A 138097-nucleotide genomic window follows, 5' to 3' on the forward strand; every position below is an offset into this window, starting at 1 on the left:
ACCTAGCCGTACCCTCGTAGTTACGGACCTTGCCGGTCGGCAGTATTTATCTAAAATTTCCCGAACCTAGCCGTACCCTCGTAGTTACGGACCTTGCCGGTGTAATTCCTCGAACCTAGCCGTACCCTCGTAGTTACAAACCTTGCCGATACCAATTACTAATTCAATTATTCCCTATATTATAAAAAAATTCCCGAACCTTGCCGTACCCTCGTAGTTACGGACCTTGCCGGTGTAATTCCTCGAACCTAGCCGTACCCTCGTAGTTACGAACCTTGCCGATACCAATTACTAATTCAATTATTCCCTATATCCTCGAACCTAGCCGTACCCTCGTAGTTACGGACCTTGCCGAGAGATTTCAGTATTTTCCCCGAACCTAGCCGTACCCTCGTAGTTACGGACCTTGCCGGTAGAACAATACTCTATGGTACCATGGTTTAACATCACATTCACCAAAGGTTTGCATGTCACAATATGGTGCTTATCTACTCATAATAATTGGTATAATAATTCATAATTTAGTTCACTTACATCAAACAGGTGTTTCACAAAATTAATTTGGATAAAGCCAATGTGCAGAACTTTAGTTATATAACAATAGATGTCTGCTTACCTGTTTTTAGTTGTCCGGACTCTTTGTGAAACACACCGTCCAACGACAGCGATGTCCAATCGGCCGGACAATACCCAGCGAAGTCCCTCTACCAGATCACGTCGGGGTCACCAATTGTCAAGTTGCGTCAATTCGAATCTGGTATAGGAACAAAAAGAGGTCAATACACGTCTTCTAAGATAGACTAGTATTTTAATTAATGCAAACACTTGAATGGTAAATATGATGTTCGTATATACGGGCCCACTGAAAAACCACACAGGGCAGACAGAGAACTGAGCTATTGTTATAAGTTCTTCTTTAAATACTCTGACAGAGATAGTTCCCGCTCCCTGCTGGGCCTGTCAGAATAGAGGCTGGGTGTGGTTTAAACTTACCCAACCTATCGTTGGCGCTCAGGCTGGTCCCAGACCCTTGGCGCTTCACTGTTGCCGGGCATTAGTTGTTATTTTTACAACTTGTCTCGAGTCAGCAACCTCAGACATAGTTTGTTCTTCTTCATTGTAGCAGTACACATGTCCTTGAGCAGTTTAACAAAGAGGCAGTGTGTGTGTGTGTGTGTGTGTGAGTCACAAGCCTATCTCAGCCTACCCCCTAACGGTTCCTCACATTAATCACAGCTTGTTATGTTAAACAATCTATATCAGTACAGCACAAACCTATTATGTTTAATCATTAATGTATTCTTTCTAACCTAGGCATCACATCTAGATGTAAGAAAATAGATCCCCACACTATCATAAGTTGAATGCACCAATTTGTAAGTCGCTCTGGATAAGAGCGTCTGCTAAATGATGTATATGTAAATGTATTTGACTGATATGTGGTGGTTGTCTCGCCTAGCCATTTTTATAGGGGCGCTTTCACATATCCCCTTATGATACGGATCCTGGAGCGTTTGGTACCCTTATTCACGCTATAAATAATATGTGAAACGCAAATTAACCCTGTCTGTAACGAATCCTGGACCTGCACGAGTAGCGGGTCCCAGATCCAGGACCAGAGTGCCAGGTATTGTGACGCAGCAGCGCGAGTCGCGTGGAACTTTTTTGCTAGTTGTAAACAAGCTAGCTAGCTCACTAACATCATGTAGAATGTGCGTCTTGTGTACTAACTAAAAGCTCGGGAAAAGCGCATGTGCTAAATGACTCAAATGCCTGATTACTGCATTGATTCATTTTGTAAATATTGATGTCACAAATGTCTCATTTGTACAGTTAAAAATGTAGTTAGGCTTTGTTAAATTCGACTACATTAACCTATCAGTAACCTAGGCCTACTAATTATTTATCTGAGTGTCACGTTTGTTTACAGACGGGTCAGACCAAGGTGCAGCGTGATATGCATACATGTTTATTTTAACCGAATAAACAATGACAAAACAACAAACGAAACGTGAAGTCCAAGGTACACAAACAACATACCTAACACGGAACAAGATCCCACAACCCACTAGTGCCAATAGGCTGCCTAAGTATGGTCCCCAATCAGAGACAACGAGCGACAGCTGCCTCTGATTGGGAACCACACCGGCTCGGAGGCGGATCCGGCTCAGGGCGTGACGACCTCTCACTCTTCGCCTCCCTGTTCTCTCACTCTTCGCCTCCCTGTTGCGCCCCTGGTCTGGTCTAGACCTCGGCGCGTTGCTTCCCCTCTCCTTCCTCCAACTATACTCCAAGCCCTGTCTGGACCCTGGTGTGGGAGACCCCGAACCTGGAGAGGGGCTGACGTCTGGGTCTGGACTGGAGCAACTGACCGGAGCTGAACTAGGCACCGGTGGAGCAGACTGCTCTGGCTCTGGAGTAGAGCAGCTGACCAGTGCCGAACCAGGTGGAACAGGCACGGGCCGTGCCGGACTGGACACACGCACCACTGGCTTGGTGCGAGGAGCAGGAACAGGCCGGACCGGGCTGGCGACGCGCACCACTGGCTTGGTGCGAGGGGCAGGAACAGGCCGGGCCGGGCCGGGCTGGCGACGCGCACCACTGCCTTGGTGCGAGGGGCAGGAACAGGCCGGACCGGGCTGGCGACGCGCACCACTGGCTTGGTGCGAGGGATAGGAACAGGCCCGGCTGGGCTGGCGACGCGCACCACTGGCTTGGTGCGAGGGACAGGAACAGGCCGGACCGGGCTGGCGACGCGCACCACTGGCTTGGTGCGAGGGGCAGGAACAGGCCGGGCCGGGCTGGCGACGCGCACCACTGGCTTGGTGCGAGGGGCAGGAACAGGCCGGGCCGGGCTGGCGACGCGCACCACTGGCTTGGTGCGAGGAGCAGGAACAGGCCGGGCCGGGCTGGCGACGCGCACCACTGGCTTGGTGCGAGGGGCAGGAACAGGCCGGACCGGGCTGGCGACGCGCGCCTCTCGGGTCTCCGTCGTCGGCAAGGTTGGCGCCGTTTCTCCTCTCCTGCCTGGGCATCTACCTTCGCCCATGGCCCTTTCCCCGCAAATATATCCTCCCATGACCACCATTTGCCCACCTGTGACATGGCTATTCGCTCTTCCTGGGCACGCTGCTTGGTCCTCGTTTGGTAGGATCTTCTGTCACGTTCGTTTACAGACGGGTCAGACCAAGGCGCAGCGTGATATGCATACATGTTTATTTGAACCGAATAAACAATGACAAAACAACAAACGAAACGTGAAGTCCAAGGTAAACAAACAACATACCAAACACGGAACAAGATCCCACAACCCACTAGTGCCAATAGGCTGCCTAAGTATGGACCCCAATCAGAGACAACGAGCAACAGCTGCCTCTGATTGGGAACCACACCGGCCAACATAGATCTAGACATACTAGATCTAAACATAGAAAATACAACATAAAACATCACAACAAGGAATATACACACCCTGACTCAACATATAAGCGTCCTCTGAGTCAGGGCGTGACACTGAGTAAGGCGATATAGCGTTTTGCAACAAAAAAACATTATTTGTCTCTGAAATGAAACCAAGTGATAGATTTCAAACAAATACATTTCTGTCATTCAACAACCCCATGCCATGATTAGATAGCCTAGTGAAAAAACACCAATGTCTTTCACAAGTTCTTTAAACAATCAAAGCTAATTTACCAACATTAATGTTCTGTCGACTATAGCGATTTGAAAATAAAAATGTGAATGTCAAATGTGGACAAAATCAGGACAGGACTTACAGTATGTTAGCCCAAGGTACAAATGGCGCTTAGGGATGGATCGAAAATGTGGGAGCTTCGTGTTTTTTCAATTTCAGTCAAGGGGATATGGGTTTAGTATTTTAAAAAATATATAGTCATGGGGAAGGTCATGTAATTGATGAAATGTATATATTTCTCAGTGTTTTAGAATTAGTTGCTTATTAGGCTATATATCGATGTGGGCGATGCCGCCCCTCATCTCTGATTCTCCACTGTGCGCGCAATTTCAAGTGCGCTTATAAACTATTTAGTGTGGTCTCAATCAAATTATCCCTAGCCTGTAGGCTACGAAGTCCATGTTCAGAGAAGCACAGAGCAAAGTTATATTTCTAACAGTGGTGACGCGTCATTCAGGGCAGGTGAGCCCCACCTGGTTTTTTTGTGTGCCAGTTTTGCATGTTATTTTGGCATTAATACGTGTCACATATCAGTTTGCAAACAATGTAAAAAAAAAATCCTTGAGTTAATAAAGCCGCATACAAACATGGTCTCTTTTTTGCTTTCTTGAGTAAGGCAGCTCCAAATTGCAGGTGTTTCAGCCTAGCTTAGTGCTTTCTGTGGTGGTGGGCCAGCCAGCGGAAAATACGGAGCATCGGGGTTGGTAATATTCTCTAGTTGCGCTGTGATTGGCTCAGTGTTCTGTCACTCATGGGGACACTACCTCGCTGCAAAATCTAGTGGTAGAGCTCGAAAATTCAAGCCCCTTGGGTGCTGCCATAGACTTACATTAGAAGTGCCTATCCAAGAAGGCTCACGGTCATTGGCCACAGATAAAATGACGTCAAATCACGTTATATCTACCGTAGCATTGATTGGACTGATCATGTCAACATCATACTTTCAAAATCTTAGTTAGCAAGCTAGACAAGCAGTCATCATCATGCATCAAGTCGGAAATCTACTGGCAAATCCTTTTCAATCCATGTCATATGAAGAGAAATTATAGATAAAATGTATCAGTGCTCATCAGCCAGTGGACAGAAACATTACACAACAAGTTGGAAATTGCAAATTCCACAATGAGTGCTAAGGCGCCACTGCAGCCCCGGGTTTGATCCCAGGCTGTGTCACACCCGGCTGTGACCGGGAGACCCATGAGGCGGCGCACAATTGGCCCAGCGTCATCCGGGTTAGGAGAGGGTTTGGCCGGCCGGGATGTCCTTGTCTCATCGTGCTCTAACGACTCCTTGTGGCGGGCCGGGCGCCTGTAGGCTGACTTCGGTCGTCAGTTCGACAGTGTTTCCTCCGACACATTGGTGCGGCTGGCTTCCGGGTTAAGCGAGCAGTGTGTCAAGAAGCAGTGCAGCTTGGCTCTCAATCTTTGTAGAGTCCGTAGGGGAGTTGCAACGATGAGACAAGATCGTAACTACCAATTGGATATCAAGAAAAAGGGTGTAACGCCATTGGCCAGAAAAGTTTGAATACATTGGCCATGCTGTCAATCCAGCATGACTTCTGCCGCGTTCAAAACAACTGGAAACTCGGAACTGGGAAATCTCAGACTTCAGTGAGTTCAAGACAATTGGGAACTTGGATAAAACTAGCTTCCCCTGGGAAAATACAGAAAATAATTTTGAACGGTCATCTAACTCGCAATTCCTAGTCGAGCCTCTTTCTAGAGCCCACAAGAAGGACCGCTGCACCACCTTCCTGTTCAAGTGAGCACAGCACAACAAGATGAGTCCAAAAATGTATTGTATGCTGCTGCATAAATGATGTAATATGCCAGGGAGATATGTATACTGTAGCCTCACCCTAATAATTTGGTCCCTTTCCTCCCTCATAACTTAGCCTACTGTTCTGACTTGATGGTGCACATGTAGCCTATAGCCTGTTTTAGATAAATGTAATCATTGAATATTGTAAGAGCTTTCATTGTCTGCTTATATGCCCCCTGTCACGGTTTACTAAGCCAGAACCCAGAAGCAGACCAGGACAAGGTAAGTTGAAACAAAGGTGAGTGTTTATTTAATAGATCCACGAGTGAGGCTGAATAATCCAGGGAACAGAGCGGGTGGCGTGGATGGGTTGTTGAGGGTGCAGTGGTAGGTCCAGTAATGGCTCGGCAGCCGCCGACCATCAGGCAGAGGTTGGGTGAAGGTTCCGGGTGAGTGACTGCAGATAGAACAAAACGGAGGTAAGTATACAGCAAGTCAAAAAGGTGCAAAACAACAAAACTAACGCTAGAAGTTCCAAGGCTGATACACGGACAAACATACTGTTCATGGCTAACGATCCGGCAGGGAATGGATGTTAGGACAGAGCCTAAGAAGGGGTGATGATCAGGACCAGGTGTGCAGATTGCTGATGGGATGCAGGTGCGGAAATCAAGAGAGCTCCCGCCTAGCAACGTTGCCCGGCAACCAGGCAGGGAGCGTTCCAGAACCCTCGGGAAACTGGAGATCCCGAGCAGAAAAACTAATACCCAGACAGAAACCGACTCAGACTGCAGGGATCGTTACAGTACCCCCCCCTCCGACGAACGCCACCGGGCGGACTCCCGGAGCGCCAGGATGGAGGCGGTAGAAGTCACGAATGAGGTCAGCATCTAGGATCTGTCGCCGCGGAATCCAACTCCTCTCTTCAGGACCATACCCCTCCCAGTCCACGAGATACTGGAAACCCCGGCCCCGCCTGTCTGGAATCCATGATGCGTCGCACCGTGTAGGCAGGACCACCTCCGATCATCCGAGGAGGAGGAGGAGGAGGCGGAGGAGGCAACAGAGGACTGAGGAGAACAGGCTTGAGGCAGGAGACATGAAAGGTGGGATGGACTCTGAGCGTCCTCGGTAGTTTGAGTCGAACTGCCACCGGATTGATCACCTTCTCCACCACAAACGGACCAATGAACTTCGGTAACAACTTCCTAGACTCAGTCCGTAAAGGAAGATCCCGTGTGGCCAACCAGACCCTATCTCCGATGGTATAGGTGGGAGCGGGGATCCGGCGACGATTCGCCTGGAGCTGATACCGGTCCGAAACTCTAAGGAGTGCCTTTCTGGCCCGATGCCAGGTCCGGTGGCAACGACGAATATGGGCCTGAACAGAGGGCACTGAGAGCTCCTTCTCCTGAGAAGGGAACAAGGGAGGTTGGTAGCCATACAGGCACTGGAAGGGAGACATCCCAGTGGCAGATGTAGGGGAGAGTATTGTGGGCATACTCAACCCAAGGCAACTGAGAGACCCAGGAGGTGGGGTTGGAGGAGACAAGGCAGCGTAGCGTGGATTCCATCTTCTGGTTGGCTCTCTCCGCCTGACCATTAGATTGGGGGTGAAAACCAGATGTGAGGCTGACTGTAGCTCCAATGGCCAAACAGAAGGACTTCCAGACAGCAGAGGTAAACTGAGGGCCACGGTCGGAAACGATATCACTGGGCAAACCGTGGACCCTGAAAACCTCCCTAACCAGGATCTCGGACGTCTCGAGGCAGAGGGAAGCTTGGCAATAGGCACAAAGTGGGCGAACTTGCTGAATCTGTCCACGATAGTCAGAACGACCGTGTTTCCCTCAGACGCGGGCAACCCAGTGACAAAGTCCAGGGCCAGATGCGACCATGGTCGCCGGGGAATAGGAAGGGGGTGAAGTAGTCCAGAGCTGGGCCGATTGGTACTCTTATTCTGCGCACACACTGGACAGGCAGCAACATAACCCCGAGTATCCTCGGCCATGGCAGGCCACCAAAAACGTCTGCGAAGAAACGCCATCGTCCGAGCCACGCCAGGTGACAAAGCCATCTTGCTGGCGTGGGACCATTTGAGGACAGCGGACGAACGACTCAGGCACAAACAACCGACGGGTGGACGTTACGGGACCGGCTGCGTCGAAGCCGCCATCACCTCCTCCTCAATCTTCCACCTAAAGCTCCGACGCAGTTCCGGGGAGATTGTCTCGATCTTGGACCCACTCTCCTCCGTCTTGAGAACATCCGGGACAGGCGTCGCCTTGCCGTTCTTAGATCCAGGTCGAACGTCAGGGAAAAAATTGAATCGTCGAAACAACGCCCACCTGGCCTGACGGGAGTTGAGACGTCTAGCCGATTGACACGTAAGCAAGATTCTTGTGGTCAGTCCAGACAATAAACGGTTGCTCCGCCCTCCAACCAGTGGCGCCACTCCTCCAAGGCAAGTTTCACCGCGAGAAGCTCCCGGTTACCCACATCGTAATTCCTCTCCGCAGGCGAAAGGCGACGAGAGTAGTAGGCGCACTGGTTGGAGGGGGCGGAGCAACCGCTTATTGTCTGGACTGACCACAAGAATCTTGCTTACGTGCAATCGGCTAGACGCTCAACTCCCCGCCAGGCCAGGTGGCGTTGTTTTTCGGACGCATTCAATTTTTTCCCCTGACGTTCCGACCTGGATCTAAGAACGGCAAGGCGGACGCTTTGTCCCGGATGTTCTCCAAGACGGAGGAGAGTGGGTCCAAGACCGAGACAATTCTCCCCGGAACTGCGTCGGGAGCTGTTAGGTGGAAGATTGAGGAGGAGGTGATGGCGCCCTTCGACGCAGCCCGGTCCCGGTAACGGTCCACCCGGTCGGTTGTTTGTGCCTGAGTCGGTTCGTCCTGCTGTCCTCAAATGGTCCCACGCCAGCAAGATGGCTTGTCACGGTTTACTAAGCCAGAACCCAGAAGCAGACCAGGACAAGGTAAGTTGAAACAAAGGTGAGTGTTTATTTAATAGATCCACGAGTGAGGCTGAATAATCCAGGGAACAGAGCGGGTGGCGTGGATGGGTTGTTGAGGGTGCAGTGGTAGGTCCAGTAATGGCTCGGCAGCCGCCGACCATCAGGCAGAGGTTGGGTGAAGGTTCCGGGTGAGTGACTGCAGATAGAACAAAACGGAGGTAAGTATACAGCAAGTCAAAAAGGTGCAAAACAACAAAACTAACGCTAGAAGTTCCAAGGCTGATACACGGACAAACATACTGTTCATGGCTAACGATCCGGCAGGGAATGGATGTTAGGACAGAGCCTAAGAAGGGTGATGATCAGGACCAGGTGTGCAGATTGCTGATGGGATGCAGGTGCGGAAATCAAGAGAGCTCCCGCCTAGCAACGTTGCCCGGCAACCAGGCAGGGAGCGTTCCAGAACCCTCGGGAAACTGGAGATCCCGAGCAGAAAAACTAATACCCAGACAGAAACCGACTCAGACTGCAGGGATCGTTACACCCCCTTTATTTATCCTACGGTTCTGACTTGGTGTACAGGGAGAACACTGTAAGAACGGCCCATGTTCTGAATTATGTCACTGTACATTTCAAAAGTGCTGAACAAATAGTTATATTGACTACGTCTGTCCTAGCTCGCTCATTAATGTCTTAATCGAAATTACGGATTGCTTCTTATCCGCTCGTCGTTCCCTTATGCCATAGTTTGTACATCTCAATTGTCAGTAGAAACCACATTTGTTTAAGCAAGTCAGCCATATCAGCTATGTTTTAAAAAAAGGCAGTAAATGAGACTGAATGAACAGTTTTGCTGCCAGACAAGGTTCCGCTGATAGCCAGGTGTAGCAGTGGTAAGAATTCACTCCACGGTGCTGAAAAGAAAGCTCTGCTGTTGGGACAGCTTTATGTAGGCCCTAACAGTTTGTGGGCACCGTTTGTCACCGTTATAGTGCAATGAATGTATTGTTTAGTGTTGTGGCTTTGCTGGCATGCATATTTGATTTTTTTTTGCCCCACCAACATTTACATGCTAAAATCGCCACTGATTTCTAAGATAGCTGCTGGGATGGTGTAAGTAAAACTAGGCTGCATTATACACTGCAATGGATATTCCAAACCTGAGCCCCGGCCTGCTCTGCTCTCGCTGATGAAAAACGTTTTGATTTGCTGCCTAACCCAATGGCTGTGTTGTGTGTAGGCCTACAGTGGCTGTTCATTTTAATTAGTCTTTACTAACAACAAGAGGGCTTTGTGTTGATGCCTATTTCCTCCTATTTAAGAAATAACATGTAGGCCTACCTGTTTGACAGACGAAATTAGGCTATAGGCTGCTATATCCATAGATTTGTCTGTCAATTCCTCCACTCACCATGCATTCTTTAAATAGCCTACCTCCGTGTCAGTGAAGGGCTGTTAAGTTAAAACCAAGACTCGAACTGAGGGGGTATGAGACGGTTTGCCATAGGCCTACCTTTTATTAAAGAAAATGGCAAAAAGCACAGGCCTACCACTTGTTAGCTTGTTAGCAGATCTACAAGACCAGTGGTGCAGAGAGTTTGTCTTGAGCCTTGTAGGCATGAGCTTCAAGTTCCTTGGCGTCCACATCACTAAGGACCTAACACGGTCCACACATACCCGCACAGTCGTGAAGAGGGCATGGCAGCGCCACTTCCCCTTCAGGAGGCTGAAAAGATTTGGCATGGGCCCTCGGATCCTCAAAAAGTTCTACAGCTGCACCATCGAGAGCATCTTGACTGGCTGCATCACCGCTTGGTATGGCAAATGCACCGCTCTTGACCGCAAAGCACTACAGAGGGGAGTCCGGAGCTGCCTGCCATCCAGGACCTCTATATCAGGCGGTGCCAGAGGAAGGCCGGAAAATTGCCAAAGACTCCAGGCCACCCAAGCCATAGACTGTTCGCTCTGCTACCATCCGACAAACGGTACCGGAGCATCTGCTTTCGGACCAACAGGCTCCGAGACAGCTTCTACCCCCAAGCCATAAGATTGCTAATTAGCCAGACTGCTAAATAGTCCATTAAGGGTACCCAAACTATCTGCACTAACTCTATCTTGCACTGACCCTACGCACACTCACTAGACTATGTAAACAAACCATATACACACTCACTCACACACACTACATTGACACTCCCACACAAAACCCACTCACATTCACATACACTACATATGCACACACACACATAACACACACACGCAGACCGACACAAACACACATTCATACACATTACACACACACACATGCACACTCTCACAAACACACACACTTTTACACTCATCATTTGCTACTGCTTCTACTCTGTTCTTTATTTTACTCTTATTATTATCTATCCTGAAGCCTAGTCACTTTACCCTGCCTTCATGTATACACTACCAGTCAAAAGTTTGGACACACCTACTCATTCAAGGGTTTTTCTTTATTTTTACTATTTTTTACATTGTAGAATAATAGTGAAGAATTCAAAACTATGAAATAACACATATGGAATCATGTAGTGACCAAAAAAGTGTTAAACAAATATATTTTATATTTGAGATTCTTCAAATAGCCACCTTTTGCCTTGATGACAGCTTTGCACACTCTTGGCATTCTCTCAACCAGCTTCACCTGGAATGCTTTTCCAACAGTCTTGAAGGAGTTCCCACATATGCTGAGCACTTGTTGGCTGCTTTTCCTTCACTCTGCCGTCCGACTCATCCCAAACCATCTCAATTGGGTTGAGGTCGGGATTGTGGAGGCCAGGTCAGCCTCCGAATTTTTTTTACTCTGCATTGTTGGGAAGGGCTAGTAAGCAAGCATTTCATGGTAAAGTCTACACCAGTTGTATTCAGCAAATAAATACAATTTTATTTGATGTCCAGGGTTCAAATCCTTGTCTTCTTTTCTTGTATTGGGTTATTGAGATACACAATGACTCAACAAATCTGCCAATCCTCAAGTGGCATAGTACAGTAGGATTGTTCAAGATACAAAATCATGTGTGGACAGACAAGATCGTAGCTTAATCTAAACCTGTCAGTTCCTCATTTCTTTACATCAGGTAATATCAATAATTGAATGAGTCAGCTGTGCCATACTATTAGTGCTGCAGGACAACAAAATAAGTTATTGCAGTCCAAAAGTTAAAATATCGTCTTTTCATATTTTGAGTTGAAATCAGCTAACAACAGAAACAAACACAAGAAAGGACAAACTTTCAACACTGGTCTAAATGTATTAATTAAGCATTTCATATTATAACATCAGCTTATTATAATGATGCCATAGACGTGGCAAAGTCATTTCTCGCAGATGTTTGTGGGGAAAACAAAGTAGATCATGTAATTCTCATACACGACAGCTCCGTCCGACATAGAGAGCAATAGTAATGGTGCCTTTTTGTAGGCACTAACTCCGCCATGGTTCGTTGGACAAAGCCTATGGGGAAATGAGTGGAGTTTTTGGATAAACGGCGAAAATTAGGTCTGTGGTAAACACAGGCTTGGGAGATCTTATACGTTTTGTTCTATAAGATCATCTTCATCAGCTAACGTCACTTTTTGTGAATTTTGAAGCATTTATGTAATTAAAAAAAGCACAAAGCACATAAAGGCTTCATAATTCATAAAGGTCATGTTAAATGACTGATATTATCTCACAGAACAAAACGTAGAAGATCTCCTAAGCCTGTGTAACCTTTTCGGCATTTATCCCAAAACCCTATTCTTTCCCCATTCATTTTCCCCATGGGAATGGCTGAACGTATGAGAGGTAACTCATTTCCGGCTTTTAGGACTACAAGCTGGCGAGCTCTATCATCATCCTTATTAATTAATGTTGATGGTTAAGAGGCAGCTCCCCAGAAAACTGCAGATGACTTTGACCTCCGTCTGACAAGGCAAGTATGCTGGACAAGCATTTTGCACAATGATGAGCGCTCTAACTTTCTTGGTAAGATAGCTGGAGGAGAGTAACAGCGCTTTTGTTGACATTTGAAACATAAACATATAAACCATTAACAATATTTCATTCGTTATAATACATTTTAATTACGGAAGTGGAGCTGTCTCTCAGTTAGGGTTTTGACTAGGAGGTATACAGGAACTTTTTCATAGTAGGTTAGGAGAACTTTCACAACAGGTTAGGAGAATTAGGCTAAGGTTAGAAAAAGGGTTAGGGTTAGCAAAAATGCTCCTAATCTGCTATGAAAAGTCACCTTCGGTTGTAGCTGTCCTCCATCCAGTCACAACCACTGGGTCACAAACCACAGTATTAGGGAACTATTGCTGCCTCTTACATTCCTTATGTCTGTCATGTGACATTTCTTGTTGTGATTTTAGTGGGCAATATTATAAACCCTCAATTAAACTAAATTATATATTGTAATGACTAAATTCAAAGAGAATAATATTTGTGGTATGCCTCTTTCTCTTTTGAAATGAGGACCTTTATTGTGAATAACTTTTTTTAAAGATCACCCGGAAGTACTTGGTCAAGGTCAATGATTTGTTTGTTGTTAGTAAAAGTAATGGGATGTGCAAATGTTGGCTATCTATAGAAAACGGGTTTAGTTTGCTAGCTAACTAGTACATTATTATCTAGCTTGCATACAGATATCAACCTTTTTAGCTACGTTGTAAGCGTTTAGTATATATTCTAGGCATGGACACTCTATCTAACGTTAGCTTCAAACTCATTAGCTAGCTAACAGTAGCTTGTTTCAGTGGCTTTTTTTATTTTCTTCGCCAACTAGCTATGGATAACATTATTGATCCAGCATCGGAACAAGGTTAGTTTGTGTTAAATGTAGCCAAGTAGCTAAATGTAGAAAAATGAAGTCGTGACTCATTGCATTTTTGTTTTGTTTTTACATGGACCATTCAAATATGTCCTATAGCCTACACATAGCTTGTAATATTATTAACTCGCAGAGTTATGGAATTGATTTGTTTATCTGCAGCGGTGTAAAGTACTTAAGTACAAATACTTTAAAGTACTACAGTAGTTTTTTGGGGTATCTGTACATTACTATTTATATTTCTGACAACTTTTACTTTTACTTCACTACATTCCTAAAGAGAATTATGTACTTTTTACTCCATACATTTTTCCTGACACCCAAAATGACTCGTTACATTTTGAATGCTTAGCAGGACAGAAATGGTCCAATTCACTCACTTATCAAGAGAACATCCCTGGTCATCTCTACTGCCTCTGATCTGGCAACTCACTAAACACATGCTTTGTTCCTGAATGATGCCTGAGGGTTGGCGTGTGCCCCTGGCTATCCGTAAATAAAAATTAAATAAACATTTGTGCCATCTGGTTTGCTAAATATAAGGAATTTGAAATGATTCATACTTTTACTTTTGATACTTAAGTACATTTTTGCAACTACATTTACTTTTGATACTTAAGTATATTTCAAACCAAATACTTTTAGACTTTTACTCAAGTAGTGTTTTACTGGGTAACTTTCACTTCTACTTGAGTCATTTTCTATTAAGGTATCTTTACTTTTACTAAAGTATGACAATTGGGTACTTTTACCACCACTGTTTATCTGTTAATTGCTCTTCTCTTCGGTGACAGATCTCCCTCTGTTCTCCTTGCGTCTCCTGGTTCCACCTCTACGCCTGATGTCCGCTTTCATGTGGCAAGTGGCTCAACAGCGTAATGTGATGCAGTATGGGAAGCTGGAGGAGTTTGTGACTTTGGTGACAGAGATGGTTCCAGAGCTGCTGAGCTCCAGGCAGAGGACCCAACTCATCCTGGGACTGAGAGCAAGGGTGAGAAAGGTGGAAATGGTTGGGATGGGAAGAGTCTTATGATGGAACGAACTATGGGCAGCTACTAACTGCAATTACTGTACATATGCCCAGGCCCTGGTCTGATTAATCAGGCTGTAATACACAATTCATTGGTACATACAGCCTGAAACGAATGCCTGCAAAATCGTGTAAATGTTCATTACAAGCCAGAATGTTGAATAAAATTACATTTAAACTTACTTTACCGGTTGTCTGTGCGTTTTGTCCTTCAGCTGTTTGAAATTTGAGACAAAAAACCACAGGAAAGTATTGTTTACACAACCTTTTAGAGATATGGTTAGGCACCTAGGTAAAATGTGTTTTATATTGGATATTCGTTTTTCTCTCGTCAATAGCTATTGAACCAAGCATTCCATGACAATGGAAAAAGGTATATTCTGAATCGGGAGGATGGAGAATATTTTTTCAATATTTTGTTCCCCTACAATTCCACCCCCCAAAATTCTCCATCCTCCTAATTCAGAATATAACATTTTCATTGTCATGGCTATCTTGGAGTGAGAAAAAAAATCCAATATATATGTAACTTTACCTTGGTATGCCCTAGACAATACTTTCCTCTGGATATTTTATCTCAAATTTAAAGCATCTTATGGACAAAACGTGCAGACAACCGGTAGAGTGAGTTTACATTTAATTTTATTCAACATTCTGCCTTGTAAGGAACACTTACACGATTTTGCAGGCATTCGTTTCAGGCTGGATGTACCAATGAATGGTGTATTACAGCCTGATTAATCCGACTACCCTGTACCTAGTCCTGCTTTTTACATATCCACCTCTTTTCCAGCTGGTTTTAGAGTTGTGTCGCAGTGAGGGTACAGCTGACTTCCTGACCATCCAGGCCCACCTGGACATAATCCACACTTTGACAGAAAAATCCTTACACAAAGAGGTAGGTTAAATTGGTAACAATTTATGAATGAGCCACTGGAAGAACTTTATTTCTGAGAGATGCACTCCTGTACCTTTGTCAGATGTTTTGTTTTCTTGTGCCTAATGACAGAGTCATGGTGATGAATTGGAGGCTTCAGATTCTAACTTTGTGGAGCTGGTTCAAACCCTGCTGGAAGACCCTTCTGAGAGGGAACATTTCTTCCAGGTGAGGAACTTTCTCTCTAGACTTCTTTATGATCCTTTTGCTTGAGTATATTTCTGAAATAGGCTACCAGTTGAACGTCAAATACTTAGATGATGTTCAACTGCTCCTCCATTGTTCCCACAAGCAAGGGAGGAGGCTGATGACATCACATCAGACCAACTCAACTCCTTGAATGGCCTACTCCAAAATAGCTGGAGTGCATCTTTTAGAGGAGACATATCGCACTAGACCCATTTCATGCTAAATTGTCTACTTCACAGGAGGTGTTCCCAGTCCACTATGGCCCTCGGTATGACACAGCGCTGCAGACACTGGTGTGGGAGTTTCTCTCCAGACTGGAGGAACTGCTGCCTGTACCAGACCTCACACAGGTACTGAGGAAAACATCTGTTCTAAAAGATTGACGGAACATAGCGTGTGGCTCTACAGATGAATTGAATGGTGTTTTTGGTCATTTCAAAACTTGTCTAAAACCTCAAGTGGCTGGAACAACGTATTTGAACTCTTTATTATCCTGTATTCCCTCGGCCCTGCTCCTCTTAGATAACAGCATGGCTCGGTGCTGCCCCCTCTGTCCTGGAGGAATGTAGACAGACTGTCTTTGACCCTGAACAACTGAAGACAGTGATGCAGCACCATCAGCGTCATGGAAACCTGAACAATAGTAAGTCTTCATCCAGATGATGGCTATGAAGTAAATAGTCCAATTGGACACCTCTTGTATTTTTTACTTGGCAATGTAGGTGAGTGTAACTGATGTTCTCTCATACCCAGGTCATGTCTCTAAATACACTGCAGATACCATCCTGTCCACACTATCCCTCCCTCCAAAAATGAGAGTTGTTATTAACAATGAGCCAGACAACTCTGACAATGTGAAGACATGCTCAGATGAAGATGAATGCATAGATAATGGGGTAGAGGTCTGGGAATATGAGGACAACAATGAAATCCTGGATGATGACACTGATAGATGTTTGGAGGATCTAGGACTGTCAACATCAGAGCAACAGGAGGGTCTATCACCTGGAGAGACCTCAGCGTTGGTTACTCCAGGACCCTGTGATGGTAAGGAAAATAAAAAAAGGTCAAACACTCATCCATTATTTATGACTAATAAAGTATATGAATTACAATGTGCAGGTAACTGCCAAAATAACAGAAACACTTGAGTAAATGAGGGATACAAAGTATATTGAAAGCAGGTGCTTCCACACAGGTGTGGTTCTTGAGTTAATTAAACAATTAACGTCCCATCATGCTTAGGGTCATGTATAAAAATGCTGGGCAGGCCATTATTTTGCCTACCATGGCTATGCAAGAGTGGTAACTGAATGGTTTGAGCATGAAAACGATGTTAACTATGTGCCATGGCTGTCGGTCACAGATCTCAACCCAATTGAACACTTATGGGAGATTATGGGGAGGTGCCTGAGACAGTATTTTCCACCACCATCAACAAAGCACAAAATGATGGAATTTCTTGTGGAAGAATGGTGTCGCATCCCTCCAATAGAGTTCCAGACACTTGTAGAATCTATGCCAAGTTGCATTGAAGCTATTCTGGCACGTGGTGTCCCAACGCCCTTTTAAGACATTTTATAATGGTGTTCACCTTTGGTTCGGCAGTTATCTGTGTAAAAAAATATATATATACAGTGAGGGAAAAAAGTATTTGATCCCCTGCTGATTTTGTACGTTTGCCCACTGACAAAGAAATGATCAGTCTATAATTTTAATGGTAGGTTTATTTGAACAGTGAGAGACAGAATAACAACAAAAACATCCAGAAAAACACATGTCAGAAATGTTATTAATTGATTTGCATTTTAATGAGGGAAATAAGTATTTGACCCCTCTGCAAAACATGACTTAGTACTTGGTGGCAAAACCCTTGTTGGCAATCAGAGGTCAGACATTTCTTGTAGTTGGCCACCAGGTTTGCACACATCTCAGGAGGGATTTTGTCCCACTCCTCTTTGCAGATCTTCTCCAAGTCATTAAGGTTTCGAGGCTGATGTCTGATCATGTCTTTGTCAGTGGGCAAACGTACAAAATCAGCAGGGGATCAAATACTTTTTTCCCTCACTGTATATATATATATTACCAGTCAAAAGTTTGGACACACCTACTCACTCCAGGGTTTTGCTTAATTTTTACTATTTTCTACATTGTAGAATAATAGTGAAGACATAAACTATGAAATAACACATAGGGATCATGTAGTAACCCAAAAAGTGTTAAACAAATTAAAATATATTTTAGATTCTTCAAAGTAGCCACCCTTTGCCTTGATGACAGCTTTGCACACTCTTGGCATTCTCTCAACCAGCTTCACCTGGAATGCTTTTCCAACAGTCTTGAAGGAGTTCCCACATATGCTGAGCACTTGTTGGCTGCTTTTCCTTTACTCTGCGGTCCAACTCATCCCAAACCATCTCAATTGGGTTGAGGTCGGGGGATTGTGGAGGCCAGGTCATCTGATGCAGCACTCCATCACTCTCCTTCTTAGTCAATTAGCTCTTACACAGCCTGGAGGTATGTTGGGTCATTGTCCTGTTGAAAAACAAATGATAGTCCCACCAAGCGCAAACCAGATGGGATGGCGTATCGCTGCGGTAGCCATGCTGGTTAAGTGTGCCTTGAATTCTAAATAAGTCACAGACAGTGTCACCAGCAAAGCACCCCAACACCATCACACCTCCTCCTCCATGCTTCACGGTGGGAACCACACATGCAGAGATAATCCGTTCACCTACTCTGCGTCTCACAAAGACACAGCGGTTGGAACCAAAAAACAGATTTCCACCGGTCTAATGTCCATTGCTCGTGTTTCTTGGCCCAAGCAAATCTCTTCTTATTGGTGTCCTTTAGTAGTGGTTTCTTTGCAGCAATTCGACCATGAAGGCCTGATTCACGCAGTCTCCTCTGAACAGTTGATGTTGAGATGTCTGTTACTTGAACTCTGAAACTGAAACATTTATTTGGGCTGCAATTTCTGAGGCTGGTAACTCTAATGAACTTACCCTCTGCAGCAGAGGTAACTCTGGGTCTTCCTTTCCTGTGGCGGTCCTCATGAGAGCCAGTTTCATCATAGCGCTTGATGGTTTTTGCTACTGCACTTGAAGAATCTTTTAAAGTTCTTGAAATGTTCTGTATTGACTGACCTTCATGTCTTAAAGTAATGATGGACTATCGTTTCTCTTTGCTTATTTAAGCTGTTCTTGCCATAATATGGACTTGGTCTTTTACCAAATAGGGCTATCTTCTGTATAACACCCTACCTTGTCACAACAACTGATTGGCTCAAATGCATTAAGAAGGAAAAAATTACACAAATTAACTTTTAACAAGGCACACCTGTTAAATGAAATGCATTCCAGGTGACTACCTCATGAAGCTGGTTGACAGAATGCCAAGAGTGTGCAAAGCTGTCATCAAGGCAAAGGGTGGCTACTTTGAAGAATCTCAAATATAAAATATGTTTTGATTTGTTTAACACTTTTTTTTTGGTTACTACATGATTCCATATGTGTTATTTCATAGTTTTAATGTCTTCACTATTATTCTACAATGTAGAAAATAGTTTAAAAAATAAAGAAAAACCCTGGAATGAGTAGGTGTGCCTAAACTTTTGATTGGTACTGTATATATAAATAAATGGTGGTTATGTAATCTTATCTCTTGTTTTTTCTCCTTACAGAATTGAAATTGGATAATTCTCTCAACGTAGTGGTGAATGCTGACGAACCATCCCAGGTTCTTACCTGCACCCTGCCTCCATTCTCTCACAGTGAAATGGCCAACCTCTGCAAGGACATCAAGATAAACCAAGTAGAAAAGGACAGCAAACAGGTTGACAAGAAAAAGAAGGTGGTCAGAAAGGGGGACAAAAAGAGGGTCATCAAAAAAAGGGTGATCAAAAGGAGAGTGATCAAAAAGAGGGTGATCAAACAGGTTGACAAGAAAAAAGAAGGATCCCCTGCACCCCAAAACAGGACTCATACATGTGAGTGTGGGAAGGTTTTCAAAAAACCATCACTGCTGACGCTACATATGGGAGTTCACACGATGCCATATCATTGTGACCAGTGTCCCAAACGATATGCTACTCCTGGGGCTCTGAAAAAACACCAGCTACTTCACACAGAAGAAAGGCCATTCGCATGTGAACACTGTGACCGGAGGTACAGGAGTGCTTATGATCTCAAAGTGCACATACGCAGTCACTCTGGGGAGCGCCGTCACATGTGTATTATCTGTGGTAAGAGGTTTACCCAGCAGTGTACGCTAGTGAGACACATGCGAATGCATGCTGGGGAGAAGAATTATTTATGTAGCATATGTGGTAAGGCATTCCTTAGCTCAGGAGAACTGCGGCTGCATACACGAACGCACACGGGAGAAAACCCCCACACCTGTAAACATTGTGGAAAGGGTTTCAAAGCATCTTGCCAACTTACGGTTCATCTGCGCTCTCACACAGGCGAGCGTCCTTACACCTGCACCCAATGCCCAAAATCTTTCACTACCTCAGACTCCCTGAGAACGCACATGTATACTCACACTGGCGAGAAACCTCACCAGTGCTCAGAGTGTGGGAAAACATTTACTCAAAGGGGTAATATGGTAAATCATATGAGAAGAGTTCATAGACTGGTTAAGATTCTCCAAAAGCACTCCAACAGAAAGACAGACAAAGTCTCGTAAAAATGTTTGAGATCGAAATAATCTTTTTAGGAGTTCATTCGAATCTAAATACTAGAAGTTTGAGACAAGAAATTGCATGCATAATCCTGTTTTAAATATATGATTTTACAGGTCCTCTTTTGTATATCAGATTATCATACCAAAACATGTTTTTCAATAAACTTCTTCAGGTTTGTCATGTCTACACCTGATATCCGAAACTGCAAATAACGATAATGATTTTAGAAGCGGAAATATGGTTGACATTGACCCAGTGACATTGACCGGTAAACGCGGCATATGTCGGCTCAATCGGAAATAACCTTTAAATTTGAACACAGATCTTCTGTGATACGTATTGAATCCAGCCATAGTCTATACATTTCTCTCCCAGATCTGCAAAACCAGTGGTGCAGAGAGTTTGAGGTCCAGGGTTCAAATCCATATTTTCTTGTGTTGGGTTATTGAGACATACAATATGACTCAACAAATCTGCCAATCCTTAAGTGGCGCATTAGGATTGTTCAAGACACAGAATCATGTGTGGACAGACAAGATCGTAGCTTCTAATATTGTCAGTTCCTCATTTATTTACATTAGGTAATATCAATAATTGAATGAGTCAGCTGTGCCATACTATTAGTGCTGCAGGACAACAAAATAAGTTATTGCAGTCCAAAAGTTCAAATATTGTCTTTTCATATTTTGAGTTGAAATCAGCTACAACAGAAACAAACACAAGAAAGGACAAACTTTCAACACTGGTCTAAATGTATGAATTAAGCATTTCATATTATAACATCAGTTTATTACAATGATGCCATAGACGTGGTAAAGTCATTTCTCTCAAATGTTTGTGGGGAAAAGGAAGTATATCATGTAATTCTCATACACAACAGGTCCGTCCAACAGGTTGGCGGAGTTTCCTTCCAATCATTTACTCTTTGGGCTGGTTTCCCGGGCACATCATCAGCCTAGTCCTAGACTAAAAAATATGTTCACAGGAGATTCTCCATTGAACGTGCTTCTCAATCCAAAACTAGTTTTAAGGCTGGATTTAATCCATATCGCTGAAGAGCTGCACCACAGAGTTTCTAAATCCAGAGGCGCAACATCGAGAGACTTCCGGGAACGCTTGCGAAGCAGACCAGCCCGGGGTTTGAGAAGTCAATGAGAGAAGTGAAAAATTATTCCTTAGTTGTTAATTTTCTCAATCTAAAGGCACAACCTTGATTCATGCCAATATCTTAAGTAGTTGAACATGTTATTACTCAAACCTTGTGAAAGTGACACGTTTTCATTTTTGTCTAATATAACTTTTATATCGAAGGAGTGCCTTTGATTTGATGACCTGCACATGCGCAGTTCGGCACAAGACGACCGTTAGACCCGATGACGTGTTTCTGCGCATGAGCCTAGCTAGCCAATGTCGCCATGTCATCGCCTACAAGTGTGATCAAGGATTTCTATTGGAGAAGCAGTTTATGCCTATCTTCATACTGTACTGTCTTTGGCTGCACGAGAGAAGTGTAAAGGCAATGTTCCTGCATTCGTGGAGACCGCATTCACGGTAAACACTGCATATGTTGCTCAATCAGAAATTACAAACATTTCAATCGCGCTAGAGCGCTGAACTTCAACGTTACAGATTGAATCCAGCCCTTAATCTGTGCCTGGAAAAACGGCAGTTGATTTCAGACATCATGTATACAAAGACAGGCTCTTAAAAGACTTATAAGAACACCATACTCAGTTGGTGCAACATTTAAGAACAGTCCTAATAGAAATGTAATGCATAGAGTGGATTAGATTTATTTTTACCCCAAGAGATTTCAGTGCAGAGTCATTCCATGTCATTTCAGCAATCCATGACAGCCACCATCTCAGAATGATCAGAAATTGTTTGTTAGAAACAGGTAAGATTGGCATTCCTGAAACATTATTTTGTTGAAATGTAATTTTATCTCTCCGAAATTAAGCTAATTGATTGCACACACATTAGCCGTTTTAATTAATAGGATTCAGATAATTCAATATACAAAGTACCCAACATCCGATTTGGATCAAGAATATTCCTTATGTCTTACTCATTGGTAGGAAGAAGTTTGGTCCAGATTTTGGGTACTATGTTTATTGAATATTATCTGAATCCTATAAATTAAAATGGCCAATTTGGGCACAATCAATTTCCTTAATTTCTCAGATCAAATTCTATTTCAACAAAATAATGTTTCAGGAATACTAATCGTATCTGTTACTAACTACAGAAACGATTTCAGAAAAATCTTAAATGGTGGGTGTCAATCCTCTTTCTTGTCCTTTTTGAGGTGGAATTACCCTGCATCTTTGGGCCTGTATTGGTAGGTTGTGTCTAATAACCACCAAAAGATGGGCCACTTTTTAGGGTTTCAAAACCCTATTTGTTTACAGTTTGCATTGTGGTGTCCTCTGACCTATTATGACATCATATTTGAGTGAATGCACTGGTCTGGGACCAAGACATACCACCGTAGAAGACAGAGCCATGCAGTCAGTAACATATACTGTGATAAATATGGAATACACGTTATACTTCCATACGTATCTATAACTCCACTATCATCGTAAGCCTCTGGTAATTTAAACAATAAAAAACGTAAATGAAACCAAGCCATTAGTGCATGCACCAAGCTGTCCATAGAGTAGCAGGATAAAACAAAAGTTAATTCATATTAGGTACAATTATTGTCTTTGTCAGCATTATGCATTATTTTAAATATAGTACAAAATATTCCATAATACTATATAGTGATTATTTACAATTCAGTAAGGCATGCTAATAGTGTATGTCGTTAACAGCCACTGTTCTTGTGTTAGTGGGTTACAGTTCGGTTACAGTTCGGCGACACAGCTCAACCCTCCTTCATGATCCAAACTAGGACGTCAATAATACTGAATGGAACAAGCTTTAGGTCAGTCTGTTGACCTTGATGTGTGTCCACTAGGGGTGTAACGATCCATCTACTACATCGATGTATCGATTTATATTCCTATGATCCAACTACATCGATCTGTGCTCGGCAAGTTGGCCTTTTGGACAACATATATCGATCTAACATCGTTTTAAAATGTAATAAATCGATTGTATCGATACTAGGAAATAACCCATTGGATTTAAGCACGTCAGACTTTATATGGATGTTTTTTCTTAGCACTTTTAATGATAAAGGCTTTAAATATTACTCGATTCAGTCTGCCTATCCGTGACGTCATCGCGCAAGCAGCAGCGCAAAGGTGCCAAGACAACAAAACATAGCATGGCGGACCACAGAGGAGAAGCCGACGAGCGAGAAATTATCAAGCCACCATTGCGGTCCTTTCAAGAAACAGGAATCTAGGAAACTTCACCTGCACTGTCCAGTATCCAGGTATTTATTTCAGTCACACTGGTTGAATTTTTGGCTAAAAGGTTACTGAATCGATTTCAAGTCACTGAATCGTTTCGGATCGTATCGTTCTAAATGAACCAATATCGTCCTTGAATCGTATCGACAACCACGAATCGTGATACAAATCGAATCGTTGTTAAAACGAATCGTTACACCCCTAGTGTCCACAGGCTACTGTTGGTAGGTTCCTTGGTATCTACTAGTCCACAACCAAACAAAAACCACATCTCACACAGTCCTCTCTCCATGAGGCTGAGGAGCCACACAGACACAGAGTGGAGTTCGATCTATTGACAGATACATTCACAGTCCAATAACAATTCTCTCCATTACAAATGCATCACTTTTAAAGTGGAGGCAGATACAGTGGCCCCTATAAAGGTATTTACAGGCACGTTCTGTTTGAACAAATTAAGTACATTCAGGTTGACTGCTACCAATCACATTGTCTAACTTGCTTTGGTTCATGTGAGACATCTTTTTAACTTCATAAAAATGATTAGCCATGTAAGACAATAGACAAACCCACAATTCTTCAAGAGGTTACAAATGAAAAAAGAAAACCACAACACAAATAAGACTTGATCTATTAAAACTGAAAATGGTAAGTACAAATTCTACAGGCCCTTCCAAAGTAAAATGGAATCGGAAAACTTACAGCACACTAAAAGATTTCAACGATGAAAGTGAGTAACCACATAAATTGCATAATGTAACATTTTTGCATGTATAATCGATATGAAATGACCACTATTAAGATCCTAGCTAAATGTTTTGTGAGATGTATTCTGCCACCCAGTGGCAGACCAGATTCTACAGCTATTGACATCAGTCACAAAAAATCTTCAACAAAACTGATCAACAATCAGTCACTAGATTGCTGTGTTGACCATAAATCAATGAAAATAGTGACGCATGCTTTGACAATGGTGCATTGGATCTCTGGAGCATAGCTGCCATGTCTATAAGTATCTGTTGTAATAGCCTTTACTGTTCTTAATGTCTTTAAAACAGAAAAATACTTATAAGGCAGTCAGATATGTCTATAATACACACCACAGGTCTCACACAAGGTGGCCTATCTGTGTAAAATATGGTTTTCTGACCCAATTCTGACTTTTGAGACCTCTATCTTTGTCATGGTTGTCTGAAGATATATGAATCTCCTCTCTATGGCCTGATCTCAAAAGGACCTTCTTCAGTCTCAACCCCTACAAACATCTGGATTTCCCCATGGTTGTCCAGGGCCAGGGGCAGCAGTTAACTCTTTAGTTAAATGTCATCACATGACTGTGATTGTGCACTTTACTATTCCATTAGCTTGCTATATGATGGTAACAGGGTGCTAGGTGGTGTTAATACCATATTTCTCACATCTACTCACTCCTTGTAGATCTTCGAGAGGAAATAGAGAAGGGCACAGAGGTGAGGCTAAAACTTTGTTTGAAATTGGGTCTTCTGTACCTCAAAGATGCATGACTGTTTGAAAAGCATAGCAAGGACGTGGTTGAGCTCTCTAGCTGTCAGCCAGTGGTAGAACAGCCCAAACGAGGCAAACGTTCTAAATCCTATAGTCTTGACGAAACTGTTGGGGGTCTCTGTGTGTTCTCATGGGAGAGAGAGGGAACTCATAGAGGAGGAAGGGGAAGTATGGCATTGTGGGAGTACAGGGTGGAGATCAGAGGAGGCTAGTGGGATGAGCTGCAGGAGGAAGTGCTTATTGTAATGGTTGTTTCCATGTGTTTGGTACCATTCCATTGATTCCATTCCAGCCATTACATTGAGCCCGTCCTCCTATAGCTCCTCCCACCAGCCTCCTCTGGAGATGATAAGAGATGGATCCTCCAGGGGAGAAGCCGACTCAATTCCAGCAGAGGGTCACTGATGGTAGCCAGCAGAAGGTAAAGGTCAGGGGTCAGACGTAGATGCCCTCAGGGTTGAGGCCTGAAGACACTGGACTCTGCAGAGCCCGGAGGTCACTGGGGAGGAGGCGGGAGGAGCCCAGCCGTTTCAGCGAGCCTGGAGAGAGGGGGGAGGAGGAAGTAATCAAGAAGTCAATGTTAAGTGGTATTTTTAATAACCATTTTTTAGAATTCTTACTTTCAGGTTGAGCAGTTAGTGTGTAGATTTGACTGTGGTGTGACAAAAAGTGACATTACTAGCCATATAATGAGCTTTACAAAAACCTAAGATGGTATATTAACTTCCACTAGGGGGTAGTGTTGGATAATAGAACAATGTTTGAAATGTCTGAGCCCAGATTGGGCAAAAACAATCTGACTAGGATGCTTTGTAATACTTGTGTGTACCTGTGTTATTCTCCTGGTCATTGGGCTGGGCTGGTAGAACAGTGACCTTGGTGCCAGTCTGATGGATGAACTGCTGAAGGTTCACCTGTCTCAGCTCCCTGGTCAATATCTCCAACTCCTGCTCCTTCTCCTGCAACAAACAACCAGTCAACAAGTAATTTACTTCCCCTGCAGTTTCTCCTGTCACAGTTCCACTTCCCTGTATACTCGGTTTGTCCACTGATGGGGGCCTGTCTGGCCACTCACGGCTAACAAGCAACTTTATAGATTCATACGATATTTTTCTCTCGTGGAATTGTATTCCTTTACATTTAAGGCTATTTGCAGGTGGAATTGTTGCATTGAGAACCTTTAAAAACAGAAAATGTACGGTAACATACATGTTGCAGGTGGTTAAACCCACTAATAAAGGAGCGGTCATTCTAGGCCCCAGCTAAGGAAGAGTTGGTTCTAGGGAAAGAGTAATGGAAGTCTAGTCTGGTGGAGTAGATCTGTAGTTCTTTTCAGGCCCCAAAATCACCAGTAGTAACCCACATTTTTTTGTTTGTTTTTAACCTCACGCCCACACTATGGCTGCATTTAGACAGGCAGCCCAATTCTGATATTTTTTCCACTAATTAGTCTTTTGACCAATCACATCAGATCTTTTCACACCAGCTCTTTTTCAGAGCTGATCTGATTGGTCAAAAGACCAATTAGTGAAAATAAGATCAGAATTGGGCTGCCTGTCTAAATGCAGCCTATGTGGTGTACTCCACCCTGTAAGTAAACGTTACATCATGGGGACTAATAAGAGGCCTCCAAAATGTTCCTACTAAAAACACAGGGCTCTATTCAATCAAACCCCGTAACTTCAAAAACAACATTCTTCTCAAGCAGTGAGAAACCATGCTTGAATTAATAAACAGTTCTGTTTCATTGTAAACATGGTTTTGTCAAGGACATGAATCCAAATGAATATTAATCAGCGCCAGACGAATGTAAAAAATATATATATTCCAGTTCATTATGCAGCCCTGTAAAATGGGCTTACGTGTCTTAGTTCATTATATTTATTCCTGCAAAAGGTATCATCACAGTATAATCACCTTCATCCATTTTACGTGTTTGTGTGTCCTCCAATCAATGATAAATCTTGTTGTTTACAACCCTATTCTACATAAGGTGTTTGTTTATGTACATCATGTATTGTTTTCAAAACCATTAGGAATCAGTGGTACATTTTAGTATGGCACTTCTCTCACTATTGCTGTTTCAACCCTTAAGTCTTCATCAGTCAAAGCACATAGGAGCGTAGATTGCAGTGTCTCCAGCACCTGCCTAAAACGCTGAATTTGTGTATGTACAATCAATGTTTTCCTATATATTTGTATTTCTATCAAAGCTCACCTGTAGTTTCTTGCTGGACTGTCCCAGTGAGCGGTCCACAGCCCTGCAGCTGCTCTCCAGCTGCACTCTGTGTTGAACCTGTTGCTCCAGCTCCGCCCTGACCTTCCCCAGCTGGGCCCGGGCCTCCTCCTCGTCCACCTGCCTGCTCTGCTCAGTCTCCTGCTCCAGGCCTGCCTCCATGCCCTGGATACGGGTCAGGTATTCCCCCAGCCGGGCCTCGCACTCCCGCACCCGTCCCATCAGCTCCTGGAGCTGCTCCCTCAGCTGCCGCTCGCTCTCCTGCTCGATCTGCAGCTCGTTCTGCCAGAACTCCTCCTCCGACATCTCTACCTCGTTCCTCCGCAGCTGCTGCTCCAGATGCACCAGCTCCTCCTCCAGCACGCTGACACCCTCGACGCACACACCGCCATCACCACCGCCTCTCTCCCAGCCGTGTAGCTCCGCCTCGCAGCCCTGCAGCCGGCTCTCCAGCAGCTGGAGCTTGTCCTTCTGCAGCTGGACCAGGCGCGCCAGCTCCCGGGCTGGACTGGGGGGCACAGACACCACGCCCCTGCCCTGGTTCAGTACTCTCTGCTGCTGCTTGGCCTCGGCATCTCTGCCCTTCCCAAAAATATCCCTCAGGCCCTTGGCCCCAGCTGTGAAGGTGAGGGACTTACGCTTGGGCTCCCGGCGCTTGAGCGAGCGGTCGTTGGCTGCCGGGTGTAGCTTGGCCAGAGGAGGCAGGCTCTGGCGGTAGAGGCCGCGCTCGGGGACGCGGGGTGAGCCGTCGGAGTTGGGACGTTCGCTGAGGGAGGGGCCGGTGCGCTGGAGGACCAGCTGCACGTCGCTGGCATACTGGCCCCACTTGTTGAGGGACACCACAGGGTTCTCATGCGGGGCCAAGTGGCGCTCTGTCTCCCGCCATCTCTCGATCAACGTGTACCTGCCAGTACGCCCTGGGAAAGAGAGAATAATTTGATCAGATGAATGAATTGGATTCATATAGAGTTTTACAAAGTAACTGAGCTTACTAGTCACGCGGCTGAAAAAGAACACGTTGTTTGCTATTTCTTGCCACATACCAAACGGTGACCAGTTACAGACAGACCAGTAGCTAGACTACATTCTGCAGTAGCAACAGACTACAGAGTTCATCTACCATTGACTTTGTCATTGTTATCCCAACCCTAATCTGAACTTTTCACCTCAGCTAAGAACAGGGAAACTCTATGGCAGATCCATTCACAATTACCCCGCTTGCTTTCAGACACAGTTTAGTGGGCGGGCACTGTGCAGAGTTGTCAGAGTAATGGGTTGTTTTTTCCAGGAAGAACCCAACAGGAATTTCTCTGTTCAAATATAGGAGCAGTTGTTCAGTTCCCATTCATGCTAGGGTTGGAGTACGGTTCAATAAAATTCCTCCAGCCCCAAATCAGTGTGTGTGTGTGTGTGTGTGTGTGTGTTCTGCTGCAGATAAGAGCACAAGCCACAGTCTTTCCCCTCTCAACAGCAGAACCACAGTGAAAGAACACAGTTGTCACTACAGCTGAATCTGGCTGAAGGCCTTTCACATCAAAGTGCCCCGGGCCAGACAAAAGACTGAACACATACAAAAGAGGCCCTGGACCATAACTCCTGTACTGTTGATGAAAAGACACAGCATTTAACTGTTAGTCCTACAATCATGCATCTGTGCATGGATCACAATGGAATAGCATGTACAAATCCAATGGATTCATTTAACCCTTACACGCTACCTCTAGGATCTCCAAGTATTTTCTCTAAAAGCAAATGACCTATGTAAACCATGACATCTCTACAGAATTTTGATTCTAAGCAGTGCAAAGTGCAAGTGCAAAACTATGCCGGTATGAACTGAAAACAGTATGAACTGAAAACAGTATGAACTGAAAATAGTATGAACTGAAAAAAGTATGAATTCACAGCAGTATTAAATGAAAACAGTATGAAATGACAGCAGTATGAAATTAAAACAGTATGAAATGACAGCAGTATGAAATTAAAACAGTATGAAATGACAGCAGTATGAAATTAAAACAGTATCAAATCAAATCAAATGTTATTTGCCACATGCGCCGAATGCAACAGGTGTAGAACCCTTAACCAACGCAGTTAAGAAAAATAAGTGTTAAAGTATTTACTCAAACTGAAGTTTAATTTTTTTTAAATTTAAATTAAAGAGCAACAATAAAATAACAGTAACAAGGCTATATACAGAGGGTACCGGTACAGAATCAATCTGCGGGGGCACAGGTTAGTCGAGGTAATATGTACATGTAGGTAGAGGTTAATGCAAATAGTCCAGGTAGCCATTTGATTAACTGTTCAGGAGTCTTATGGCTTGGGGGTAGAAGCTGTTAAGAAGCCTTTTGGACCTAGACTTGGCGCTCCGGTCCCGCTTGCCGTCCGGTAGCAGAGAGAACAGTCTATGACTAGGGTGGCTGGAGTCTTTGGCAATTTTTAGAGCCTTCCTCTGACACCGCCTGGTATAGAGGTCCTGGATGGCAGGAAGCTTGGCCCTAGCGATGTACTGGCCCGTACGCACTACCCTCTGTAGTGCCTTGCGGTCGGAGGCCGAGCAGTTGCCCTACCAGGCGGTGATGCAACCAGTCAGGATGCTCTCGATGGTGCAGCTGTATAACTTTTTGAGGATGTCAGGACCCATGCCAAATCTTTTCAGTCTCCTGAGGGGGAATAGGTGTTGTCGTGCCCTCTTCACAACTGTCTTGGTGTATTTGGACCATGATAGTTTGTTGGTGATGTGGACACCAAGGACCTTTAAGCTCTCAACCTGCTCCACTACAGCCCTGTCGATGAGAATGAGGGCGTGCTCGGCCCTCCTTTTCCTGTAGTCCACGATCATCTCCTTTGTCTTGATCACGTTGAGGGAGAGGTTGTTATCCTTGCACTATACTGCCAGGTCTCTGACCTCCTCCCTATAGGCTGTCTCATCGTTGTCGGTGATCAGGCCTACCACTGTTGTGTCGTCAGCAAACTTAATGATGGTGTTGGAGTCGTGCTTGGCCATGCAGTCATGGGTGAACAGAGGGTACAGGAGGGGACTGAGCACGACCCCTGAGGGGCCCCCGTGTTGAGGATCAGCGTGGCAGATGTGTTGTTACCTACCCTTATCACCTGGGGGCGGCCTGTCAGGAAGTCCAGAATCCAGTTGCAGAGGGAGGTGTTTATTCCCAGGGTCCTTAGCTTAGTGATGAGCTTTTAGGGCACTATAGTGTTGAACGCTGAGCTGTAGTCAATGAATAGCATTCTCACGTAGGTGTTCCTTTTGTCCAGGTGGGAAAGGGCAGTGTGGAGATCTGTGGATCTGTTCGGGCGGTATGCAAATTGGAGTGGGTCTAGGGTTTCTGGGATAATGCTGTTGATGTGAGCCATGATCAGCCTTTCAAAGCACTTCATGGCTATAGACGAATGAAAGCAGGGTATTGTCGGGCTGAGCCATACTCACACAGACAGTTCAGTACAGGTCTGTACAGTACATCTCCATAATGCAAAAGAGGTGAACCTTTAAAAGTGGCTCCATGCTGGTTCTACAGCTATTTCTACCTAGAAGCGGTGGGAACAGACTGCTTCTTTAAATCTTATTTTGTTGCCTCTAGATGTGGCTGGGGAAATAGCTTCTCATACATAAATTCAGTATCATCATGGGAATACAATACAGTCATTATGTACTGTAGTTCTCTATTCTCCTCAGCGAGCATCTCAATGACACAACATCTATGAATCATCCCAACACAGCTCATCTTGATTCTCACAATCTCTGTTCACTCCCAGTCAACTCTCATCTTGGTGCACTCCACTATCTTTAGCATCTTTCAGAAACAGACTGTCAAATATGCTGCATGCACTGTGGATGTGGCAAAACGCTCCACATTAGAATCATTAGAAGATAGGTGAGGATTCAGCTGACTTGACTAATCAGATAAATTGTGGGTGTGGCTCAATCCCATAGAAGTGAAGGTTATGGGGGTGGGGCTAGTGTCCTGTGAAAGGATGCATTCTTACACAAACTATGGTAAGGCTTAAAGGGATACAGTAGTTCACTTTAGTTTGATCTTATTTTCAACTTATCCCTTGAACTATCCCTTTAATTCTTTTTTGGACAATATTGCTGATGGATTAACTCACCAATGGCCTGGGCCAGGGCGATGACCACCTCCTGGCATGTGGTGAGCTCTGTGACGCCACACACGATCCGCTGCACTCCGTCCACCCACACTTTCAGCTCCATTGCTCTCATCGAGGGGGCGTCGTCATTCCTCCTCCACACAAGGGGGCGCTACACAGGATCTCTCTAGCATTCTATAGAACAGAGAAACTGTCAAATGCTGGGTTTACTATATAGCTCTGTGTGTACACTGTATTCCAAAATGCACACACACAAACACTGAAATACAGACACTCACAAACAATGCTAAATTATCTATCTTACTCAGTAGGCCTAGCCTACATAGTTCCCAAATGTACACATCAGAGGTTCTGGGAAATCACAACTTTCTTGTTGACTACAAGTGAGATGAGACAGTAAAGAAGATGCCAGTTCATTGATGTGAATTAAACCACTCAACATCGCCTCGTACCTTTGACGACATTGCAGCCGTGCCAAAAATCACAATAACACACCTACTATAGTGCAGTTTCCCAACCTCGGTCCTGGGGCCACCTCCCCCTGGGCGCACATTTTGGTTTTTGCCCTAGCACTACACAGCTGATTAAAATAATCAAAGCTTGATGATGAGTTGTTATTTGAATCAGCTGTTTGAATTGCTTTGTCATATTCCTCTCTTATTACTGCTACAGTCATTATTGGCAGCCAGCCAATCCCATAGAATCAGAGCATTGAATTTCCAAACCGTTGCGGGTTACAGGGAAAGAAAAAGGTTTGTACACTGCATCACAGTGCTAGAGGCGCTACTACAGACCCGGGTTCATTCCCAGTCTCTGCCACAACCGGCCGTGACCGGGAGTCCCATAGGACGGTGCACAATTGGCCCAGCGTCGTCCGGGTTAGGGGAGGATTTGGCCGGTGGGGCTTTACTTGGCTCATCGCGCTATAGCAACTCCTTGTGGCGGGCCGGGCGCCTGCAGGCTGACCCTGGTCACCAGTTGAACAGTGTTTCCTCCGACACATTGGTGTGGCTGGCTTCCGGGTTAAGCTGGCAGGTGTTAAGGAGCGTGGTTAGGCGGGTCATGTTTAGGCGGACGCATGACTCCACCTTTGCCTCTCCTGAGCCCGTTGGGGAGTTGCAGCGATGAGACAAGATCGAAAAAATTCAGTTGGTTTCGAGGTACACATTTAATCAATGGAATAATGGGTTTAATGCAGTGTCGGTCGGTCTATTTCGAAGGCCCTTTCTGATGATGGCGGTTCTATTTGGTAATGCCTACGGGAAAGCTTTCTCTGGTCGCTTGCATGAGGAACCCTTTAAACTGCTGACACAAGCACCTTATCTGAAAGGCACTCATTACAGACCTGGCAAGGCATCAGGCAGATGCAACAGTGCAGATCTGAACCGCTTGCCTCCCGGGCCAGGGAAAACACAGATTCCCATAGTTTAAGCATCTTTTTTTATCCCTCTCGGCCATCCGTTTTCCTGTTTTGTCCCATATCCACTTTCTGATCCTTAACTCCCTAATGACACGTGAGGCGGCAACAGCTCCCTTGCCTCTTTAAGCATCTCCATCACACCTGCTGCCAGCCACACAACAATTCCCTGTCACGTTCCCTCTGGTTTGACACCATCCTGCCATGGGTATCCCTCCAAGACGCCTCTGGTTACTGTGGCCTTCCCTGACTGAGGTAGCCGTTCAGGGGCACCACCTTATGTCTACAGGCCTTTGGACTCCCGGAGGCGGTGTTGTGTTCCACTGGGAACTGGCAGAGTGATTTGTAACTGTAGACAGTTACTGCAGAATCCCCAGGCCAGAGCCGCCTGGTAACTGGCTGTAAATAGGACCATTCCCATGCTGCACACAGCTCAGGGGTAGGAGAGTGAGGTGCAGGCTGCCAGGTGGTAAGTGTTCACATGGAAATTGTATTTTGGGGGGCAGAGGAGGGGGTAAGGATATGGGATTATATGATACAATGTAGAGGTCTGGTGTTTTTCCAATCTAATAAATTATATTCCTCAAGCATTTGATAAGATCATAAAAATACCCTTTGTGGAATACTGAGAAATATGGATTGGGGTATAGAATCTTGACCACAGGACCTCTGAAGGCAGGAGCTGGGTGTCAGACTGAGGAGCTCCCTTTGAGATTCTCTCTCCATCCTCTATTCTCAACATCTGTCATGTGTTAAGTATAACTGAAACCACCCTTCTTCGACTGAGAGCCTCGATGGAAAAACAAGCTCGACTGCTAAGGGTGAAGGATGTCATTACTTCACAAGGGCAAAATTGTGGTGTACATATTGGGGGGGGGACAGTAGATGGGGGGTCCTGGGAGTCCTCCCCAAACATTTTTAAAGACATTTTTAAATGCAAAACAAAGAGCAAATGTATCCAACAAATTTGTAGCGTCACAAGCTTGATGTAGTCATTGCGTGCTATGAATATGGGAACAAATACTTAATTTGTCACAATACTTTTGCTCCCCTAAAATGGGACTATGTACAAAAAGTGCAGTAATTTCTAAACGGTTCACCCAATATGGATTAAAATACCCTCAAATTAAAGCTGACAGTCTGCACTTTAATCTCATAGTCATTGTTTGATTTAAAATCCAAACTTTTAGAGTATAGAGCCAAAAGAAGAAAAAGATGCTTCACTGTCCCAATAATTAAAGAGGGGGCCAAATCGACCTGTTCTGAATATGCTCTGATTCTATGGGATTGGCTGGCTGCCAATATTGACTGTAGCAGTAATAAGAGAGGAATATGACAAAGCAATAAGACACTAGAGCAGGGTCCTGGGCCCCCCTGGGTGCACCTTTTGGTCCCCGTGGCAATTTTGCCTATGTTACTTCATCCTGTAAGGCTCACACTCCTCACATCTGACATCTTCAGCACACGTACACAAGGACTACAAAATGTATGAATTAGCACTTAGACTAAAGTTATTTCTTCAATGCAAAAGTATTTGTTTGGGGTGAATATCAACAGTTATGGTTCTTTGGTGGATCATGTATAAATGTCATCTGACTCAGAAAACCCTCTCCAAATTGGCTTTGTAGAAAACATCTGTCTTGCATCAGAATATTGATGTAACTTGGGATGCCTAATGCCATAATAGATGTCATTAAACAATGTGAAATGCATAATCAATTATCATCAATGTGGTAAATAGGCTGTAATGGATGTCACAACATCGCTAATCAAATACAGTACTAGTGTTACTGTCTTAATGCCAACTGACACTCAATCATAGTTCTGACCCGAGTTGAACTAACAATGACCACATACACCCAATATTGTGTGTTCCTAATTTGGTATGGACACATCTATGAGAATATGTGTGCTGAAGTAATTTTCCCCTCCATCATAAGATTATCACTTAGTACTGGGTATTAGGCAACCACATGCAAGCACAGCCTCAGAATTGGCAGTGAGAAACTTGAGCCCTTGAGCGTCATTTAGCCTACTTACAGTATTTAAATGCTACACAGACAAAATAGTATAGCTACATGCATAAAACATTTGATAGTGTGTTTTCCTTAATACCTCAATTCTGGTGGTACCAAATTCACTTTCAGTCAGGAGTGGGAAATGTGGACTTTTCTTCAGTACAGACCTACCTTGACTATAACTAAATCATGGCGCCAGTCTAAAAGGCAAGAGATTGTGTAGCACGATGACCTCAGGATGGCAGGTCTCCTTGGTGGGTCCCTGCTCAGGGTCCACGCACATTATAATAATATGCCATTTAACAGACGCTTTTATCCAAAGCGACTTACAGTCATGCGTGCATACATTTTTTGTGTATGGGTGGTCCCGGGGATCGAACCCACTACCTTGGCGTTACAAGCGCCGTGCTCTACCAGCTGAGCTACAGAGGACCACATGGCTGAAGCCTGCTTTCCCTAACAGCTGATGGGATACAGTATCTACAGTTTACCCAGAAAGGGTGGCCGTCTGAGTCTGTCTGGCCTCCACTGAAAACCTGGAGCTAAACTTAGGGTTCCCTTTAGCCTGGCCCTCTACACAACCTGCATTCTCTCCATGCCTCGAAGACGGGGGGAGGGGAGGGACTCTACTGCACAGTAAGCTCACAGAACGGTGAAAGGTCTGCAGTTTTGCTAAGCTTCACAGGAGAGAAAATGTTAGAATAGAAGTCGCTGTGGTTGAGCCACATAATAAATTGTTCTTGGATATCATGCTGTTGCTCGTTATTAAATGAATTTAGTTATTTCTTTAGTAAATAGGAAATCCAAATACTATACTAAATCGGTTAAAAGTACGGTTGATAAAATAAACAGATATTATTCCAGATTTTCCACTGGTAAAACCAAAGATGAACAGGAGTGATAGACCAATGCAAAATGGGTCCAAGGATGTGTTCACAGAGGAGGGGGGTTGTTCTAACAAGTGGCACACAAACAAAGAAGCATGCTGACGAGGGGACCGCCCACATGGGCAGTGCTGGCATGACTGGATGCAAACAATATCTCGCCATGGCAACTGGCCTCTGGATTTGTAAGGCCCCAACACAGCTGACTGGATTGGTTGGCACAGCCCTGGGAAAGAACAAACATTCACTGGTAATTAGGAAATAATCCATGCTTTTCTGTCACTTTTTTCTACAATATGGTCAGAGTGGAGTGGACTAGTCTATGGATAAGCATAAACTCTCCTTATCAAAGCTAGAGGTAACACAGATCCTCAGTGCAGGTTATGTCTGGGTAATATTCTATTTTTAAGCACTACAGGCATATTAATTGCTAACCAAGAGAGGAAAGCAGTGGTGCAGCGGATGACATTGAACACGATGACATCATTCAGCATTTTTACTCCACCTCAGCAATTGATGACCTTCACAGCTACACATACTCATCACACACACAGACTCTGTCTTACATCACAGACACATTTGCAAAATCATAGAAAAAAACACAGCCGCAGCAACGGACGATAAAAACAGAAGGCACATTTTCTGAATGTTAATGTTGCCTGGGCTGGCCTGGTTGGGTCTTGGTGCGAGTCTTATCCCCCAGTTGATTGTAAGGGGTCAAACAGAGCCCTCTTCAAGCTAGAATCCGCAGTTGAAAGAATAAAGTGCCACCCCGCCTCTGTTTTGGTAAAAAGCTGAGGGATGGGCCTGGACAAATGTAACCACTCTCAAATTAATAGCGCTATGAATGCAAGGACTGACCATCCATGATATGAACAATTATAGTTTTAACAATGTGGAGGCTTTAAAGTGTTTGTTTACATTTACATTGGTTACAAACATTGGAGCAAAAAAAGTTTACATTTTTGGTTAAGATGGGGTACAACAGTTAAACTAAACTCATGAGGCATTTATAAGTTATATTCAAGGATCAATTGGAGCCTTCAAAAAGTATTCATACACCTTGACTTAATCCACATTTTGTTGTTACAGCTCGAATTCGAAATGTATTAAATATTTATTTTTTTCGCACCCATCTACACACAATGTTCTTAGAAATTTTTGAAAATTTCTTGAAAATGAAATACAGAAATATCTAATTTACACAAGTTTTCACACCATTGAGTCAATATATGTTAGAATCACCTTTGGAAGTCTATAAGAGCTTTGCTCACCTGGATTGTACAATATTTGAACATTATTTTTTAATTCTTCAAGCTCTGTCAAGGTGGTTGTTGATCATTGCTTGACAGCCATTTTTCAAGTCTTGCCATAGAAGCCGATTGAAATTTAAAAAATGGACCAAGAAAATATTATTGATCTTTCGTCTCTCTGAGTTTCATAATTTTCCAACAATTCGCAAGAGGCAGAATGTATCTCACTAGAGAAAGCATCAGAGTGAGCGAAACAGCGCCCCTCTGTCTCTGTATGTGTAGGCCATCTATCTGATGCTGTCTGATCAAAACGAGTATGACATTGTTGCCGACGGTAGCATTGAATGCAAGTTAAGCCAGCGAGCATTTGGCCTCCCTTGATAAAAAAAAGTATAAGATAATAGCTAATGGTCCTGGTGCACCAATGGTCCTGGCGCACCAAAGAAACATGTCAAGGGAAGCCAGTTTGGATTTGCTTCACTCCTATCACATTGCATCAAGATAAATACTTCATTGACAGAAACAACTTGAATTGTTGCATCTCGTTGTGTTGTCCTCCGGTGGCTAGCTAGCTAGCTAGCTAAAATTGTCCCTTTCCTAAATTAGCAATGGATAGAGATAGGGATTTGGACTTGTGGTTTTACTTACAGTGGGGAAAAAAAGTATTTAGTCAGCCACCAATTATGCAAGTTCTCCCACTTAAAAAGATGAGAGAGGCCTGTAATTTTCATCATAGGTACACATCAACTATGACAGCCAAAATGAGGAAAAAAAAATCCAGAAAATCACATTGTAGGATTTTTTATGAATTTATTTGCAAATTATGGTGAAAAATAAGTATTTGGTCAATAACAAAAGTTTCTCAATACTTTGTTATATACCCTTTGTTGGCAATGACACAGGTCAAACGTTTTATGTAAGTCTTCACAAGGTTTTCACACACTGTTGCTGGTATTTTGGCCCATTCCTCCATGCAGATCTCCTCTAGAGCAGTGATGTTTTGGGGCTGTTGCTGGGCAACACAGACTTTCAACTCCCTCCAAAGATTTTCTATGGGGTTGAGATCTGGAGACTGGCTAGGCCACTCCAGGACCTTGAAATGCTTCTTACGAAGCCACTCCTTCGTTGCCCGGGCGGTGTGTTTGGGATCATTGTCATGCTGAAAGACCCAGCCACGTTTCATCTTCAATGCCCTTGCTGATGGAAGGAGGTTATCGCTCAAAATCTCACGATACATGGCCCCATTCATTCTTTCCTTTACACGGATCAGTCGTCCTGGTCCCTTTGCAGAAAAACAGCCCCAAAGCATGATGTTTCCACCCCCATGTTTCACAGTAGGTGTGGTGTTCTTTGGATGCAACTCAGCATTCTTTGTCCTCCAAACACATCTGACCATATGACATTCTCCAAAATCCTCTTCTGGATCATCCAAATGCACTCTAGAAAACTTCAGACGGGCCTGGACATGTACTGGCTTAAACAGGGGGACACGTCTTGCACTGCAGGATTTGAGTCCCTGGCGGCGTAGTGTGTTACTGATGGTAGGCTTTGTTACTTTGGTCCCAGCTCTACGCAGGTCATTCACTAGGTCCCCCTGTGTGGTTCTGGGATTTTTGCTCACCGTTCTTGTGATCATTTTGACCCCACGGGGTGAGATCTTGCGTGGAGCCCCAGATCGAGGGAGATTATCAGTGGTCTTTTATGTCTTCCATTTCCTAATAATTGCTCCCACAGTTGATTTCTTCAAACCAAGCTGCTTACCTATTGCAGATTCAGTCTTTCCAGCCTGGTGCAGGTCTACAATTTTGTTTCTGGTGTCCTTTGACAGCTCTTTGGTCTTGGCCATAGTGGAGTTTGGAGTGTGACTGTTTGAGGTTGTGGACAGGTGTCTTTTATACTGATAACAAGTTCAAACAGGTGCCATTAATACAGGTAACGAGTGGAGGACAGAGGAGCCTCTTAAAGAATAAGTTACAGGTCTGTGAGAGCCAGAAATCTTGCTTGTTTGTAGGTGACCAAATACTTATTTTCCACCATAATTTGCAAATAAATTCATAAAAAATCCTACAATGTGATTTTCTGGATTTTTTTTTCTCAATTTGTCTGTCATAGTTGACGTGTACCTATGATGAAAATTACAGGCCTCTCTCATCTTTTTAAGTGGGAGAACTTGCACAATTGGTGGCTGACTAAATACTTTTTTCCCCCCACTGTAATTCTCCATACTGGCCAATGATAACGCCGATTCTGGTCCAACCATAAATCATACATTGTGCCCCTGGACTGAGAGGATGTTAGTTCAATATGTAGCTACATGTAGAAGGTTAATGTTAACTAGCTAACGTTGCCCATAAAAGGAAGTTTGGCTAGTGAGCAAGCATTTTAGCCAGGTATCCTAGGACAACAAAAAATAAAAGCGTGTTCTGTATGACAGAGTCAAAGACCATTTCGTCAACATGAAAGAGAGGAGGACGGCATTGGCGTTTCTCTACAAGTAGGGTGAGTCAACATGTTTTTTCTACTTGCAAGCGCACGTGCACACTCCCACACGCACACACAAAAATCTAAACCATGGGCAGCCACATGGGCAGCCACACGCTTACGTTGATTGGACTAAATAGTTTTTGGTCTTTTTTAGTTGTCACTGTATTAGACTAAGCATAGGTGATTTGATGATGTTGAACTTTAAATGGTGCTGGAATAGTGGAGGCAGCTCCTGTTTTCTTTGCGACTTGAGGTAACTCTGTGGTTCTAAATCAATAGTTGTTTAGTAGTCCGAAAATGTCAGAAACATTAACTTGCTGTAGGTCATGCAACTGTTTGTTACATGCAATATGCTTTGTGGACTTCACTGGACAGATGTTGCTCTCCGGTTTTGTGATGAAACAAAGGTGTGGTTGAATTTATTCTGCCACTGTGTCTTCTCATCTCGGCCTTAGGCCTATATATCACGGTGTCAAGGCATATGAACTAAGATTTTAAAGCAAACAACGCAATTATCACAACACATAGGTTGTAATTTGGCTTTTTTTCCCCCTGGCTTGGCCTTCCCAGTGATTTTACCCACGCACCACTACTGATTGTGGACTAACTACAATGTTGTTGATCCATCCTCAGTTCTCTCTCATCACACTCATTAAACTCTGTAACTATTTTAAAGTCACCATTGGCCTCATGGTGAAATCACTGAGCGGTTTCCTTCCTCTCCAGCAACTGAGTTGGGAAGGACGCCTGTATCTTTGTAGTGACTGGGTGTATTGATACACCATCCAAATTGTAATTATTAACTTCACCATGCTTAAAGGGATAGTAAATGTCTGCTTTTTATTTTTACCCATCTAACAACAGGTCCCCTTCTTTGCGAGGCATTGGAAAACCTCCCTGGTCTTTGTGGTTGAATCTGTGTTTGAAATTCACTGCTCGACTGAGAGACCTTACAGATAATTGTATGTGTGGGGTACAGAGATGAGGTAGTCATGTTAAACACTATTATTGCACACAGAGTAGGTCCATGTAACTTTTTGTGACTTGTTAGCACATTTTTACTCCTGAACTTGTTTAGGCTTGTCCTAACAAAGGGGTTGAATACTTATTGATTCAAAACATTTCGGCTTTTCATTTTTTATTAATTTAAAAAGAAAAATCTAAAAACATAATTCCACTTTGACATTATGGGGTATTATGTGTAACCAGTGACACAAAATCTAAATTTAATCCATTTAAAATTCAGGCTGTAACACAACAAAATGTGGAAAAAGTCAAGGGGTGTGAATCCTTTCTGAAGGCACTGTGTATCTTTAATTTAGAAGTCCAAAAATGGATGTAGCAACTAAGGATTCTAGATTTAACAGAGATCTTCTTTCATTTACCTAATTTACCTAATTGTACTGAAATGTTTTGGATGTATTTTATACTAATTGTTGGTATGCTGACGATGCCTTCATGCTTCTGAAACCAAGCCAAGGGAACTCTGTCCTTTGAAACAGCTAATAGAAATGTCAAAGTGGGCGGCTAGTCTTTCAAGTATGGAAAACTGGAAATGTCAATATTTTACCTCAACATATCCCTTGGAGAAAGTGATATTTCATTTTGAAGCAAAGATGGTTTGGAATTAAAACGTTTGGGTGCTGTACTGGAAAGAAAATGGATAGTATTGCTGATTGCTGATTGGCAGACGGCATCATCAGCCATTTGTCAAATATCTCCATCCCCAACCGTTGCATTCTTCACAATTGTATGAATTGCATGTCCACATCTCCAAGACATGCCATACAGCCATATTCAGTGGGTGAGATTTGCCCAGGTAAGCCCCTCAGCAGGAAGACCACAGACTTGCCCCACTCTCTGCCCATCTAAAATTACACTTAATCTGATGCCAGCTTTACTGAGTACAGACAGATCCCCAGGCAGCCAAAATCACTTCATTTCCTGGTGACATAGGTTGGAGTAATGACCCAGGCAGAGATGAACTGCTACTGACCCAGTTCTGAGGCTTGGAGGCTAGCTGCAGATAGCAGGCATGGCATCACAAACAGCATGGCATTGGCAGAGGAGTTCCTAGGATGGGCCTGCTTAGAATTATATCACAGAGAATTCCCCAAATTTCCCCCAAACTGGGTATGTTTACAACATTTGTTACAACGCTTGTTTACCATGTGACTGACATTTCTTACTCACAATACCTGAAACTGGAGCCTAGACTGACCTTTCCAGCTGTATATGCAGCGAAACCTTTGTCAGTCACCAAACAACCAGTGTGGCAGCCAAATGGCTCACTGTCATCAGAGTTTAAAGGGGTTCAGTTTATAATGAAGGCAGGCAAGGATGTTAAGTGAGCCTTCACATATGGTCAACTAATGTTAAAGCTGATGCCCAGTTTTCAAATTTAGTGAGCCAATATGAAAGAAAGAGGAAAACGAAATGCACTTTACCACACAGAGAGTTGTCAGTTTTGTTAGAATCAGGGGAGGTTATTATTAGTAGTAGATTGTTAGCCTTACACTCAGTTAAGAGAAGTTCATTTGAAGTCACCCAGTGAGGCTAATGAGGCAATAATCTACTGTGCCATTGCGGTGACTCGCTAGGCACAGCGAGAGTCTATTTCCTGATCTTAATCAGTGCTGGAAATGATTGAGCAAATGCTGCTCCAAGAAAAATACTAGCACTTGGCTTTTAATCTATAGTTGGAAAAGCTTAACTTTCAAATCAATTCCATTACATAGGCTTCAAGAGTTTCCAAAAATAAATGACCTTTCCTAGTAGGCCTTTTCTTGAAAGATCACGGGATGCTTGAATGAGCTCACTCAAGTGTTGCGTAGTTGGACTGACAGGGTGGTACTGGCTAGTCTTGCTTGGCCAGATTTACTAGACGACTTTACCTGAAGATTGGAAGATTTGCCTCAAATTATAACAAAAGCACATGCTTAGAACCTTGTGTTTTGGATGGGTTCAGTACAAAGAAGAGACACATGGTAGAGCTCCACATGGCCAAGTGTGGCTGTCCAGATCTCTAACAGTCTGCTCTGAAGGGGGGTGGGGGCTGCAGGATTAGTGCCTCATGGAGTAATTGGAGGGAGAGACTGCAGCTTCTAATGAATCTCAATTTCAGCAGACCAGGGGTAGTTCAGCAGGACACCATGTGAAGTATCTTCAAGTTAAAATACAAAACGTGCCTTTAAAAAAAAATCAACTGATGCTGCTACTTATAAAACAGTCTGGTGGTCTAATGTAGTCGGGAGACTTTATGAAAACCATATCTTCCACTACTGGTGACAATACCAGCGTGAAAACAAAAGTGATTTTTGAATCTGCATGTTTGGTTCAGAACGTTTATTTTTATTTTTTATAAATGCACAGCCGCCTTTTCCAATTCGAAGGCCAACCTTAACGAATAGGAGTAGTAAACCAAGACACATGGCTAAATCTTCTCACTCTGTTGGTCACATGCTAAAATCCCATCACTCAGGATGGCGTGCCAAGTCATCTTTCACTGCATCGCTCCTAGTGAGAAAATGTGGAGCCTCAAAAGTTGAATGTAAGCAGCTTGGGGAGAGTAATAAGCTGTTAACCCTGTAAGAAGAGGAGCTTATGTTGACAACAGGGGGCAGAGAAAGCCAAGTAGTAGTAAACAGACCACAGCATGCAATCTGTCATGTGTTTTCACAAGTTCATCTGGGTTCTCAATAGTCCTCTTAGTAAGGCGCTCAATATTTAAAATGTGTACATTTCAAAATGTTTAGTAATACACTAAATATAATAAAATATAAATATACTGATTGTACAAAACATTAGGAACACCTGCTCTTTCCATGACATAGACTGACCAGGTGAATCTAGGTGAAAGCTATGATCCCTTATTGATGTCACTTGTTAACTCCACTTCAATCCGTGTAGATGAAGGAGGAGACAGGTTAAAGATGGATTTTTAAGCCTTGAGACAATTGAGACATGGATTGTGTATGTGTGCCATTCAGAGGGTGAATTGGCAAGGTGCACCGGTTTGAGTGTGTCAAGAACTGCAACGCTGTGTATCAAGAATGGTCCACCACCCGACGAATGGAGGCTGTTCTGAGGGCAGAAGGGGATGCAACTCAATATTAGGAAGATTTAAATAATCAAAGCTTGATTAAGAGTTGGGTATTTGAATCAGCTGTGTAGTGCTAGGGCAAAAACCAAAACATGCAGCCAGGGAGGGCCCCAGTACAGAGTTTGGCAAACCCTGTACTAGGCCACTATTGTGAGCTTATTGTATGAGTAGGATTTCACAAGGGAGTTCAAGTAGGCTAACAATTTGTGCTACTCTATAACAGCATCTAGATCAGAGATTCTATGCATGGATGAGAGGCAGGGGTACACAAGTTTCATCCAAAAACAATGGGCCCTAAACATGTGCAACCTTCCAACACCCCTCCAGCTATGCTCGACAGAGAGGAGTTTTAGCCCATTTTTCACTTTAAAATGTATGGCAAAAAAAAAAACAATGAATTCAAAGTTAAACGAAACATACAACTCTATGCACAAGGACTACTTTTAACAATTTCCACAGAAAATTTTACAAAAACACATTTACTTGAAGAACATTGCAGATGCAATGTTAGGTAACATAATGACGGCGCAAACAGCACAAACAGTCATTCTGTTACCAAACTCTGCATCTGCACTGTTCTTCAAGTAAATGTGTTTGTCACATTTTCCGTGTATGTTGTTAAAAGTAGTCCTTGTTCCTTTGGTTTATTTTAAGGATGAACTTTAATTCCAACTGTGGGTCTTGATAGGCCACCTGTAATTACAGCCCAGTGTATGCACTCCAGCAATGAAATAAGACCCACGATTCTGGAGAAACATAGTCTCACCACATGGGGAGAGGAGGCCTACAGTGCGGGGGAGTCAGCCCTCAGTAAAGGCCTAAACCTGTGGCTATCTCTTGATGTCTGAAGCTGTCTGAAAACAACTGTTTCGGCCCCACCCACTGTACAACCCTGGTAACGCCTCAAAGATGTTGGACCCCCTGACAATTATATTTGTTTTAGCTAAAACCCACACTATAAAAAGTACTTCATCCCCAAATCTGGTCTGCTCTTTTAGGTTTACCAAAGGATGTTTTCTAGTGTCGTTTCACTCCAGCTGTACTGTATGACTCCGCTCACCTCTTCCCAGTATTTTATTGGCAAGCTAGAATACTTAATCACTGCTGATAACATTCAGCAAATCCGCCCGTATAACACCAACAATGCCTCATTTCCTGTGATGCCACTCATCAGGTATGTCACCATTAACAGGGATGAACCCTTGTTTGTGTCATTCACCGGCTGTGCTACAAGCCTGAATACAGTCTCATACTCCTAAAACAGTTGCACAGGCCTTTACCTCACAGATCAGTATAAATCCTAAAAGAGCTTTGAACCGTGACACAATGAAAATTCACGTCTAACACAGCCCCATACACGGACAGTGTATTGATGTGAGGAGATAAGTGCAGAAAAGTGCCTGGAAGTTTGTCAGTGACCGTACAAACACGTGTTGGCACCTCCAGTAGTCTGCTGGAGTTCACTGGGTTGTCTGTGTTTGATTGCACATTGTTATACCATGTAAATCATCCAGTAGCTGTTCACTTGTGAAGGGTAAAATAACCAAACCAAAATATATTGGACTTTTTTTTTAATCGTAAGAGCACACAGCCACAATTTGAAAGTGTTTGAGTGTTTGCTTTTTCTGCAACTTTTTAAAATATTGTTTGTCATTTAACAGACACTCTTATCCAGAGTGACTTACAGTAGCAATTAGGGTTAAGTGCCTTGCTCAAGGGCACATCCGCAGATTTTTCACAGAGTTAGCTCAGGGATTCAAACCAGCAACCTTCCGGTTACTGGCCCAACACTCTTACCCACTAGGCTACCTACAGCCCATTCTGCTGTCCCTTTTACAACTTGTAGTTCCACTTCCAGTGGGTCTTTATTTTACGATAGGCCTACTATTTCTACTGCTTTAATAGGAAATTACTGGTATGTAGTAACAATGGTTACTTTCTGGTAAATAACTGGTAACAACATGGCATGGTGCCTAAAGGTGCCTAGCGGTACCTGTTTAAATGAATCCCAAAGAAACAAACAATTAATTGGTTACTGCAGTGTGATTACCATTGTACCCTGTAACTTTCAGTAAATACCTGGTAACTTATGTAGCATGAAATGAAGTGCTACTCTATATGTCCTTGGCAAGAAGCTCAATAGGGACTCAGACTCCAACTTGTTACAAACTTAGTCAGCAGAAAACAGCACTGCCACATCAAACAAATAAATGAGACGGAAGGTTCAATAAAAAAAAGCAGCATTAATACTTTGGCCTGAAAATGTGTTTTTTCCCCACTGTCAAATAAAATTGCAAAATTGTGAAATATAGCAGGAACAGTGCCTTGAGAGAATGCCAAGAGTGTGCAAAGCTGTCATCAAGGCAAAGGGTGGCTATTTGAAGAATCTCAAATATAACATTTATTTTATTTTGTTGAACACTTTTTTGGTTACTACATGATTCCATATGTGTTATTTCATAGTTTTGATGTCGTCACTGTTATTCTACAATGTAGAAAATAACAAAAAAAATAAAGAAAAACCCTTGAGTAGGTGTGTCCAAACTTTTGACTGGTACTGTATGTCAAATCTGTAACTAGGCCACTCAGGAACATTCAATGTCGTCTTGGTATGCAACTCCAGTGTATATTTGGCCTTGTTTTTTTTAGGTTATTGTCCTGCTGAAAGGTGAATTCATTTCCCAGTGTCTGTTGGAAAGCAGACTAAACCAGGTTTTCCTCTAGGATGTTGCCTGTGCTTAGCTCTATTCCATTTCCCCCCCCCTAAAAAACTCCCTATTCCTTGCCAATGACAAGCATACTATAACATGATGCAGCCACCACCATGTTTGAAAATATGAAGAGTGATGTGTTGTGTTGGATTTGCCCCAAACATAACGCTTTGTATTCAGGACATAAAGTTAATTTCTTTGCCACATGTTTTGCAGTTTTACTTTAGTGCCTTATTGCAAACAGGATGCATGTCTTGGAATATTTGTATTCCGTACAGGCTTCCTTTTTCCCACTGTTATTTAGGTTAATATGATGGGGTAACTACAATGTTGTTGATCCATCCTCAGTTTTCTATCACAGCCATTAAACTCTGTAACTGTTTTAAAGTCACCTTTGGCCTCATGGTTTCCTTCCTCTCCAGCAACTGAGTTAGGAAGGACACCTGTATCTTTGTAGTGACAGGGTGTATTGATACACCATCCAAAGTATAATTAATAACTTCACCATGCTCCAAGGGATATTCAATGTCTGCTTTTTTATTTTTACCCCACTACCAACAGGTGCTCTTCTTTGTGAGGCATTGGGAAACCTCCCTGGTCTTTGTGGTTGAATCTGTGTTTGAAATTCACTGCTCGACTGAGGGACCTTACAGATAATTGTATGTGTGGGGTACAGAGAGGAGGTGGTCATTCAAAAATCATGTTAACCACTATTATCGCACACAGAGTAAGTCCATGCAACTTATTATGTGACTTGTTAAGCACATTTTCACTCCTAACTCAAGACATTTCAGCTTTTAATTAATGACTAAACATTTCTCAAAACATAATTTCACTGACATTATGGGGTGTGTAGGCCAGTGACACAAAATCTCAATTTAATCATTTTTAAATTCAGGCTGAAACACACAAAAAATGAATTCAATGGCATGAATGCAATGGCACAGTACTGTAATTTAAACAAAGCCTATTGCATGAACATGATGACAGGTTTGATTGAATCCAACCCCTTGTGTCACACAGAACTTTCACATGGGCTGGAGCATTTCACAAGATTGCTACTTGTTGGCCTCATTGGATACATTTATAAAAATAAATAAAAATCGCTCACCAATGTTTAATATATGTTTGTAGTATTTTCTCAGGTCCTGTTGACACGTTGAAGCGAGTTAGTGACCACACACACAATTTTATTTTCTTATGATATCCAAATACCATAGACATTCAAAGTGGCAAGGTATTCTCTCTGCAACCAGTCCAGATAGTCAGAGATTTGTTTTGGTCATATAGCCTACACAAGGGGGCCCTACATCCAAAATTCCCCATATCCCATTTGGCAATATCTTTTATGTGATTCAGACTTTTATTTTTTTACCCGAACTTAATATTTAAGGCCACCCAAAATGTATGTGGGTGTATATTTCTCTTGGTAGAAACAACACAGATGTATTAACTGAATAAAAATGCATTGGCTATACCACAGGCAATGTTACATTTCCAGCTATAGGCACCATCATACTTGAGTCATGTTGGGCTCTTTTTTCGCTCTTAACGCTGTACTGCGTAGTAGCCTTCTATGATGGGTAAAGCATTGGCTGCGCGTATTACAAAATCAATTTACCTCTTTCCAGCCGCAGTCCTCCGCTAAAAGTGTATGAGAAACTCCCGTCTTTCTCTGGTATCACTCTGAATTCGCTCTGGCATTCTATCCGGTGATAGATAATTCTTCTCTGCAGGTTATTTTATCGCATAATCCAAAGGTTTATATACTGTTCAAATAGTCTACCTAATTAAAATTTGCACTCTGCATACCCACGCGTGTTTACTGTGCAATCTGTTGTGGGACATCTGATTCCAGCTCCTTTTTGTGTAATATTGGCAACCATAAGGGGACCACAGAGTATCACTTCCGGGTAAATTCCTTCAGCCTTCACAATAAAGGTCCCCCATATAAAAGTAAAAAAAATATGTACAATATTAAGCTATATTTGGTCAAATATAAGTGATATTTGCATGTATTTCGTTTTGTTGTAATCAAGCACTTTATGCCTACAACATGTGTTAAGCACATGTTGAACTGAACAGAAAACAAATATTGATTGTGTATCCATCAAATTGTTTAATATTTTCAACATCCCTAACTAACAAATGAGTTTTAATTCATATGGACTTTTCAAATTTAGTCCGGAAATTATGGCACACATAGGCTATTTTACAAGATAAAATATGTATTAATATAGTGTCCATAAAAATGGACTTCAATCTTCTCACCAGAGTCCCTATTAGTTCAGCTTAAGTGGCTGAAGTAAAGGTAGGCTACACTTGCTGATGCAGCTGCGTGCTTTAGATAGGGCCTCTGGGTAGATCCCTAAATTCATGGACGCACAATTAATTTGTTGTACAGTCCAATATGTTTTTGCAATACAACAAAATACAAATTACATTTTAATATTATAATGTAGCAAATTCTGGGATTAAACCGTGGCCTGGACTCAAACTCAGGTCCCAGTCTAGTTCTAAGGGTAGGTAGCCTACAGTGGTGGCTGGTGGCACATAAAATAGGGAGGACGCTCATAGTAATGGCTGGAACAGAATGAATGGAATGGTCTCAAACACATCAAACACCTGGTTTCCATGTGTTTGATACCATTCCGTTCACTCCATTCCATTCATTATTATGAGCCATCCTCCCCTCACCAGCCTCCTCTGGTAGCCAACCCTTATAATTAGAGGGACCTAAGTTTCAGTCCAGGGTGCAGGCTAGGATTGTTACACTACCTCACTCCTTTGGGATGTGCACAGAATGTATCAAAGTGAGCCTTTACTAAAAACATGGATTTACTATCATTTACAAAGAAGTTTCACTGGGGACTTTTATTTTGATGGCAGATATCGGAGTTAAGAAGTTATATTATTGCCAGTTGTTGGTTATTGTTGCCAGGATTACAGATCTCTCATTGCTTAAGCTTGTAAATTACATTGTAATGTGGCTGGGACACTTTTCCTCAGGTTTGGAGCCCTTAACAGTCAGCAATGTGCAGGAATGTGCTGTGCTTATCAGAAACTCACTAACTGTCTCATCTGCATCATCCTAACATTGTTTTTTAACCCAAAATAAACAATGGATGTGTGGTGAACTTTTGATTGACGATGAAAAAAGTATTTATGACCCTACCAATGTTTTGCTTTTGAGGACATCTGCCTTTAGCTAATAGGCCTTTGTGATTCTAATTCAACCATTTTTGTTATAATAAATAGCCGGAGGGAGTTGTGTGTGTGGGGGGGGGGGGGTGTTTTCAAAGCCTAAAACAAAACAAATTATATACGTAAGACAATTGGAGGTAACTATAAGGCACAACCATATATATATATATTTTAACCACATTTGTCTCTCTCATTCTGTAAACAGACCAGCCTCCAATCTTGAATCTACCATCACAGCTCAGGATGGAAGCACTATAATTGCTCCAGTAATCAACAACTCCACTGTAGGAGATTCTCTCTCTCTCTCTCTCTCTCTCTCTCTCTCTCTCTCTCTCTCTCTCTCTCTCTCTCTCTCTCTCTGTCTCTCTCTCTCTCTCTCTATGTCTCTCTCTCTCTCTCTCTCTCTCTCTCTCTCTCTCTCTCTCTCTCTCTCTCTCTCTCTCTCTCTCTCTCTCTGCAGTGAATTGCGTGAGTTGGTCCATTTTACCTACCCCTAGTGTATAGAGAGACCCAGAACCCATCTTGTGCTGCATCCAGTACCACTGCAATATGAAGATAAATATAAATATAAACAAAACAAAGAAGACAAAAGACACACTTCATTATAAGTGCATATGCATAAAGCATTATAATGCAATGGCACGCTAATGGCTTATATTGTATTGTGCATTATAATGAATTTATAATGCATTATAAAGCAAGCACTCATAGGAGGTGCTACCATACATACAGTATAAGTAAATGTGGCTAAATGGTTTTGAATTTGTTGCAGAGGATGACACTACTGATATATATAGCCCATTAAACCACATCACTACATTATACCCTATAGTGGCTAAGTAGTTTCATCCATATGAGTGACGAAAGGAGGATTCTGCTAAGTTTGTATCTTGTGTTGTATTCTGACTCTCTCCTTACAGACGTCATACAGAGAGTTAAAGATCAACATAAAGCCCATCTGAAGGAGAAGTCTGAATTTGTGTTTGAAGGCATGTCAGTGGATCAAACATCCCTCAACAGCATTTACACAGAGCTATAGATCACACTGGGAGAAAGTGAAGGCGTTAATAAAGAACATGAGTTTCAGCAAATTGAGGATACATCCAGAAGAAAAATATAATCAGACACTTCAATCAACTGCAAGGACATGTTCAAACTCAAACCTGGTCAAAGACAAGACAATAAAAAACCCACCAGAGCTGTAATGACGAAGGGCATTGCTGGCGTCAGAAAAACAGTATCTGTTCAGAGGTTCATCCTTGACTGGGTAAAAGGTCAAGCCAATCAGGAAGTTGATTTCATCTGTGTGCTCGCTCTCAGAGAGCTGAATTTGATTATAGATGACCAGTAGTCTTCAAGAGCTAAACAATGCACCAAAATCCATGATTATAATGTAATGTTCATCTTTGATGGTCTGGATGAAAGCAGTCTTCCTTTACATTTTCATCAGAACAAGAAGTTGAGTGATTTAACTGAGAAATCATCAGTGGATGTGTTGCTAACAAACCTCCTCAAGGGGAATCTGCTTCACAAAACTCTCATCTGGATAACCTCACAGCCAGCAGCAGCCAATCAGATCCCCCATTAGTACATCGACAAGGTGACGGAAGTACAAGGGTTCACTGACAAACAGAAAGAAGAATACTTCAGGAAGAGAGCCTCCACATCATGTGTCACAGTCTTATTTATGCCATGGTTCTAGAGCAAATGTTGGACATGAGAGTGGAGAGATTACAACGCTGACTGAGATGTGCAATCACCTCCTGTTCATTCAGACAAACCTAAAAAGCAAGAAGTGCTATGAGCAAAATAAAAATGATCTAGACATAGAACCAAACAAATAAATAACTCTTAAACTGCCCCAGCTGGCATTTGAACAGCTGGTGAAGGGCAATATCCTGTTCTATAAGAAAGACCTGTAAGAATGTGGCGTTGATGTCAGTGAAGCTCCAGTGTACTCTGGGTTTTGCACAGAACTCTTTAATGAAGACTTTATGTTTCATCAGAGGAAGGTGTACTGCTTTGTTCATCTAAACTTTCAGGAGTTCCTTGCTTCTCTGTATGTGTTCCACTGCTGTGTGAGCAAGAACACCAAGGTGCTTGAGTTTTTCCTGGAAAATGTGTCTACAGAGATCCCTTTGTGCATGAGTTGCTAAAGATGATAGTGGATAAAACCTTAAAAAGTGAGAATGGATAGCTGGACCTGTTCCTCCGCTTTCTTCTTGACATCTCACTGGAATCCAACCAGAAACGGTTGCAGTGGTGTGTATTCATGGATGCCAAGGGAAGCCAGGCAACAGGCTGAATGTATCTTACTGGAGAAAGCATCCGAGCGAGCGAAAAAGCACCCCTCTGTCTATGTACAGTATGTTTAGGCATTCTATCTGATGCTGTCTGGTCAAAAAGAGTATGACATTGTTGTCGCCCGTAGCGTTGAATGCAAGGGAAGCCAGCGAGCATTTGGCCTCCCTTGATTAAAAAAAAGTATAAAATAATAACTAATCAGTATTAGGCTAAATTGAGTGAGCTTAACTGTGAATGGTCCTGGCGCACCAAAAGAAAGTGTCAAGGGAAGCGAGTTTGGATTCGACTTCACTCCTATCACATCGCATCGAGAGAAATACCATCATTGAGAAAAACAACTTGAATTGTTGCATCTCGTTGTGTTGTCCTCCAGTGGCTAGCTAGCTAGCTAAAATTGTCCCTTTCCTAAATTAGCCATGGATGGAGATAGGGATTTAGACTTGTGGTTTTACTTAATTCTCCGTACTGGCCAATGATTATAACGCAGATTCTGATCCAACCATTAATTCAAAAATTGTGCCCCTGGACTGAGAGGATGGAAGTTCAATATGTAGCTAGATGTAGAAGGCTAATGTTAACTAGCTAACGTTGCCCATGAATGGAAGTTAGGCTAGCGAGCAAGCATTTTAGCCAGGTAGCCTAGGACAACAAAAATTACAAACAGGAAAAGAGCTCTCAGGTACACACTGCTCAGCACTGCCCAATGCTGTGTTGATGTCAAAGGGCATTCTGGATGACATGAGAAAATATAACATATCCGGTTTGGGGAGTGAGAGACTAATCCCTGCTGTGAGGAAATGTAGAAAGGCAATGTAAGTACAATAGTAACAAAATGCCAAACTCACACATACCACATAACTTTAAATAATTATAGAATTTTAGACCTTAGGGTGATTTTTTAAATTCACTTTGACACTTTGATACATCAATACGGTGCAAGACACAACAGCATTGGGGACAAACATATGACATTGTATGAATTATATTTTCTTTGCTTCTATAGATTGTTTAGACGTAGTCTTTCAGTTGAGAGCTGTGAATCACTGGCCTTCATACTCCAATCAGCAGACTCACCTCTAAGAGAGCTGGACTTGAGGAGAGTTATGGTGAGGGTAGACTGTGTTCTCTTTGCTGGACAGAAACAATCACACTGTAAACTAGAGACATTGAGGTCAGTACTTTGGGAATTTGGAGTGGTCTTCAAATTATGACTCAGTGGCCTTGTGGTTAGAGCATCTGCCCTCAGATTGAAGGTTGTGAGTTTGATCCCTGGCTGAGTCAAACCAAAGACTGTAAAAATGGGACCTGATGCGTTTCTGCTTGGCACTCAGCATTAAGGAGATAGAATCAGGGTAAGGCCCTGTGATAAACTAGCGTCCTGTCCAGGGGGTGTACTTCTACATAAAGCTGCCTAATGCTATAGAAACAGGAGATAGGCTCCTGCCATATGAGCTGGTCTGGCTCACATAAGGCTACTAACACATTATGATAGCCTATAGATTACTTGTTTGTTGAGGTCAAATTGTCTACATTTTTATTCCAATAATTCTTTTAATGGGCACTCACACACCTACAGTCACATGCATACACTGAGTGTACAAAACATTAGGAACACTTGCTCTTTCCATGACAGGCTGACCAGGTGAATCCATGTGAAAGCTATGATCCCTTATTGATGTCACTTGTTAAATCCACTTCAATCAGTGTAGATGAAGGGGAGGAGACAGGTTAAAGAAGGATTTTTAAGCCTTGAGACAATTGAGCCATGGATTGTATATGTCTGCCATTCAAAATATTTTTAAATACCTTTGAATGGGGTATGGTAGTAGCACATGGGTTTCAACTCAATATTAGGAAGGTGTTCTTAATGTTTTGTACACTCAGTGTATAACTACAACAGATGACCCAAGACATGAACTTATCTCAACAGACAACCACTTTTGAGGTCTGAAAACATTTGACGTAATGAATGTGATTTTGGAATGTAATGTCCTTTTCATTGTTTAATCTCTAATAATAGACACATCAACATTGGATTTCACTCATTGTATTAAATGTAACATTTACGTTTTGTCCGTAAGATCAGATAGTTGATTAGCACAAGTTGGTAGGTAAAAGATGGTACCAATCGCAGTTGGGGTTTGGGTCAGCACATGTAGGCTGCTATAAATCAAATCTTAAACCCTCTATTGTTGCATGGTCTTATGGACTTCAAGCTGCCCCATGGCAACCACAAACAAGCCCTTGACAAAGAAACTCCTTCAGCATGGAAACACAGAGAGAGTGGTCCAGAAAACAAGGCTCACATTAACGTTACATTACAAAGTGCCTGGAAATATGTCAGACATACTGGTGAGTTTGACATTTTCAATCGCCTTACAGAAACATTACTCTTTTTGTCAAGCCTTTCTAACAGATAGAGAAAGGTTAGGTTTTTGTTTAGTCACACTGTTCATTTAAAGGGAGTGTCAAATAAAATCAAGATCGACATGTAAGCACAAAAACTTAAACAGTCTTGAATATTTCACCTCTGAATTACTGTGGACCGAAATCATGTTCTTTACATAGACTTCAATGTTTACATGGGTGGTTCATTTTGGTCTGTTTTCAGGATTCATTTAAGTTTCATTAGGAGCAATCTGTAGCATGACTAGTGAAATGTGACATATCAGGGGAGGGGGAAAATATCCATCTATCTTGTCCTCCACTCCAGAGTGGTTATTGGAGTCTTGGTCAGAGCAGGAGGGCTCTTCTACTCACTACAGTATACAGTATATTGGCTCTGAGATGTAGCCTCTAAACAGAACACTAAACAGAACACTACAGTACATTGGCTCTGAGATGTAGCCTCTAAACAGAACACTAAAGTATATTGGCTCTGAGATGTAGCCTCTAAACAGAACACTACAGTACATTGGCTCTGAGATTTAGCCTCTAAACAGAACACTACAGTACATTGGCTCTGAGATGTAGCCTCTAAACAAAACACTAAACAGAACACTACAGTACATTGCATAAAGTCATGTTTTGGTATCATCCTACCCTAAGTTAGCCTGATCCACCACCCTGACCGCTGCGCTGAATTTTTGTTTCACTTCATGTAAGCTTGCGAGATCAGGATGGTCACGCGAGGCTAACCCTAAGTATCCACTAAACATTGTTGTAACATTGTCATAAGAATTACAATATGCCTGACAGTACATGAAATTACAAGCAATGACACTGAAGTGATTTCCTTTGAAGCATCATGGCAGTTTCTTAAGTGTGTTCATAAGGAACACTAGGAACCAGCTGGATTGCATCCGCAATGAGGGATTGGCTTGCACATTAGGAATCCATCAGTCCAGCAACCACAGTTGTAGCTATAGCAATGCGCCCTTAACTGACCCTTTAGAGTGGTTGTTTTATTACTGGGATATATATTTAATCCTGGCTATATCGTTGATCCTAAAGCCTGTTAAAAGATGATCAACCCAACATGACAGTGTTAGATTTGAATGAAAGTGTATTTCTACTGTAAACTCTGAGACTGGTAGCTAGATTGAAGGATGTAGAAGCAATTCTCATTCTAGAGTAGTATGAGCATTAATCATGAGCACTGCGTGTGGTGCTGATCAGGCAGAATCCCTAATCACTTCTCTCGCTAGCCTCATTTCCGCTCAACCAGCCCACTCCCTATAGATGCGTAAGCAGAGAAAGAGAGGGTGTGGGAGTATGCTGTAGTGATTAAGAGCACTTGGAGGAAATCAATATATTACACAGGACAATACATACAGTTTTAGTTTTAGTTTTTTTGAATAATGTTTACTTTTCTATTTTTTTACTATTTAATTTTTTTAATGAACAACAACTTACAGACACACACAAACAATGACTACATCTCCTCTGCCCAGACCCACATGCTCACACCCCCGTCCCTACTGCCTGCATTATTGTTTGCCACTTGGCTTTAGATTGTACCAATTTGTTTCTCTCAGTCGTTACATATTGTATCAAGCAAGATGTTTATTAAGGACACCCCATCAAGGTTGTTCAGGTATTCCCAATGACCTGTGTGTAGTTCCTATATGGTAGGAGGGATTTGATTTGACCTCACCCTCTGAACCTACAGGAATTAAAATGCTCCATGTTCTGACCCTCATGCCTAACCAGATGAAGCCTCTAGAATCTTTGACAGATGTTTGTCTACAGCTTGCAGGATTTAGTCAATGTTACAGAATAACGGACTACTCGAGACTTAAATACCTCTGCTCAATTACCTGGTCATTTTAAATTACACCAGCCTTCAAATAAAATCAAATTGTATTTGTCACATGCTTCGTAAAAAACTATTGTAGACTAACAGTGAAATGCTTAGTTACGGACCCTTCCCAACAATGCAGAGAGAAAGAAAATAGCAAAATAATAGAAATGTAATAATACATAATAGTAAAAGTAAAAGTAATAATAAATACACAATGAGTAACGATAACTTGGCTCTATACACAAGGTACCAGTACGGAGTCGATCTGCAGGGGTACGTGCATTGGCTATGATGTCATTATGGTACAAGGTCCATGGTCAGCTGTTTCATTCGGAAACTAGGCTCGGATTTGGATTACGACATTGGATGATGTCTTATTGTGTTTGCCATTATGGAAGATCCCAATGGCAATATGCAATGCCATCTGTTTGCTATTACAATATTGTTGCACGTTAATACTGTGGGTGGATTTAGTATTTTATTTTATTTATTTAGTGGATTTAGTATCTATTGTTGGTTGACACAAGGACAGACGTAGTATATAACAGTTCACTAAGGGCCAGATACAGACATACAGGAACTCTAAAGCAAATCCACAGTGGCAAAAATCCATGCACATGTTAAAATATTTTAATGATTTATATACACCACACGTGATAAACAAATAAAAATAAAATATTAAAGTTGAGGCTTGTGAGATTTTGTATGGTATATGAAATTACTTTAAGCTTGTCCTTTAACTTGAGTTGTGACTGAAATGTCATGCCTTTGTGACTCCATTTTGGATGAGAGCCAGATGAGGGACATGTAAAGACGGAAGAGTCTGTGTAAGTCACTGACCTACTCTACTCACACAAACAAGATAGCGTGTGTAAGTCAAAAGTTATTTTATCAACTATTCTCTATAGGATAGCTTGCTTTGTACGATAGTTTCAAGATCGTTCTCTGTGTGTGTGTGTGTGTGTGTGTGTGTGTGTGTGTGTGAGACTGTGTGTGTGAGACTGTGTGTGTGAGACTGTGTTTGTGTGTGAGAGAGAGAGACTGTGTGTGAGACTGTGTGTGTGTGTGTGTGTGTAAATCACTGTGTTCGGGAAAGAGCTGGACTGAAAAGGAGGAATGTGGGGAGGACACACTGATTCACAGTATAATCGATAAGAACTCTCTCTCTCTCAAACCCACGCTGCAATTTTCTCCCAAAAAGTTTAAATCTGTGGTCAAGCATGCCAGGAAGAAATGGTGACCTCAACAAGATGATATGGTGTTTAAAAACACTTTCAAGAAAGTGGATGACTTTCAAACCTCCTCTCAAAAAGGTTGTCCACAAAGAACAAAAGCCCCCTGCTTACTTAGCGGTTGCCATGGCAGGGCCTCACAATGTTTGTTACATCATAGAGGGTGTTACTACATTCCATTCATTCTTAAGAGATCAGAGGGATAGTTTGGCGTACAATAGGGGCTCCACCTCATGAAGCTGATTTATGGAACCACTCTCCACAATGCTGGAGTTGTGCTGCATAGTACAGGCCTCAATGGCTTCATTATCTTCCAGAGTCCTTCTCTGCATTAACGTACTTCAGTGGATGATAATTCCCTCTAATGCAGAACACCACTAACAATGAGATGCAGTGTGGGGATTGGGAAAAGAGACAAGACACTGCAAATTGTCTCTGCATGCCTTGGCTTTCATCGCTGGCTGCCTTTCAAAAGATCCCCAAAATATCATTTTCATTTTCTCCATCTATGTCTGAGAGTTGAATACCAACTACACTGCTCAAAAAAATAAAGGGAACACTTAAACAACACAATGTAACTCCAAGTCAATCACACTTCTGTGAAATCAAACTGTCCACTTAGGAAGCAACACTGATTGACAATAAATGTCACATGCTGTTGTGCAAATGTGAAATTTCATATACCAAATTTGGACAAATGGAATAGACAACAGGTGGAAATTATAGGCAATTAGCAAGACACCCCCAATAAAGGACTGGTTTTGCAGGTGGTGACCACAGACCACTTCTCAGTTCCTATGCTTCCTGGCTGATGTTTTGGTCACTTTTGAATGCTGGCGGTGCTTTCACTCTAGTGGTAGCATGAGACGGAGTCTACAACCCACACAAGTGGCTCAGGTAGTGCAGCTCATCCAGGATGGCTCATCAATGCGAGCTGTGGCAAGAAGGTTTGCTGTGTCTGTCAGCGTAGTGTCCAGAGCATGGAGGCGCTACCAGGAGACAGGCCAGTACATCAGGAGACGTGGAGGAGGCCGTAGGAGGGCAACAACCCAGCAGCAGGACTGCTACCTCCGCCTTTGTGCAAGGAGGAGCAGGAGGAGCACTGCCAGAGCCAAGCAAAATGACCGCTAGCAGGCCACAAATGTGCATGTGTCTGCTCAAACGGTCAGAAACAGACTCCATGAGGGTGGTATGAGGGCCCGACGTCCACAGGTGGGGATTGTGCTTACAGCCCAACACCGTGCAGGACGTTTGGCATTTGCCAGAGAACACCAAGATTGGCAAATTCGCCACTGGCGCCCTGTGCTCTTCACAGATGAAAGCAGGTTCACACTGAGCACATGTGACAGACGTGACAGAGTCTGGAGACGCCGTGGAGAACGTTCTGCTGCCTGCAACATCCTCCAGCATGACCGGTTTGGTGGTGGGTCAGTCATGGTGTGGGGTGGCATTTCTTTGGGGGGCCGCACAGCCCTCCATGAGCTCGCCAGAGGTAGCCTGACTGCCATTAGGTACCAAGATGAGATCCTCAGACCCCTTGTGAGACCATATGCTAGTGCGGTTGGCCCTGGGTTCCTCCTAATGCAAGACAATGCTAGACCTCATGTGGCTGGAGTGTGTCAGCAGTTCCTGCAAGAGGAAGGCATTGATGCTATGGACTGGCCCGCCCGTTCCCCAGACCTGAATCCAATTGAGCACATCTGGGACATCATGTCTCGCTCCATCCACCAACGCCACGTTGCACCACAGACTGTCCAGGAGTTGGCGGATGCTTTAGTCCAGGTCTGGGAGGAGATCCCTCAGGAGACCATCCGCCACCTCATCAGGAGCATGCCCAGGCGTTGTAGTGAGGTCATACAGGCACGTGGAGGCCACACACACTACTGAACCTCATTTTGACTTGTTTTAAGGACATTACATCAAAGTTGGATCAGCCTGTAGTGTGGTTTTCCACTTTAATTTTGAAGGTGACTCTAAATCCAGACCTCCATGGGTTGATACATTTGATTGCCTTTGATAATTTTTGTGTGATTTTGTTGTCAGCACATTCAACTATGTAAAGAAAAAAGTATTTAATAAGATTATTTCATTCATTCAGATCTAGAATGTGTTATTTTTGTGTTCCCTTAATTTTTTTGAGCAGTGTACAAAGCAGGGGTGGAAAAAGTACCCAATTGTCATACTTGAGTAAAAGTAAAGATACCTTAATTGAAAATGACTCAAGTAAAAGTGAAAATCACCCAGTAAAATACTACTAAAGTATTTTGTTTTAAATATACTTAAGTATCAAAAGTAAATGTAATTGCTCAAATATACTTAAGCATCAAAAGTAAAAGTATAAATAATTTCAAATTCCTTATATTAAGCAAACCAGACAGCACCATTTTCTTTTTTCTTTTTTAATTTACGGATAGCCAGGCACGCTCCAACACTCAGACATAATTTACAAATGAAAAATGTGTGTTTAGTGAGTCCGCCAGATCAGAGGCAGTAGGGATGACCAGGGATGTTCTCTTGATAAGTGTGTGAATTGGACAATTTTTCTGTCCTAATAAGCATTCAAAAAGTACTTTTGGGTGTCAAGGAAAATGTATGGAGTACATGATTTTCTTTAGGAATGTAGTGAAGTAAAAGTATAAGTTGTAAAAAAATATATAAATAGTAAAGTAAAGTACAGATACCCCAAAAAACCTACTTAAGTAGTACTTTAAATTATTTTTACTTGAGTATTTTACACCACTGCTACAAAGACAGTGCTCCACCCAAGCAAACTAGATACCCACTAGATACTTGAATGAAAACATCTGGCGCTTATATAATGTAGACATCTTGAGGGAGTGCCAGATATGACAGGTTGTTGACCTTACAGATATGAAGTAATGCTTCAACATAATGGTTATGTTTACATCACTTCTCACATAGTCACGTGAAGCACACGTTCATGGAATGCTTTCAGTCATGTAATGGATATAGACACAGTAGGCTACTGCACAACGTTCACTAGTCAAACATGAGCTCCAAACACTGTAAACAAAGACTGCTCTTCAGGTTCCAAAAGTTCTTAGAACATCCAAATTGGAGCATCAAATGAACACATTCATTGTGGTATCAGTAACAAAACAAAAGTCTTAAAATACAAATGAGAGTTGACTTTAAAGTATAACTTGTGCATGTTATCAAAGGTTTGGTGTTATATGTATGTAGCTACTAGGAAAGTGCCTGCAAGTGCATTTCATTAGGGATGTGACTGACGTTTGCCAAATAATTTGCTTCAGCAACTCTATGTGACAGCTGCATAAACTTAAAGGTCCTGAGTGTGCTCATGCAGTTGGTGAGGTAACATTGTTGGCTAATTATATCAGATTACATCACTCAATACATATTAATCCATTTAGAGCTCTGTGGAATGATTACAGGGATTAGACATTTAGCTCCAAGAAAAGGTGTCTGTTGCCTCAATAATGTATCACTTTCTGAGGAATGAGAAAACAAGATAATACATTCTTTGATTGGCAGAATGATAGGTGGTGATATAGTATATAGCCCACCATAATGTTTAACAAAATTAGTTGTATGTTGTTTTGCTTTGTAAAATGGATCAAGGCACAAATGCTGATGTTGAGTGGCAGTGTTTATCTGTTTAGAAAATGATTGCAACATTGCCCTCTGTAGGAAAGATTTAGGAATGCTTGACTTGTGGTAGAAAAAGACAGTCAGATCATTATGTCAGTTCTGCATATTACATTTCTATGTCCAGATTTCCAAACTAAAAGGATGTTTTATAATATTTTTATAGGAATACTGTATTAGCTGTATGACTGTTTTTGTTGATGCTCCAGCATAGGTGTTTTGAAGTGACATGATAAAAAATAAATATAGCGAAGCCAGTTCAGAAGGGAAACCCGAGTGTTGTGGTATCAGCTGATTGCATCAGTATTTTGCTCCAATTGGATTTGCACTCTACTTACAGTGCATTCGGAAAGTATTCAGACCCCTTGACTTTTTCCACCTTTTGTTATGTAGAGCCTTATTCTAAAATGGATTAAATGCAAAATTCTCCTCATCAATCTATATACAATACCCCATAATCACGAAGCGAAAACTGGTTTTTAGAAATGTTTGCAAATGTATTGAAAACAAAAAACAGAAATACCTTATTTAAATACGTATTCAGACCCTTTGCTATGAGACTCAAAATTGAGCTCAGGTGCACCCTGTTTCCATTGATCATCCTTGAGATGTTTCTACAACTTGATTTGAGTCCACCTGTGGTAAATTCAAATAATTGGACATGATTTGGAAAGGCACACACCTGTCTATGTAAGTTCCCACAGTTAACAGTGCATGTCAGAGCAAAAACCAAGCCATGAGGTCGAAGGAATTGTCTGTAGAGCTCCGAGACAGGATTGTGTCGATGCACAGATCTGGGGAAGGGTACCAAAAAATGTCTGTAGCATTGAAGGTCCCGAAGAACACAGTGGCCTCCATCGTTTTTAAATGGAAGAAGTTTGGAACCACCAAGACTCTTCCTAGAGCTGGCCGCCTGGCCAAACTGAGCAATCGGGGGAGAAGAGCCTTGGTCAGGGAGGTGACCAAGAACCCGATGGTCACTCTGACAGAGCTCCAGAGTTCCTATGTGGACATGGGAGAATGTTATGATAATTATTTAACAAACTATTTCAGTGTCTCTGTGTGTCTCCCAAAATCAAGAAACGGACAGAGTCCCGGTCTGTATAGTCAGAGATGTTTATTCATTGAGAATTCTGGCATCACAATTTCAGAGTCCATCTTTTATACTCACACATCATACAAAAATCCTTCCTCTCTTTAGGCGGGCTGTAGTTTTCCACTTTAAAACTGCTCTTCTGACCATCAGTTCACACACACACACACACACATACATACACACACCATACATACATACACACACACACACACACACATGCATTCCTTAGTTATCGCCGTCACCATATTTCATACTCCTTAAAAAGCCTAACAGTTTCTCTCCTCCCTAAATTGGGAGGCCTCTTTATCTTGGTTTCTCAGTTGTCTGTAGACAGTTCTCCTTGTCCTTTGTTGTCTGGCCTAAGTCTTACTCACATTGCTAAATAGTAGCTCAATGTCATAGTCTTTACTGGTCCTAAACTCACACATTCTAACACATTTCACACAGTTTCAGGGTGTAATAATTAGTCATTAATAATTATTCTATCAATCCACCCTTTGACTAAATATTACACACATACTCACAAAATATATGTTGTTATAGAAATCAATCACACACATTGAAGCATATAAGTTGATTTGCATATAAAAACATTAAAAATTGTCTCATTCAATACAGGTTCATCAGGGTTACCCCATGATTAAAAGCGTAACGTTACTCTTTAGCAATGGTACCTAACCTGTTTACCCACTATCTGGAAACAACAGTCTAAGCCTATAGTGAAGAACATTTGCTTCATCACATCCTGCAACATCGGTTAACTAGTACATCATACTTAAAACAAGACTTTAATACACAAAAGATCATTACAATAACTTTTAAAATAGAGATTTGCAGTTCTAGGAAAACATCCAGTCTCAAACTATCTGAATCGTCGTCGTCCTCCACCAAGCCTGGGGGGTCATATTCTTCATTCCTTAGGTCGGAGTCCGGGATTGGGCCGTATCTCACCATCTGTTGGGAAACTGCATCTCCAACGCCTTTCTCACCAATCCTCGGACACAGGGAATAAGACAACATCCACAAAGAACAAGTATTCCCATAGAAGCTATAGCTGCACCCAGAATAGTTACAACAATAGTTTTCCATTTACCAAACATGTTATCAAACCAACCAGTCATTGATGTGTTCACCACCCAGTTCTCAGCCCATTCTTTACTTAATGCCAGTGCTCTAGTTACTGTACCATCTGGGGCTTTATTGTTTACCTCCCACCATCTTGTAAATCCGCTCTTCTCTGCTAAAAGCATTTTGAGAACCAAACGTATTCTGCAGGGCATGAGTGAGGTGGCGGATAGTTGGCCTGAGATTCTCTTCACTGCATCCCCTGTCTAATTAACAAACCTTTGTGGATGTATTTAATCCAGTCAACATTTTTATCAATTGTAACCCACCAGAAAAACGTGGTTGTAAACCCTTCTCCAATTTGATCTGTGATTCGCATTACTTTGGTGTCTATAACATTGATAATCTCCGGGGATCATGGTGAATTGGGGTGCCTTAGTATTATCCTTTTTAAGAGTGGTTATTTTAATATCAGAACAATTAGGTGAGGTTTGGTTTGATCCCAAATCTATCACACAAGAGAACATGGTCTGAGGCATAGGTGCAGTTAGAAGGGTTGGCCTACCTGTTGAACAGGCATAACAATTAGTTTGACCCAACACCCTAGCTGTGTAGTTCATCCACCTTACCCAGAAGTTCTCATTTGAAATTCCTTCTACTTCTCCTTGGTGCATTTCCTGCAAGAGGAAATATTCTACCCTTGGTGGTTTAGTGCTTTTTAGGATTCCTTCTGAGGGCCTGCCAAGGGGTGTTAGACTAGTTTTTGATACTTCTGGTGATAACATTAGATCTACCTGCTGTTCTGTCTCGGGGGTGGAAGATTCATTTATTTCCTGAAAAATGAGCCTCACACATGTATATGCCCCGACATCATCAACACAGACCCAATAGTTCCTTGCTATGTCATCTTGCATAATTGACTTTACCGTTATCACCAGTTCCGTTTTACATTTATCATGGGTTTGTTTAATTCCCCATCGGTGTACTGCGTCCATTCCATTCTCATAGTATGTTCCCCAGGTATGTTTAAACACCCTTGCCCAAGGACATGAGCGTTCCCCAGTGCAAATGTATTTACCATACCTTCTAGGACCTAACTTTCTTGTACACGCCCCCTTCTTACCAAATCCTCCAAAATCCTATCTCTTCATGGGGGAAGTCGAATGGTATCTTGAATCCCCCATCTTATCCTAAACTGACTTTAACTATTAAAATAATAATTCCCCCAATAGTCTTTCTTGGTTTCAGTATTTCTACGAGATCTAATCAGTGCATCATTTCCCTGTTTAGGTTGACCTGGATTAATCCATAATATGGTTAACATGATGATGCAGCTCAGAGTCCCCCAAAATCCCCAAAACCGCCATCCCAATCCTGTCCCTGACCCACCTGCCTGGTACTTCCCCATACCCACACCTCTATAAACACCCCACAGTGATGAAAGGTCGGGGTAGGGTTTCTTCGTTAACAGAGTTTACCCCCAAACCCTAGTGGTCAGTTCTTCTCTTTAACTCTTTGTGTGTTCAATGGTGTTGGTATGTGGGCCTACCTTTTTGCAGTGGGTAACGTGGACCCAAGTGGCTCTCTCAGCTATTCATATAGCGAAGGCAGTTACCAATAGGACTTGGTATGGTCCCTCCCAGCGTGACTGCTTTCAATCCTTTTTCCTCAACGTTTGGATCCACACCCAGTCTCCAGGTTATATACTATGAATCACCTTCTCCTTTAATTCTCCTGTAGGACACAAATTCTTAGACATACGGTTAACGAACAATTTTCTCATGTGTTCTGCTAGTGTATTCTCTAGTTCTATGTCTGCCTGTTCTGGTCCTGCCAACTGTGGCATTCCGTAAGGTCTTCCAAACACTTTAAAAACAAAATATATATATATATATATATATTTTGTAATTCGTTATACCATAGGCCACAAAGTGTTTCCTAACCTGCTCTACCATCCATCCCTCCCGGTGACACATGGCTCTGCCCGTGTGTCAATATTGCAGCATATCTAAACAGTAATTTCGGGAGAATTGGTAAACTGTCTTTGACCCATATTCCTTCCTTATTTACTGCGCCTTGCTTCACCCATCTGTGAACTTCCTTAATTGGGGCCCTACTGTAGTTCTCTATAAGTAGATCTCTATCTATCGAAACTTCCTCTTTTGACAGCTGACTGGGACCAGAGAAGTGTTTTAATCCTGCTGACAACATTTGATAATACCTCAATTTACTTCTATCCCATAAAAGTAATCCAAGATTAGTACAATTTACTAGCAATAGGTATCCCTCATTCAGGGAAAGCTCTCTCTCTCTCTTCTGTTATTTTATAGTTCGAATCATACAGTGAGGGAAAAAAGGTATTTGATCCCCTGCTGATTTTGTACGTTTGCCCACTGACAAAGAAAGGATCAGTCTATAATTTCAATGGTAGGTTTATTTGAACAGTGAGTGACAGATTAACAACAAAAAAATCCTGAAAAACGCATGTCAAAAATGTTATAAATTGATTTGCATTTTAATGAGGGAAATAAGTATTTGACCCCCTCTCAATCAGAAATATTTCTGGCTCCCATGTGTCTTTTATACAGGTAACGAGCTGAGATTAGGAGCACACTCTTAAAGGGACTCACTCCTGTCTCCACTATTACCGTTTCCTTCTTGTCTGTCTTTGCTACCGTAACCTCTCTTCTCTCCTATGTCCTTCCAGTCTCTCCTACCTCCCATCTCCCCTAGGGCTGCCACTAGGTATTCAGCTCCCTTCACTTCCTTTTTCTTGTTTCGTTCCTTTCCATTCTGCTCATGATGGATTGCATAATGCTTAACTTCAGCTAAGGTTGCCGTGCCCCAGTTTTTTATTGCTTGAGAGATTTCTGGCCTCATTCCATTTAGGAAGGCAACCTTTAACTGTTGGTGATACGGACCCTCTTGTGCCGCCCCTGGTCCTGGATCTATTAGCCCACTGTTTGCATTGAACACATCTCTCAGTCTCTCTAGGTATTGACTAATAGTCTCACTGTCTCTCTGCCTACACTCGTGGACTTTGGAGAAGTCGGCATGTCTGTGATAATATTCTCTCAGATTATCACAGATGTTGTGCCAACTTATCTCCATAAGCCCCTCCTGCTGCCCACTCTAGAACCGGCGCATTCCCATCTCCGGGAACCCAGTTTCCTCTCACTGCCGCCCAGTCCTTTAACACTATCTGTCTGACTGCCCTCTCTAGTTCCCCTGTATTCAGCTTAAAGCTGGCGGTCAGCCCTTCCATATCTCTTCTGAACTGGTGTACCCCCGTCTTAGGGTGGGGTATCCCTTCCACTGCTCTCACTATATCTCTCTGCTTCGTTTACTAAATCCTGGCATTAGTAAATTCTATCCAAACACCACCAAAAACGAATAACATATTTGCATACACATAACTAGAAAGCATGAATTTAATGCCATTCTTGCTTAAACAATGCAATTCAACATTTCTCATCACCCAATTTCTATTACTTTTTTTTCAAACAGGAAACCCTGTACAATCTCTATCCTCTATTGTTGACTTTCCATCTAACATTACATATCAACATTTCTCAAATCTAATTACCTCTGTTATCAACTAAAATTATAGCCACCTCTTATGAAACCCCCAATCTGTCATTGTTTAGAATACAGCAGATATGGGTAACTGTCCTTTCTAAGTAGGCTACAAATAACACCAAAAACATGCCGTAGTTGACCAGCATATATTGAATTTATCTCCATAGTATTAATATCCAATGTAGTGATTGACGTTCCTTAATGGAAACCCTAAATTGGCTTTGTACAATATTATGTTAATTATGTCTCACCCATGACATATGTCCACGTTTGGGTGAGCAAGTTAATATATCATTATTATGCCAATTATTATTTTATGAAGTATCTAGCCTCTCATTCAACACAAATCCCCATCATCAAATATACTCCCAGCAGAACTGGAAAAAAAAAAAAAAAACAGACTGTGATTTACAGGACACCCTTTGTTTGTTGTCCCTTTGTTTCTGGCCTCACTATCTCCCCGAGAGTTGGCACTCCCTTAAGGTCTCTCTTACTCCTCTTTTTCTCTCCCAATCTGCTCTTGGTAAACTGCATACTTGTTTAACCTCAATCAGTGTTGCTGTGCCGTTCTCCACCCTATCAAAGTATTTTTAATGGTCCTGCTTATCTCTGGTCTCATTCCACTGAGGAACGCTATATTTTTAATTGCTGATGGTAGGGCGTATCATTTCCCTGTCTTTGGTCTGGCTCGGGTATGCCACTGTTTGCGTTAAACACATCTTTAAGCCTCTCTAAGTACTGGCTGACAGTCTCACTATCCTCTTGTTTACAATCATGTACTTTAGAGAAGTCTGCATGACGATGGTAATGTTCTCTGAGGCTATTACACAATTCAGTTATTTTCCCAACATACTCTCCGTGATAGGCCCATGGCAAAAGTGCCCTCTGGGCATCCCCTGAAACCCACTGCCCTCTAACGGCAGCCCAATCCTTACTATTCCTGTTTTGGGGTACGTCATTCCTTCTACCACTCTGGCCACGTCCTCGGTGTTCATGGCCTGTCTGCTAAATGGCATATTATTATTATTATTACTGTATACATCTATGGTTGCTGGGGCCCCTTCATTCCCTGCCAATAGATTAGGTAAGGCTATCAGTGGGTACTGGCCCCCTCCTACTCTCTCATCTCCTGACTCATACTGACTCCCTCCTGAGCTTAGCTCTGAATCCTCCTGTTCCTCTCTTTTCTGTTTCTTTAGATCATTACCACAATTTACATGCATTTGTTTAATCATGGACTCTAGTTTAATTACTCTCTTTTCTGTTTATATTGTAAACACTGTACCTTGTACAATCTCAATATTAACTAGTTTATATTGGTATTGGAGTAATAATTCAATCAATAATTATTTTCCTTGGGACTTATGATTAGGTGCGACTTTTGAGCAAATGTTATGATCAGCTTTTGTAATCAACCATTTAAATTATTCAACCCGTAACCCAGAGTGTTTTAAGACCCAAGTTTCATGAAACGGATGGGACAACCATTTTTTCTCACGTGACCTATTTTAGCAATAAACAATTATCACGTATTTCGGTGGATCATTAGGTCTCACACGTATACAACCTTATATGATTTTTTGCTAACACTATCCGTAACCCAGAGGTCGTAAAGCTCTAGTTTCATGAAACAGACAGTTAGAGCAAATCCCCAGTTGTTTATGACTCTTGACTTGTTTAATGTATCTATCTTACACGATGATAATTATCTCCCTTCCTGTATTTCTTTATCCCGGATTATTTGTTGAACATTACTGTTCTATAATCTACTACAGGTTCTCTGAATGCAGGGTAGTTACTTTTGGTAATGGCCTATTACCGTGAATCGTTACGGACCCACCCTGAGCAATCCCAGACTGCCCCAATTAATAAATAAAGACTACTGACCTTATCCTTGCAGTCGAGATTCAATGTAGGTTTGGATTCCGTCACCGTCTCTGTCATTAATCAGGTGTCCTCTGGCCTGTCTTAACCCTTAATGTCAAAGGGCAGGACTTTCTATTTACGAATGTATCATTCGCCCGTCGACAGTTTTCAGAGTTACCTGGAATGACAGAGGCAGGTATTGGATTGCGGCTCAGAAGGACCAAGCTGTTATGATAATTATATAACAAACTATTTCAGTGCCTCTGTGCGTCTCCCAAAATCAAGAAACGGACAGAGTCCCGGTCTGCATAGTCAGAGATGTTTATTCATTGAGAATTCTGCCATCACAATTTCAGAGTCCATCTTTTATACTCACACGTCATCCAAAAATCCCTCCTCTCTTTAGGCGGGCTGTAGTTTTCCACTTTAAAACTGCTCTCCTGACCATCAGTTCACACACACACACACATACACACACACATACATACATACACACACACACATGCATTCCTTAGTTATCGCCGTCACCATATTTCATACTCCTTAAAAAGCCTAACAGTTTCTCTCCTCCCTAAATTGGGAGGCCTCTTTATCTTGGTTTCTCAGTTGTCTGTAGACAGTTCTCCTTGTCCTTTGTTGTCTGGCCTAACTCTTCCTCACATTGCTAAATAGTAGCTCAATGTCATAGTCTTTACTGGTCCTACACTCACACATTCTAACACATTTCACACCGTTTCAGGGTGTAATAATTAGTCATTAATAATTATTCTATCAGAGAACCTTCCAGAAGGACAACCAGCTCTGCAGCACTCCACCAATCAGGCATTTATGGTAGAGTGGCCAGACGGAAGTCACTCCTCAGTAAAAGGCACACGACAGCCCACTTAGAGTTTGCCAAAAGGCACCTAAAGACTCTAAGACCATGAGAAACAAGATTCTCTGGTCTGATGAAACCAAGATTGAACTCTTTGGCCTGAATGCCAAGCGTCACGTCTGGAGGAAACCTGGCACCATCCCTACGGTGAAGCATGGTGGTGGCAGCATCATGCTGTGGGGATGTTTTTCAGCGGTAGGGACTGGGAGACTAGTGAGGATCAAGGGAAAGCTGAACGGAGAAAAGTACAGAGAGATCCTTGATGAAAACCTGCTCCAGAGCGCTCAGGACCTCAGACCGGGGGCGAAGGTTCACCTTCCAACAGGACAACGACCCTAAGCACACAGCTAAGACAACACAGGAGTGGCTTCGGGACAAGTCTCTGAATCCCCTTGAGTGGCTTAGCAGAGCCCGGACTTGAACCCGATCGAACATCTCTGGAGAGACCTGAAAATAGCTGTGCAGCGACGCTCCCCATCCAAACTGACAGAGCTCCCCAAATACAGGTGTGCCAAGTTTGTAGCGTCATACCCAAGAAGACATGAAGCTGTAATCCCTGCCAAAGGTGCTTCAACAAAGTACTGAGTAAAGGGTCTGAATACTTATGTAAATGCCATACTTCCGTTTAGAAAAATATATCTACATTTGCAAAAATTTCAAAAAAACTGTTTTTGCTTTGTCATTATGGGGTATTTTGTGTAGATTAATGAGGGGGGAAAACAATTTCATCCATTTTAGAATAAGGCTGTAACGTAACAAAATGTGGAAAAAGTCAAGGGGTCTGAATACTTTCCGAATGCACTGTACATGCGGTCCATTTAAATTGACATGCTACCTCGATGCTGGATGACACTTGCATTCATGCGCTGGTGTCGCTTGCTGCCATGGCTGCTGCTGCTCTAACTAGCTGTTACTCGCTATGCTTGCTGTTTTCTGATATCCCACCATCACCCCAGCCTCCACCTGTCTGGGTTCTGTGTTTCTTCATTCAGGGGATTTGGTATAGCATATTGTGCTCTCTGCCTGTAGTTATTTGATCATCTTTATATGACGCTTTTCTCTGGCAGTGAGCTACCCTGAAGGAGCAGAGCCTAATGCCAAGACTATGCATTGTCATCTTTTCTAATAAATGGCTAAACGTACATGTGGTGTTTCCTTTCTGAACTAGGCCTTACTGATACACATGAAATCAATTTGACGTACAGCATTTGAGAGAAGTGTTTGTCTTATCAAGGATATTTTTTAAATACTGTATCAGACCTATTTCACTATATACAGTTGAAGTCGGAAGTTTACATACACTTAGGTTGGAGTCATTAAAACTTGTTTTTCAACCACTCCACAAATTTCCTGTTAAAAAACTATAGTTTTGGCAAGTCGGTTAGGACATCTACTTTTTGCATGACACAAGTAATTTTTCCAACAATTGTTTACAGACAGATTATTTGACTTATAATTCATTGTATCACAATTCCAGTGGGTCAGAAGTTTACATACACTAAATTTACTGTGCATTTAAACAGCTTGGAAAATTCCAGAAAATGATGTCATGTCTTTAGAAGCTTCTGATAGGCTAATTGACATAATTTGAGTCAATTGGAGGTGTACCTGTGGATGTATTTCAAGGCCTACCTTCAAACTCAGTGCCTCTTTGCTTGACATCATGGGAAAATCAAAAGAAATCAGCCAAGAAAATTTAGTTTGAAATTGAAAAAATGGTAGACCTCCACAAGTCTGGTTCATCATTGGGAGCAATTTCTAAATGCCTGAAGGTACTACGTTCATCTGTACAAACAATAGTACGCAAGTATAAACACCATGGGACGTCATACCGCTCAGGAAGGAGACGCGTTCTGTCTCCTAGAGATTAAAGTACTTTGGTGAGTGCAAATCAATCACCGAACAACAGCAAAGGACCTTGAGAAGATGCTGGAGGAAACAGGTACAAAAGTATCTATATCCACAGTAAAACAAGTCCTATATCGACATAACCTGAAAGGCCGCTCAGCAAGGAAGAAGCCACTGCTCCAAAACCGCCATAAAAAAGCCAGACTATGGTTTGCAACTGCACATGGGGACAAAGATTGTACTTTTTGGAGAAATGTCCTCTGGTCTGATGAAACAAAAATAGAACTGTTTGGCCATAATGACCATCGTTATGTTTGGAGGAAAAAGGGGGGTGCTTGCAAGCCGAAGAACACCATCCCAACCTTGAAGCACGGGGGTGGCAGCATCATGCTGTGGGGGTGCTTTGCTACAGGAGGGACTGGTGCACTTCACAAAATAGATGGCATCATGAGGAAGGAAAATTATGTGGATATATTGAAGCAACATCTCAAGACATCAGTCAGGAAGTTAAAGCTTGGTCGCAAATGGGTTTTCCAAATGGACAATGACCCCAAGCATGCTTCCAAAGTTGTGGCAAAATGGCTTAAGGACAACAAAGTCAAGGTATTGGAGTGGCCATCACAAGGCCCTGACCTCAATCCTATAGAACATTTGTGGGCAGAACTGAAAAAGCGTGTGCGAGAAAGGAGGCCTACAAACCTGACTCAGTCACACCAGCTCTCAGGAGGAATGGGCCAAAATTCACCCAACTTATTGTGGGAAGCTTGTGGAAGGCTACCCGAAACGTTTGACCCAAGTTAAACAATTTAAAGGCAATACTACCAAATACTAACTGAGTGTATGTAAACTTCTGACCCACTGGGAATATGATGAAAGAAATAAAAGCTGAAATAAATCATTCTCTCTACTATTATTCTGACATTTCACATTCTTGAAATAAAGTGGTTATCCTAACTGACCTAAGACGTGGAATTGTTACTAGGATTAAATGTCAGGAATTGTGAAAAACTGAGTTTAAATGTACAGTGGGGAAAAAAAGTATTTAGTCAGCCACCAATTGTGCAAGTTCTCCCACTTAAAAAGATGAGAGAGGCCTGTAATTTTCATCATAGGTACACGTCAACTATGACAGACAAATTGAGAAAAGAAAATCCAGAAAATCCCATTGTAGGATTTTTAATGAATTTATTTGCAAATTATGGTGGAAAATAAGTATTTGGTCACCTACAAACAAGCAAGATTTCTGGCTCTCACAGACCTGTAACTTCTTCTTTAAGAGGCTCCTCTGTCTTCCACTCGTTACCTGTATTAATGGCACCTGTTTGAACTTGTTATCAGTATAAAAGACACCTGTCCACAACCTCAAACAGTCACACTCCAAACTCCACAATGGCCAAGACCAAAGAGCTGTCAAAGGACACCAGAAACAAAATTGTAGACTTGCACCAGGCTGGGAAGACTGAATCTGCAATAGGTAAGCAGCTTGGTTTGAATAAATCAACTGTGGGAGCAATTATTAGGAAATGGAAGACATACAAGACCACTGATAATCTCCCTCAATCTGGGGCTCCACGCAAGATCTCACCCCGTGGGGTCAAAATGATCACAAGAGCGGTGAGCAAAAATCCCAGAACCACACGGGGGGACCTAGTGAATGACCTGCAGAGAGCTGGGACCAAAGTAACAAAGCCTACCATCAGTAACACACTACGCCGCCAGGGACTCAAATCCTGCAGTGCGAGACGTGTCCCCCTGCTTAAGCCAGTACATGTCCAGGCCCGTCTGAAGTGCATTTGGATGATCCAGAAGAGGATTGGGAGAATGTCATATGGTCAGATGAAACCAAAATATAACTTTTTGGTAAAAACTCAACTCGTCATGTTTGGAGGACAAAGAATGCTGAGTTGCATCCAAAGAACACCATATCTACTGTGAAGCATGGGGGTGGAAACATCATGCTTTTGGGCTGTTTTTCTGCAAAGGGACCAGGACGACTGATCCGTGTAAAGGAAAGAATGAATGGGGCCATGTATCGTGAGATTTTGAGTGAAAACCTCCTTCCATCAGCAAGGGCATTGAAGATGAAACGTGGCTGGGTCTTTCAGCATGACAATGATCCCAAACACACCGCCCGGGCAACGAAGGAGTGGCTTCGTAAGAAGCATTTCAAGGTCCTGGAGTGGCCTAGCCAGTCTCCAGATCTCAACCCCATAGAAAATCTTTGGAGGGAGTTGAAAGTCTGTGTTGCCCAGCGACAGCCCCAAAACATCACTGCTCTAGAGGAGATCTGCATGGAGGAATGGGCCAAAATACAAGCAACAGTGTGTGAAAACCTTGTGAAGACTTACAGAAAACGTTTGACCTGTGTCATTGCCAACAAAGGGTATATAACAAAGTATTGAGAAACTTTTGTTATTGACCAAATACTTATTTTCCAATAAATTTGCCAATAAATTCATTAAAAATCCTACAATGTGATTTTCTGGATTTTTTTTTCTCATTTTGTCTGTCATAGTTGACGTGTACCTATGATGAAAATTACAGGCCTCTCTCATCTTTTTAAGTGGGAGAACTTGCACAATTGGTGGCTGACTAAATACTTTTTTTCCCCACTGTATTTGGCTAAGGTGTATGTAAACTTCCGACTTCAACTGTAGATGGAATATAATCTCTTCCACACAGGCAATGTGGAAGGTGTCCTGGGATACCCATGGGACTTCAGCATTGGTCCCCAGGTAGGAAAGACTGGCTACATAACATATATAAATGGATGTGCATTTGTATGTGTGTACAAAGTTTAAAGTTTTCCACCTTGACCATCCCCAAAGACAGGGCAATGCGATGAGACCTGCTACAGCTGCAGACATCTACTCCAGAAAACCGCATCAGGGAGCGGATAGCAGTATGTATTTCTGCATTTGAATATAAATATAGAGAGCACAGGCTAAAACATTCAGGCAACAAGTCAAGTACTGTCATATTATAACAAACGAATGGTTTAGTTTCTATGTATTGTTCTGCTGCTTTCAATACCTAAACCGAGTGTGTGTGAAAGAAGTGAAAATTAGCGCATGCTGGGGTGGTGTCTGTATCCCTAGTCGAGGCAGCTGCTCACCAGTAATCTTCGTTCGGGGTGTGTCCAATCTGGACTCTGTTAGATGGACAGCCCATGCAGATGTTGGGATGTTCAATTGTGGAAAAAAAGTAATTGTCCACAAAAATGAAACAAAAAATCCTAACTCTCCTCTTCTTTACCAGGTGAAAGCCAGCCTAATAATGAGTTTCCACCATATTATTTTTACCTGTCAAGTCTTTTCCAATCAACTTCAAATGCCTTTGCAGGTAGGGACAAAATGGCTGCTCATGCCAAGCGTCCTGTGTCGGCTGAGGCCAGTCAAGCCGGACGCACCACAGATATCTGGCACTCCCTGACTAAGGACCTGGTGGAGGAGAGCATTCCCTGCGGGACACAGGAAAGGAAGAGGAGGCCGTCCACAGCCAGGCAACACAGGCATGAATACTCCAGGTATGACCCTTGAACACAATCAGTAGGAAAGTGTCAAGTCATGCCAAGATGACTGTGGTGCTGGCTTATGGTGATGATGGAGATGATGATGGTTATGATGGAGATGATGGAGATGATGGTCATGATGATGGTGATGATGGAGATGATGATGGAGATGATGATGATGATGATGGTCATGATGATGATGGAGATTGATGATGATGGAGATTGATGATGATGGAGATTGATGATGATGATGGTGATGATGGTGATGTCTGCGGTGTTGTGCCATAGTGCCTCAGGCAGTGTGCGGATCACAGACGTCCAGCTGCAGGGTCTGTTAGTGAGGCTGGGGAACTCCTCCCGGAGACAGCAGGACCTCGGGGGGTTCCGTCTCCAGCAAAACATAGCGGGACGTCCCATCGCAGAGTTCCGCTTCCCTCCCAGAACACTCCTCCAGCCAGCTGGCTCTGTTACGGTAGGCCTACGATGACAACACAGACATTAACCCTTTGGTGAACATTGTTATAGATTGTCATAGTGTGTCGTCTTTTGTTTACAAAAAAAGCGTCATTTAACAACTTAATCAATCATTCTAGGAGGGGGTTTATGCTATGACAGAGGTTTTGTGAAGTCGACTCAGTTTTGACCGTGATTTGTACTGTACTGTAAGGTTTGGTCTGAAGCCTCTGGAAGGAAGACACAGAGCCCAGGGGAATTCCTTTGGGCAGGGCTGGAGCGCATCATGTTGGGACCAGAGTGCACCACAGTCCTATGCAAAGACAATGGCCAAGTGAGAACACTGTGAGGGGTGAAGGATGATTGAGTGTTTTTGTTCCTTTGGTTTGATAGACTGATAGTATATAATTGATCCAGGACTACATTATTTACCCCTTTATCGCATCATTCATCTAAAAAAGACATTTCCTACAAGTCTCTCGATATGCTATTACTTGTATGTTTGCATTGAATGTGCTGTATACATAACATGTGATGATCTGCATACTCTGGTGGGTGGCTAGGCCATAGCATGGTACACACCTGCACGCTGTACTGGGATAAAGCCACACCAGGCCTGGGCTGAGCCTGATGAGAAAGTGGAGAGCTGCAGAGAGGACACTTTGTCCTGTGAAGAGGCAAGCATCCCTGCTACAGAGATCAACTGCCCTGACAACACACCCTTTCTTCTGATTAAAAGGTAATCTGTGTTTTCAAATGCAACATTCAAGTCATGCTCTGTTGAGGTACCATTAGAACAAGAATTGATTGAAGTATCACATAAAGTGATACTATTTCTTTAATGCAAGTGATTTGATTTTCCTACAGGAAGAAGCATGTCTTTAGGGTATGCCACAGTCCATGGACCCAGAACCCTTCATCCATAACCCATCCTTTCTGCTCCCCCTGTGCTCTGCTAGACTTCCGGGCCCGGCCCCAGAGCAACCCTGCAAGGCCACACACCGGTACAGACCTCCATAGTTCAAGTCAGAAATCTTATTCCGTCATTGAATTGAATCACTTTTTTTCCCCCTGATTCCTTAATTTAATTTAGAATGTGTGACACATTGAACTTGAGAGCTAAGTGTATCATAGTATGGTTCTCAAAGTCAAACTGTGTGTGTATCATCACATGCAGCCGGTGTCCAGGCCAGAAGACCTGCCACCCTACGTTCCCAGAGGACTGGAGTGGGGGGAGGGCCTGTTCGATCAGCAGGGGTATGTAGATATTACAAATGCTATGTTCTTGCTGCTGACACTGAACAATGTAACCGGTCATTTTGTGAATAGAGAAACTTTAGATGATTCAGTAGGGGGCTATTCAAAGTCAGTGTTAGTAACATTACATTTACATTTTAGTCATTTAGCAGACACTCTTATCCAGAGCGATTTACAGTTAGTGAGTGCATACATTTTCATACTGGCTAACTAACATCCCACTGGACACAGACATCAATTCAATGTTTATTTCATTGAAATGACGTGGAAACAACGTTGATTCAACCAGTACGTGCCAAGTCGGATGACCATTACCCAGAGTAGAGTAAACATATGGTTGCTTTGTGTTTTGTGTGTCAGCCCTGTGTAGGAGGCATGATGTTCCTTGGCCCTCAGCCCCCCTGCGCCTCCCCCCTCCAGCAGTACCGCACTGCAGCTACTCTACACAGCCACAACAGTGTTATCACTGCTTAGATGCATGAAAGTCAAGAGGTAGCTACTGCTGCATAGGCACATGACTGTCCAGGGACTATGGACATGAGACTGAAACCACCTTGGGCAAGCAGCAGAGACAGAGCCCCACTCTAATCTTCATCTGTCCTCCTACAGTTTCATTAGATCTATTTTACAGAAGATCCTCTGTACTGTCAGCTTTGGCATCTATTGGTTGCCTGTTTAAAAATAAAATACATTGAACATGGTAAAATGGTCACAAATGTTAACTTTATTCAATTGGATAAAATAAAATATCTATTTTTTTTTTAATAGGCAAGTAGCAAATTTATTTTCCAGATGCTTCTACATCTGCATTGCTTGCTGTTTGGGGTTTTAGGCTGGGTTTCTGTATAGCACTTTGTGACATCTGCTGATGTAAAAAGGGCTTTATAAATACATTTGATTGATTGATTGAACCAAACCAAGGCAAAAACACAGGGGATAGAACAGGGTCAAGGGGAAACACTACAACAGTGTAAATGGATCTAGAACTTTTCCCCACATTTTACATTTATGTCATTTAGCAGACGCTCTTATCCAGAGCGACTTACAGTTAGTGAGTGCATACATTTTCATACTGGCCCCCCGTGGGAATCGAACCCACAACCCTGGCGTTGCAAACGCCATGCTCTACCAACTGAGCTACATGGGACACATCAATCATCCAAATTCCATCTCCTGGTTTTTCTCACGTAACAAAACAATAACTCCCAATACTAACTCTAACCACCCCTCAGGAACTTTAGTGTTGTTCTTTATTTTATCAAGTTAGAAATGATACTCCAAACAAAAATGATTTATTTAATGTATTATTTTACCTTGTCTTTTAATCGTTAAAACAAATGGCCCCAACCCTCCCCAGTAGTAAAGCTGGAATCAAACGGCTTCGCAGCGGGACACCTAAATGATGTGTCAACTCCTGTCATCCGGGTCACGATTTTAAGCAAATCAACTTTCCCAAGTGATCGGTCTTATATTTCCTCACTATTTTCACTGGGGCCGAGCTCCCTGCCATCCAGGACCTCTATACCAGGCGGTATCAGAGGATGGCCCTAAACATTTTAAAAGACTCCAGCCACCCAAGTCATAGACTGTCTGGGACCAAAGGGCTCATGAACAGCTTCTACCCCCAAGCCATAAGACTGCTGAACAGTTAATCAAATGGCTACCCGGACTATTTGCATTGACCCATTTGTGCATAGAGCACTGGCTCTATACACACTCACACACACTACACTGACACTCCAACACACACACACACACACACACATATTGACGCCACACACTCACACAGACACACTTTCACACTCTTCACATACACTGCAGCTACTCTGTTTATTATCTATCCTGATTGCCTAGTCACTTTACCCCTAACTCCTTGTACATATTACCTCAACTACCTCATACCCCTGCACATTGACTCCTTGTATATAGCCTCGTTATTGTTATTTTATTGTGTTACTATTTCCTTAATTTTTTCCCCTATTTGCTAATGTATTTTTTTTTTACTTTTTAACTATGCATTGTTGGGAAAGGGCTCGTAAGTAACCACGGTAAAGTCTACACCTGTTGTATTCGGCACATGTGACAAATCCAATTTGATTTGAAATACACTTTATTCTATGACGTTCAGTCAACACAGAGCCACAGATGATCCACAACCAGGACCAACCCAAAACCCAGCACAGAGGTCCTCAGTGAATGTGGTCTGGACTCTGTGGAGGAGGGTCATTTTATCCGAGACGCTGTAGAAGGCCAGAGTCCCTGACCTGCTGTCCAGATACACTCCTACTCTTGTGGAGCAGGGGACAGGGATATCGGTCCTATTCTTATTGTGCCAGTAGGAACAACTGGAATTACGACACACCAAACTCCAGGACTGATCATTGGATCCAAAGCAACATTCCAATCCGCCCTTCCTTCTGATGCTTCTGTATGTGATGGCTACCTCACATTCCCCCCTCCTCTCCACCTCACAGTAGCGGGTTCCAGACAGATCCTCTTTACACAACACCTGGTAGTGGTCTGTGAATCTGTCTGGATGGTCAGAATAAGACAGAGCCTTGTCACTCCATGACACTTCTCTGTTGAACTCAGACAGACACAGGTGTTGATATGCCGAGTTGGGATCCAACGTGAGATGGCAGTAGTCTAAGAAAGTGAAAAAATAAAATGAAGGTGAAATGTGCATTTGTGATTTAGGTGTGTGTGTGTGTGTGTGTGTGTGTGTGTGTGACGGTATTCCTTACTCTCCAGGAACTCCTCTCTGGTCTTGGGCTCATGATGAAAATATACTTCAGCGGCAGCAGTTACTATATAGAGTAGGGAGATACATTGATTAATTAATGTTCAATTAATAGATTGATTAATTCATGTTTAATTAAGAAGCATTCTAGACAAATATATACTAAATTAAACCAAGATGAAATATTCACTCATAACGTGAGTGTATTACTCACATTCTGGTCTTGGGCTGAGGACATAGACTTCGGAGACAGCCATTACTGTCCAGGGTAAGCAGACAAATGGATGTATTCATTTATAATCAAGAAGAATTTAACAGAATGTTAACCAAATATTTTATCTTCACTATATCTGTAACATTTACCTTTTCCAGGTATCTCGACCATTTCCTCCTTCAATACATCCTCCAGTCGCTCCATCATTCCAGTGATGGAACTCTTCACTTCCTCATAGGAGAAGTGTTGGTTGGCAGTGATAGAGGGTAAGAGCTCAGATCCAGGAGCCACACAAAGAGACTGGAAAGTCTAGAGTATGAGAGAGAGCGAGAGCGAGAGAGAGAGAGGAAGAATAGACAATAAGAAAATATGACGAATTCTGGAGCTCAAAGGTTATATGTTGTGTAGAAGTAAGGAATCCTGGGTCATGTTCGATGGGCACAAACGGGGAACATATTATGAAACAAAAATAAACGTTCTTATTGAACAAGCTCAGGTAGTTTCGTGCCTAGCTCTGAACACCACCCTGCCACTGTGGATTGAAAGAGTAATGTCACCTTGAGGAAATGAATGTTATCCTCAGTGTGTGCGAGCTGCTCCAGCTCCTTATCTCTCCTCTTCAGCTCAGCCATCTCCTGCTCCAGTCGCTCCAGGAGTCCTTCAGCCTGGCTTACTGACGCCCTCTGTTGGACGCTGATCAGCTCCTTCACCTCACAGCGCCTTCTCTCAATGGAGTGGATCAGCTCATCAAAGACCAGCTCACAGTGCTCCACTGCTGCCTGGGCAGAAAGCTTTTACGAGAGAATAATAGATAAGGAAGGGGGGCCATTTTAACCAGCACATTCACTCTGCTCTCACCTAGACCCATAGAGATAGATAGAGGACTCCTCTTTGCATCTGTGTCACTTTAGCGTCCGTGACAGCATGGGCAGTGCTATTGAGGCGATCTCCATTTTGAAGTAGTGCATTTTCTTCCTCACACGACTCCAACAAGGTCACCAGGAGGGATCAGCCAATGAAGTTGGAAGGCCCACCCAGTTGACTACATTAAAATGGTGGAAGCCCTCCAATGGCGCTGCCCATGCTAATGCAGCCTTTTGGCCACTAAAGGCCTCTATCATTCTCTATGCCTAGACCCCAGACAATATTTTTTTAAATTTTATTTCACCTTTATTTAACCAGGTAAACCAGTTGAGAACAAGTTCGCATTTACAACTGCGACCTGGCCAAGATAAAGCAAAGCAGTGTGATAAAAACAACAACACAGAGTTACATATGGGGTAAAACAAAACAAAGTCAAAAAATACAACAGAAATACATATATATACAGTGTGTGCAAATTTAGCAAGTTATGGAGGTAAGGCAATAAAATAGGCTATAGTGCAAAATAATTACAATTAGTATTAACACTGGAATGATAGATGTGCAAGAGATGATGTGCAAATAGAGATACTGGGGTACAAATGAGCAAAATAAATAACAATATAGGGATGAGGTAGTTGGGCGGACTAATTTCAGATGGGCTGTGTACAGGTGCAGTGATCGGTAAGGTGCTCTGACAACTGATGCTTAAAGTTAGTGAGGGAGATAAGAGTCTACAGCTTCAGAGATTTTTGCAATTTGTTCCAGTCATTGGCAGCAGAGAACTGGAAGGAATTGCGGCCAAAGGAGGTGTTGGCTTTGGGGATGACCAGTGAGATATACCCGCTGGAGCGCAGACTACGGGTGGGTGTTGCTATGGTGACCAATGAGCTAAGATAAGGCGGGGATTTGCCTAGCAGTGATTTATAGATGGCCTGGAGCCAGGGGGTTTGGCGACGAATATGTAGTGAGGACCAGCCAACAAGAGCGTACAGGTCACAGTGGTGGGTATTATATGGGGCTTTGGAGACAAAACGGATGGCACTGTGATAGACTACATCCAATTTGCTGAGTAGAGTGTTGGAGGCTATTTTGTAAATGACATCGCCGAAGTCAAGGATCGGTAGGATAGTCAGTTTTACGAGGGCATGTTTGGCAGCATGAGTGAAGGAGGCTTTGTTGCGAAATAGGAAACCGATTCTAGATTTAACTTTGGATTGGAGATTCTTAATGTGAGTCTGGAAGGAGAGTTTACAGTCTAACCAGACACCTAGATATTTGTAGTTGTCCACATACTCTAGGTCAGACCCGTCGAGTGTAGTGATTCTAGTCGGGTGGGCGGGTGCAAGCAGCGTTCGGTTGAAGAGCATGCATTTAGTTTTACTAGTGTTTAAGAGCAGTTGGAGGCTACTGAAGGAGTGTTGTATGGAATTGAAGCTCGTTTGGAGGTTTGTTAACACAGTGTCCAATGAAGGGCCAGATGTATACAAAATGGTGTCGTCTGCGTAGAGGTGGATCTGAGAGTCACCAGCAGCAAGAGCGACGTCATTGATATACACAGAGAAAAGAGTCGGCCCAAGAATTGAACCCTGTGGCACCCCATAGAGACTGCCATAGGTCCAGACAACAGGCCCTCCGATTTGACACATTGAACTCTATCTGAGAAGTAGTTGGTGAACCAGGCGAGGCAGTCATTTGAGAAACCAAGGCTATTTAGTCTGCCAATAAGAATGCGGTGATTGACAGAGTCGAAAGCCTTGGCCAGGTCAATGAAAACGGCTGCACAGTACTGTCTATTATCGATCGCGGTTATAATATCGTTTAGGACCTTGAGCGTGGCTGAAGTGCACCCATGACCAGCTCGGAAACCGGATTGCATAGCGGAGAAGGTACGGTGGGATTCGAAATGGTCGGTGATCTGTTTGTTGACTTGGCTTTCAAAAACTTTTGAAAGGCAGGGCAGGATGGATATGGGTCTGTAACAGTTTGGATCTAGAGTGTCACCCCCTTTGAAGAGGGGGATGACCGCGGCAGCTTTCCAATCTCTGGGGATCTCAGACGTTACGAAAGAGAGGTTGAACAGGCTAGTAATAGGGGTTGCGACAATTTCGGCGGCTAGTTTTAGAAAGAAAGGGTCCAGATTGTCTAGCCCAGATGATTTGTAGGGGTCCAGATTTTTGCAGCTCTTTTAGAACATCAGCTGTCTGGATTTGTGTGAAGGAGAAGCGGGGGGGGCATGGGCAAGTTGCAGCGGAGGGTGCAGAGCTGGTGGCCGGGGTAGTGGTAGCCAGGTGGAAAGCATGGCCAGCCGTAGCAAAATGCTTGTTGAAATTCTCGATTATTGTAGATTTATCGGTGGTGATAGTGTTTCCTAGCCTCAGTGCAGTGGGCAGCTGGGAGGAAGTGCTCTTATTTTCCATGGACTTTACAGTGTCCCAAAACTTTTTGGAGTTAGTGCTACAGGATGCAAATTTCTGTTTGAAAAAGTTAGCCTTTGCTTTCCTAACTGCTTGTGTATATTGGTTCCTAACTTCCCTGAAAAGTTGCATATCGCGGGGGCTATTTGATGCTAATGCAGTACGCCACAGGATGTTTTTGTGCTGGTCAAGGGCAGTCAAGTCTGAGGAGAACCAGGGGCTATATCTGTTCTTAGTTCTGTATTTTTTGAATGGGGCATGTCTATTTAAGATTGAGAGGAAATTACTTTTAAAGAACAACCAGGCATCCTCTACTGACGGAATGAGATCTATATCCATCCAGGATACCTGGGCCAGGTCAATTAGGAAGGCCTGCTCGCTGAAGTGTTTTTGGGAGCGTTTGACAGTGATGAGGGGTGGTCGTTTGACCGCGGACCCGTTACGGACGCAGGCAATAAGGCAGTGATCGCTGAGATCCTGGTTGAAGACAGCGGAGGTGTATTTAGAGGGTAAGTTAGTCAGGATGATATCTATGAGGGTACCCATGTTTACGGATTTAGGGTTGTACCTGGTAGGTTCGTTGATAATTTGTGTGAGATTGAGGGCATCTAGTTTAGATTGTAGGATGGCCGGGGTGTTAAGCATATCCCAATTTAGGTCACCAAGCAGTACGAACTCTGAGGATAGATGGGGGACAATCAATTCACATATGGTGTCCAGGGCACAGCTGGGGGCTGAGGGGGGTCTGTAGCAAGCGGCAACAGTGAGAGATTTATTTCTGGAAAGGTGGATTTTTAGAAGTAGAAGCTCAAACTGTTTGGGCACAGACCTGGATCTGTCTGTTCCCTATAGTGTGTCCCAGTGGTATTAGGCTCCTCCCTGGTTTTAGTTTAGGAATAATACGTAACTTTCTTCAAAATAAATGTACATACTCTAAACGGTTAATAAATACTCACTGAATGGGACATCACCGCCTGTCTTATGTCCTGCATCTCCTTCTCTCTCACACAGATTCTCAGCCCGACTTGCTGCCGTTTCCCCCTCAACTGCCCCTGTAGAGAATAACATTTTCAAATGATTACCAAAATGACAACAGTTTTCATAATAGACCAAGCTTTGTTTTTTAGTGGGGAAATAGTTATTGAACTACACTTGTCATATGGCAACAAAATTGTATGATTATGCTAAACAAATCACTTAGACTAAATTAGCTGATAAATGAGTGCCTTCAAGACAAAAAGGTTACAATAGTTCAGAGTTCATGCCTCTGCAGTATATGTAAATGTATGACCTTTGACTTTTGAGGTTACTGTCTGGATGTTGTCTGGCCCATCCTGCTGTTGACTGTTATCTACTCCATCCTTTAAAAAATATTGAATCAATTCCTTTGTTTTAAAGTGATTTTGTTGTGACAGCCTATTTTGTCTAACAGAGTTGGGTTTTGAATCTATCATCAGTCTTTTTGAAAGCAGAAAAGAGAACTTACAAATAAGAACCTAATTGTGGATTATGTGACACTGAAACCAGAGTGTGTCACTGAAACAGCTAAATTTTGGAGTTGGCTGGAATTTCCTGCTCTTCCAGTTTCTGGCAAAACAGTCAGCAGTAATGAAGCTGATCTCTAAGTATAATACATTATAGATGTCAGTATAATGTTCCAGATCCTTATGCCTACCTGCTTCTCAGTCCTCTCTGCTGCTGCAGCTGAGTCATCATCGTCATACTTCACATCTTCAGGTCCAGGGAAACAAGGAGCAGAGGGAACCGTTTTGAAATCTGTCTTCAATTTCTCTACCAACTCAGCCAGCAGAATGTTTCTGTTCAGAGCAGGTCTTGGGGTGAAGGTTTGTCGGCACTGGGGGCAGCTGTGAATTCCCTTTTGGTCATCAAGACTCCAATATCCCTTGATACAGCCTTTACAGTAGCTGTGTCCACAGGGAATAGTCACTGGATCCTTCAGTAGATCCAGGCAGATCGAACAACTGATCGAGTCCATGGCCTCGACTATTCTGGTACACACACCAACCAACTGAGCAAAATAGTATCAGAGTCCCGAGAGCTGTGAATGCTGAGGAGTCGGAGAGAAGGGCTATGTCAGGCGCTGCTGATACATGAGAAGTGTTTACACTTCCTGGTTGGGTTGGGTCGTGGGTAGTCTCGGAAATCCCAGACTTGTGCCGAAACATTGAGGGGGTTGGATTAATCCCGCCCGGGCGCCCGTGTATGCGTGTTTTGCTTCGGCTGAAAGTTAATTGCATTCGAATTGGAACCGGGCTGCCTCACGGGCGTGAATCAGTTGCCCCACGGGCGTGAATCAGTTGCCCCGTTCAAAGCCAAGGGCGAAGTCGGCTCAAAACAAAAGTGACGTAGGGCTAATTAAGTACGTATAGTAATTACTTGGATTCTGTGTTTCCCCATGGAAAAGGGATTGCTTTTGATAAAAACGCTTTATGTGCATGCCTTCCCAATTAAAACTAGTTAAGAAAATTCTAACATTTTTATGGATAAGAGATATTTTATGTTTATGTTCCTGGACGATGCCTCGTTGACAAAATGACCGAGTGGCGCAGATTACTGTTCGATTTGAGAAGGGAGCGCCTCCCTCCCCGCTTTCGCCCGATGACATGACGGGCCTGTGCCCGGTGCCCCGCGGCTCAGCATAATCGAATCTGCCCATTGGTAAAATAGTGGCAGGCAACCCGTTTGTCTAGAGTAGTTCGTGAGTGTCTGTGCGGTTGTCATGTATGGATAGCGCGAAACACTGATTTGTCACTTACATCCACTCAATGACAACCATGGAAAACATAATAAGTAGTCTGGTTAAGAGCCATAAAAAAAACCCAGAGAAGCCATCTATAGGCCTAAATGGATCTGAGGTTTGCCGGGGATGACGTTCCAACGCGCCAAATAGATGCAGTTGAAAGGTGGGACTGGGAGGTGGCCGGGCATATTAAGTGCTGCGTCTTTGCTGTCAAGACTACCACAGCAAAATAACCATTCAACCTTAATGATTAACCACAATTGTATTTTATTTTAAGCCAAGTAGTAAAACAATGTAGTAACAAAACGATTCAACACCTACCTACCCATGCAGTTCCCAAGTAATCTCGAATGCATTGTACAACAAATATGTATATACAAATATTTACTCTAAAACTGGAGCACATCTATCAACTTCAGATTGATAAAATATTTGTGGCTTTTAGGCTTTTATTATCAACACTCTGCCACCTTCTAGTCTATAATTATTATTTGCATTACAGAGATATCACACCAGGGGTGCATTCAGCAAAACGCAACATTGTGCTACATTCAGATAGAAATCTGCTATGTAGAACAAACATGCCCTTTGACAAGTAGAATAAGGAACCATGTCTTAAATATTCATAGCATTTCTATCTGCAACGTTCTTCGCCCTGTTTTTGATTGACCCCCAAAAAATCTATGATTGTGGACATTTTTAATAGACCTACAGGTAGTCATTTAATATTGTTTACAACCCCAATTATGTTAACATCACAACTATATTTTACAACTTAAGTTATGACATTCATTAGACTAACATACATGTTATACTTGTATCTTTATCTTGTCTTCCACATCTATGCTGATTCATTTTCTTCCTCAAAACATTATCTTCCTCAAAATCCTTCCTTCAAATGTAATTCAAGTCTTTGCTGATCCTCCATCAGTTTTGTTTTTAATGCTTTTTTTCCATGGTAGAGAACTTGGTCTGCTACCAAGAGCTTGCAGCAATTGGTGTCACTGGAACAGGCTCACACACACACCAGTAAACGTAACACCTCACACTGTGGAGAGGTAGACACACAAACCAAGTATTTTATAAAGCAGTGAATTGAGTCATCCAAGTCCATACAGAAGAGAAACTACACTATTGCCTCAATCAGCACAATGCGTTGTGATCCTCCGCTTAGTCCCGTATTATTTAGCAGACGCTTTTATCCAAAGCGACTTACAGTCATGCGTGCATACATTTTTGTGTATGGGTGGTCCCGGGGATCGAACCCACTACCTTGACGTTACAAGCGCCGTGCTCTACCAGCTGAGCTACAGCTGTATTGAATTTACAGCCTTTGATGTCCTGCTGTTGACGAAGTCTGCTTTCCTATATCCAGCCTACCAGAGAATGAGAGGAAAAGCAACACATTAGATGAATTAACAACTATTGTCACCACACCAAATGTTTCTTATCCTTGAGGTTATACTGTGTAGGGGCCTCACCTTCCTATAGGCCCCGTGGAGCTCTGAGTGGCTCCACATGCTGTGTAGTAGGATGCAGGCTGCCAGGCCAGCCCTGGTGGGACCAGACCTAAAGGGACACAAGCTTACAGTCATTGGACATAAAAGGAAAAGCATAAAGCAAGTAGAAGAGGTTTGACAGATGAAAAGAAACTCATAATGTTCAGGAATAATACAGTGCATATTAAGGCCATCTGCAGTCTTTGCATAGCATCAACCAACAGTGCCACGTCATCGACGGCGCAGTCTGGCATCAGATTGCTACGTACAGTATATCATATGTGGTTAGTTGATATGTTAAACATCTATCCAGGCAATGTAGTCAGCCTGGAACGCAGCCATGGTCTTCAGAAGCTACCCACTGACCCGTTGTCCTTTGCGCTGATGTTGATGATCTTGGGCAGCGACCCGTGGTTGACGATGGCCCTGACGTGCTGCGTCTCGTCCTGGCTCAGGTTGATGAGGATGTGGCACAGGGACACGGTCACCTCTGTAGGCAGGTCTGTGCCCGTGTCTGAGTTGGGCAACATGACCACCAGCTGTGGCAACACCTGTTTGACTACAGAGAGAATGGAACGCTTTGTGAGAAATTGTTAAGATTTTCTTAAGTCCCAAAGGAATATACTTTTTGGGGACTTATGTAGGACTAAAACATTGCGGTTGATGAGTCAATTCACAGCTCACCAATGTCAGCGTGAAGCTCTCTGTAGCGTGAGATGTTACTTAGCAGGGACACAGCAGACTTCTTCACATCCCGCTCTCCTTCCTGGAGCATCTTCCTGACCTGGAGAAGACCATTCTCCCGCTGTACTATGGTGTGGGCGATGGCCTTGGATACCTGCCCATACAGAGCCATGAGCCCAACATCATCACCAACTGACAGTCAATATAGTAATGCACAATATAGTAGTCACATCAATGTAATACTTAATATACAGTCAAGTCATGACAATTTAATAGATGTGTGGTTGTATTGTAGTTATTCCCTCAAAGGAGCAGTACGAGGGTTAGACTGATACAAATCAAACCCATGGGAAAATCAATTCTACACTCCCAGAACAGTACATAGCCCACAGAAATAGGATCATAGATTTGTGATATAGCCGTACCAGGCCGTTCCCAGCTGTGATGTTCTGCAGGGCTCCGATGGCAGCCTCCTGGGTGTAGGGACGGATGCTGCGGGCCATGATTGACAGGTACATGCGCACCGTGATGGCGCTCCACAGCCACTCTATCCCACAGGGACTACCCTTCTCCTCCAGCAGAGGGCACTTTGGATCAAGACGCTATAGGACAAAAACAACCAGAAAACAGGAGGCCCTTTAATTTACATTTACACATTTTAGTCATTTAGCAGACGCTCTTATCCAAAGTTAACTTCCAGATACCAGGTTTCATAGTACTTTTCAATCAATGTGTATAAAGCTTTTAACAAATACATTTGTCAAAGAAAACTGGGTTTAAAGAGTGTGCTTTCTCACTTACCAAGGCGGCTTATCCATAACACAGGCATTGCTCATTTCCTTTAGTGGTAGTAACTTATTTATAACCAGATAGAAACAGTGGCTTTCAAGTACATGATAAGGGCAACAAAGAAGATAACAGCCACAACATAGAGGTCATGGGAGCCTACCTGGATGATTTTGGCACTGCGGGAGCCGAAACATCCGGGGGTCTTGGTCTTTGGAGCCAGGTTGAGTCGAGACTCATGAAGCTCGCTGGCGTACATCTGTGGAAGCTCCACCTCCATCTGGTAGGAGAGGTTGTGTAGGATGCACACACAGTTCTCTGTGGACTGTAGAGGAGAGAAGTGGTTCTGTTCAGGGGACCAGATTGGTGATTGCCTATGATTTTAAGATCAAACATTCTGCAGATGTCCATTGGCCAAAAATTAATTGTAGAGCAATGCTGGTTCATTATGTTTTCTTGATATTTAACACTTAATATCAGATTAATAAGTTGTTCTAAAGAGACATAAATTGATAAAATATGGGCAAAAACAACCAGTCTTATTTAAGCGTTTGCCTCTGTCAATATTTATTCCACTTACAAATGTTAAGTAATGCTTGTACGAAAAGAAACAAGTGAACATTTTGCACAAAAGCTTAGTAAATGTTACTTTAGTCATTCACATGCAGTACCTTGTCATCAGGCTTGTAGTCGGCTATGGTTCCCCGGATGTAGTATACCAGTGAGTCAATAAGGTTCTCACACTGCCGCATGGCTTTTCTCCCATCTGGACCAGTTGAGCTTATGTTTCTGACAACCACAATGACAGGTTGTGATTATCGCCACTAGGCAACAAAAGTATTCTTTGCATTCCAGACATTGGCCAAACTGGCTAAATATATATTCCAGCTGTTGGCCAGATGAGCCAAATGTTTATGTAGCAGAGAGATATTTGGTGTAATTTACCAAGGTTTTCTGGTTATCTGCAGTTAAAGCCATTAGAATAGGTCAATGTAATAAAACGTCTCTTCTATGTGTTGAGAGATAGCAATGTGTGTTTCAAGCACAAAGGAAACATAAAGAAATGAGTAACATAATAATATGGCATTTAGCAGACGCTTTTATCCAAAGCGACTTACAGTCATGTGTGCATACATTTTTACGTATGGGTGGTCCCGGGGATCGAACCCATTACCCTGGCGTTACAAGCGCCATGCTCTACCAATTGAGCTACAGAGGACCACATTGAGCTACAGAGGACCACCAGAACATGAGTTCATCTTTCACTTTAATTTCAACCACTTGTCAATGAGTCAACTGTTCCACTTACTTTTAGATTAAGTCAGCACAGAGAAAAAAACACATGACAGTTGCCTCAATACATGTGACCACATTGTCATTTTTTATTCCTAAAACCATGCGCATTTATCTGAAAAAGTCACTGATATAGAAAATAATTATATATACAGGTTAAAAGTAATGACTAAATGTTCCACCCATAAATATAGTTGTGAAATGTTATTGTTTTAAGTATGATTAGTACTTTCTTAGTAGTGACTAATTATTACACTCTGAAACTGTGTGAGATGTGTTAGAATCTACTACCTGGTAATGTGTGAGTGTGGGACCAGTAAAGATTATGACATTGCGCTACTATTTAGCAATGTGAGTAAGAGTTAGGCCAGACAACAAAGGACAAGGAGAACTGTCTACAGGCAACTGAGAAACCAAGATAACTGAGGAATTTAGGGAGGAGAGAAACTGTTAGGCTTGGAAGGGTGTGTGTGTGTGTGTGTGTGTGTGTGTGAACTGATGGTCAGGAGAGCAATTATAAAGTGGAAAACTACAGCCCGCCTAAAGAGGGGAGGGATTTTTGTATTACGTATGAGTATAAAAGATGGACTCTGAAATTGTGATGGCAGAATTCTCAATGAATAAATATCTCTGACTATGCAGACCAGGACTCTGTCCGTTTCTTGATTTTGGGAGACGCACAGAGACACTGAAATAGTTTGTTAAATAATTCACTTAACAGCTTGGTCCTTCAAGCCGGATTCCAATACCTGCATCTGTCATTCCAGGTAACTCTGAAAACCGTCGAATGATACTTTCGTAAATAGAAAGTCCTGCCCTTTGACATTAAGGGTTAAGACAGTCCAGAGGACACCTGATTAATGACAGAGACGGTGACGGAATCCAAACCTACATTGAATCTCGGCTGCAAGGATAAGGTCAGTAGTCTTTATTCATTACTTGGTGAAATTGATTTGAGAACTTTCTAAAATAATGACTGAGGGTAACGTCATAATTTAAAGTAGCAAATCGATCAATGCATAGCCATTTTAAGTGAAATGTTGGTGGGTCCGTAATGATTCACGGTAATAGGCCATTACCAAAAGAAACTACCCAGTGTTGAAATAGAAGTAACTATTAAAAGTACACCTAAGGGATGTAACCTGTAAGAGATTATAGAACAGTCAACAAATAATCCGGGTTAAACAAATACAAAAAGTACACCAGAAGGAATTAAAATAGCATGTGTGAGAAATAGAATATTAGTAAAGTCAAAAGTCACAAACAACTGTAGATTTTGCCGTAACTCTATCCGTTTCATGAAACTGGAGCCTTACAAACTCTGGGTTACTGATAGTGTCAACCAATAATCATGTAAGGTTGTATACGTGTGAGACCTAATATTTGCTCAAAAGTCACATCTATGAATAATTCCAGGTGGTTGTATAGAGAAGAGAGAGAACCCATTACCTGTTGTATGAGACTGTCAGGAATTATCAAGATTACATTGTGGGGATAAATTCCTCCGTAGAGTATGAGATAATTCTGGGGGACTAGTCAAGACTACATATACAGGAAGGGGTGATTCCAATTGTTGTGTGAAACTGTTTTGAATAACTTGTTATATACAAGAGGTGGCTAAGGGATTTTTAACAGTACCAACCATGGGAGGCTAATCCTCACAAGAAGTCCCAGAATTTACAGGGATCAAAATAGGTTGTGTGAGGAAGTAAGTAATCATAATTGACTATTTTGAGGAAGAAACATATAAGAAATTAATTAAAGTTCGAATAAATCATTAAAAGCAAAATTGTAAAATTATTTAATACCTAACAACTCAGTTAAAGTGACAAAAACAATTATTAGAGAGTTGGAAGTAATCTAAATTCAAATAAAGGTGAGATTCAGGAATTTGGTAAAAGCCATAAAGTAATTGTTCAAAGTTTTGGGTATTGGACGATCAAAGAGTCCTGCCAATATGGGAAGCAAACCCTCCAAGGAGGTCCCGGGGTCAACCGGAGATGAGAGATTTATGGAATCCAGGGATAGAAGAAATCTCCATTATGTAACCAGGTGGAGGGAGAGGTATGGTTTTGAGGGACGTCTGGACGCAGATAAACTTGAATCCATGCTTAAACAGATACATAAGGTGTGTAAAGGAGAAATAAGCAGTGAGAGAGAGAGGTCTGAGACAGAACCCACAGCTCCCCCTGTAGAAAGGTCTAGATCAAGACTATACACCTCCCTGGCAGATCAGGCCTGGAGGAATAAATCCAGACGATGAGGTGGTAGTGGTGAGGGGAAGGGTGCCACAGCAGGCTGCCATTTTGGAGTTTCCACCCCCTTACCAGAACAAAGGGGAAGCTGAGGGAGCACAGAGGGGGGTTGAGGATAAGGCAAAGGAAGATAGTACAGTTGAGGTTCTAACAAAATTTTTGGAACAACAGGAGCAACCCAATTGGTCATTGCAGAAATTAGAAAGAGAGAGAGACGGAAAGAGAAGGCTAAGAAAGTAACTAGAGTACTAGGGTACAATAGGGGGGTCAAGGGACTGAAGGGTGGAAGACCAGGTCCCTGAGGAGACGAACCCCACGACAAAAGTCCAGTTAGGAGCTGAGCTCAGGAGGGAGTCAGTATGAGTCAGGAGATGAGAGAGTAGGAGGGGGCCAGTACCCACTGTTAGCCTTACTTAATCTATTGGCAGGGAATGAAGGGGCCCCAGCAACCTTAGATGTATACAGTAATAATAATAATAATAATAATAATAATAATAATAATATGCCATTTAGCAGACAGGCCATGAACACAGAGGACGTGGCCAGAGCGGTAGAAGGAATGACCACCCCAAAACAGGAATAGTAAGGTTTGGGCTGCCGTTAGAGGGCAGTGGGTTTCAGGGGATGCCCAGAGGGCACTTTTGCCATGGGCCGATCACGGAGAGTATGTTGGGAAAATAACTGAATTGTGTAATAGCCTCAGAGAACATTACCATCGTCATGCAGACTTCTCTAAATTACATGAGTGTAAACAAGAGGATAGTGAGACTGTCAGCCAGTACTTAGAGAGAGTTAAAGATGTGTTTAACGCAAACAGTGGCATACCCGAACCAGATCAGAGACAGGGGAATGATAAGCCCTACCATCAGCAATTAAAAATATAGTGTTCCTCAGTGGAATGAGACCAGAGATAAGCAGGACCATTAAAAATACTTTGATTGGGTGGAGAAAAGCACAGCAACACATATTGATGTTAAAAGGTTTGCAGTTTCCCAAGAGCAGATTGGGAGAGACCTTAAGGGAGTGCCAACTCTCAGGGAGATAGTGAGGCCAGAACAAAGGAGCAGTGTCCTGGAAATCAGTCTGTTTTTTTTTTTCAGTTCTGCTGGGAGTATATTTGATGATGGGGAATTTGTGTTGAATGAGAGGCTAGAGACTTCATAAAATAATCATTGGAATAATAATTATATATTAACTTGCTCACCCAAACGTAGACATACGTCATGGGTGAGACATAATTAATATAATATTGTACAAAGCCAATTTAGGGTTTCCATTAAGGAACGTCAATCACTACATTGGATATTAATACTATGGAGATAAATTCAATATATGCTGGTCAACTACGGCATGTTTTTGGTGTTATTTGTAGCCTACTTAGAAAGGACAGTTACCTAGATCTGCTGTATTCTAAACAATGACAGATTGGGGGTTTCATAAGAGGTGGCTATAATTTTAGTCGATAACAGAGGTAATTAGATTTGAGAAATGTTGAAAAGTAATGTTAGATGGAAAGTCAGCAATAGAGGATAGAGATTGTACAGGGTTTCCTGTGTGAAAAAAAAGTAATAGAAATTGGGTGATGAGAAATGTTGAATTGCATTGTTTAAGCAAGAATGGCATTAAATTCATGCTTTCTAGTTATGTGTATGCAAATATGTTATTTGTTTTTGGTGGTGTGTGGATAGAATTGACTAATGCCAGGATTTAGTAAACGAAGCAGAGAGATGTAGTGAGAGCAGTGGAAGGGATACCCCACCCTAAGACGGGGGTACACCAGTTCAGAAGAGATATGGAAGGGCTGACCGCCAGCTTTAAGATGAATACAGGGGAAGTAGAGAGGGCAGTCAGACAGATAGAGCTAAAGGACTGGGCGGCAGTGAGAGGAAACTGGGTTCCCGGAGATGGGAATGCGCCGGTTCTAGAGTGGGCAGCAGGAGGGGCTTATGGAGATAAATTGGCACAACTCTGTGATAATCTGAGAGAATATTATCACAGACATGCCGACTTCTCCAAAGTCCACGAGTGTAAGCAGGGAGACAGTGAGACTATTAGTCAATACCTAGAGAGACTGAGAGATGTGTTCAATGCAAACAGTGGATTTATTAAACAATAGGTTTATTTATTTTTTAAACATCAATGCAACAGGTTGCGATTATTAAATTAATAGAAAGGGGTTATAGGTTTACAGTGGGGAAAAACATATTTAGTCAGCCACCAATTGTGCAAGTTCTCCCACTTAAAATGATGAGAGAGGCCTGTAATTTTCATCATAGGTACACGTCAACTATGACAGACAAATTTAGATTTTTTTTCCTCCAGAAAATCACATTGTAGGATTTTTAATGAATTTATTTGCAAATTATGGTGGAAAATAAGTATTTGGTCACCTACAAACAAGCAAGATTTATGGCTCTCACAGACCTGTAACTTCTTCTTTAAGAGGCTCCTCTGTCCTCCACTCGTTACCTGTATTAATGGCACCTGTTTGAACTTGTTATCAGTATAAAAGACACCTGTCCACAACCTCAAACAGTCACACTCCAAACTCCACTATGGCCAAGACCAAAGAGCTGTCAAAGGACACCAGAAACAAAATTGTAGACCTGCACCAGGCTGGGAAGACTGAATCTGCAATAGGTAAGCAGCTTGGTTTGAAGAAATCAACTGTGGGAGCAATTATTAGGAAATGGAAGACATACAAGACCACTGATAATCTCCCTCGATCTGGGGCTCCACGCAAGATCTCACCCCGTGGGGTCAAAATGATCACAAGAACGGTGAGCAAAAATCCCAGAACCCCACGGGGGGACCTAGTGAATGACCTGCAGAGAGCTGGGACCAAAGTAACAAAGCCTACCATCAGTAACACACTACGCCGCCAGGGACTCAAATCCTGCAGTGCCAGACGTGTCCCCCTGCTTAAGCCAGTACATGTCCAGGCCCGTCTGAAGTTTGCTAGAGTGCATTTGGATGATCCAGAAGAGGATTGGGAGAATGTCATATGGTCAGATGAAACCAAAATATAACTTTTTGGTAAAAACTCAACTCGTCGTGTTTGGAGGACAAAGAATGCTGAGTTGCATCCAAAGAACACCATACCTACTGTGAAGCATGGGGGTGGAAACATCATGCTTTGGGGCTGTTTTTCTGCAAAGGGACCAGGACGACTGATCCGTGTAAAGGAAAGAATGAATGGGGCCATGTATCGTGAGATTTTGAGTGAAAACCTTCTTCCATCAGCAAGGGCATTGAAGATGAAACGTGGCTGGGTCTTTCAGCATGACAATGATCCCAAACACACCGCCCGGGCAACGAAGGAGTGGCTTCGTAAGAAGCATTTCAAGGTCCTGGAGTGGCCTAGCCAGTCTCCAGATCTCAACCACATAGAAAATCTTTGGAGGGAGTTGAAAGTCCGTGTTGCCCAGCGACAGCCCCAAAACATCACTGCTCTAGAGGAGATCTGCATGGAGGAATGGGCCAAAATACCAGCAACAGTGTGTGAAAACCTTGTGAAGACTTACAGAAAACATTTGACCTGTGTCATTGCCAAAAACATAGTTGATGTGTACCTACAGTGGGGAAAAAAATTATTTAGTCAGCCACCAATTGTGCAAGTTCTCCCACTTAAAAAGATGAGAGAGGCCTGTAATTTTCATCATAGGTACATGTCAACTATGACAGACAAAATGAGAAGAAAAAAAAATCCAGAAAATCACATTGTAGGATTTTTTATGAATTTCTTTGCAAATTATGGTGGAAAATAAGTATTTGGTCAATAACAAAAGTTTCTCAATACTTTGTTATATACCCTTTGTTGGCAATGACACAGGTCAAACGTTTTCTGTAAGTCTTCACAAGGTTTTCACACACTGTTGCTGGTATTTTGGCCCATTCCTCCATGCAGATCTCCTCTAGAGCAGTGATGTTTTTGGGCTGTCGCTGGGCAACACGGACTTTCAACTCCCTCCAAAGATTTTCTATGTGGTTGAGATCTGGAGACTGGCTAGGCCACTCCAGGACCTTGAAATGCTTCTTACGAAGCCACTCCTTCGTTGCCCGGGCGGTGTGTTTGGGATCATTGTCATGCTGAAAGACCCAGCCACGTTTCATCTTCAATGCCCTTGCTGATGGAAGGAGGTTTTCACTCAAAATCTCACGATACATGGCCCCATTCATTCTTTCCTTTACACGGATCAGTCGTCCTGGTCCCTTTGCAGAAAAACAGCCCCAAAGTATGATGTTTCCACCCCCATGCTTCACAGTAGGTATGGTGTTCTTTGGATGCAACTCAGCATTCTTTGTCCTCCAAACACGACGAGTTGAGTTTTTACCAAAAAGTTATATTTTGGTTTCATCTGACCATATGATATTCTCCCAATCCTCTCCTGGATCATCCAAATGCACTCTAGCAAACTTCAGACGGGCCTGGACATGTACTGGCTTAAGCAGGGGGACACGTCTGGCACTGCAGGATTTGAGTCCCTGGCGGCGTAGTGTGTTACTGATGGTAGGCTTTGTTACTTTGGTCCCAGCTCTCTGCAGATCATTCACTAGGTCCCCCCGTGTGGTTCTGGGATTTTTGCTCACCGTTCTTGTGATCATTTTGACCCCACGGGGTGAGATCTTGCGTGGAGCCCCAGATCGAGGGAGATTATCAGTGGTCTTGTATGTCTTCCATTTCTAATAATTGCTCCCACAGTTGATTTATTCAAACCAAGCTGCTTACCTATTGCAGATTCAGTCTTCCCAGCCTGGTGCAGGTCTACAATTTTGTTTCTGGTGTCCTTTGACAGCTCTTTGGTCTTGGCCATAGTGGAGTTTGGAGGTGACTGTTTGAGGTTGTGGACAGGTGTCTTTTATACTGATAACAAGTTCAAACAGGTGCCATTAATACAGGTAACGAGTGGAGGACAGAGGAGCCTCTTAAAGAAGAAGTTACAGGTCTGTGAGAGCCAGAAATCTTGCTTGTTTGTAGGTGACCAAATACTTATTTTCCACCATAATTTGCAAATAAATTCATAAAAAATCCTACAATGTGATTTTCTGGATTTTTTTCCCTCAATTTGTCTGTCATAGTTGACGTGTACCTATGATGAAAATTACAGGCCTCTCTCATCTTTTTAAGTGGGAGAACTTGCACAATTGGTGGCTGACTAAATAATTTTTTTCCCCACTGTATGATGAAAATTACAGGCCTCTCTCATCTTTTTAAGTGGGAGAACATGCACAATTGGTGGCTGACTAAATACTTTTTTTTCCCACTGTATATTAGAAGGTGTAGTGAACTTAATGAAACGTGGTATTATATAGTGTCTTCCAGGATTGATGGAAGTCTCCTATAGCATTATGTTAAGGGAATGCCTGGAATAAAATATAATGTCTTACTTACACGGAGTATGTGATTGTATTGGCTAATGAATGAAATATGACATTTACAGGGGCGACAGGAACAATAGAAGAGGAGACAGATTTTCCTATGGTGTTGATCAAATAATTGATAATGGATCATTTGAGATGAGATCACATGGAGCAGATTTAGGGGTCAATAATCATTGTGAGATTTAAAGAGGATATGATCTGAAGGGTAATCAATTAAACATAATCATTGTATACTTGAGGAATTTTTAGTGGTTTTATGGATTAGTTATGAGTAATTAGATTGATACAAACGATTATCGATGAGTTAGGACTGGGGATATCTGTATCATGTTTTTGTGTACTTACCATCTTTAGATTACTGATGGTAATTGAAGGTTAACAAAATGAATAATTTATCTTCCAGGAGAAAGAGATTCGCTTATCTAATTGGAATGTTGCCCAGGGGTAGGGGGAGCAGTTTAGTGGAGTTAGGCAGTATTTAGATCGTAAAAGTGAGCTACCAAATTAAGTGGGGCCTGGCTATTTTAGGTTGTTGTTTTTTAATTGGGGTTTTCAAATAAAAAAACACACCTAGTATGATGTTTATAAAGCCTTGTTATTTTGATTTTAGGGGGGTTTCAACAGGTCAAAGGTGATAAGTCTTAAAGGAGCACACACAGTGAATTTTATGGAGTTTTTCTGTTTTGACTGAGTTTAGGGTATACATGATTTCTTATGAGAATAAATGTCATGAGGACTTAATGAACACTTGGGATAAGTAACATTTATGAAATATTTAGAATTAAGGTAATGTTTAGTATACTATGGGATGGAACAGTTTGTTGAATGATTTCAATGGCCTCTGAACTCTGTTTTGACACTGATAATTCTAAAGGCATGAGAGGAGGACTTTAAGATAGTTTATTTTACCAAGTTGAGGGTAATTTAATACTGTGAAAAGTGTGAAGATTATAATTAGGTAATAATATATATATGATTTGAACCATAAAATAACAGAAGAGAGAGAGAGCTTTCCCTGAATGAGGGATACCTGTTGCTAGTAAATTGTACTAATCTTGGATTACTTTTACAGTATAGAAGTAAGTTGAGGTATTATCAAATGTTGTCAGCAGGGTTAAAACACTTCTCTGGTCCCAGTCAGCTGTCAAAAGAGGAAGTTTCGATACATAGAGATCTACTTATAGAGAGCTACAGTAGGGCCCCAATTAAGGAAGTTCACAGATGGGTGAAGCAAGGCACAGTAAATAAGAAAGGAATATGGGTCAAAGACAGCTTACCAATTCTCCCAAAATTACTGTTTAGATATGCTGCAATATTGACACACGGGCAGAGCCATGTGTCAACGGGAGGGATGGATGGTAGAGCAGGTTAGGAAACACTTTGTGGCCTATGGTATAACGAATTACAATAAAAAAAGTGTTTGGAAGACCTTACAGAATGCCACAGTTGGCAGGACCAGAACAGGCAGACATAGAACTAGAGAACACACTAGCAGAACACATGAGAAAATTGTTCATTAACCGTACGTCTAAGAATTTGTGTCCTACAGGAGAATTAAAGGTGACTCATAGTATATAACCTGGAGACTGGGTGTGGATCCAATCGTTGAGGAAAAAGGATTGAAAGCAGTCACGCTGGGAGGGACCATACCAAGTCCTATTGGTAACTGCCTTCGCTATAAGAATAGCTGAGAGAGCCACTTGGGTCCACGTTACCCACTGCAAAAAGGTAGGCCCACATACCAACACTGTTGAACACACACAGAGTTAAAGGGAAGAACTGACCCACTAGGGTTTGGGGGTAAACTCTGTTAACGAAGAAACCCTACCCCGACCTTTCATCACTGTGGGGTGTTTATAGAGGTGTGGGTATGGGGAAGTACCAGGCAGGTGGGTCAGGGACAGGATTGGGATGGCGGTTTTGGGGATTTTGGGGGACTCTGAGCTGCATCATCATGTTAACCATATTATGGGTTAATCCAGGTCAACCTAAACAGGGAAATTATGACCAAAATAATACCAAGGCACTGATTAGATCTCGTAGAAATACTGAAACCAAGAAAGACTATTGGGGGAAGGATTATTTTAATAGTTAGTCAGTTTAGGACAAGATGGGGGATTCAAGATACCATTCGACTTCTCCCATGAAGAGATAGGAGGTTTTGGGGGCTTTGGTAAGAAGGGAGCGTGTACAAGAAAGTTAGGTCCTAGAAGGTATGGTAAATACATTTGCCTGGGGAACGCTCATGTCCTTGGGCAAGGGTTTTTAAACATACCTGGGGAACATACTATGAGAATGGGATTGACGCAGTACACCAAACCCATGATAAATGTAAAACGGAACTGGTGATAACGGTAAAGTCAATTATGCAAGATGACATAGCAAGGAACTATTGGGCCTGTGTTGATGATTTCGGGGCAGATATATGTTTGAGGCTCATTTTTCAGGAGAGAAATGAATCTTCCACCTCCGAGACAGATCAGCAGGTAGATCCAATGTTATCACCAGAGGTACCAAAAAACCTAGTCCAATACCCCTTGGAAGGCCCTCGGAAGGAATCCTAAATAGCACTAAACCACCAAGGGTAGAATATTTCCTCTTGCAGGAAATGAACCAAGGAGAAGTAGAAGGAATTTCAAATGAGAACTTCTGGGTAAGGTGGATGAACTACACAGCTAGGGCGTTGGGTCAAACTAATTGTTATGCCTGTTCAACAGGTAGGCCAACCCTTGTAACTGTGCCTATGCCTCAGACCATGTTCTCTTGTGTGATAGATTTGGGATCAAACCAAACCTCACCTAATTGTTCTGATATTAAAATAACCACTCTTAAAAAGGATAACACTAAGGCACCCCAATTTAGCATGAACCCCAGAGATTATCAATGTTATAGACACCAAAGTAATGCGAATCACAGATCAAATTGGAGAAGGGTTTACAACAACGTTTTTCTGGTGGGTTACAATTGATAAAAATGTTGACTGGATTAATTACATCTACAAAAGGTTAGTTAATTAGACAGGGGATGCAGTGAAGAGAATCTCAGGCCAACTATCCACCACCTCACTCATGACCTGCAGAATAGTTTGGTTCTCGAAATGCTTTTAGCAGAGAAGGGCGGATTTGCAAGATGGTGGGAGGTCATTGTTGTATGTTTATCCCCAACAATACAGCCCCAGATGGTACAGTAACTAGAGCACTGGCAGGTCTCACTGCATTAAGTAAAGAATGGGCTGAGAACTGGGGGGTGAATACATCAATGACTGGTTGGTTTGATAACATGTTTGGTAAATGGAAAACTATTGTTGTAACTATTTTAGGCGCGGCAATCACGTCTATGGGTATGCTTGTTCTTTGTGGATGTTGTCTTATTCCCTGTGTCCGAGGGTTGGTGAGCAAGGCGTTGGAGGATGAAGTATCACAGCAGATGGTGAGATATGGCCCAATCCCGGACTCCGACCTAAGGAATTAAGAATATGACCCACCAGGCTTGGTGGAGGACGTCGACGATTCAGATAGTTTGAGACTGGATGTTTTCCTACAACTATAAATCTCTAGTTTAAAAGTAATTGTAATGATTTTCTGTGTATTCAAGTGTGGATAATTTAGTCAAGGGTGTATTGATATAGAAATTAATTCTATATACAGGTCAAAAGTAATGACTAAATGTTCCACCCTTAAATATAGTTGTGAAATGTTCTTGTTTTAAGTATGATTAGTACTTTCTTAGTAGTGACTAATTATTACACTCTGAAACTGTGTGAGATGTGTTAGAATCTACTACCTGGTAATGTGTGAGTGTAGGACCAGTAAAGATTATGACATTGTGCTACTATTTAGCAATGTGAGTAAGAGTTAGGCCAGACAACAAAGGACAAGGAGAACTGTCTACAGGCAACTGAGAAACCAAGATAACTGAGGAATTTAGGGAGGAGAGAAACTGTTAGGCTTGGAAGGGTGTGTGTGTGTGTGTGTGTGTGTGTGTGTGAACTGATGGTCAGGAGAGCAATTATAAAGTGGAAAACTACAGCCTAGCCTGCCTAAAGAGGGGAGGGATTTTTGTATGACGTATGAGTATAAAAGATGGACTCTGAAATTGTGATGGCAGAATTCTCAATAAATAAATATCTCTGACTATGCAGACCGGGACTCTGTCCGTTTCTTGATTTTGGGAGACGCACAGAGACACTGAAATAGTTTGTTAAATAATTCACTTAACAGTCACTCAAATATATAGAAAATTCTGCAGCCTTTTTGTTAACGTCAAGCAAAATACAGTAACATGAGTGATGCTGTGAGTTATGGCTGTGAGTTGGAGTGTCGTGTGTTTTCGTTTTAATCAGGCCAAAGACTGAGGAATTCAATGGTTGCCAGGGCTTGATAGCACCAGCCAATATGGATTCTGAGGTTTCAATTCTACTAGAGCCACTAAGAGGGAAAGGGCTCCGTTAATAATTTAGCTGACTGTTTTCAGTCGTTTTGGTCGCTAGGCAAAAGCGAAACACTGCTTGTAATACCATGTTGTGTTTGTCAGGTGCTATATCTGTGCCAAACCAAATCAATGGCCGCCGGTTCAACAGGAACGCAAGGTTTGCAGGATATTGTTTCCAGCGCATTACTGCTCCATCGAGGTGATGCTGACTAGGCAGAAGTCATCATGCCTGTTTTGTCAGGTGGAAAGGAGTAACAGCATGACACTGGCCTTTGAGGAACCTCACAGTTCTCACTCATGGCGAGGAGGCTGTCAGAGATAAATAGAATATGCTTGACAAAGCTGTGTAGCTCAGTTGGTAGAGCATGTCGCTTGCAACGCCAGGGTTGTGGGTTCGATTCCCACGGGGGGCCAGTATGAAGAAAAAAAATCTACTTTGACATTAGTATTTTGTGTAGATCATTGACAATTTTTTAAAAATTAAATCCATTTCAATCCCACTTTGTAACACAACAAAATGTGGAAAAAGTCAAGGGGTGTGAATACCTTCTGAAGGCACTGTATACCATTTAGCAGACGCTTTTATCCAAAGCGACTTTCAGTCATGCATGCATACATTTTACGTACGGGTAGACCCGGGAATCGAACCCACTATCCTGGCATTGAAAAACACTATGCTTTACCAACTAAGCTACAGAGGACCATCAATCAAGAAATGATTTCATGATCATTCCCAAACATAACAACTATACCCCTTTCTGCGGCAGGTAGCTTAGTGGTTAAGAGCGTTGTGCCAGTAACCTAAAGGTCGCTGGTTCTAATCCCCGAGCCGACTAGGTGAAAAATCTGTCGATGTGCCCTTGAGCAAGGCACTTAACCCTAATTGCTCCTGTAAGTCGCTCTGGATAAGAGCGTCTGCTAAATGACTAAAATGTAAATGTAGTGTCCCAGGCTGCCCTAAGATGGATCACTAGAAATGCTTGATCACAGATACTACATAGGTCAGTGCCAAACACACAAATGGCCAATAAACACCTGTGTCCAGACCAGACGACCTACCGGAGGCAGCCAGTGGCGTTGTAAAAGGTGTCTGGGTCAGCCAGCATGCCGTCTTTGGGGTTCTCCCCCTCAGACAGGCCTGAGCAGGGCACCAGGACAGAGGTGGTCAGGATCTCCAGGGCCTCTTTGGAGAGACGCTCCTTCAGCAGGTCATGGGAGGATAGGTTCCACAACAGCCCTGTGGAACATGTTTAATTCTTAGGTTACTACTGTCATTACATTTTATCACGTATATTTCATGTAAATCACATGTTCACAAAGCATCTCAGAGTAGGAGTGCTGATCTAGGATCAGGTCCCCCCCCTCTTATTCATTATGATTTAAAAGGCTAAACTGATCCTAGATCAGCTCTCCTGCTCTGAGGCACTTTGTAAATACAGGCCCTGGTCATTAATAAAGTGCTACGACGATTTATTTCAGATCTACCCGAGGAGGTGCTCAAACTAACCAGTGAGCTGCCGCCGGGTCTCTATGTCGCGACTTCTCCTGAGCAGACGCAGTACGGGGGCCACGCCCTCGTTGTCCTTCACCTCCATCTTGTTCTCGCTGCTCTCGAAGACAACGTTTCGGAGCGCCCCTGCCGCTATCTGCTCCAGCTCCTCGCTGTCGCTCTGCAGCAGTTTGATCAGCTTGGGTATCCCGTGGAGGTAGAACACCTGGGGACAGACAGGCACAGCTATTCAGCTACCATTGTTTCCTATGAAGTGTGAGCTCAACTTGAATTTTCATGTGAATCGCCCACATAATCTCAATATAAATTGAAGGGAAAATACCCCTACCAATCCAATTATTTGAAAATGGCACATACTGTATTGGCAACATCAGCTGTAGTGTAGGCCTACTGCCTGGCAGCCTTTAACCTCAATTGAGGGACCAAGTCAACATGAGTAGAGATGGGCCCCAGCTCACCATCTTCTTAGCGTCAGCGCTGTTGAAACATTGGTTTTGAATAAAGCTGGCAGCAGTGATCTGCATCTCCTCATTCTCCTGGCCAAGCAGGTTCACTGCCCTCTCCAATGTCAGCTCAGGCACCTTGCTCTCCGGCTTCCTGTGTATGGGAGAGAGCAATGAAGAGGAACTTCCTGTCAATGACAAACACACACTCACTTTATCAATCCCAAAGGCTGATTCATCCGATTTCTCATCCTCACAACACTTTCCATTGTATTCATTTATATGCACCTACTACAAAATCTAGGTAAATCATTGACCTGAAACGACAGATAAGCAACTGAACTACCTCTATTCTCTGGAAGACTCTTTTACAGTTAACCAATAGCTTTAGTACCAGCCTCAATCAGCCACCCAAATCTGGAACCAACCGGACCCTGAACAGCTATCCAAATTGCTAGTTAAATAGTTAACCAAATAGCTACCTGGACTATCTACATTTACCCTTTTTGCACTAACTTTTTTGCACTGACATATGCTGTTGCTACTGTTTATTATCTATCCTAGTCACTTTATTCCTAGTTATATGTACAAATCTACCTCAATTACCTCGTGACCCTGAAAATTAACTCAGTACTGGTACCCCGTGTACAGGGCCAAGTTATTGTTACTCATTGTGTATTTATTATTACTTTTACATATTATTACTTTTCTATTATTTCTCTATTTTCTTTCTCTCTGCATTGTTGGGAAGGGCCCGTAAGTAAGCATTTCACTGTTAGTCTACACCTTTTGTTTACAAAGCATGTGACGAATAACATTTGATTTGAGTTGTTGAGAACTAAATTAACTGCCAGATCTAATCAACTACAGGTGTGTAGAGCAACACATAAACTGTCTTACAGTGCAGTGAGTTCCTTCACGTCTCTCTGCTGGATCTCTGGCTCCGCCTCCTCCCTCTTCTGGCCCATGTCCACCTCCATGCTGACCAGCGAGGCCGGGTACGAGGGAGGCCATTTGGCTCCCACAGGCCCCTGGCTCTCCCTCCCCACCTGGGCCCGCCAGGCCAGGCCCTCTGCTCTCTGGGTAGCATTGAATGACCCGTAGCCTGTTTGTCTCCCTGCCCCCCTTTGAACCTCCATCTGGTAGGGGCTGTTGTCGGTGCGAATCACAGGGCTGCTGCACAGGAATGAGTGGTCTGCCGAGAGGGGCTGAGGACCTCGAGTCTGTCTGAGGGACTGGCCCCAGTGGTAGTTGCCGCCGTTAGCCATGGCGTGTGTCCTTGTGCTACGGGCCATTTCCGAATGGGCATAACGCCGCATCAAGTCTGTCCCGTACGACCGCTCCACTGAAGTCCACATCATGGGCGGCTGGCTAGGGCCGGGGAGGGTGTAGGTTCCGAAACGGAGTGTCCCGTAGGCCAGACGGGAGCGAGGTAACTCAGGGCTGGAGACTGGGGTCAAATCCACCCTCTTAGACGGACTTCTTATATTCTCCTTCAAAGACGACAGGCTGCTGATGTCCACGCCGCCAATCTGGCCCAAAGATGAGTGTGTCTACATGGAAAGGTGAAAAGCAGTGGTTGCCCCATTTCAGAAGGTTTACAACTGAATCAACCATAAAGAGACTTCTGGTAATAATGCTAAAACATCTGTGTAAAGCAGTTGCATATAATTGGACACAGTCGTGATGACTCAAAGCAACACAAATGGTTTAGGGAAAAAAATCATACAAAATGCTCTCTCTGATGTTTGAATAACCACTGTTGTGCTTGTATTGTTACATCATACTGTATTGTGTGTTTTATATACTGAAAGCCACACCTTAGGTTTCCTTTGGGAATCATAAAGGTATTATTCAATAAAATGCTGTTCAATTCAATTGTCTATGTGAGATAATAGAATTTCAACATTTGGTAGAACAGACAAAGGGGCGATAAATATGTCAAGTTTTTTTATTTTTTTATTTAACCTTTATTTAACCAGGTAAGCCAGTTGAGAACAAGTTCTCATTTACAACTGCGACCTGGCAGAAGTGTGCCAGAAGGAAAGGCTTCATTTGTCACATTATTGAGATAGTGTTGGATACCCACCTCTGCACTAGGGGCTGGGGTCTTATAATAGCTGCACATCCCTGAGACTATCCCATTTGTTTTTATGCAAACCATATGGGCGGTACATTCAAAACCAATGCAGACCACAGTTTGTTTTAGGGCAATAGATATCATCTCCTTTTCCTGCTGTTTCTTGTGAAGTTCATCACCTCAGTGACGCACTAAATATGGAATTCAAGTTTTAAAAAACAACACTTCACTTATCCTCCAGACACATTGCACTTGACTGCCATGGAGGGTGAAGTCCCTTGCTCCAGAGTTGAATCACATAGCTGTTAATTCTAACATCCAGGCTTATTAATTTCTGAGAGGCTAATGCACCTGTGACTGTGGATAATGGGTTGTGTGTGTGAGTTGTTTGTGTATACTATAGGATAGGCCTTACCATCATGTTAGACAAGATTCCATCTCTGGAACTGGTGATACTTGGTGGGTTTCTGGATAGATGAAGACTGCCTGAAAGATAAACCACGTGTTCTGAAGGATCATGCCATTTTACCAATTCCCTAATTACCCTTTGGACACTTGCCCTCTCCTATTGGAAAGGTAAATGGGGAGGACTACAAATACAGTAGGCTTGAGGAGATTGAATGGAATAGTTGCTGACATGATTGCAAACGTCATGGTAAATAAAATGTCACCCGTCTTGTTTTCCTGGTAGGCTATGCCTAAACATTTTTCCCCATCCTCAAATTCCCGAGGCGCTATCAATAGCCTAATCTTACAGACCTTGCTTGTTCATGCAGACTCAATGTAAACACACGTTAAACTAACGTTACTATTTTACCATTGTCCTTTGTCTTTTTGCCCTTACGAGCAAGTGTGAGCCGCACTTGTTGCTGAACACGAAAACTCCGGTCATTTGAATGAGTCTTCGTATTACCCTCTGGTGGTAATGCCAAACTTGTGTCAACTGCGTCAAGTGTGAATGAGTCTAGCGCAGGTAAAACTGACTTCATACATTGCGGCTCTTCCATGATTCCGTAGATATCCAAACGTGTAATAACATAAAATAGGCCGCAGATTCATCAAAAGTGCCACTATCGTCCTTTTCCGACCCGTTCATACATAGTAACTCGGTGTTCCCGAACGGTGAATTATTCGGCTGAGTCCGTCCCTGTGCAAGTGGGACAGTTGAGTTCATTGTCACTGGGGTGTGGTCTGTATTGTCGTCACCTGTAATATCATTTTACAAATAAGGAAGCGAAGACATGCTGGGAAGAATGCCAAAATGTTATCGTTCCTAGGCTACAAGGCCAATAGCAACGCTTGTAGATCCGGGATGGGGCAACTGGCGCCCCGGCTTTGTAGGCCGGCAGATAAGGCTCCCCCCACCCACATTTTATTTTTTTTAGGAATTGTCCGGGTTTGAATTTACTGTTGAGAGTTGGACTAATAGAATATACACAAGGTGCAATTTCGAAATTTGGTTGTGCATCAGCTGTTTTTCTCTTATGTCAGTTACTGACAATCACTCACTTAGTTCATGTCAGCAAAACATTTTTAGATTGGTAAATTAGTCTAGAGGCCAGCTATCTAAACTTGTAGTAATCATGGTCGAATTATCGACCGGGGCCCCATTGATCATCAGATATCATATAAAAAACTGCAAACATGTCTCCACACTATGGCAAAATGTTTTTTTTTAAATCAGGAAATTGGCTGTTTCTCTCTTCCCAACCTGGTCTCAGAGAATTTTGTATTATTCTGTATGTAAATTCGAGACACGTTTAATATGATATGTTATGTTATGTTTAGTATAGTATGTATTAATTTGTGGATGTCCATCATCCATTTCGTATATGTTACGAATTACAATTCGTATGATACAAATTTGCAAAACATATGATATGTTACAAATTCCAATATGTTGTGGCTGACGTTAGCTAGGTGGCTGACGCTAGCTAGGCGGCTCACGCTAGCTAGGCTGGGGGTTAGGGGAAGGGTTAGCTAACATGCAAAGTAGTTAAAAAGTTGCTAACATGCTAAAGTTATACGCTCATCCATCCACCCTGACCAACCACCCTCCTTTTGTTCTCGTCTTAAGTAACCTGTCTTACGTAATCATATCAAACATAACATATCATACTAATTTGAGTCTCAGATTTACAAAATGAGTAGAATTGCATGAAATTAGTTATAAAATTGCAAAATCTTCTCTCCGGCCCATGGCAAAATGTGTAGAATTGCAGGAAATTAACTCAACTTCACTTAAGGCCCCCAAAAGGCTAGGGCCGGCACTGACTGCATGTGTGGGTAGGCAGACCAGCGAGCAACTGAGGCCCCTCATGAGTGCCAAATTAATTAATTAATTGTTTGTCACCCCCACCCCCATTCCTGTTGTAGATCAGTGGTTCCCAACCTTTTTCAGGTACTGTACCACCAACTGAATTTTGCTGTGCCCGGAGTACCCCTGAAGTACCCCCTCGTGCATTTTACCAGTAGGCCTATGGTCTCATGAGTATTCTCAAGTACCCCCTGTGGATAGGCCAAGTACCCCCAGGACTTCTAGTACTGGGAACCACTGTTGTAAATTATGCCGAATTCTGGATGAGGTCTGTTAATTGTAACACTTTTTTCCCTCCATTTTTCCATTTACTATCCAATCATTTTGGATATACAACACCTGTATCACACCTGTCAATTACTAATACACACTTTATATTCTCTATACCACAGTTGGGTAGTTCTGTGTACTAATCAAGCAAAAGTGTTGGATATGCCTGAAGAGCAAGCAGGCTAGCATGCACCTGAAATTGAATGTAATGCTACCAAGCATGTGATGTGTGTGTTGTGTTTCAAGTTGGGTGCTGTGACAAAAATCAAGAATATTAGTGCAAATGAATAAAACAAGTATTGTATGAAACTAATGCATATTGATGATAACTAGTGTTATAGGCAAGACCATTCACCTCACTGTGTAATGGCTCTCTACATTTTCATTAAAGGAGGTGTTCCCAGTGAAGTACGGCTCTAAGTATGACACAGCACTGCAGATTCTGCTGTGGGAGTTCTTCTCCAGACTGGAGGAGCTGCTGCCGGTGCCCAGCTTTACACAGGTACTGATATGAATACATCTTCATCCTATCCATTCAAATGTGAAAAATGTTGCGTTTACAGTTGTGAACGAATGAACCCCCTTTAATAAATTAATCAATGGACTGAACATCAACACGTGTCCAGTAGGTAGGAGCTAGGGGTTGATTTGGGATTGGACTTTTTAACCTTTTAACTTTAAGTTTGCCTCTCTCACCCTCAGACAGCATCTTGTCTCAGCCTTGCCTTCTCTGACCTGGAGGAGTGTGTTCAGTCTGTCTCTGACCCTGAGCACCTGAAGACACTGCTACAGCATCAAAGACACCTGGGACACCTAAACAGAGGAAGGTAGCCTTCAGGTTATCTATCCTGAACAAAAATATAAACACAACATGCAACTATTTCTAAGATTTTACAGAGTTACAGTTCATATAAGGATATCAGTCAATTGAAATATATTAATTAGGCCCTAAATCTATGGATTTCACATGACTGGGAATACAGATATGCATCTGTTGGTCACAGATACCTTTTTTTTTTAAGTAGGGGCGTGGATCAGGAAACCAGTCAGTATCTGCTGTGACCATCATTTTCCTCATGTAGTGCGACATCTCCTTCACATAGAGTTGATCAGGCTGTTGATTGTGGAATGTTGTCTCACTCCTCTTCAATGGCTGTGCGAAGTTGCTGGATATTGGCGGGAACTGGAATATGTTGTCGTACATGTCGATCCAGAGCATCCCAAACATGCTCAATGGGTGACATGTCTGGTGAGTATGCAGGCCATGGAAGAACTGCAACATTTTCAGCTTCCAGGAATTGAGTACAGATCCTTGCGTTATGGGGCTGTGTATAATCATGCTGAAACCTGAGGTGATGGCGGCAGATGAATGGCACGAACAATGGGCCTCAGGATCTCGTCACGGTATCTCTCTGTGCATTCAACTTGCCATCAATAAAATGCAATCGTGTTCATTGTCCGTAGCTTATGCCTGCCCATACCATAACCCCACCGCCACCATGGGGCACTCTGTTCACAACAGTGACATCAGCAAACCGCTCGCCCACATGACGCATACACGTGATCTGTGGTTGTGAGGCCGGTTGGATGTACTGCCAAATTCTCTAAAACAACATTGGAGGTGGCTTATAGTAGGGAAATGAACATCAAATTCTCTAGCAACAGCTCTGGTGGACATTCCTGCAGTCAGCATGCCAATTGCACACTCCCTCAAAACTTGAGACATCTGTGGCATTGTGTTGTGTGACAAAACTGCACATTTTAGAGTGGCCTTTTATTGTCCCCGGCACAAGGTGCACCTGTGTAATGATCATGCTGTTTAATCAGCTTCTTGATATGCCACACCTGTCAGGTGGATGGATTATCTTGGCAAAGGAGAAATGCTCACTAACAGGGATGTAAACAAATTTGTGCACAACATTTTAGAGAAATAAGCTTTTTGTGCGTATGGAAAATGTCTGGGATATTTTTTCTGCTCATTAAACATGGGACCAACACTTTACATGTTGCGTTTATATTTTTGTTCAGTGTACATGGTAGTTATATGGGCCATATAACAACCTTAAAAATATTGAGGGCCATACAGTAAGTTTCATGCATCCCTCCTAAGTGCCCTGGAGCAGTCATCTTGTGTCCGTTTCCATGAAGCATCCTTGTGGACTTCCTGTTCTATACTGTCTTTTTATTGGAAAATTAACACAAAGTAACAACTGACCCACCCACTAACACAACCATGCACCAACAATGTACCAAAAGACTGGAGAAACACTGAACAAAATGAGTAGATGCAGTACAGACAGGCTGGAGTCAAGTAATTCCCTTTTAATGAATGATTATTCCAAACAGAATAGTCTTCAATCCACTTTATCCCATTTCACTGTACATGTGATCATAAAGGAAATTCTGTTTGCATTGATAAACAAGTGAGTGCTTCAACACACCCTAGTGAGACAGTGCCTGGCACAAAGTTGATCAGCACACATTCACAGCAGTCCCCCACGCATTCATTCTACAGGGACTGTTTAGTGTCAGTAATAAGGGTCCATTATTCATTCAAAATAAAACTACAGCTGCTGTAAATTTGTCACTTTTTTCAAATCAGGACAAATAGCATTAATGTCCTTACTTTCCTTCCTGAATGTAGTGTACCAGTATGCATCAACCAATCTATATAAATTGTTATATCCATTAAAAATAAAACTGGTTAAAGGTGATAGTTTCATGAATAACCATGTATTTTTAGAAATCCTTAGAACATTACCAAATGTACCAATTATTATCACGTATTAGACATGGCTAGAGTAAGTAGATTTTGACTTTATCATTCTGCCTGGCCAATTATATCAAACATGTTTCATTTGGCCCAGGATCGATATTTATTTAATTGTCACACAGACACAATGTATGCAACATACACCACATGTAGTCTGACCAAGTGGCAGACTTTATCCAATCACAGGCTTTATAGAAAGACTGGACCAGCCAGACGACTGTCCAATCACACATTTTGAGAAGGGTCAATATCAAACTCACAATAGATCCCACCTTCATCTTTTAACACGTTTTCTTGGGTTACTTACTGGCTCCTAAACGCTCTCTCCCAAATAACTGCTTTGATGAGGCATGAGCTCAAAACAAAACAAGCATTATCCACTATGGCAGACCTGGGTCAAGTACACATGTAAAATACAGTGCACTTGATTTAGCTTGCCTAGTAAAATGGAACCAATGGAATAATCCCCAAAATACAAACTCCGCCCACCCTACAATACCTCATGTATTTGAAAGTTGACATACTGGTATGTATTTGATCCAAGTCTGCCCCAGAGGGGTGTTCTTGTGATAATGTTAATGCTGGGAGTCTGGGTGAGATAGTGTTTGAGTAATAAGATTAAAAAGTGAAACCACTTTTATGCTTGTGTAATCTCCAGTAAAGCAGTACAATTTACAAGTGTGTTCTCAACTATAATATCTCACATACATGTCCATCGTAAGAACATTTCCTGGTTCAGCCTAACCACCATTGCTGTTCCACCATAAATCCAACACCGAAAGCACCAATTTCCATCAACTCCCTTTCTCTTTCAGACAACTTTCCTATTCGTTGTTCCATGTCATCTCATCTCTGTTCTTAGGTGGAACTGAAAGGAGGAACATTTTTACTGTCAGACCTTCACTACATGGCACAGCATTTCTCCATGAAACACACACTTACAACAATTTTATATATATACAGTATATATATTTTTACATCATTAGAAAAACAATCTAAAAGATGGAGAGGAGAAAAGTTAATATGGTTGCATTTCTGTTAACCAGACACATAATTCTACACTTCTCTGCAGCAAAGTGTTTACAGATCCCCTGTGTGGGGGGTTCAATCCTCATTCAGTGGTCAGACAAGATGCACAAGTGTGGATTAAGGTACATTATCTCAGAATGGAGGAGACATAATTTGTGGCAATTTAATGAAATATAGATATTATTCTTTTAAAGAGGGCCTGCCTTCAACTTGTAAAGAGGCTCTTTTGAAGATTGAAGTGATCATATATGGGGCGGGGTTAATAATTAAATGAGTTTATCAAATGAGTGTTATTCATGATGATGATAGATGATGACAATCAAGGCAACACAATTAAAGGCAATTAAATGTGAAATGCTCCGTATAAAAAAATTTTTTTTTTTTTAAAAACAACCTTTTGTTGTTTTTACAACTAAACTTGAAGAAGTACACCAATTACTGAGGTGAAGGGGGAGTGACAATAGTGAGCCCTTGTCTTCTGTCCACACTTTATGGTACTACTTGAAGTAGATAAACAGTCATATTTTTGAGCTGTAGTTTGTTAGTATAGGTTAAACACCAGCCAAAGGGAATCCGACACCGTGCTAAGACGGTCCTTCCAGTGCTCGTCCAACTGAGGTAGCATCTCTTTGTTGTCAAGACTGCGCCAGCTCCCGAGGTCCAGTGACACCGCCATTTTCCATCTTATTGTCAGCCAATGACCCCTTTTCTGTGGCAGCCATGTTGTGTGATTTACTTCATTATGGAATAAAATAATAATACAATTGACCCCAATAGAACATTCTTAAAGAAGTTACTGAAAGGCATTCCTTAACGGAATCATCCAGACACAGTTCCAAGTATGGCTTTGGTTTGTCCAAGTATACAGTCATTTACATACATGTGGCGTGAGCCGTGACTCTGAGGATTCGTATATTCATGCAAAATGTCAGTTTTCAGTGTATCTGTACAGGTAGAAGATAGTTCATGGGCGTGGGAAGGGGCCAGTCCTATCTGCGCGAGGGGCCCAGAACAGATCCAGTGGTGGGGGGGCCGTAACGGGGGAAGTTGTCATTAGGGGGCGGGCTGGGGAGCAGGGAGTTCCCGTTAGTTGGGGAGCAGCTGAGATTAAGCCGCTTCAGGTACTCAGCGTGGTCCGGCTTGTGGTGCTGCAGGACTTTGATGGCCTCGTCCACCGTGAACCACTCCCGTTTACGACCTGCAGGGGGAGACAGAAACACAGAGTGTGAATCACTCCTGCTGTTGACCACCAGGGGGAGACAGAGATTAAAAGAGTGAATCACTCCTGCTGTTGACCACCAGGGGGGCCAAGCAGTGGACATTTTACACCCACCACCTGAAGGCTTTGTCCTGAGTCATTTTGAAATTGAAGATCACCTGTGAAATGTTGACTTGTTTAAGGGTTTCATAAATATGTTGACTTTGAGACTCTGGGACACTCAAAATGACTGAAATATCCCAGTATGCATTTCTAAGACAAATATGGGGCTAATAAAACTGAGTTTAGATAAGAAAGAGGTTGTTACAACATTGATACCATACAACAGGATTAGTGGAGGCCCTGGGCCTCTTCCTCTTCCTGGGGGTGCCTCCTCGTCCACACATACTTACTGGGAAACTTGTTAGTAAAGAGCAGGAATTACTGTTTCAGTAATTATACCCCTACAATATCTATTCCTGCAACAACAAAAGCCTACTTAAAGAGACTATCTGGGTCTTTTGTATACTCTTTAGCCAGTAGTTCTGAAAGTGGCCCCCATAAATTGTGTACTATGTCACATATATGCAGATGTGTGCACCACGTCACTGGCCCAAAGTGCTTAACCGCTAGGCTACACATCCAGCCCAAAGTGGGAGGTTAAAAAAAATACTTACTAGTCGCCAAAGTTCCGGAGCATGTCTTTAATACAGTCCCAATAACCAGTCAGCATTCAGAACTACTGGGGGTTTCCACATGAACTTAGGGTGACATTTGCCCTTTGAGGGGTGAAGATCTTCTCACAAAGAAATGGGATCTGGATCAACCCCATGTGGCACTGTCAATAAAATATTCTGGTATCCCCTTACCAATCTGCAAACACGCCCAACGTTTGTCATATAAACATTCAACATTTATTTCCCTATTAATTTCAGCCTACCTAAAGTCTTGTGAAGGGTGCTAATAGCCCATGTTTAGTAATCCTGTGTTAACAGGAATGAGGATTATTAGTGCAAAGGAACACAATAGTGCGGTTAAGTCGGTAAACAAAAACGAAAGAAATACTGAGGTTGATATACTGAGTAATGTAAGATCTATAAGGACTAAAAGCTCCAGCCACTCAGGAGAAAGACTGATGAAGTCTAAAGGGTGTTTAGTGGATTTCAGAGGTCAGGTCACACGGTTCGGTGCAGTCAGTGGTGAGTCAAGGTCTGTTTGGGAAGGCCTGGGGTAGATGACCTGCTGAGTAATTCAATCACACGTTCACATTTACTCAACCTTTTTGCTTGTATTTTAGTCCAACTCTCCAGGAGCCAGAAGGCTGGTGTGGTTTAGCAGTTAGTAGCATAAGTTGAGTCTAAATCAGCCACTTTGGAATTGATGTGTTATGACTCCAGACTTTAGTTTACGTGAAGCCGGATGTTATTGGAGAAATATTGAACTTGTTTACATTTGCTTGTTTTCTGCAATCGCAGGCCTTTTAGTCAGTGAGACCTGTTGGTGCTGCCAATATCCTTCCTGGAATAACAGATTATTATAATAGACATTGAAGTCCTGATGTCATGTGACATTATATCGCTCACCTATGTTGACCGAGTCCTCCCATGCTTCGTCTCTCCGTCACGGTCAATAAATAAACCTGCGTTCGGTGCTTTCGGTCTTGGTTTCATGCTGTAGTGAAAAATAAAAATACATTTCAAAATCCAGGTCAGGAAGAACCTCTACCTGTGCCACCTCCAGAAAAAAAAGCAGCTTTCAGAGGTGCACATGCTTTAGGGATTTTGTCAACCTTGGCTGAGCATCCAACCAAATCCACTCACTTGAATTTAATTCATGTGACAATGTACACTTAGATAGCAATGACAGTTTTGCAGGGGTAAAGCATAACTGTCTTACTCAATTACTGTCGGCCCAGAGTCCGCCTGCCTCCCGAACACACCTAGCAGGCATTTTAACTGCCTTTCACTCCAGCCTGAGTGGGGGAGAAGAGGGAGAGGGTATTAGGAGGATGTGAGATGACAGTATTGGGCCTATGGCAATTTGACAAAACCAAACACTGGTGTTAGATTAAAAAGGAAAGTAGGAAATCCCAATTCTTGACAATACAGTGTGGGGGGTTTAGTATGGCTCAACTTTGACTGGAGTTAGGAGTGTGTTGAGATGTGGAAGAGTGGGTATTTGAGTGTGAAGTGGGTGTGTGTGTGTGTGTGTGTGTGTGTGTGTGTGTGTGTGTGTGTAGTCAGAGCGTTGTCGATATAATGTGATTGAATATCATAACACAAACCCACCTAGTCCTGCTGTATATTTAGGAACAAAATCCAGAATGTTTACAAAGAACATATGACCCACCCCCTATTAGCCTTCCTTCCCCCTTTAACAAGCTTCACGAAGACAATCTGTCCACGATCACTGGACAGGCTTTAGGACCTGTGAATGTGCTGGAATCCAGCAGGGAGCCAAGTTTGGCCTGCTGACCAAGTACGTTTGGGTCACCCACCAGCTGGACCTTTGGAATACCACCAGCTCTGTAGTCTACCCAAACCCGTCCTTCTGAACCCCTTTCTCTACAAACCCACTTTGGACCCACACAAAATGTACCTCCCAACCCCCTATTTCACATAGTAGAATTGCCATTGACTTAAACAGAGGCTCATAGAACCCCCCAAAAAAAGCCCCTGCCTGGTTTTGTCTGTTTAAAAATACGAGATTTAGTTGGTTTTAAGGCGGCATGCCAGCCACCAACATCCTCGGCTGTCAACACGGTATTCAACCCCAAAGCACCTCTGCCAAAATGTGTCCTCCTGTAACCGTTTTGGGTAAAATAATAACTAACCCAACGGGAACCAGCCGTCGAAAAAGTACATGCCAAAATGAGGAAGTGGGTATGTGACTCCCACACTGTTGGAATACAAAGCTAAAACAGGGTCACAGCCAAGATAAAAAAGAAGTGAGGAAAATACTGGTGACATGTCATAGTGCGTTCCCGTCACCCACAATCATTGCATACATCATTTGTCTCTACCAGAGCTGAACCCTTTAGCGGTGAAGCCACTTTGGAGAGGACATGCTGTGAAGTGCCATTGAGATATCCCAGAAGATCGGCAAGGTCAGTCACATGCCACAAGGAAGGCAGTGGTGAATTATAGAGGGTCTCTTCTCTCATAGTGTATATGAGAATATTTAGAACCTACAGACATTCCTGCCGTTGCCTGTAAATGACCAATCAGGGGCCACACAAAACGTCTGGTCTCATATAGATGACATGATAACTCATGACTTGAAGCCAGAGTTTACAACTAACACGTACAATAGTCTCACCCCATTCGCTAAAAAGGCATGTTCTTTACAGACAAATCAATGAGCGACCATCAGATCAATGTGTGTTTTGTCGTGCATATAAGCTATTAGTTATACACCCATTTTTGTGATTCATTTGTGTAATACATCATTGATGATTATGGTGATATTGATTGGATTAAAGGAAAGATTCAACCATTTTGAATGTTATATTGTTTTTATTTATCTCTGGTGATGTTCTATGCGACTCCGGGGTCATTATTTTTTGGTACATGTGTATTATAACATTCCAAATGGGTAAATCTTTCCTTTAATATTATCATGATGATGATGATGACAGGTGAACTCACCTCTTCCAAACACCTCTCTGACTGCTGCGCCTGGAGCTCCTCCTCCGGCTCCATCCACTCCACCTGGGACTGATCCACTGGGTCGGGTGCCGGCTACTTTACTCACCAGCAACACCTGGCAGAAAACACAATAGCTCTGTGAGTCCAGCTCCGACACAGGGCTCTATGCTCCATCACAGGGCTCTGCTCCACCACAGGGCCCTCTTCTCCTACAGGGCCCTCTGCTCCATCACGGGGCTCTATGCTCGCTACAAGTAGGTTTGCGCAGTCGCTGACTGTCAATAGACAGAAGGCAACGTAGGGGAGCGCTGTTTGTATGTACCATACGTTGATAATTGTTGGAGGATAGATAAATGTAGGAAAAATCTAGCTGTGATTGAACATCTAAGTAGTGCACACTCCATCTGACATATGGTGAGTATCCTGTTGTTCATAGGACCATCCATTTGGATATGCTATCTAGAAATGGCACGGTTACAATTTTCAACCCTTAGACTCATAACTTAATCAGAGTATTTTCCTCAATATAAAATCTAATGCATCATAATGCATATTATTTGGCATATATTGCCCTCTGAAATGTAGTAATCAAGATGAAAGACTCCAGCCTCCACTATAAAACCACTGTCTTGGGGGTTGGGGTTGGTGGAAAAGAGGGTTTCTGAGCTTCCATTTTTTTCTGTATTTACACAGTGGTGGGAAAAGTACCAATTGTTATACTTGAGTAAAAGTAGTATACAGAAATTGACTCAAGTAAAAGTCACCTCCAGTAAAATACAAATTAATAAAAGCCCAAAAGTATTTGGTTTTAAATATATTAAGTATCAAAAGTAAAAGTATGAATCATTTCAAATTCATTTTATTTATTTTATGTATGATAGCCAGGGGCACACTCCAACACTCAGACATCATTTACAAACGAAGCATTTGTGTTTAGTGAGTCGCCAGATCAGAGGCAGTAATGTTTGATAAGGTGAATTGGACATTTTCTGTCCTGCTAACATCAAAATGTAATAAGAATTTTTTTAAATAAAAATAAATACTTTCTTTAGGAATGTAGTGAAGTAAAAGTAAAAAAGAAGAAAATATAAACAAAAAAAGTAGTACATTAAAGTAATTTTACTTAAGTACTTTACACCACTGCATTTACATCAGAAAAATATAAAAACAATTTCACAAATAAAACACTGTCAATTTTATAGCCTACCTTAGCTACTCTGTGATTTCCACTGTTCATGCTATATATCACCTGGAGTAGGAGATAGGGTAGTTAGGTTTGTTCTGCTTCTATAGCCTATAAAGGAAGGTGGGCCTACTTGAAGATGTCTAGTTTTGTGTTAATGTATAGATACATTATATAAGACAGGTCCCACCTACATTCCACTCATATAGAAAGGTTGGTTTGGGTTTTATATAGAACCTTTTTGTGGGTTCATAGAATCAGCTGCTACTAGGAACTTTTGGTTCTATAAGGAACCAATTTTTAAAGTGTATATACATACCAAATATATTTTTTATAGGAGTTCCTCTATCTTAGTCACTCAGTCTGCTTGCATTTCACTATTAGTCTACACTTGTTGTTTAAGAAGCATGTGACAAGTATTTGCTGAGGGTGTTGTAAACAACAGTTTATTATTGAGCCAATGTTTTGTTAAATAATGACATTGTTTTCTCTTACTTACTGAAACTAGTATTGCATAGCATTAGACAAAAATGTACAGACTATACATTCAACAACATCTCTACTGGAACCTGAATATTATATTTGTCATTACTTGGTACAGGGATCCTTTAGTTGGTATTGAAATACAAATTTTCCTGAACACACGATTTTCCTCTGCAGAATCGAACATCAATGTTTCGGTCAGAGACCATGTAAGACAAACGATATACACACCTCTGAGTTCATTCAATACACTTGTGTTTCGTGCTGTAACTCCTGCACCACAAGCAAGAAAAGCATGTTATTGTAAGGCACACCTCTAAGATTTTGAAATAGGCCAGTATAGCCATCTATCAAACCGATCATCACAAATTAAAATTAAATTACTGAATCAAAAGAGCTGTTTTGAGGTGTACATTAACATGTCAACTTGATTTACATTTTATAACTTGATGCCTGCAGGACAAGCACCCTACCACACTCTTCATCAAAGAGATTGTCACTCACAGAGTATCAGAGCTTTGGAACTGACAGCCAGTGTATCATGATGTGATTGTTTTTAAGAGATGATGGATTGATTAAAGAAAGAAAAATTGATTAGGTCAAGGGGTGAGATAGCCTGCTTTTTCTCTTAAAATAATTGATCGCTACAGCTTTGAAAATGACTAATCAAAACCTTATCAGGGTAGCCTCATTGTCTTACGTAGATAGAGCAACGATTCGCCTGCACTGAATACTGAGCATCGAGTGACAGCAAGGCAACAGGGTAGCCAACTTTGATGTGTACAAATCTCATATGAGCCGGAATTGCAAAGATGTGTTGTGAAACACCAAAATAATGATGCCCCACTGCTATATTCCTGTTTAAATGGATCTCTAGAATCTTTCCAGAACTTAAATTAATTTAAAATTACATTTATCAAAATAATAACATTTTTCTACACTCTTGGTAGAGCCAAGTAATTGGCATATCTATCACGATCTTAGAATAGACAGGGTCTAAAGTTAACATTCTGTAAGAACAGACCTCAGTAGAACTTTTGATTTGTGTATATCGCCATCTAACCCAAAAGCAGAGTATTTACAGCATCATTTGCCCAAAGTAGAAAGGACATCAACAGTTCATGATCATAGCTGCAGTCCAAGTGAGAGAGGGATAAGGGGATTTGATTTCACATGCTTAAGTGGAATGAAGAGTGTAGATAACTGATTTGAAACCTCTGCCCATTCCTGTCACCACTCTAAACATAGAGCCTTATTCAATACACACTTGTCTTTTCAGTTAATTTGTAATCACACAAACAACATATAAGAAGACAATAGAGCATAACAACAACTCTTCTTCATCCATTCTGTCACTTTCCTCGCTTGCTAATGATCCACTCTCTCTCACCACAGCCGGCTCAGACAGCCCAAGGACACACTAGAGTCTGAGATGATTAAGTCACTTAATGAGTTTTTAGAGACAGTATTAAAGGGGAGGTGCTTTGGTCTTTTGAATTCCCAGAATCATGAGGGCATGGCCCATTGCCAGTTAATTGTGAGAGCAGTAGGTGAGTGCACAGACAGCCCCCCACCACCACCCATAAACCTTTCCCTAATATGTCATATTAGGGATATTTATATATGGCTTGTTGAGCAGCATAAAAAATGGTTGTTGTTACTACTGCCTGCTGGGGTTAGGAACTAATGGTCGTTGTGCATTTATACATCCACACTCCCTCTCTCTCACACACACACCACAACTGCTGCAACCAGACTCTTATTTACTATTGCTAATACTACAAATTTAAACACTTGTCCCCAATGATTGATACATGTGTAAATATTGGACTATAAATTGTGCCTTCCTGTATTATACTTATGCTAAAAAGGTATTTATTCTATGAGCCATTTACTTAGTGTTATATTTTAATTTGTATTATAATTGTTGTTGATTGTCAGATGGAAACTGCAAGTAAGAAACACAATAGAATCAAATATGTGATAATAAAAAACTTGAAACTTGAAATTGAAACTCATATATATGGGGACAGGAGTATATAATTTAGATATTTGAAAGTATGAGTTTACCAGGAACTGCAACAATGTGTAATGTGAAATACTACCACAATTACTACGAAGAATAATAACAGTAATCAAAATGAATGATAGTACATTGCTAAATGATCATTGTTATATCTGTTTTTTTAAAATCGTCTATATGTTAATGTTGAGGCATTGTGGGTTTTTTTTGGTGTTTTTGAGTGTGATAGGTTGGAACAACTTGATAGCTTTTTTGACGCTGCATGCTCTGACAGTGAAATCAATGAGAGACAAATAAAAGATGATAGCAGAACTTTGGGTCATGTTTAATCCATGATGGATCTAATGTTGTTGTTGTCATTATTGAATATAGAACTTCTATCTGTGTGAAACTGAATCCCCTCCCCTATCAGTATTTACCAATGGATGATCAGTGAACCAAAAATAGAACCACAAAGAGTAAAATCATGAAAGACTAGGTTAGCATATAAGACTGTTATAAAGCCGTTATAAGTATTGGTATATGATTACACATATGAGTAAAATGTAATCACAGTAATTATCATATCTGATCACCAGGAAAACCTGGTACATGTTCTATACCTGTCCAAACAAATGGCTATGGCTTGATTTTAGAATTTTTTTAATATTGTTCAGGTCAATAGTGACATTGCCCTCTGACCCTAATCCCTTATAAATGAAGGGACAACAAGAACACAAATGATAGCATTAGGAATGTACAAGGTAAAGGAAAGAGAATAACTATGTGACAAGGAATGAGGCTATGGTAATAAAGCTTACAATTATTATATATCATAATAACCTGCTCTTAAAGACATAGACTGATAATGTGTTTATCATAGCCAAGCCTCTCACGCTTTTATTAGATAGATGAGAGAGTAACATCACATAGACACTGACTCACCTGGCATCATGGGCACACCTGCCATATGGTTGTGTGTGTGTGTCTCTGTAAAGGAACGTGTGCTTATGTGTGTTCTCGTGGGGTATGTGTGTGCACATGTGTGTGTTTGTGTGCTTACTGCCTCCTGTTTGTGTGTGTGTGTGTGTGTGTGTGTGTGTGTGTCTGTGTGTGTGTGTTTGTGTGTGTGTGTGAGTGTGTGTTGTGTGTGTGTGTGTGTGTGTGTGTGGTGTTTGTGTGTGTGTGTGTGTGTGTCTCTCTCTCTCTGTGTGTGTGTGTGTGTGTGTGTGTGTGTGTGTGTGTGTGTGTGTGTGTGTGTGTGTGTGTGTGTGTGTGTGTGTGTGTGTGTGTGTGTGTGTGTGTGTGTGTGTGTCTGAATAAGTAATATTAATAACTACTGTCATTACCTAGAGGCTTGTGATCCTCGAAAGAAAACAAATTAGTATGCAATGGATCGTTCCTGAGCTGAATGCAGAAGCATGCTGTAATCATGGGAATAACAGTGTGCTGAGACATAAACAAGGCCAGGGAGCGACAGATTGTGGGAAAGTTCTTGAATCAAAACACACAGCATGGACAGAGGATATTGGGGAGAACAGTCTGACCTCTCCTCCAGGTTTTTGCAAGGAAGACAAAGATTACTTATTCTTTCAATGGGCATTGGGTGAATAATGTGTTTGAGTTATGCTTAGGGGCTTCAAAGTAGACTTGAACTGAAATAGAAACCTTTATGGTGTGGTGCCTTGAGGGGTAGAAACTTAACGGGTACCTTAAGACATGTAGTCAGCCTGGAACGTGCATGTTTATTGCAACCCATTACAGCCCTGTCTAAACTGGGGAGGCGGTCTACTAAGCTATATGGAATTGTTTTAAGAATGTCAAACCAAAGATCATTTTAGCTATTTGATTTTGAAATTTAAGACGCCTTGAAGTGGCATAAAAATAAATGAAAAGATTATTTTTGGCACTAAACATTCTCCATATATACTTCAACTGGTATGGGGGACCTTTCAGACAGTATTGTGAGGCCGGTAGAACTGTAGAGCAAAACAACAGACATGTACACTTGTTTGTGAGATCATAATAGTTTTGTAGGCCAAACCGTTTGGACTCTACAGACGATTTTGTGAGAAGATGGAGATTTTCGGATGTCTCATGGTCAGACAAACACTGCTCTAGCTCTGTCACCTTTCACCGCAGATGCGGAGGTGCGACATCGGGCGGATCGCGGTTGATTGAGACCTAAGCAATTTTTAGCAAAACAACAGATCTCTAGCTTAAAATGACAGATTCCAATTGGGATTTTATCATTATGCTAATTAGATTTCCACAGGGGTGACGGACATCAACTCTAGGGGGTTTAAGGGTGTGGCTCACAGCTCATTCAACCAACAGACCATGGGTTCCATCCCCTTATCTCTCCTTCCTCCAGGCTGGAGTTGTGCAATTCTCGTTCACTGTTCTCCACAAGTTTAAAAGCATGAATTGTGTAGGGAGTTTACATTTCAACAGTAATTTCCTTTCCAAATCCAAGGAAAGGAAGTGAATAGGTCCATACGTTGGGAGAAAGGGAGATGTTATTGGGACATAACCCATTGCTCAGTGACTGTCTCCTTCATTTTTGAGCAGGTCCACTTACCACTAGTCCTCGTAGGCTCCCCAACAGCACACATTTTAGTTGTAGCCTCATTGAAACTCACCTGATTTAACTCATTGAGGGCTCTATGATTCGTTGAAGTTGAATCAGGTGAGCTTGCCGGGGCTACAACAAAAATGTGAGCTGTTGGGGGTACTGGAGGACTGAGTTAGAAACATTGATTTAGAGGAGAGAACTGAAAGAGCAGGTAGCTCTGTTTGCACGTTTGTGTTGCTGAACATTTAAGTTGTAATATTATGATCCTTTAGGTTATAAACTTCATAGGCAATAAAGCTCTTTTGTTTTGAATTTACCCTGTCTCATGAAGCATCTGTATGGAAGCACAATTTGGGTCAGTGGCAGCACTTCTCCCCCGTGCTGACATGTGGCTAACCTGGCTTTATAGCTTAAAAATCTATGTCAAATTTTACCATGAATAACTACAAAGCAAAAAATGACAAATCAAATGTGACTGCAGAGAGGGTTTAGACCGGACAGTGGAATCTTTTGAGCAGGTTATAATATAGCGCACAGTACACCGTGGCTAAAAGCCTGAGGAACAGAGATGAAACACCTGCAGGACAGCATCATCCATCTAAGAGTAATATTTTCCACCATTGTGACTCAATTTGACCTTGGTACAGAGTGCTCTCAAGGGGACTGTCTGCAGCCCTCGACAGAACTCACAAGATGGAGAGATGACACTATAAGAGGCTCCATGAAGGAATTGTAGCCCTCCCTCTAGTGTTCGGAGTATCTTGCTACTTATGTATAGCTCATTCGTAAATCAACAGCCGGCCTGCTGGGAAACGAGAATGCCGACTCAGTTCTGGTTGGGAAGTGTAAAATGGATCCTTGTTATCTGCAGGAATCTTGGAATCTCACCATTGAGTTGAAATTTATAAAAGGTTAAGTGTAGAGGTAAAGGTTAGGATTAGGGTTCAGCAAGGGTTATTATGAATAAGGTTAGGGGAGTTATGGTTTAGGTATGGACGAATCCCACGGATCTCAGATAGGTATTAACCGTGTTAAAATGGGCAGTAAGAAAGCAGGAATTCACCTGCAGCTTCTAATTTGTCTTGCTCCCAAATATGCTACATCAGTTGCGTGTTGCAAACATAGCTAACAGTCATACTAATTTCTCTCCACTTTTGCAGATTATTCCTCCTCTGTTGAGATTGTTGGGGATGTCACCCCATCCTTGCCTACCTAATCTGTCCTCCGAGACTTGTGGACTGGGTTTGGGTGTTTCCTTAGCACTGATCTAACAACATATTCAAATAGTGTCATATAGCTTTAATATCTAATCACACAAAAAAGCTCTCCTACTGAGTAATATCTTAGTTCAATAGATGTCACAACTTACTTTGACCCTAAATGCCCAACACCTACAATTAGTAAGTCTCTACATGAACAAAAGTCATAATTTCTATTTGAATTTAACAGGACATGTAATTCATCACTGCTACGGTTATCAGTGTGGGAAAAAAGTATATGATCCTATGCCGATTTTGTCACGTTTGCCCACTGACAAAGAGACTGATGATCAGCCTATAATTTTAATGGTAAGGTTTATTTGAACAGTGAGAGACAGAATAAGGCAACAACAAATCCAGAAAAACACATGTCAAAAATGTTATAAATTGATTTGCAGTTCCAATGAGGGAAATAAGTATTTGACCCTCTGCAAAACAATGACTTAGACTTGAGTGGCAAAACCCTTGTTGGCAATCACAGAGGTCACGACATTTCTTGTAGTTGGCCAACAAGTTTGCACACATCTCAAGAGGGATTTTTGTCCCACTCACTTTGCAGATCTTCTCACGGGGTTATGAAGGTTTCGAGCCATGCCGGTTGCTTAGCACAAACTCGAACTTACCTCCACAGATTTTCTATGGGATTAAGGTCTGGAGACTGGCTGAGAGTGCTCACCAGGACCTTAATGTCTGCTTCTTCTTGAGCCACTTTGTTGCCTTGGCCGTGGTATGTTTTGGGTCATTGTCTTGCTGGAATACCCATCTACGACCCATTTTCAGTGCCCTGGCTGAGGGAAGGAGGGTTCTCACCCAAGATTTGACGGTACATGTGGCCCTGTTCATTGTCCCTTTGAGGCGGTGAAGTTGTCCTGTCCCCTTGAGAAAAACACCAAAGAGTAATGTTTCCACCTCCATGTTTGACGGTGGGGTTGGTGTTCTTAGGGTCATAGGAAGCTTATTCCTCCTCCTCCAAACACGGCAAGTTGAGTTGATGCCAAAGAGCTCGATTTTGGTCTCATCAGACCACAACACTTTACCCAGTTCTCTCGAATCATTCGATTCATTGGGCAAACTTCAGACGGCCCCTGTAGGTGCTTTCTTGAGCAGGGGGGACCTTCCGGGCGCTGCAGGATTTCAGTCCTTCACGGCGTAGTGTGTTACCAATTGTTTTCTTGGTGACTATGGTCCCAGCTTTCCTTAGGATCACTGCCGACTCATCCTCCTGCAAAGAGTTCCTGAGCTGATTCCTTACCGTTCTCGCAGATTCATTTGCATGGAGCCCCAGGCCGAGGGAGATCAGGATAAAGTTTTGTGTTTCTTCCATTTGCGAAACACTTTCAGACTAATTGTTGTCACCTTCTCACCAAGCTGCTTGGCGATGGTCTTGTAGCCCATTCCAGCCTTGTGTAGGTCTACAATCTTGTCAATGACATCTTTGGAGAGCTCTTTGGTCTTGGCCATAGGAGAGAGTTTGGAATCAGATTGATTGATTGCTTCTGTGGACCCAGGTGTCTTTTATACAGAACGGCTGAGATTAGGAGCACTCCCTTTAAGAGTGTGTGCTCCTAATCTCAGCTACGTTACCTGTAAAAGACACCTGGGAGCTCAGAAATCTTTCTGATTGAGAGGGGGTCAAATACTTATTTCCTCATTAAAATGCAAATCAATTTAACATTTTTGGCCGTGTTTTCCTGGATTTTTTAGTTGTTGTTCTGTCTTTCACTGTTCAAATAAACCTACCATTAAAATTATAGACTGATCATTTATTTGTCAGTGGGCAAACATACAAAAATCAGAGGGATCAAATACTTTTTTCCCTCACTGTATGAATATAGTGCTATTTCTATTGTTCTTAAGGACCATTTTGATTTGTTTTATTTCACTAGTCCTGCATGTTGGAGCACCGAAGTCTAAGATTTTCACTAAAACCCTGCAATCCCACCTGCAACCCCTATACATGTGAACTAGTAAAACATATTGACATGGAGTTTCACCACTGAGCTGTAGCTTGTTTTCTTCCTGATAACACTCGGTATTTCACAACCTCAGTTTCAAAACGTACAGTATCTACATGAATACAGGATGTTAATCATTGGCATTTTTAACACAATGGGTGTGTGCATGCGTGTGTGCTTCCTCTGTACCTTTGTTTGTGTCTGCTGTGTATATTCTGATAATATAATGCAGAGCAATCGCTGTTCATACTGCGTCACACCCATGTCATCCTCCATTCTAATACACCAAATACCAAAATAAGACATCTTAACCATTATTCCCAGCACTCTTGGAGGCTGTGCACGCCACCTTTTCCTGCCCAGTCTGCATTCCTCGGTGGCTGGTTATATGTAAAGTCACGAACCTGGCACAGCAACAAATCTGTTTTTCCACTGCAGATGAAATATTCACAGGAAGAGATCCTCCACCCCCACCCCCACCCCAACGCTCCCCTGTCTTGTGGAGAGTGGATCTCCAGGCAGTAGACATTCAAGTCACAGTTCACTCTCATACTGACTTGCAGAAGGAGAGGAATCCCATCACAACAAACAAATACTTCATAATGACGTCAGATCAAAAACAGTTATTACCATGCAACCACTAAGACTAGAGCAACACTTCACACCACAAAGATAAGAGATTTCTACTGGCTGAACAAGCATAAACAATCAGAAAGTGTTATATTTCCGTGACACATTCAGTGACATGACACCCAAAACATACTGTCTACTGTCACTGCGAAAATAGACAAAGTCCTACCCCGTGCCGTAACGCACCGGTGATGAGTAATGTTCACCTGTCAGGTCAAAGAAATCAATGCCGGTCACGAAGGTTCTAGTTTATATTTTGAGTTTTCTGAGCTGTCAGCAGTAAGTTGCCCTGTAACAACAAGATAGCCTACCCTGTAACCCAATGCCCAGTAACAATGGATAAACTAATAACGTCATAAGGTAACAACCTTTTCATATACAGTACCAGTCAAAAAAGTGTTAAACAAATCCAAAATATATTTATATTTGAGATTCTTCAAATAACCGCCCTTTGCCTTGATGACAACTTTTGCACACACTTGGCATTCTCTCAAACAGCCACCTGGAATGCTTTTCCAACGGTCTTGAAGGAGTTCATACATATGCTGAGCACTTCTTGGCTGCTTTTCCTTCACTCTGCAGTCCGACTATCCCAAACCATCTCAATTGGATTGAGGTCGGGGGATTGTGGAGGGTAAGTCATATCTGATGCAGCACTCCATCACTCTCCTTCTTGGTCAAATGGCCCTTACACAGCCTGGAGGTGTGTTGGGTCATTGTCCTGTTGAAAAAAACAAATGATAGTCCCACTAAGCCCAAACCAGATGGGATGGTGTATCCTGCAGAATGCTGTGATTAAGCCATGCTGGTTAAGTGTAACAGAATTCTAAATAAATCGCAGACAGTGTCACCAGCAAAGCACCCCACACCATAACACCTCCTCCCTCCCGTATGCCGATGTGGGAAATGATACGAGATCATCCGGTTCAACCACACCGCGTCTCAAAAGACACGGCGGTTGGAGACTAAAAACCTCCAATTTGGACTCCAGACCAAAGGACACATTTCCACCGGTCTAATGTCCATTGCTCATGTTTTGGCCCAAGCAAGTCTCTTCTTCCTATTGTTGTCCTTTAGTAGTGGTTTCTTTTGCAGCAGATTCCACCATGAATGCCTGATTCACACAGTCTCCTCCTGAACAGTTGATGCTGAGATGTGTCTGTTACAGTGAGGAAAAGAGGTTTGATCCCCTGCTGAGAGTTGTGTATTCCACTGACATGAAATGATCAGTCTATATGATTTCAATGAAGTAGATTTATTCGGAACATTGAGAGACAGAATAGACAAAAAATCCAGAAAAACGCATGTCAAAAATGTTATAAAATTGATTTGCAATTTAATGAGGAAATAAGTATTTGACCCCCTCAAACATGACTTAGTACTTGAGTGTGCAAAACCTTGTTGGTAATCCACAGAGGTCAGACGTTCTTGTAGTTGACCACCAGTTTGCACACATCTCAGGAGGGATTTTGTCCCACTTCATTCGCAGATCTTCTCCAAGTCATTAAAGTTTCGAGGCTGACGTTTGGTAACTTGAACCCAGCTCCCTCTACAGATTTTCTATGGGATTAAGGTCTGAGACTGGGAAGGTCACTCCAGGACCTTAATGTGTAAAAACTCTTATTGAGCCACTCCTTTCTTGCCTTGGCCGTGTGTTTTGGTAATTGTCATGCTGGAACACCCATCCACAACCCATTTTCAGTGCCCTGGCTGAGGGAAGGAGGTTCTCACCCAAGATTTGACGGTATATGACCCCGTCCATCATCCCTTCGATAACGGTGAAGTTGTCCTGTCCCCTTAGCAGAAAAAACACCCCCAAAAGAGCAAATGTTTCCACCTCCATGTCTGACGGTGGGGATGGTGTTCTTGGGGTCATAGCATTCCTCCTCCTCCAAACATGGCGAAGGTTGAGTTGATGCCCAAAGAGCTCAATTTTTTGGTCTCATCTGACCACAACACTTTCACCCAGTTCTCCTCTGAATCATTCCAGATGTTCATTGGCAAACTTCAGACGGCCCTGTTATGTGCTTTCTTGAGCAGGGGGACCTTTGCGGGCGCTGCAGGATTTCAGTCCTTCACGGCGTAGTGTGTTGCACCAATTGTTTTCTTGGTGACTATGGTCCCAGCTGCCTTGAGATCATTGGACAAGATCCTCCCGTGCAGTTTGGGCTGATTCTCATCGCTCTCATGATCATTGCAACTCCACGAGGGATTTGCATGGAGCCCCAGGCCAGGAGATTGAAGTTGTGTTTTTTCCATTTGCGAATAATCGCACCAACTGTTGTCACCTTCACCAAGCTGCTTAACATGGTTTGTAGCCCATTCCAGCCGGTGTAGGTTAAATCTTGTCCTCATACATCCTTGGAGAGCACTTTGGTCTTGGCCATGGTGGAGAGTTTGGAATCTGATTGATTGATTGGGTTTGTGGATAGGTGTATATAAGAGATTAGAGCACTCCTCAGAGTGTGAGCTCATTACCTGTATAAAAGACACCTGGGAGCCAGAAATCTTCTGATTGAGAGAGGTAAATATTATTTCCCTCATTAAAATGCAAATCAATTTATAAACATTTTAATGCGCTTTTTGGATTTTGTTGTTATTTGTTTCACTGTTCAAATAAACCTAGCATTAAAATTATAGACTGATAATTTCTTTGTCAGTGGGCAAACGTATAAAATCAGCAGGGATCGCACACTTTTTTCCCTCACTGTACTTGAACTCTGTGAAGCATTTATTTGGGCTGCAATTTCTGAGGCTGGTAACTCTATGAACTTATCCCTCATCAAAGCAGAGGTAACACTGGGTCTTCCTTTCCTGTGGCGGTCCTCTAGAGAGCCAGTTCTTACAATAGCGCTTGATGGGTTTACAACTGCACTTGAAGAAACTTTCAAAAAAAGGTTTTGACATTTTTCATATTGACTGACCTTCGTGTCTAAAGGTAATGATGGACTGTGCTTTCTCTGTTAATTTCCGAGCTGCTATTGCCATTACATGGACTTGGTCGTTACCAAATAGGGATATCTTCTGTAAATTTCTACCTTGTCACAACACAACTGATTTGCTCAAACGCATTAAGAAGGAAAGAAATTCCACAAATTAACTTTTAAGAAGGCACGCCTGTTAATTGAAATGCATTCCAGGCGACTACCCTCAAGAAGCTGGTTGAGAGAATGCCCAAGACTGTGCAAAGCTGTCATCAAGGCAAAGGGTGAAAATTTGAAGAATCTCAAATATAAAATACAGATTAGTTAATATGGTTACACATGATTCCATATGTGTTATTTCATAGTTGTGGATAAGTTTCACTATTATTCTACAATGTAGAAAATAGTATGAGAAAAACCCTTGAATGAGTAGGTGTGTCAAACGATGGTGGTGTGTATATAGGTATACATATATACACAGTCTATTAACACAAAACACTTAAATTAAAACAAACATTTTGTGTCATTATCTGACACGTGTTTTCCCTGGTGGTTAAGACGGGGAAAGGAAAGCCACCATTTTCGTAGAATGACCCATGTGCCCATCCTCGGAATGTAAATGCAGGAAATGATTCCTTGAATTATGGTCCTGTCTTCGTTTATATGGCAACAGTGACAGTGAGTCACTCAGTGTATGCACTAATCTTCAGAATTTTGGTTCCAACTGCCATGTCTTTGTGAGACGCAAAGTAGTTCAACGGATGATCTCCGCATGTGTGGTTCCCACCGTGAAGCACGGAGGAGGTGTGATGTTGTGGAGGTGCTTTGCTGGTGACACTGTCTGTGATTTATTTAGAATTCAAGGCACACTTAACCAGCATGGCTACCACAGCATTCTGCAGCGATACGCCATCCCATCTGGTTTGCGCTTAGTGGGACTATAATTTGTTTTTCAACAGGACAATGACCCAACACACCTCCAGGATGTGTAAGGGCTATTTGACCAAGAAGGAGAGTGATGGAGTGCTGCATTAGATGACCTGGCCTCCACAATCACCTGACCTCAACCCAATTGAGATGGTTTGGGATGAGTTGGAACGCAGAGTGAAGGAAAAGCAGCCAACAAGTGCTTAGCATATGTGGGAACTCCTTCAAGACTGTTGGAAAAGCGTTCCAGGTGAAGCTGGTTGAGAGAATGCCAAGAGTGTGCAAAGCTGTCATCAAGGCAAAGGGTGGCTACTTTGAAGAATCTAAAATATATTTAGATTAGTTTAACACTTTTTTGGTAACTACATTTACATTTGACATTTTAGTCATTTAGCAGATGCTCTTATCCAGAGCGACTTACAGGTAGTGAGTACATTATTCCATATGTGTTATTTCATAGTTTTGATGTCTTCACTATTATTCTACAATGTAGAAAATAGTAAAAATAAAGAAAAACCCTTGAATGAGTAGGTGTGTCCAAACTTTTGACTGGTACTGTATATTTATAGTACAACACGCTCAATACCATGAAATTGGCTTGTCCCACTCCCTAGAGTCATGAATGAGTCATGGTTTAGTGACATATTTTGAGTAAAAATATATTTTTTTCTCCAACTTTAAATGTAATAATACAAAATAAAGTATTTAGTGGAATCCTTAAACTAAAATATCAACTAAATATTATAATTTACAGGAAATAGCTGTCCCTCAATTTCATGTCACTGGTGTTACCCCATTATAAAGACCACACATCTTTGCCAACTTCTTCCTGGGTCAAAGGTTCATTGGAGGCAGGGCTGTTTTGAAAAGAACATGATGGGTCTGCACTCTCTCTTCATATGTCAGCAATTTGAAGATTAAGATTTAGCATGAAATTACCAAATTAAAGACATGCTCTGGAACTTTGGCAACTAGTACATTTTTATTTAAAAAATTTAAACCTCCCGCTTTGGGCTGGATGTGCCAATGTGTAGTTCATACATGAATAATCTATGAGCAGAATTACGGTTTTACCTAGATTAGCCACAAAATCCCTAGTTTGAAAGCGACTGTTTCTGGAAGCGGTGCAATGACATTTCCCCCCATGCAATTAGAGTTTCAGACAATGAGCTTCAGCCCCTCTCCATTTGAGTAACAGCTAGCAAGATGCACACAGCACAGCGAGAGAGAGAGCAATGACAAACCGGGGACCACTTTTGGCTCGTGAGCGCTACTTTCAGAACTACTGGCTAGAAAGTAGACAAATAAGTACCGGAGAATGTCTTTAAGATGTGTCACTAGTGTTACACAGTTTATAGTAAAGGGAAAGGAAAGTTCAGTAAAACAATTTACAAACACAGCTGTAGCTCGGCCACCTTCCACAGCAGATGCGGAAGGACGACATTGGCGGATGCGGCGGATTGAGACGCAGCCCATGCAAAAAGCCAGATATCTCGAGTTTAAATTAACAGATATTAAGGATTACTGGATTTATTTAAGTGTGGTTTGAGCTACTGTGGCTGACATCTTAGCTATGCCATCTTGCCTGCAAATTTGTCACTGGTGTTATTGTAGAAAAATGCATATTGTTTAAAGTAAATTATTACAAATCATCTTAATATTATCATTAATCTTTTCTGTCCTTGATTATATATGCAAATTAAATAGTCAAATTACATGGTGCAAAGCCTGAATTGTCATTAAAATATAGGTAACACTAGTGACAAAAAGGGAACACAATATATTTTTAAATATAATGTAGTAACAAATATTAAAATGCATTAAGCTGTCATTTCTGGTGATTTACAATGTTAAGGGGTGTTAATTATTATCTGACTAAGTTTTGGTAAAAAAAGGTCAAAAAGCCACCATTTTCATGGAATGACCACTAAGTGGCTCACTGTTGCCATATAAACAAAGACAGGACCATAAAACCATTTTGTCATACTGGCCCTGAAAGACAAACATGGCCCTGACATACAGGTACCCATCTACTCAGACAGAGCAATAAACAAAGCAAGTGTGTCGTGAACCCACCCCCACAACGGCACACAGACACATTCACAGGAGTCTTACACAACTCATTTTATTTACAGGAGCCACGTATGCAAATGCATTGTTGTTGTTTTTCATATCATTTCAGACACCGGTAATACACAATTCTCTTTGCCTTTTTCACATGAAGAGTGGACTAACCAGAGACATTGAAGCCATTCTCAATCTAAAGGCCAGACACTTGGATGACGAGTCATAATTTATATTTAATTCCAAATCCCTTAGAAAAATATAACAAATAAATTAGAATGTTCTATGACTCTCTCCCCTCTTTCAGAATGTTGGTTGAAGTAAACGGTGGATACACTTGCAGTAGAGAATTGTGGAAAAGAGAAAGGTGAGGACAGAGTGGGAAAATCTATTAAACACCTCCTACCAGAATATATAGGTAGAGTGCTAGCAAGAAAGAGATCAAACAAAATGGCATAACAAAAATATTTTTACTACAACATAACATTTACAGATGTATTTTTCATAGAAAAGCAGTACAGAAGCCACACAAGCCTGTGAGGATCTCAGCAATGAAGTGACGATGATATTGTTTCGTGCCTCGTTGTTTCATGTCAGAATTGGGTGTGCATTTCCCCCCATCCCCACCCCAAAAGTAATACTTCTCAGTATCAATACGGAGCAAACTTGTTTGAACAGTCATGTTCTGGGCTTGGTTAAGTACGTGCTTTTAATGAAGTATCATTGGAGAAAGAGAGACATTTGACAAAATCGACATTAAAAGAAAATGAAAATAACACCTTTCTCCACAGAAGGACGTCGTAACCGACACCCCCACCTCCCTAAACTGAGCTTCCGCCAAGGGCTTGCAAACACAGGGCTTCCGAATCCACCACGTTAACGGTCTGAGGGAAACAAAGGTTACGCTAAATTCAACAAGGGGCTAGGCTGCATAACCTCAAGTGGACATTTCTCAAATGGGTGGGTACCTGGTTGCTGTGTCACCAACTCCCCCAGTTTACTGCCCTTTGACTAAACTGACCCGTTCTATGACTGTGGGTCCAGGGCGATTTCCTGTGTTTGCAACCCCTCGGTGGTGGGCCGAGACTTGTCGTTCACCCCCCCAGTGGAGAAACAGAAAGCTGTGGTTGGGCATCAGCCTCTGTCCATGCATTCGAGCGGTGAGCAGGGACAAAGACAAAACACATTGCTATGTGTCATAAAATCACCAGAGGTCTGCAGTAGTCTCGTTTTCTTTTAAATATATTCTTTACTGTTTTTTTTGCTTGCTTTTATCTTGTTTTTTGTCTAAGACTGTGTCCTTTAAATGCAAATAAAGGAGATCATCTTGGTTGTGTTTACATCCAGCGCCCGTCTGCTTTCTTCTATACCTCAATGCTGTTTCCCGCGTAAAGCCTGGTCCATGTCCGAGCTGCAATGTGCACAGAGAGGGGGTTCATTAACTACCGGTATTAGCATTCTTCTTGAAGGAATGTCTTGCCATCTCTGAATTGATTTGACCTGCAGTGGCACTTTAGGAGGCTGAAGTGAAGAACACTACAAGAGCAGTAAGTCATTGGTTCCTTCTCACACTCACTGCCTCTGTTTAAAACTAGGCTTTGTTCACATTCAGAGATGGGTACTCTTGATCAGAGGATGCAATAGAATTTAAATGCCAAGGGGTGAGACAATTTAAACTGGGTTCACGTCAAACATGAACATGACACACACAAGCCATCTCTCACCTGTCTCAATGGCTTGGGCTTCGTTTGATTTCCACTGCTCTGCAACATCGTTTGCAAGTGGGTCATCAGGGTTAGGAGCGCTTAATAATGCTTGGATTGATAGCAGCACTGTGCGGATCTGCAAGGCTGGGGACCACTTATCTGTGAGAGAAAAGGAAAATGGTGGAGGAAGGAGTCATACTTTGAGTCAGGACATGACTGTGACAGTGATGATAATTGTGAATCTGGATAACTCACCTTTCAAGATGTCTAGGCATATCCTACCCAGCTTGTCCACATTGGGATGGTAGATTTTGGTCATGAATCGCACTTTGGGAGCTGCCATGGGATATTCTTCTGGCAGAAAGAGTTCAAGTTTAAAGGTGCCTCCTTCGAAAGGGGAGTCCTGGGGCCCTGAAATCACCACATGGAAGTAGCGTGCATTTGCCTCATCAGGCTCTGCCTTTATTCCAGGAACGGGTTCGGCCAGCAAACGCTGAGTCTCCTGAACACGGACAGAGATACAGATAGAGACATGCAGGTAGATAGACAGACAAACACATGCAAACAGAAACGGGAAGACAAGAAAAATGTGACACACATGCAGCGAGACAGGTAAGCACAAACAACCAGATGTCAGGTCATTTACATTTTAGTCATTTAGCAGACACTCTTATCCAGAGCGATATACAGTTAGTGAGTGCATACATTTTATTTATTTTTTCATACTGGCCCCCCATGGGAATCGAACCCACAACCCTGGCGTTGCAAGCACCATGCTCTACCAACTGAGCTACACTGGACTACAGGTCAGGGTCGATAGTAACCAAGGTTTTGGACAACTATGTTTTGATGCAAGGACAGCCATCCACAAATTCAAGCTCAGGTTTGACATTTTGTTTCAGAACTTTTTAGGGCCAATGTACAATCACTCTGTCTCTTTCAAGAGCAAGTAATGGTGACTCACCCAGTGTTTTAGATCCTCAGCTAAGAGCTCATATGATACATGCCTGGAGGTGAACTAGCTGCAAAGTCTATTTTTTGTGAAATATGTCTGAGGCCTAGTCATAACGTCCGGTGAGAACCAACATGTAACATCTTCATGGTATGACGGTAATTTTGATGGAAATAAATATATTATCAAATAGAACTCATTGATAGGTCTATGTCCACTATATCACCCACTGTAACTGTTTGTCTTGTCAAAGTAAGTTAGGCTAGTTGAGTAGGCTGATAATTGAATGTTTCTGCCAAACATTTGTTTTTGCAGCCACCTGGTATGTGTATGACAAACTATTGCCCCATGTCGCCTCATTCATTTCTGACACAGAACTCTTGCAAGACCAACAAGATCTCGCTCATTGGGCCTGGACAGTTTGAGAGAAATACCTGCACTGCCACCGGCTTCTCTACTATTGCCAAGTTAGCTTTGCTACCCAAAGCACTTTCAAACACAGTAAACCAAGCAAGTAAATGTGAGAGTTTATAATACATAATCTGGAGTCCAGGGGTAAATCCCATCAATATCTAACTAGCTAAATTAGCTAGCTGTATGTATGTGGCTAACGTTAGCTAGCTAGCAGTGCCAGCCGAGTGTCACTGTGTTCAGATCGCTAACTTGAGAGACCATAGCAAGGTTATTTCAATACATGTACACTAAGAAAATTATTAATTTCAACACAAATAGGCAATTAAGCAGAATCGGGCCATATTTAGCGGGAAGAGTAATACATTTGATCCAACGTTCCTCTGATTTGGGGCTGAGCCTGAAACATACAGTACCTAGCTAACGGAAGTAGTTAGCTAGCAAATACATGGCAATCCACGTGCCGAGTCCTAGTTTTTCTTCTGAACTCAACGGGGACCGAACTACGGCTTGTGAGCTATTTATCGCATGGGGTTTTTGAAATTACCTTTATAATCCTGCGGGGTAGTCCTGCCATCTTGTTTCACTGTATACACTATTTATGTATGTTCACTCCTTCGCCGTCGACGCACACGCCTTCCTGTGAATGGTGTTGGCTTCTAACGGGATTGTGAATGCTGGGAAATGTATTTTTGTCAACGACTAAGCGTTAACATATTTCAATTTAACGAACTACATGTCCCAAGAGTGGGTGCTTTCTAAATCTGAGAGAAAAGACTAGAAATATGAACGTACTCTTTGTCATTTATTTGAATCCCATACATTTTAAATACATGGCTGAATTGAAATGATCGTAAAAATTGACAGTTATCCTTATCAAAATCAATATAATATTGTTCTGCACCGTATGAGCCAAAGTTCGAGTCCCAGTTGCAGCTTTTTCTTTCTCCCGCTACACTGGTGGCAGCAGTGGGATCACTCCTGTGGTCTGGTGGCATTGGGGGAACTGTGCTCTGTACATGTTTTAAGCTTGGTGCTCGGCTCTGCACCGTAGGAGCCACGGATGAGTCCCCATTGCAGCGCTCTCCTTCTTCCTCCACAATAACATGCAGATATCCTAACCATGTCCCAGAATTTCATGAAATAAAAGGTATTCAGCAAATAGGGAAAATATATGTTTCACTTACAGCTTTGGTAATCTGCTTCAAAACATAAGTGCGCAACTTCAGATTAGTTAATTTTATTTTACAGCACAAACAATTGCAAAAAAAAACATAGTTTGGGATTTGGGGGGTGAGCCAAGCAAAGAATTCTGTAAGGTATCAATGATTTTGAAAGGAAGACACTCCTTAACAACTATCGGTCTTTTGGGGGATCTCTCTTTCTGCGTCGAGTATGGTACCTAAGAAAAAAATTGAACAAAAGTTACCATTTTCAATATAAAAAAGACTGAGTGAGGATTGTACCCAACTTTATGCAAGTTTCTCACTCAATACATTAGCATTACATTAAATTACAAATTAGCAACATAAGGTACATTTTGGATACTTAAAAGGCACAATTATTGGCGGCAAGTACAGGCCACAACTTTGTAAATGTTATCTCAATATCAAATCATTTCTGGGTAACAATTAAGTACCTTACTGGGATTCTTTTCAATCAAAATGGTTTTAGCAAGAGCAATTTCTCAAGCAATAATTTTGCTAGGACTGTCGGAGTGGGGAGGGGAAAACTGAAGCATAGCTGTTACTGGCAGAGCCGTTTGGAACTCTTTCATATTGGTCTATTAACTAATTCACTGCCTGGTGATGTCACCAAGCAGGCCAAAACTCCACACCACCAAAACAGGCTGAAATTTCAGACAACCTTTTCAAACAGCTCTCTTACACTAAAAGGGCATTATCATTTTCACAGCATTCTTCCAACCTCAGCATGGAAATATATATAAAACACAGGAAAATCTCATTTTTGCCTGTACTGGGCCTTTAATACTAAGGAAGTGCCACTGAGTTCAGTACCAATATTTCATATGGAACGGGTGTGGC

The 138097-nt window shown here is 42.3% G+C and overlaps 7 protein-coding genes and 1 pseudogene across 9 annotated transcripts in view; 2 read left to right on the top strand and 6 right to left on the bottom strand.

The window, feature by feature from the left end:
* Positions 1 to 12959: 12959 nt before the first annotated feature.
* On the top strand, positions 12960 to 20282 carry LOC121543615 (zinc finger protein 239). The gene is made up of 8 exons (XM_041853632.2): positions 12960 to 13255; positions 14059 to 14255; positions 15088 to 15192; positions 15304 to 15399; positions 15660 to 15770; positions 15943 to 16063; positions 16174 to 16467; positions 19103 to 20282. Exons 1-8 carry the CDS (start codon positions 13222 to 13224, stop codon positions 20107 to 20109), a joined length of 1965 nt encoding a protein of 654 aa, XP_041709566.1. The 5' UTR covers positions 12960 to 13221; the 3' UTR covers positions 20110 to 20282.
* Positions 20283 to 23603: 3321 nt separating this feature from the next.
* LOC121543616 (ras association domain-containing protein 8-like) lies at positions 23604 to 48081 on the bottom strand. Of its 3 annotated transcripts, XM_041853634.2 has the most exons (6): positions 47851 to 48081; positions 47341 to 47377; positions 31361 to 31534; positions 27215 to 28149; positions 25826 to 25955; positions 23604 to 25535 (listed from the first exon to the last, which is right to left on the bottom strand). In XM_041853634.2, the coding sequence occupies exons 3-6, from the start codon at positions 31470 to 31472 to the stop codon at positions 25432 to 25434; spliced, it is 1281 nt and encodes a 426-aa protein (XP_041709568.1). In that variant the 5' UTR covers positions 31473 to 31534; positions 47341 to 47377; positions 47851 to 48081; the 3' UTR covers positions 23604 to 25431. The 3 variants fall into 3 exon arrangements, with proteins under 3 accessions (XP_041709568.1, XP_041709567.1, XP_041709569.1); XM_041853633.2 differs by lacking the exon at positions 47341 to 47377; XM_041853635.2 differs by lacking the exon at positions 47341 to 47377 and having other exon boundaries at positions 31361 to 31550.
* A 5911-nt stretch (positions 48082 to 53992) lies between these two features.
* LOC121542509 (lamin tail domain-containing protein 1-like) lies at positions 53993 to 77458 on the top strand. The gene is made up of 10 exons (XM_041851904.1): positions 53993 to 54089; positions 73853 to 73905; positions 73999 to 74072; positions 74513 to 74696; positions 74970 to 75153; positions 75349 to 75468; positions 75698 to 75873; positions 76002 to 76138; positions 76312 to 76391; positions 76752 to 77458. Exons 1-10 carry the CDS (start codon positions 54075 to 54077, stop codon positions 76863 to 76865), a joined length of 1137 nt encoding a protein of 378 aa, XP_041707838.1. The 5' UTR covers positions 53993 to 54074; the 3' UTR covers positions 76866 to 77458.
* An 885-nt stretch (positions 77459 to 78343) lies between these two features.
* LOC121542510 (E3 ubiquitin/ISG15 ligase TRIM25-like) lies at positions 78344 to 84947 on the bottom strand. Its single transcript, XM_041851905.2, has 7 exons — positions 84299 to 84947; positions 83580 to 83675; positions 79903 to 80136; positions 79495 to 79654; positions 79346 to 79390; positions 79136 to 79198; positions 78344 to 79037 (listed from the first exon to the last, which is right to left on the bottom strand). The coding sequence occupies exons 1-7, from the start codon at positions 84617 to 84619 to the stop codon at positions 78520 to 78522; spliced, it is 1437 nt and encodes a 478-aa protein (XP_041707839.1). The 5' UTR covers positions 84620 to 84947; the 3' UTR covers positions 78344 to 78519.
* A 680-nt stretch (positions 84948 to 85627) lies between these two features.
* Positions 85628 to 107039, bottom strand: LOC121543617 (plakophilin-2-like). The gene is made up of 13 exons (XM_041853636.2): positions 106565 to 107039; positions 106163 to 106233; positions 104568 to 105220; positions 103683 to 103821; positions 103222 to 103429; positions 102774 to 102951; positions 89025 to 89142; positions 88517 to 88678; positions 87993 to 88169; positions 87568 to 87721; positions 87250 to 87442; positions 86866 to 86953; positions 85628 to 86760 (listed from the first exon to the last, which is right to left on the bottom strand). Exons 1-13 carry the CDS (start codon positions 106752 to 106754, stop codon positions 86692 to 86694), a joined length of 2400 nt encoding a protein of 799 aa, XP_041709570.2. The 5' UTR covers positions 106755 to 107039; the 3' UTR covers positions 85628 to 86691.
* Positions 107040 to 110499: 3460 nt separating this feature from the next.
* Positions 110500 to 114997, bottom strand: LOC123482102 (annotated as a pseudogene).
* Positions 114998 to 133028: 18031 nt separating this feature from the next.
* LOC121543619 (ubiquitin-conjugating enzyme E2 N-like) lies at positions 133029 to 136706 on the bottom strand. Its single transcript, XM_041853638.2, has 4 exons — positions 136600 to 136706; positions 134945 to 135191; positions 134708 to 134848; positions 133029 to 134394 (listed from the first exon to the last, which is right to left on the bottom strand). The coding sequence occupies exons 1-4, from the start codon at positions 136627 to 136629 to the stop codon at positions 134348 to 134350; spliced, it is 465 nt and encodes a 154-aa protein (XP_041709572.1). The 5' UTR covers positions 136630 to 136706; the 3' UTR covers positions 133029 to 134347.
* A 702-nt stretch (positions 136707 to 137408) lies between these two features.
* Positions 137409 to 138097, bottom strand: part of LOC123482103 (integrator complex subunit 13-like) — a 3653-nt gene continuing 2964 nt past the window's right edge. The window contains exon 4 of the mRNA XM_045208410.1: positions 137409 to 137454. Coding sequence (XP_045064345.1) covers positions 137409 to 137454 — 46 coding nt within the window. The remainder of the gene's footprint in view (positions 137455 to 138097) is intronic.

This window comes from Coregonus clupeaformis, chromosome 28, assembly GCF_020615455.1.
Source record: "Coregonus clupeaformis isolate EN_2021a chromosome 28, ASM2061545v1, whole genome shotgun sequence".
Lineage (NCBI taxonomy): Eukaryota > Metazoa > Chordata > Actinopteri > Salmoniformes > Salmonidae > Coregonus > Coregonus clupeaformis.

Excerpts from the sequence above, each read along its gene's own strand:
- LOC121542509 (XM_041851904.1), top strand. Across the intron at positions 73,906-73,998 it reads ACTTCAGCATTGGTCCCCAG|ACAGGGCAATGCGATGAGAC; the intron begins GTAGGAAAGACT and ends CCATCCCCAAAG. Across the intron at positions 76,139-76,311 it reads CCCTGCAAGGCCACACACCG|CCGGTGTCCAGGCCAGAAGA; the intron begins GTACAGACCTCC and ends CATCACATGCAG.
- LOC121543615 (XM_041853632.2), top strand. The coding sequence starts at position 13,222 with ATGGATAACATTATTGATCCAGCATCGGAACAAG. Across the intron at positions 14,256-15,087 it reads TCCTGGGACTGAGAGCAAGG|CTGGTTTTAGAGTTGTGTCG; the intron begins GTGAGAAAGGTG and ends CCTCTTTTCCAG. Across the intron at positions 16,064-16,173 it reads TCATGGAAACCTGAACAATA|GTCATGTCTCTAAATACACT; the intron begins GTAAGTCTTCAT and ends TCTCATACCCAG.
- LOC121543616 (XM_041853633.2), bottom strand. The coding sequence starts at position 31,472 with ATGAGAGCAATGGAGCTGAAAGTGTGGGTGGACGGAGTGCAGCGGATC. Across the intron at positions 28,150-31,360 it reads CGCCCTGGCCCAGGCCATTG|GGCGTACTGGCAGGTACACG; the intron begins GTGAGTTAATCC and ends TCTCTTTCCCAG. Across the intron at positions 25,956-27,214 it reads AGTCCAGCAAGAAACTACAG|GAGAAGGAGCAGGAGTTGGA; the intron begins GTGAGCTTTGAT and ends TGTTTGTTGCAG.
- LOC121542510 (XM_041851905.2), bottom strand. The coding sequence starts at position 84,619 with ATGGACTCGATCAGTTGTTCGATCTGCCTGGATCTACTGAAGGATCCA. Across the intron at positions 79,391-79,494 it reads GGTCGAGATACCTGGAAAAG|TAATGGCTGTCTCCGAAGTC; the intron begins GTAAATGTTACA and ends TACCCTGGACAG. Across the intron at positions 79,038-79,135 it reads CAGAGAGGAGTTCCTGGAGA|ACTACTGCCATCTCACGTTG; the intron begins GTAAGGAATACC and ends TCACTTTCTTAG.
- LOC121543619 (XM_041853638.2), bottom strand. The coding sequence starts at position 136,629 with ATGGCAGGACTACCCCGCAGGATTATAAAG. Across the intron at positions 135,192-136,599 it reads TACCCCGCAGGATTATAAAG|GAGACTCAGCGTTTGCTGGC; the intron begins GTAATTTCAAAA and ends GTCCGTGTTCAG. Across the intron at positions 134,849-134,944 it reads ATGCCTAGACATCTTGAAAG|ATAAGTGGTCCCCAGCCTTG; the intron begins GTGAGTTATCCA and ends TTTCTCTCACAG.
- LOC121543617 (XM_041853636.2), bottom strand. The coding sequence starts at position 106,754 with ATGGAAGAGCCGCAATGTATGAAGTCAGTTTTACCTGCGCTAGACTCA. Across the intron at positions 87,443-87,567 it reads AGAGCTTCACGCTGACATTG|TCAAACAGGTGTTGCCACAG; the intron begins GTGAGCTGTGAA and ends TTCTCTCTGTAG. Across the intron at positions 86,761-86,865 it reads TCCACGGGGCCTATAGGAAG|GCTGGATATAGGAAAGCAGA; the intron begins GTGAGGCCCCTA and ends ATTCTCTGGTAG.